The 144179-nt window shown below is 35.4% G+C and overlaps 2 pseudogenes; both read left to right on the top strand.

Moving 5' to 3' along the window:
• The first annotated feature begins 6589 nt into the window (after window positions 1-6589).
• Window positions 6590-6943, top strand: LOC133089671 (gamma-aminobutyric acid receptor-associated protein-like; annotated as a pseudogene).
• Window positions 6944-75059: 68116 nt separating this feature from the next.
• On the top strand, window positions 75060-129828 carry LOC133089670 (elongin-B-like; annotated as a pseudogene).
• The last annotated feature ends 14351 nt before the right edge of the window (window positions 129829-144179 follow it).

The following is a 144179-nucleotide window of genomic DNA, read 5'->3' as shown; positions in this document are numbered from 1 at the left end:
GAATGATTTCAAATCTTGTGTCTCCCACTTACTAGCTATGATACTCTGGGCATCTCACATATTTGGCTTGATATCTACTCCTGGTGTTAGTGTAAGGGTTAATTGAAATGAGGTATATAGGCTCTCAGCATAGCACCTGGTCCATAGGGCACACTCAGTGAAATATAGCTATTATGATTAATAACAAACAGTTCTCAAATAAGTGTGTACTTTCTGTGTACATAGAATTGACATATATTTAAAGAAACACGTTGATGGATTTACAGTGATACAAGAATACCTGGCCCCTTCTGTGATCCACAGTCAGTGCTTATGAAAAAGCTGTCAAGATTTAGAGATTGGTTTCATGTGATGGAACAGAACTATCCCACAGAGAATTGATTTCTAACAAAATCCTCATCAGCAATCTAACCAACTGATTTTCCTTGTGTCTTTAGTGTGGTCATAATAGAGTTCAGCTCTGGCTTGTTTGACCACCAAATTTTAGTCTGCATAGGATTATGAGGGAGCGGGGGGCTAAGTCACCTTTTGTTTCTACCCCTCACTATGTCTTGACGCTAAATTCTGGATTTTTTTTCTTAACTTAGGAATCTCGAAAACCTGACACTTGCTGCAGGAAAATAAAAACCTCCATATAACATACCACACCTATTCCCCCAGTATTTTAGAAATGGTTAGGTTGAAATCAGGGTCTCTGTATTTGTTTCTTTACGTGATGACAGTTTGGGGGATTTCAAAGGCTTTTACCATTACCTCATGCCATCCCATGGGTGCATTTAAGTAGCCAGTTCAGTTCGGCAAGAAGTCAGATGAGAAATTTCTTAATACTGTGTTATAAACTAAAGATATGCTCACTTTTCTCCCAAGTCCAATATCCATAGTTATCAGTCTTTCCACAAAACTCATCATCTGGGCTCAGGTCTTACAATATTTTGCCCAAACACGATTTGGCTATAGCACAGTGATGATTTTCTCTTCATTGGTAATTTAGTGATTTGTTCCCTCTGATCTTTGTCAAAATGATGATACTAAACTATGTCATCATTACTACATAGACATACTATTATGAATTGTGTATATTTTGAGTTATCAGGAAAGCAGACTGAGCCATATTCACTCAAAAGCTCTGTGACACTACCAAATTTAAACTAAGCAATTTTAGAAAATTTATGGATTCTTTCGGCAGCTTACTAAATAAGTTCTATATTCACAAGTATATTGACAGATTATTTATACAGACATCAGACTAGAGTCCTGCTCTAGACATCTACAATATCTACACTGTTTTCTCTGCTTTTCTTTTGATCTTACTCTTTGAAAAACAGTAAGAAAACTTCATTTTATCATATATAAAGCCAGAACATTTTTTGCATAGATAATATGCACTCAAAGATATGTTCTTAACTTAGGGAATCTCAAACTCAGATTTATAATCTTGTGTTCTGATCTATGAGAATAATTTTTCCCTTTTAATTTTTCCCTTTAATGGTGTGTGCATTAGCAGTAATATTTAGAGTGCATTTATAAGTAACCAGCACAGTCTTATTAAGTTTTCTGTAATTTAATTTCAATGATATTGATTTTATCTGAAGGACACATTATTCTTGATTTTTCTGATCCACAAGACTGAACACAAATTACCGTAAACCCCTACTCTCTGGCCTTTTCCCTAAGAGGATAGTTAAGGTCAGTGATGATGCATGTTCCAGGACATTGTCAGGAAGGGGAGTGAAAGGTCCTCTAAAACTGTCCCCTTTCACTTGTCTTTTCATATCTTGGAGATGTGGGGGGAACTATCAGCCAGCGAAATTGCTGGCTCCGACTCTATGTATCTTTCCCCTGGAGCTCAGCACAATCTGGGCCCTGGGACAGAATCTCTGTGGGGAGCTAGCGGAAGTTCACCGCTCAACGGTGCGCTCATAGATCATTCATGTTCCAGGAAACCATCACAGAGCACTGGACCCATCGACTAAATGGCCCCAGACTCTTATTTATCAGTCCTCCTTGACATAAATGAAATAATACAGTTCTAAAATACAATGCCTTTGCAACCCAATGAATCACTAAACAACTTATATTACGATGTTACTCAGTTTCTAAGCTTGGTCAGCAAATACGAGGAGTGATGTGCTGACTTAGAATTGAGAGACAGATCTAGCTTTACTTCATGTTTACGCTATGTATGAGAGCTAAACAAAAAAACCACACACTTGGATATATGGGTATGAATGGGTATTTATATCACAATTTAATTATAAATGAGACTAATTTTCTCACAGGCAAATGCTTCTATGTTACAAAAATGACATGATTTTCCAAAGAAAAGCATATTTTACCTCCTGCTAAGAAGATTCTCTCAAACTCTGCTCATTTATTCACTATGGACTTCAGTGGGGGAATCTGACTGAGGGAATCTATTCATGATTTTGGATCAGGATATTTCCTTGAAATTGATGTTGGAGCTGGGAAGGTAACCTCTAGCTAATGTCTTGGGTTTAGATGACCCACTGGATTTGGAATGGCTAAGAGTTTTAATTTGCAGTTCTAGATAATCTCCACGGATCATCATCAAGAACTGTGGATTAAAACTATGTAACCTAAAGCTACCTGTTACTGACATGGATGAGAAGACCCTTCAGTGAAGTAGAATGGATTGGCTATGAATCTGTTATTTCTATGTCAGAACTTAAGCAGTGAACTATGACAATGCCAGCAGCTGGTCACTGACCTTGCCTTTGTTAATGCCCCTCAGTGATCACACAGACAAATGTGGCTTTAGTCCCCTACCCATTCCAGTCTCTCTGCCATATACTCACCTTTCACCAGCACTTAATTCTCTATCAAAATATTTTTCCAGGATGTGAAAAGAACCAACTTCCAGGCAAGAGAATGAGTGATTCTAGTTAATGACTTCCAGATAAGAATTTGCTTATTTTCCTAATGGCCTACTGAGTCCTGCTAAGCTATCATGTCACAAACAGAATAGATAACTTTAATGGGAGAACTGTCTGAGGATCTGAGGACATAGCCACAGCACCTTTGTCTACATAAAATATTTTTTAAAATAAGTAAACGAAGGGAAGCTGCAAACAAGTAGAATCTAAGAATAATTAAGTATTCAGTGAAACTGTTTTCACAACATGCAAAATCAATAAAAGTAAAATCTATAAAGACTAAATGCATACATTTTTTGGTCTACTGTAAAAAGAAAAAGTTCTTTATTTAAGAGATACTGTGGAGAAAGAGGGGAGTCTAATGAAAACATATTTGTTCACTTGAAGGCAAGATTGAGAATTCCAGCCTAGGGTTGCTTCATTCAGCCTTTCCTTTGCTGCCTTTCTGCCATAATTATCTGAGAAACATCTCCCAGAGTAGCCACTAATATGAAACCCCTGCTAAACAAAATGTGAACACTAAACGAACAGTAATGATGGTCTTTAGTTCACCACAGAGGTCTGACCACATCAAACATGAATGAGTAGGTGGTTTTCAGAATACTGTCAAATAAGAGAAAACAATCTGTTGCTGAAAAAAACATTGAGTAGTGGAAAAAGAAATCCCCAAATTGTTTCATCCTCATAATAATAAATGAAATAAAGTAAAAATATTAATAAAAACATAATAGCAGACCAGAGCTATCATTCAAGAAAAACTTTTCAGTATGCTTTATTATAATTAACAGTTATAGAGAGGAAAAAGCAAAAAATTGGGAGGAATTGTGGTTACCATTTTCAGAACTGCTCTAGCATGGAAGGTACTTTTCCTGCCTAGAGGAAAACATTTACTTTTCACTTCATTTTTATCAGTCTATAAATGATACTCAGGGAGAAAAAAAGAAGTCTTACTTTAAAGAGATATTTGGCTTAATGTTTATAAACTGGTTTGGTTGCTTATAAATTAAAACAAAGTAAAAAGTATTATTATAGCATTTGTGGCATTTAAACCTATAATTAAGGTGACCAAATATTTTCCATAACTCCCCCCTTATATTCAGTCCTTTACAAACTTTTTGTAAGTTCATAATTTGAAGCTAAAACTTTCCATGTTCTATACATTAGTAAATATATATTGCCTGGAATCACTTAAAAATTATTCAAACAAGTTTGATTATTGGTAATTTGTCTTTTCTTGGATAATTTGATGTTTCTACATAAAGCAAAACGAATGCTACATTTCATTTTAGATTAGAGCTTAAAATCAACTGTAGCATTCAGGGAACCAAAGGGAGCTTATATAAAGTTGGAAAATAATAGTTTAATGATAATAATGATTGATAGATTAAAACCCTGATCTAAACATGTTCCGTTGCAAATTTTACCTTAGAAATGCATTTTTGATAGTCGGACCAGTTCCTCTTCTCTCATTTGACTTGTACCTCACCAACTGGTTGTTTGAATGCTGCACAGAAAGCTTAGAATGTAATAATTAATTTTATATTTAGAAAAGGCTGTATTTCTAGGACCAGTGTAGATTCCAAAATTTTCCATTATATTATACTTTTTAAAATTATTTAAGAGGAACAGTAATTATGTAGACTTTTGAGATGAATTACATTCTCATAAATATGTGCTGTAACAAAATTCAATCATAGGTGATAATATTTTAGTTTTTGCTCTTCAGCACTTAGCCAATGAATATTCTGAGGCAAGGGGTACAGGATGAGAGTGGAGAGGAGGAAGGTGAAATAGCAATAATCTTTTCAGTTTTGCATATTATGTATACGTTTCTTTTATATTGGTTTAAAATCCAGTAACCAGAAAGTGCAATTGGCTAGGTTGTTCCTCTACATTACAAATGAAAGGAAACAAGCTGATGTAGATTTTTTTTTTTACTTATAACACTCAGAAGTTTGGTAAAGATATTGGCATATTTTGCACACTTAAACTGAGAACACAGGTCATTCATCATACATTTCTTGAGAATATTCAGTGTCCCACTGGATCGGGCAAAAGCAGTGCCAAAAGAATTAGGCACAGAGAGTTGTTTCAGAGAGTTGAGGGGAACAGAAAATAATTTCAATACATGGTGATGAAGGTTACATCGAACTTAAATTTGCAGGGTTTTGGAATTGCTGGGGAAGAAAGTTATAACACTCTAAAGAGTTGGCAAGGCCAGTTTAAAGGATGGTAAGCTATATCAAAGTTTTTCCTTGACATTAACTCTGCCTTCCAATCAGTTTGCAAATGCTCTGGAATTTAATGTGATTCCATTTCTCACAGTGCAGTTCATGGGCTGGCAACACTGGCATTACCTGGAAGCTTGTTCATGTACAGATTTGGAGGGCTCCAATCCAGACCTACTATATAAGAATCTGCATTTTAAAGAGATTGCTAGGTGATTCATATCATATTGAAATTTGAGAAGCATTATCTTAGATTCTGCATTCTTAATAATTTTCAAACCTAGCTGAAAGCAGAAGTTTGTATTTCCTTTTATGTTTGAACTTTGGAAAGACACCACCTCAAAGAGCACCTCCAGCACGCAGTGTGTTTAATCAGAGAGAATGGACCCAAGATAACCTTTGACTCTAGTTCCCCATGGTGTGAATGTAAATGGAATAGGTTCACAAGCTCCTGTTTGCATTTTAAAGTGATAATAAGTGGTCTGGAGATCTGAAGACACATGTAATTCGTACTGGGAAAGTATTTAGTCCCCTTTTGACTGGAGACTGTGGGATGACCATGGGCCATAGTAGCCGATGCTACAGACAGAAGGGAATGGGTACATCAGTAAGGGAGACCAGAAGGAATCGAGAGGGCAGCTAATGGAACAGAGGCCCCTCTTATCCCACTCTTACAAGTTTTTTTTAAATGCTCAGATATACACCAAAGAGAGGTGAAAAAGAAGGGTGATGTGGGAATAGGAAAAATAGAGTAGGTGGAGAGCCTTTGATTTACCTAGCTAACCTGAAAGAGACAAAGTTCTAAAGTGGAAGAAACTAGGTTGCTTGGCAGGGCTGAGTTTGTAAGTTATTTTTATTTTTATTTTTATTTTTCTCTCTATTAGCAGATTTGGGGCTAAAATCAAAAATAATTATTTTATGGAAAATAAAATTGCACTTCAGTATATCTGATTGATAATATTAAAAATTTAAAGCACAATATAAACATGAGATACCTTTGCTTAGAATCCTTTAGTGTCTTCTTATGGTTACTAAGTTATACATTGGCACGTACCATTTCATTTGGTTCTTGCCTATGGCTCTAGCATCATTTTCTGAAACCAGCAATGGAGACTGGAAAAAAAATATTAAAGAAATAGAAGAAAATTTCCATGCAAGTTCTAAGCCAGTAGACCTGTATTGGGGTGTGTGTGTCTGTCTGTCTGACTGTCTGTCTATGTCTGACTGTGAAATACGTATGACATTACCCCTTTATAAGTTAATTCTGATCAAAATAACATTGTGTTAAAAACCATCCCAAAACTCAATGGGAGGAAAAATAGAGGACCCAATATATAACTTATATCAGAATCATATAAAAATTTGTTAAAAATTCAAATTATTGAGATCGCCACCACTGGCCCCCTCTTCCCGGCCCCCACCCCAGGTTCTCTCAGCCCAGCCCGGTCCAGCCCAGTTCCTGGGAGGATGAACTTCGTGTATAAAGAGGAGTATCCATTAGAGAAGCATGGCTCTGAGGGCAAGAAGATCTGAAAGAAATACCCGGACCGGGTCCTGGTGATAGTAGAAAAGGCTCCCAAAGTTCAGATAGGAGACCTGGACAAAAAGATATACCTGGTGCCTTCTGATCTTACAGTTGGTCAGTTCTACTTCTTGATCGGGAAGCAAATTCATCTCTGAGCTGAGGATGCCTTGTTTTTCTTTGTCAACAATGTCATTCCACCCACCAGTGCCACTATGGGTCAGCTATACCAGGAACACCATGAAGAAGACTTCTTTCTGTACATTGCCTACAGTGATGAAAGTGTCTACGGCCTGTGAAGTTGCTGCCCCTAAGGTGGGGTGGTTCCATTCTACAAAGAGAGAGGGGGGCCCCCTTCCTTGACCTACTCCTCCTTGAGGCTCAAACACCAACTCTCTTCCTCAGGACCTGCACTTCATAATGTTTGAGACTCTCCTCCAGCCCCTCTTTACATGAGGATTACTGGGGGAGATGTCCTCTCATACCCTTCCTTTCTCCTTTCTTCCCCTTTCTCTACCACCTTTCCCATTCTGCTTTAGACTTCTTGATTGTCAATCTCTGTCACATCCAGTGATTGTTTTGGTTTCTGTTCCCTTTCTAACTGCCCAAGGGGCTCAGAACCCCAACAATCCCTTCTTTTCACTACCTTCTTTTTGGGGGGTAAATGGAAGGGACTGAAATTGGGGGGGAAGGTAGAAGGCACATCAGTAAAGAGGAAAGCACCAAAAAAAATTCAAATTATTGAAATGAAACTGGCTTGAAACACTGAATCACTTATTCTCACTTAGCTGCATGTTGTTGAAGGTTGTCTAAGCTGGGCTTGTTTGGATGGTTCTACTGGTCATAACTGGACTCACTCATGCTTCTGAAGGCAGCTAGGTTCAGCTAGGGCGGTTCTGCCTCACATGTTTGATAGCCTCCTCATGGAACCAGAAGGCTAGCCTAAGTGTGTCCTCATTGTGTGTGTGTGTTCTAAAGTACAGGGCCAATTATGCTACAGCTTTACAAATTTCTCTTTATGTCACAGTTGCTAATACCCCACTGACCAAAAATTGACATAAAAAAAAACCCCTGAGTAAGTCTGCTCTACCAACTATAGGAAAGCAAAGAAAGTTACATGCCAAAGAGTATGGATTTATAATTTAATTATGTGGATAAAGTAAAGAATGGACAAATAATCCACTCTACTACAAATCTCCCCTTAAAGATAGGTGACACTCCATCATAAAGAAGGTCTTCCAATTAATAAAAATTAGAGATGCAAAATCTGGCCCAGTGGTGGTTAATTTCTACATAATGTGACCCCAGAATCAAGTCCTTTTTAAATTTTCTTTCTTTTAGGAAAACTTATTTACAATTGTAAAATTGATCACCAAATTATGGTTCATAATTTACACATTCACAAATTTTATTTTATCACTTTCATGTTCTATAGAGGGGACAATAAGCCACAACCCACATGACAAATCTGGCCGGCCTCTGATTTTGTCAATAAAGTTTCATTGGAACACAGCCCCTCTCATTTGCTCACTTCTTGTCTATGGCTGTTTTTATGCTACAGCAGCAGAGTTGAGTAGCTGTGACAGAGATCATATTGCCTGCTGAAATATCTACTGAAAAGCTAAAAACACTACCTCACCCTTTACAGAAAACTAGACATTCCTGCTTATCATATTTTATGGCACATGCACCAATTAATTTCTCTTAGATGTCACCAAAGATCTATTTCCTTTCAAAAAGAAGAAAGTTTTAATAACTAACAGAACCAGGATCTGAATGCACATCTGGCTGACTGCAAAGCCAATGCTTTTTCCAATATATTACACTGTTTCCACAGTATTTGCACTGTTTTGAAGAATGCTACTTATTCTGATAAGGGAGGGAAAACAGAGGGACCAATGTATCAAAATCATGATCAGAATCATGTGAAAAGCTTGTTAAACAGTCAAACTCTTGAAACAAGATCTCTATGCTTGGGAGCTGGAAATCTGAATTTTAACAAATGTCATAGGTGATCCTTTTTCACACTGAAAACAAAGAACAAAGGTATTAGTGAAGGAAACAACTTGATTGATGTTGAATTTGAGTTGATGGATTTGAGGAGAGTTGAAAAGCTTGATATCATTATGGTCTTCAAGGGGCCATGGTGAAATATGTCTGGGAAGAAGATGGGGCAACCTTACTCCTGACCCAGTTCTCTGCAGTTCTTTAAGGGTTCAGGAGAGGATAGCAAGTGTTCTTGATGCTACATGTAAAGGTGCATGAAGGTTAGTGGTGGGCATGAGCTGCATTGCTGCTCAAGAGGTCATAGACGTCAAGTGAATAGATGTTCATATCAGAGAAAGATTGGTGATTTTATACCTTTGACTTGTCAAAGGGAGTCAGGGCTATCCTTTGAAGAGGGAAAGGAGTCTGGAGCAAGCTGAGAAAAATATGCCCATATGTCTTCAAACATCATGTCAACAGAAAATACTAGGAGAAAATGAGACCAATCAATACCAGAGTGAAGCCAGAGGCATCTCTCTCTCACTGACACCTAAGTCCCCTATTTCTCCACCTTGCCCCCAAAAGTGGGGAGTGAGTGCATAGAAGGAAAAAAGATGAGCTTTCTTTGAGCCAGAACCTGCCCCCTTACTCCAAGAGTAGAGGAGGCCAGATTTGAGCCTGCAGTGCATCAGGGAAGGACACAGTCCTTGAACTGAATTGACATTAAATCTTTACAATGAAAAGGAATATATCCAGTACCGAAACAAACAGAAATCTCTACTAATAACTGGAAGTATTTTCTGAGAGACAATTCCCCATGGGTCTTTTGCATTTCTGCACTTCTTTTGAGCAGAGACACTAACTAACTGCCTTTGTATTGAACTACCTTTTCACAGACAGCTGTATAATGAATAGCCTTGGAAGACAGATATGTCTTCTTCTGAGCAAAAGGCCAGTATAATGGAATTACTGTCTTTCTCCAGAGCAACAGCAAGCAGGTTTACTGCCCATGATAAAAGATTTGGGTTCCATTAGCTTGGAGTCATTCTCTTGTAACACAATCTGCTGTATGTGCAAGTGTAATATGGATCTCTGTCATCTTGTGAGAATTCAGATGTGTGCAACTAGCACAAAAATGATAATCCTCTGGCCACAGACTATTGTTGAGAGTAATAACCTATCTTTTAGCTCTAATCCAGGACTCTTCTGCCTCTACCAGCATCAGTGATACTGTGGCAGGCTAATTTGTCTCATATTTTTCACAGTTCTTGATAAGGAACACTTAAGAATGTATACCAGGGAATGTGGAGAAAAGAAAACCCTTGTGCACTGTTGGTGGGAATGTAAACTGGTACAGACCTTATGGAAAACAGTATGGAGGTTTCTCAAAAAAATTTTAAAAACAACTACTATATGATCCAGCAACTCCACTTCTGGATATTAATTTGAAGGAAACAAAAACACCAACTAAAAAAAATATATGCACCCCCATGCTCACTGCAGCATTATTCACAATAGCCAAGACAGGAAAACAACTAAGTTCTACTGACAAATGAATGGGATAAAAGAAAATGTGATATATACAATATGTATATATATAGTGCAATATTATCCAGTCATAAAAAATAAGGAAATCCTGCCATTTGTGACAACATGGATGGATCTTGAAGGCATTATGCTAAGTTAAATAAGTCAGGCAGAGAACTACAAATAACATCTCACTTATATGTGAAATCTAAAACAAACCAATGAACAAAAAAACTGAACTAACTCATAGATACAGAGGACAGATCAGTGGTTGCCAAAGGCAGGAGTGAAGGGTGGGGGAAATGGGTAAAGATGGTCAAAAGGTACATACTTCCAGTTATAAAATAAATAAGTCCTGGGGGGTATAATGTACAGCATGGTGACTATAGTTAATAATACTGTATTGTATATTTGAAACTTGCTAAGAGAGTAAATCTTAACATTTTCATCACAAGAAAAAAATTATAACTATGTGTGGTGATGGATGTTAACCACACTTATTGTGGTGATCATTTCACAATATATACAAATATCAAATCATTATGTTATACACCTGAAACTAATATAATGTTATATGTCAGTTATGTCTCAATTAAAAAAAGGTTATAGTCTATCACAGTTCATCCTCTGGTTTCCAGTGATTTTCATGTCTTTCCCACACAATACAAGTGTATTGTAAAATATACTTAACTTCCCTCTCCTGTAAGACCTCTAAAGCCTCATTCCTTAATGGCATTATGTTCAGGCTTAGGGTCCAGAATCTCGTAACTGAAATCAGGTTCCAGTAATGTATGAGACTTTTCAGGTGCAGCTCTCCCTTAATGAAGACCTGTGAACTAAAGCTATCTATCACCCATATTCTATATTGAGGGTGAGACAGGGACAAATGAACCACAGTAGAATATCTTACTCAAAAATGAGGGCTGAGGTGATGAGAGGCACATAGCAGTCACTGATCCATAAAAATTCTGAAATCCAGCCCTTTTCATTGTTCTGGAAACAAAGGAATTATGTTCATTAGGACTAAGTTCTGCTCTCTGGGAGTGGTTTTCTGCAGCTATTTGTTTCACCCTCTGGGGTACTGGCTCTGCCTTCTGAGACATCCTTCATTTTCCATAAGAAAGGCCAGTGTTAGCACGTGAATAGCTTTCTCAGCCAATATTTCTGACCTATAGAAAAGAAAAAGAGCTCAGAGATTTTTTTTTTCTTTGAATGTCTCTGTCTCTTTCAGTCCAAGCTGATATAATTCCTTTAAAAGCTTCATGGGTTTCCAGTTTATCAAATTATAATCCAGTCCATTAGACAAAAGCCATGCTAATAAATCTCTTAGAAAAAGACCCTGTCTACCCTGAGTGCTACAGAATGATTCCCTTAAGTCTTTTTTTTTTTAATGTTTATTTTATTTTGGAGTATAGTTGATTAACAATGTTGGGTTAGTTTCAGATGTACAGCAAAGTGATTCAGTTATACATATTCATGTATCTATTCTTTTTTCTTTAAGTCTTAAGAGTGCTTTTGTTTGACATAGAGACTGTAAGAGGCATAACATTAAGATTCTTATATGTCTTTTGTATAGCTGAGAGGACTATGAAGCACCATCGTAAATATTCCTCAAGCCTCAAAAAAGGATCTTATAGCTTGACTTGACTTGATTATTACCCTGAAGTCACATTTTATTGTCAGTACTCTGTACTTGATATTTGCACTGAGGCCTTTCCTAACTTTGAAAACCTTTTGCCAACTGGAAATCCTGAGAGTGAAAAACAGTTTTATTTTCCAACCCAGTAAATCCTGTTGTGTAAATAATTCTTCTAAATTCTGCTCAAAAGTTGAACATTTCCTTCCTTACTTAGTACATCTCTCTTTTGAAATACTTTATCAAAGACAGCTTAAAAATGTACATTATACTTTTAACATTCTGCCTGAAAATCACCCTATCTAGACCACAGATTTATTAGGTCCTTTTCACATCTTCCAGCTTATAGCTAGTGATAGTCTCACCAATTGCTCCACCAAATATATAACACAAATCCCTCCAGCTTGCAATAGCACTCTTCTCCCTGCACTTCAAGCCCCCACCAACAGTGTCCTTACTGACCAGTCCCAAAGCCACTGCCCATGATTTAGGTTATTCTTATAGCAGTATCTACCTTTTTAGACATTAACTTCTATCTTGGTTATCCACTGCTGCGTAACAAACAGTCCTCAAACTCAAGATCCTTAACTTAATCACGTCTGCAAAATGCTTTTTCCGGTATAAGGTAACATTCATAGATTCTGGGGAACAGGATTGGGATACATTTGGGGACTATTATGTCATCCTACCACAGAGATACTAAATTATACATACTATATTAAAATTATACATACTATACTACATTATCATTTTCTCACTCTCCCTTCCTCAATTTAAGGAGATTGTCAAGTTTTGAACAACTTAAGGGATGGTAGCAGGAACAGAAAGCAGAAATAAACTGTGGATATTTCTGGCTTTTGTTTTCTGAAAATCTATGTCCTAAGCAAATTTAAAGCATATAAAAGAAGATCTGCAGATTAAGACAATGTGTTTTGGAGAAATATATGGATGAGAGTGTCAATATAGGATAGGAAAACGTCCCTCAAGAATAGAGATCCCCTGAACTTGTGGAGGAGGAAAGAAAGAAGGACGGTGTTTTCTGACCTCACCAGGGAAGCAACAAGATTTCAGATATGAAAGGAAAATGAGTGCATGGGCAAGTCAGAAAACATGCCCTCTCTTAAGCCTGGCATAGAAGTAACAGACCTGAAGTGGTTTTGCAGACAAGGGAATAGATGACAGAATGCCAATAAATGTCCCCCAAGGCCTTCACTCTGGAAAAAAACCTGTCGAAATAGGGGAGACACCCAAGAATGATGACAATTGAATTTTTTAGATAGATATAGGTAGATATAAAATGGAGCCTCAGGGTCAGAAATGAAGTTGTAGAAAATTTTTAAATAAAAATATTTCCTGCATGTCCAGGTTTGAGGACAAAAGTTTATCTCTGCTTTCTCTTTCTTCTTTCTTTTTCTCATGTGTATGTGTGTGTATGATAATTTTTTACATTGTTTAAACAATGTGCCAAATTATCATTACTTTCAAGGTATATATAAAAAGAAGGACTATAATTTTGGTGCATAAACTTTTCTTGGAACAAGAGCATAAACATACCTTTAGAAAACAATTTATCACCCACTCATTGAGTGTTACTCTTTAACATCATGTCAATTAGATTATTTTTGTTTTCATTCTTATAAATAGTGATGTATTTATTGAGTCCCAGAAACAAATGTAAAATTTTTCTCACTAGACTTTAAGTATCTTAATTCCATAATTTCCTGTTAATAATATCCATCAAAGGATTACATTGACATTTTCCAAGTTGTTACTCAGGGGAAAATATAGATATCTATAGGTTCTTAGTTTGACTTATTGCTTATCAAGACTTACAATCTTTATACAATTTCTTTTTCCTCTGAGAGTAACTGAATTATGAAAAAATAGCTATGAAATTGATTTCAAGAGGGGTAGCCAAGAGTCCTTTCCAGTGGGAATAATAACTTCAATTTTCAGATGGTTTCTATATAAATTTCTCCATTTGAGTTTTCACAAGAACATTAGATAGTGTGGTGGGAGTTTTCATGTACATTTCACTAAATTAATTCTTTCAGAAACTCGTGTGGGCTACTGTGGAAACTACAAATAGAAATGAGAAGGAGCTAACACATTCTAATTGTTCAGTAAATGGTAGCCATCACTGCTATTATTTGGTGCCTATGAGAAGTGAGGGTCAAAGTGATTACAGCTCGCCCAGGTCTTCTGACTCATAGTCCAAAGTTTCATCCTCAGGGCCTCACAGAGATTCTCAGCTAATTTTTCCCTTCAAAGAATGGGGATTGATTTAACAATAGAACAACAACAGGAGTAATCCCACAGATCGTATTCCACCTGCAGGACCTCGGGCTTTTAGGCTCACCAGTTAGTTCTGGACAAAAAGTGTCTGCCAAGTCCCTGATCCTCTCAACCTCCCACACTCCCAGTGTTTATCTTTAGAAGAGAAAAAAAGGAATCCCTTAGAAAAGGTCTTAGTCCTCTTCTCTCAAAGGTGGGGGAAAAACACCTTTTGAAACTACTCCTGCTGTCAAAGTTCATGCCTTGATTTGTGAAGCCTGGTCTTGCAAAAGTACTAAATCAAAGTAAAATGGATTTACATTTGTAAACTTTGTTTCCACTTAATGGGATTAGAAAGACCACTCACATTAAACAAACAAAAACATCAGTTCAGCAGCAAGACAGACAGAACAGTAAATTAACCGTACACAAGCTCTGAAACTCAGTGTGAACTTAGGCCTAGTAATTTTCTTTTAAGATAATTTGAAGAATCAAGAAACTTCCAGAGCCTACTTATATGTTTTCACATCTACTCTTTACCTGAGCCACGTACATTGTTGGGGAAAGAGAAAAGCCACAAACAGAGTGATAGACAATGTGCAATGAAGTTGGTTGGAAAGCAGTTAAAAGACAGGTTTTCTAAACCTAAACTTCTCCAGTTGTGAAGATTTAAAGTGTGAGAATTTAAACTCAGACGTAGGCAGCAACACGGCCGTTGAAAATCTTCTCAATATGCAGTGAAGAAATGCACAACATTTCCCAGAATATACAGCAGTAGAAAGTTTTCTTAAAACCATCTTAAGTACTCCCAAATAAATTAGCTTTGAATATTTCAGGCAATAGGAGAACCTGATAACAATTACTCTTATAACCCAGCGTCTGCTCACACATCTAACAGATTTTGCAATGTTTTAATACATCTGTTTACATTTTTTCTCTGTCCCAAAAGAAGGCTCAGTGCTGTCTTCACTTTCTGGCCTCGGTTCCCACTGACATCAGATTTCTCCCTGTGGAAATCAAGCAATGGACACAAAATTAAAACTGCAAAGGGCACGATTTTTATCAATTTGTTTTGTCTTTGTGGCTTTGCCTACATAACATCCCAACTAAATTTGTAAATTCAAGCAACATCCTCATTTGAATTGAGAGTGAAAAGGATGATGCCAGGGCTTGAGCAGCCACAGGGCAGGTGGGCGTAGGGGGGAGTACAGTTGATAAAATAGGAAACGAGGCTAATATATGGGTCCAAAGTCTCATCCAAAAAGTTCCACTAAGAGAAAAAGTGTGGCAGATACTGTAGCGCAAGGTCAACAAGGAGACTGGGCAACTGGATTTGAGCACCAAGGCTAGGTGCTCAGACCCAAATCAATAGAGCTGAGCAGCAAGAAGGTATCTGGGCATAAAGTCTTGAGGGACCAGAAAAAATGTGAACTGATGCAGAGCAGTGTCTGTGTTGCAAAAGCTTTTTTCAAGGAATGGCTATGAAATATTAAGAAGAATTTTAGGTGTGTCTGGCGTTTTAGCAAACATACTAAAGCATATACATTCAGATGTGTGTCGTCATGCATATGAATCACCGAAGTTAATCCTTAATTCGTTGAGGCTGCTGTTAACAGCTCAGTTTTGAAATTCCTATGTTAAAATTGCTTTCACAACCCGCTTAAAAACCACACAGTGAGATCAATGATATTATTCATGGATAAGGCAAGCAGACCTTATGCTTATGCTTATGCTTGGCCACTCTGCTTCCAAAATCTCTCCCTGACATTCGCCATTACTTCAAGTAAAGATGAAAAGAATGAATTAGCTATTACCTATTGTGGCAATCAGACATTTTAAAATAAAAGTGTGAAACTCCTGACTTATTTACATCCTCAGGTCACTCTCAGTAGCCTAGTGAGAGGGGTGCAGGATTCCAGGCATGGAATATTTCATTCTCAGTGTTAGGGAGTTAGAATGTTGCCAATAGTTACCAACATTTATATGGGACTGTGTCTCACTGATGAGACATAAGTAACCCCAGTGAATGCTATGCTGAAAAAAAATATACTTTTCTCCATCTTCTCTTGGATGTCCCAAATTCCACTGATTGGACTGCCATTGCTTCTCTATACACTTGCACACTGGCAGAATTCTTTCCCAGGGCTGCAAGCAGAAAGCAGGTTGATGCACATAATTCTTAGCGCAATATCTATTGACTAAGTGCCAGTGAGGTGTTGCTGACCTGAGATAGGATTGCCTGTACTTCAGTGCCGAATTTTGCAGCCCTCTGAATAAATGATGCTTTCAAAACTTAACAGTATTCACTGTTCTGAGTTCTTTCTCATTAATATTTTTCTATATAACACTTTGCAAAGATTATATCTTCTAGGATGTTGTACAACCTCACTAGACAACCTCTCCCCAACACAAACACATACACACACATACACACTCCTGACTAGTTGTTTTCCTTCTATTTTTTATAGTCTCCAAATAGACACACAAAGAGAGAGAGTCATGGTAGTAATAGTCATTGGGTTATGGAGAGGGTAGAGGAATCTCAAAATGTGGTACGCATATAATAGATAGTTCCCTAGTTTCCAGGTCGATGAAGATTTATTTCTGAATCAGGAAAAATAGCGAAGAGGGGATATTTTATCTACTTTTAATTGGGCAAATAAGGTTGGAATACCTATTACAATTTTTAATACAATTTTCTTAGCTCTGTAGTTTATGAACATTCTTTATAGATACTGGTAATGGGTTTATTGTCGATTCTGATTTACAGTGTTCTGACTTTTGTGATTTTCCTCTGCCTTCACGGATATTTTTGGGCACAGTTGAGACCAGCTGGATCATGGGCTGCAAACCATATGCCATCTTACACTAGAAACCTCTTTTCCCTCTGGACTTGCTTGCAATTACTCCCATCTTCTGATTTCCTGAATTTTTGGCGCCTCAGTTCAAGCTCTACATCTGCTGCTTACCCATTTGCTTTAGTGAACATCCCTTTCCAAGCTTCTTGGACTTAGGTTCTGCACACACTTCTGGGATCTGTTCATTCCTCTGGTTTTGGTGACCTCTATTCCATCTCTCAACTTGTTAAATTTCCAGCTTTTGTACTGAGACAATCACTAAATGTACTTGTCCCAGAATTACACGGAGTGGTAATGATTATTTTGTAATACCACAGTCCATGTATAGTCCTTGAATCAGGTGAGTTTGTCTTTCTGGGGTATGAGTGTTATTATTATTACGTATTTATTAATGTTTTTGTGTACAGTCTATGATCTTTTGCCATTAAAGATAATTTCCCCATGGTATGCACTAAATAGAGAATATATTTATTTAGACAAGATCCTTAGTGAGGTCTGGGTTGCCAAAAAATATGTTTAGAAAACAGATATAAGATTATACATGAGATAGTTATATGAAGAGCTGAAGCAAGGCTATTAACTGTGATGTAACTAAGAATTATTGTGTTAAGATATGAAACTCTTATGCTTACTGCATTATTGTAAATTTAATCTAATGAAGCTAAACAAATTCAGAGGATGAATATCCCTCTAGTCATGCTAAATTGTATTAATTCTTATCCTTCTTAATCTTTTTGGCATCAGAGATAGGAAGAAACAAGAGTTTTGACATGCCTGGTGTCCTTGGCGAGGAAAGGAAACCGTTTACAAGTAAGCAAGTGTTTGTGCTTTTGAAATGACTGGAAATGACTTCACAATGGGTCTTAAAACATAGCAGTTAAATATTATTCCAAAATGCAATTATCTCACCATTAAAGTGAAGCATAATAAGTTAGCTGTTATTGTTGGAAGCTAAAAGAATAACAGAAATGATTTGGAGAACTAAGAGAATTCTTCAGTCACCAAAAATCAGAAGATCAGCTCCATGAACAATGATGTCTTTGTCTTTAAGATGAATATTCTAGTAATATTATCTGTTCATGACCTGCCTAACCCTTTAAACTTTTGTTGTCATGTAGTTAAAACATCTACAATATATATATTTCCATGGAACAGTATAAATTTCTTTATTCATCTGATTTCAAAATCCCTTTTGGATTAAAAAAGGCATGAGGTAAACAAATAGCATATTTTTGAGTTTTCATTTAACTTGCTGTTTAGATACATATCATTTTTCCCTTTGTGAAGGGATTTGACATTTTTATTTCTTTTTTCTTTAAATGTCTCTTTCATGTTCTTTGGAATATGAGGTCAGCATGCTTTAAAATATTACGTCTTAGAATCTAAAGTCCTACTTTGATGTGACCTAGTTTCCCTTTATATTTCCAGATACCTGATTTTTAAAATAAGATAAATAAGTACTAGGGATGTAATGTACAACATGATGACTATAGTTAACAATGCTGTATGGTATATTTGAAAGTTTCTAAGAGAGTAGATCCTAAGAATTCTCATCACAAGGGAAAAAAATAATTTTGTATGCTGCTGTATAACACATTTAATTGTACTTATACTACCAATGAATGAAGATGGTGGGGTCTTTCTTTGTTTTTATGTTTTTTCTTTGTTTCTTTTTTTTTAATGGCAATTTTTTGCAGAAAAGACTGTATCCCAGAATATACAGCCTGTCACAGAATATACAGCCTGTCACCTTTGATCCATTTCATTGCTGCTTTGATACTTCATTGTGATGCTATATTTGGGCAGGAGGCGGTTCAGGTATGTTGAAGAGAGGCTGCCTAGAGCTTTCTTTGTTTTTATGTTTTTTCTTTGTTTCTTTTTTTTTAATGGCAATTTTTTGCAGAAAAGACTGTATTCCAGAATATACAGCCTGTCACAGAATATACAGCCTGTCACCTTTGATCCATTTCATTGCTGCTTTGATACTTCATTGTGATGCTATATTTGGGCAGGGGGCGGTTCAGGTATGTTGAAGAGAGGCTGCCTAGAGCATGCAACATGAGCAGACCACAACTGCAGACAACCTACAACGAATTAGAGAGAGGTGAGCAAAAGATGGAACTAGAATCCATGGAACTAGAAATAAGATTAAAATACAAAAGCATATGTGAGAAATTAGTTTTGGTTCAGCAGGACTATCATTTGATTTTCATAAAGTGGTTGCTGGGAAGTGATCAACTTTAAGTCCTTACTGATGACAAACTTTTCTGTAGGGGATAGTATTATACGCATTGGATAAAACATCTTCATTAGTCATAATAATTAGTTATCAACAAATCATAAGTTCCTTGATGGCAAGATCTAAGTCTATTTATCCTTTGAATAACCTAAAATATTAAATTATCTGCAAAAAATTTTTGATAAATTTCTCTTATGTTGCGGATATTGTTCACAGGCTGGGAAGTTCTTGGCATTAGAGAGCTCAAGGTCCCAGGAAGGAAAGTGAATAGTAAACCAGGAGTCACAGTTCATTATGACCTAGTTTCCAACTGTTTGCATTTATATAGCACATCAAAAAGATTTTAAGTCATGCATTCCCAATATATGTATTTCTATTCATAAAGGTTTTATATATACTTCTATTAATAGTTAACATCTCAAAGTACAATTTATACTTAAGGAAAAGTTCATTGTCAATGACTTTTGTTATAAATCCACATTCAAGTAGTTTTCTTAATTATTTCAATTTTTTGTCTGATTTCCTCAGATAATTTTAATATTCTTAGTTAAGCCTTTTTCAAAGTTGGATAAGGTCAGCTCTGCCATTTTTTGCTCGCATGTGCTTGCATTATTGGCATTATGTTTAATCCATGGATTTTTTGTAGAAACTTTTAAAAGCTACCCTCTAAAGGCTTACATTAGCATTTTGACTTGATATATAATATATAAATATAAATTTTTGAGCACATGCAAATTGCCAGTGGGTTCCGTGGCACAATCCCTGAGAGGTGAACTCTCACGGCAAGCTTTCCTAAGACACTACAGGCACAGATCCACACGGCAGAAACTTCTTAAATACACTCCCAAGCTTCACGCTCCCTCCTAAACTCCTGAGCCATGATAACCCATGTAACATCACTGTTCACTAATGAGCCAAATAAAAAGTCAGAACACAGAACTGTATTTTCAATCTGAAAAAGCCTGTGAGGAAAAATGCCAGTTAACAGTTTGATGAACATAAAATTTAAGGTAAAAACCATTAACACAGCATTTGAATATAAAAAAGAGCTAAAATTTGTCCATATAGGGGAAAATAACATCTACCAAATATATGTTACAAATAGATATAATTGTAGAAAGACATAAGAGAAAAACATTGAAAAATGACAATGAGGTCAATGGAAGGAAGGTTTGTGAATTTTTTAAAAAAATTTCTGAAGCTTTGTGAGTTTTTTTTTGTTTTGTCTTTTTTAACTTTTTAGTGTGAGAACAGTTAAGTTCTACTCTCTTAGCAAATTCCAATTACATAATACAGTGTTATCACCTATAGTCATGCTTTACATTAGATCCTCAGACCTTATTTGTCTTGTAACTGAAAGTTTGTACCATTTTAGCAAATTCTCCCTATTTCCCTACTCGCCCCAGCCTGGGAACCATTCTTCTATTATGTTTCTATATTTTGGCTATTAATCCCTTACCAGAAGATACATGATTTGCAAATATTTTCTCCCATTTGGTAGGTCCCCTTTTCGTTTTGTTCATAGTTTCTTTTGCTGTGCAGAAGCTTTTTAGTTTGATGTAGTGCCACTTTTTTATTTTTGCTTCAGTTGCGTTTGCTTTTGGTGTCAAATCTGAAAAATCACTGCCAGGACCTATGTCAAGGAGCTTTTTTACTGTACAGTTACTGTATAGTTTTGGCTTTATTTTGTTACCACAATGTGAATTATTAACCCTAAATAACACTTTTGCAAATGGGTTTGATTGTTGAGTCCAAATCTGTCAAAAATTTGAAGCAAGTAAATATATATGTATATTTATTTAAAATCTATTAATGACAATGGATTATTAAAATCAACTCTCTAAGGAAAAGTCAAACATATTAACAGTTCTGAAGATTGCTAACTAACTCTAAAAAAAGAGCAAACTGTAAGTAAAATAACATTTTTAAGGTAACTTCTCCACTGTTGATTAATATTTCAACCAATGAAAAGTTGCTTCTTGCCATCAAACTTTGAGATAATAATAATAACAATAATAACAGTAATAATGAAAATCAAGCAAAAAGAAAACAAAGCTAAGGATACTTCATTTGCTGAATATCAATTAAGTTATTACGCAGATCACTTTCTGAAACACATGTTTAGATGAGTTAAAGCACTGAAACATATAACAGGTACTAACTCTTAACATACAGATGTTAAAAAGTAGTTTATTAAAAGTCATCCAAGAAATGCAAATTCATACTGCTTCCTAGAAATTTCTTTTACATATAGTTGGCCAAATGAAGAAATTGAACGTCATCCTAGGTCTGTATGTGTGTCTTTTAGTGGTCCAAAGAATAAACAAACATTTAAAAACCCGGAGATAATATGGATCTAATTTATGGTTTATTGTCTTGCTACATTAAGTAGGTATAAATAACGTGCAGAATACACTTTTTTCAAAACTGAGAAAATGCCACTGATGCTATCTGTAATGGTTACTTTTATTTAGATTGAAAGACAAAAGCATTCACGTGATTCCTCAGGCCAGCACTGTTTTGATGTGACAAAAAGAAATGATCATCAAAATGCAGCTCCTTAAGCAAGTGCTTAGGGAGGGTGGGGGAGGGAGGGAGATGCAAGAGGGAAGAGATATGGGAACATATGTATATGTATAACTGATTCACTTGGTTATAAAGCAGAAGCTAACACACCATTGTAAAGCAATTATACTTCAATAAAGATGTTTAAAAAAAAAAAATAGTGCTATCTTTCTGGTCAGGCCAGGAAGAATTGAGAAAGATTAAGAAAGTGTTTAAAGATGTTTATTAAAAAGTAACTATAAAAATGTGAAGGAGACACAGCACTGAGCATGCCAAATAGAATAAAACCATCATCAAAAAGACTCAACAACTATGAAAAGAGTTCCTCAAAATATACCATGTTTTTTCTAGATAACAAAATCTATCAATTCCAAATGTCTACTTTAGTCATGTATAAAGGCCCCAGTGATTCACAGAAAACAAACAGAGAAAACTATCGCAAGGCATCCTTGCTTTTTATCACATCCGCCATGGAATCTAGAAAAAGTCTGCTTCTTGAGAGTTTAATTCTAAGTGAAATTTTAGTTCTCAGTGAATTTTTTGGTCATAAGATGTTTTGCCAGGACGTGAACATGGTAGCTGTTTTGTTCAGCTTAAATTTTTTAGTCATCTGAATTTTTATTATTCTATGTTTTAGTTTTATTTATCTTTTATTACATTGTTTTAAAAATACAGAAGTACTACGTACTCATATTAATTTGGGAAATAATACAAGGCATATAAAGAAAAGGTTAACTACTTCTTCCTTCTCTGAAATCTCTACATCTGTTGCCCTAGGAAACATGCTAACAGCCTGATGTGTTTTCATCCACATATTTTCCCCTGCTCATAAATACTTATGAATATTTATATGTATATGCATTTTGATTTTTTTGTTCTTGTTGCACTGGAATATTTTTTAAACCAAAACCATAACTCTGCAATTTTCTTTTTTAATTGGACTATGTGTCCCTAGCAACCGTTCAGATCAATATAGTTGATGTATTAACACATTTGTTTTCATAGCTACATAGTATCTATAGTATGGTTATTCCATCATGTGTGTGTGATAATATCCAAAATGATCTTATAATTTACACTTGGATCATTCAATTTGCATCTTCCAATCAGTAAAGTTGAGAAATATTTTATGCTTTTCTGACCTTTTGGAATATCTCTTTTACGAATTAGTATCATTATCTATGATAGCCAGTACTTGGTATTGTTTGTCTTTCAATTTTAGACATTCTGGAGGACATGTAGTAATATCTCATTTTGAATTTAATATGTATTTCTCGGATTCCTTAAGATTTCAAGCACTTTTTCATAAGTTAATCGGTTATTGGTTTTCTTCTTTATTTTGAAGCCAATTGTACATTGTTCTATTGGGTTGTCTTTTATTGAATTGTAAACATTCTTTAAATATTTACATATGAGGTCTTTTTTTTTTTAGTTTTATTTATTTTTTATACATCTTTATTGGAGTATATTTGCTTCACAATGTCGTGTTAGTTTCTGCCATATGGCAAAGTGAATCAGCTATATGCACACACATATCCCCATTCCCCTCCATCTTGAACCTCTCTCCCACCCTCCCTCTCCCACCCCTCTAGGTGGTCACAAAGCACGGAGCTGATCTCCCCGTGCTATCAGCAGCTTCCCACCAGCCATCCATTTTACATTTGGTAGTGTATGTATGTCAATGCTACTCTCTCACTACGTTCCAGCCTCCCCCTCCCCTGCTGTGTCCTCAAGTCCGTTCTCAACATCTGCATCTTTATTCCTGCCCTACCACTAGGTTCATCAGTACCATTTTTCTAGATTCCATATATATGCGTTAGCATACGGTATTTGTTTTTATCTTTCTGACTTACTTCACTCTGTATGACAGACTCTAGGTCCATCCACCTCACTACAAATAACTCAGTTTTGTTCCTTTTTATAGCTGAGTAATATTCCATTGTATATATGTGCCACATCTTCTTTATCCATTCGTATGTCGATGGACATTTAGGTTGTTTCCATGTCCTGGTTATTGTAAATAGTGCTGCAGTGAACATTGTGGTACATGTTAGATATGAGGTCTTGATTGGTTACATGTCAAAAATATCCTCTTTTTCCACTCTGTTGACTTTTTATTATTCTAAAAGTGCCATTTGATGCAAATTAAATAACTCAGTTTTAATATTGTCCAATATATCATGCTTTTCAGTTATGGTTAGTATTTTTGTGTGTCATATTTAAGAATTCTTCCTCTACTCCACTGATGGCTCTTATATTATTTCCCAGAAATGTTATTGTCTGGCATTTCACATTTAGATCTTCAAACTGTCTGGAGTTAATAGTACATATGGGGCTTCCCTGGTGGCGCAGTGGTTAAGAATCCGCCTGCCAATGCAGGGGACACGGGTTCGAGCCCTGATCCCGGAAGATCCCACATGCCGCGGAGCGGCTGGGCCCGTGAGCCACGGTTACTGAGCCTGCGCGTCTGGAGCCTGTGCTCCGCAACAAGAGAGGCCGCGATAGTGAGAGGCCCGCGCACTGCGATGAAGAGTGGCCCCCACTTGCCGCAGCTGGAGAAAGCCCTCGCACAGGAACTAAGACCCAACACAGCCATAAATAAATAAATAAATAAAAATTAAAAAAAAAAAAAATTCAACTGTCATCCTAAGAGTCTCATTTGTGAAACAAGAAATCTTAAAAAAAAAAAAAAAAAAAAAAGTACATATGGTAAGAGATGAGAGTAAAGCTTTGTTTTTTTCCCCCATGTGGTTGCCCAAATTGCCTATTTACTGAAAGACCATCTTGTTCTCCCTACATGGTGGGGCAGCTCCTTGGGGTGGGTCTATTTTGAATCTCTTTGCATGGTCTATCTGTCAATCCTGTGCTAATACCTCACTTTTAATAACTGTAGCCTTTTACCTATTAGTCTACATAACTGGTAGAATTAATATTCCTTCTTTTGCTCCTTAATATTGTCTTTGCTATTACGAGTACTTTTCATGACCGTATACATTTTGAATAAAATTAGTTTCTCAGTTTCCACACAATGCCAAAAAATTCTCAAACTTTAGTGAAATTGCATTAAAAAAAATCAATTTGGAAATATGACACTATCCAGAAGGACAGTACAATGATTTATTTCTTTTAATTCTCTCAATTTCTATGTAATTGATTTTTTATTTTTTTTGCTACAGTAAAATATAGCTTTAGAATTTTTATTGTTATTTGTTTCTGGCATATAGAAATATAATTGATATTTTAATACTGACACTGTTCCAGCAATGCAACTGAACTCACGTTTTAATCCTTCTAATTCATCTCTGGACTTCACAGGGATTTTTATAACTAATAATAACAGTTTTATTTCTTCCTTTCCAAGCCATGCATCTTATTTTTTTCCTGCTTTTTTGAACTATCTAAGCCCATTCTACATATAAAAGGGAAACTTTTCAATATTCCATCATGTATAATTTTTTTTTGGATTTTATTTTATTTATTTTTTATACAGCAGGTTCTTATTAGTTATCTATTTTATACATATTAGTATATATATGTCAATCCCAATCTCCCAATTCATCCCACCACCACCCCACCCCCCTGCTTTCCCCCTTAGTGTCCATACGTTTGTTCTCTACATCTGTGTCTCTATTTCTGCCTTGCAAACCAGTTCATCTGTACCATTTTTCTAGATTCCACATATATGTGTTAATATATGATATTTGTTTTTCTTTCTGACTTACTTCACTCTGTATGACAGTCTCTAGGTCCACTCACATCTCTACAAATGACCCAATTTCATTCCTTTTTATGGCTGAGTAATATTCCATTGTATATATGTACCACATCTTCTTAATCCATTCATCTGTCCATGGGCATTTAGGTTGCTTCCATGACCTGGCTATTGTAAATAGTACTGCTATGAACATTGGGGTGCATGTGTCTTTTTGAATTGTGGCTCTCTCTGAGTATATGCGCAGTAGTGGGATTGCTGGGTCATATGGTAATTCTATTTTTAGTTTTTTAAGGAACCTCCATACTGTTCTCCATAGTGGCTGTATGAATTTACATTCCCACCAACAGTGCAAGAGGGTTCCCTTTTCTCCACACCCTCTCCAGCATTTGTTGTTTGTAGATTTTCTGATGATGCCCATTCTAACTGGTGTGAGGTGATACCTCATTGTAGTTTTGATTTGCATTTCTCTAATAATTAGTGATGTTGAGCAGCTTTTCACGTGCTTCTTCGCCATCTGTATGTCTTCTTTGGAGAAATGTCTATTTAGGTCTTCTGCCCATTTTTGGATTGGGTTGTTTGTTTATTTAGTATTGAGCTGCATGAGCTGGTTATATTTTGGAGATTAATCCTTTGTCCATTGATTCGTTTGCAAATATTTTCTCCTATTTGGAGGGTTGTCTTTTCATCTTGTTTATAGTTTCCTTTGCTGTGCAAAAGTTTTTAAGTTTCATTAGGTCCCATTTGTTCATTTTTGTTTTTATTTCCATTACTCTAGGAGGTGGGTCAAAAAAGATCCTGCTGTGATTTATGTCAAAGAGTGTTTTTCCTGTGTTTTCCTCTAAGAGTTTTATAGTGTCTGGTCTTACATTTAGGTATTTAATCCATTTTGAGTTTATTTTTGTGTATGGTGTTAGGGAGTGTTCTAATTTCATTCTTTTGCATGTAGCTGTACAGTTTTCCCAGCACCACTTATTGAAGTGACTGTCTTTTCTCCATTGTATATCCTTGCTTCCTTTGTCATAGATTAGTTGACCATGGGTGCCTGAGTTTATCTCTGGGCTTTCTATCCTGTTCCATTGATCTATATTTCTGTTTTTGTGCCTGTACCATATTGTCTTGATTGCTGTAGCTTTGTAGTATAGTCTGAAGTCAGGGAGTCTGATTCCTCCTGTTCCACCATCATGTATGATTTTTGCTGTAGACTTTATCAATACCTTTTAATAGTTTAAAAGTTATACCTTTTATTACTTTATTAAGTAAGTGCCTTTCTATTTCTAGTTTACAAAGTGGTTTTGTTTTTAATCGTACATGAAATGTCAAATCATGTCAAATGCATTTTCTAAATTGGTAGAGAGGATCATATGTTATATTTACTTTAGTCTATTAATGTAATGAATAGTACTTAGTAATTTTCAAGTGTTAACTTAGTCCTTTATTCCTGGGATACTTTCAACTGTGTTGAGATAAATTATCATTTTTATGTAATACTAGATTTAATTTGCTAATGTTTTTGTGAAGATTTTTTGCCTTTCTCTTCATGAAAGAGAAAATATATATATTTTCTTTTTGGTAATAGCTTTAGTGTTCTTAATAAGTTTTAACAATACCTAATGCCTTAAGTGTTATCTGTTACTTTCATCTCTAAAAAGTTTGTGTGAAACTGGCTTTCTTCTTCCTTAAACACTTGTTAGAATACCCCATTGAATCCATCAGAACCTGTAGTTTTCTACAGATGAGGTTTTATTTACAGATTCAATTTCTGTATTGGATAAAAGAATATTAACATTTTCTATTCTTATTTTAGTTTTGATATGTTGTATCTTTCTAGATCAACTACATTTGCAAATTTATTGGCAAAAAGTTTTTATAAGATTCTCTTATGAACTATTAAATGTCTGTAGCATAATATGTATACTATGAATAATATGTACATATAATAATTGTTTTTTCAATCTTGGTATTGTTATTTGTGCCTTCTCTCTTTTTTCTAGATTAATTCTGCAAGAAATTTACAAGTTTTTCCGAAGAAAAATAACTGGTTTTCTTGACTCTCTTTAGTTTAAAATAGCTTTTGCTATTTTATGAATTTCTCCTATTAATTTTTATTATTTTTCTTTTATTTTTTCTGGGGTTTATTTATGGTTCCTTTTAAAAACGTCCTTTCTACAATATGCATTTTACACCTGTCAACTTCTCTCAGAGCACAAGAGAACTATTAATGTACATGCAGGTCTTTCTCCTTAAGTAAGAAGCAGGAATGAGAAGTATTGAGGGGACAGAGGGAAAATATTGAGTACCTTCAATTGCTTTTTTGTTTTTTTCTTGGAATGGTGCATTCTCCAGTTTTCTTCTTTGGTATTTTTTTTAATGTTTTTAAACAGATTATAATTATTATTTGTCTAGCTATTCTCGTTTCTTTTTTTCAGTGGAAGGCTTGGTATAAATGACAGTTCACCATTACTAAAAACCTGGAATTTATTTTTATATATGATGTAATCTAGTTTTTCCCCCAAATAGTTAATGAATTATGTTAATGCCATTTTTTACATAAACCATCATTTTTCTTAGAATTTCTGTTTGACTACTGTTTTTCTTAGAATTTCTGTTTGACTACTTACTTGTCCCTTCCTGTAATAGTATTTTTTTATTACATTAGTTTTATAATCAATTTGATTGTACTAATTTTGCTATTTTAAAAATAGTTTTCTATATGATTTCCTGGAGTTCTATGGATATTATAGCTACCAATAACTTGTAAGTTTACAAGATTGTGAATCGATAGTGTTAAGTCAGTCCATCAGTGAAAGGGGTATATTTATTTATTTTAACTCTTTATGATGTTCTTCAAGACAGTTTTTAAACTTTTTATCTATATAGACTTATGCATTTTAAGATTTCTTAATAGATAATACAGTTCTGTTGTTTTGTAAAAATGTTATATTATTAGTTGAGTAAGTTTTGAGTATCTGTTGATTTTGTGAAGTTTTCTATGTGGATGTTTAATCTACAAATGATAATAGTTTTATTTTTTACCTTTTAATTCTTACATCTCTCTTTTTAAATTTTCTTATGGATAGTGGTAAATAATAGTAATGATACTGAACATCCTTGACTGAATACTGCTTTTGATTTTATTAAGTTTATTCATTATGTATTATAGAGATTTGTGTATATGGCTTTTACTAAGTTAAGTTTTTATTTCTAGTTTTATAAGTGTTTCAAATAATAAATAAATGGTAAAACATTTCTATTGCTTTCTCTAAATCAGTTGAAAGAACATTACTTTCCTTTTGACCCATGAAAATAATGAATAACATTAAAAATTACCCAATATTGAACCATCCTTTAATTTCTCAGATATCCTTACTTAAGAAATTCTTGGTGATTATATTTAAATAATCTATATTCTCTATTTATACTTATTTTTCAGAAATTCTATTATAAAGTTATTGACACTTTAATTTTTTAGCACTTACCATTTTCAATTCTTTATTAATTTTGGTGTTTTCTGGCAAAGTTATTCAATCTGAAATTCTAACCCACTAATTCATTATTTGGCTATTCATCTTCTCTGATGAGCTCTTCATTTAAACAATTTTATTTTTCATTCTCAGTATTTCCACTTGGATATTTTATATAACTGCTTGCTCCTACTTGGTGTTATCAGTGTCCTATACGTATGAAAATTTATATTTAATTCCTTGATTTATTTTTCATCAAATAATCTTAATCCTGTTACAGCAGTTCAGTGATTATCAATCATCAGTTCAGGTTCCCTGCCCCAGCCCTGGTACCCGTGGGGGTTACTGCTGTGATTCTCTGTGCTTACCTGTCTGCCTCTGCAATTTGGGGCACCACGGTTTACCTTGTGAGCTCACTTCCCTTACAGATCTAAGTAAGTTGTTGATTTTCCAGTTTGTTCAGCTTTTTACTTGTTATTAGGATGGAGTAGCAATTTCCAAGCTTCTTACATGTGGTGTGGGAAACACTTCTCTCACATTTTTGAAACAATTTTATTCAAACTTGTTAAATGCATCTTCGAAATTATTGTAATTTTTGCCACTGGTTCCGCTTTGTGAATCACTGAGTACTTGTTTCTAATGCACATAACCTTCACATTGTCTAAGTTGTTTAAGATGTAGCATTTTTTGAAATCACAGCTGAATTTCCTAGCACACTTCAATCTTATTTGCATGACATAAGACAGTTTTTCTCATTGGTTCCAATCTATTCCAAAATGAATTTGCATAATCTCTAAACTGTGACCACTATATTTTTATTCCAAATAATTTTTAAGATCCATGTTTCTCATAAAATCCCAAACATATAACTATAAAATCATACTCAGGGATAATCACTAAATCCACCTTCAATGTCCTTACTACCTTCTTTAACAAATTCTGTCACGTAAACTTTATTATAATCATTCCAAACTAGCACTGAGGGCTGTTATTTAAGGCTAATATGTCTTCCTCAAATAGATCATTGATTTTCAAAACTACTGAGAGCCTGATAGATTATTTGAGAGGTTTTATAAGAACTCAAATATACAATGATTCACTTGTGAGGGAAAACCTCATAGAACAATAAAAAAACCACACCTGCCTTTTATGCAGGCATTTATGTATTTACTGTTCAAATTTACTTCCCACAATTCTGCAATAATTTAGGCATTTAGGGTATAATTTCTCTCATAACTGCAGCCTTTGTATGTCTCATAGGTAAGTTCTATTTTCAGTTTCTCTTTGATTCAGCGGTTACTCCTGAGTGTATCTTAATTTCTAATACTTTACCTTTTATTGGTGATTTCTAGTTTTATTAGATTATCATTAGAAAATACGCAAGTGTTTTTGCCCCAAAATGAAGCAGCCAAACAAAAAGAATTGGCAAACCCTTACCCTTCTAGCAACTATGTGGAACACATTTCCATCCTCCAAGTTCTCCCTGCATGCCAATTGCATTTCTCTCCCAAATGCTGGAGCAGGAACAACCCAGGCCAGTAATACGGTGACCCTCCAGTTCTAATAGCACTGGCATAAGCAAACAATGCCACCAAGAACAAGTCCAGGGGTAGCCCCTCTGCAAAGGAATCAACAGGATTCTGCCACTTGAAGTGTTCAAATATGAATTTTGCCCAGTTTCTGAGAAAAAGGTCTTCTCTGCCAAGAGTTTCTTGGCTTTGGCTTGGTACCAAAGAAAATAAAGTTCTGGAGCTGCTCTCTTTCTTTCTCATGGATCTCAGACAAATCCCAGCCGTGTGCGTGCCCTCTAAATGAGGGCAGCATGCCTCTCAGTATTATGTAACTTCCCAGAGACAGAGGGAAGGACCATGACACCCAGGAGTGTGGCCAAGATGCCAGCCTCCTGGAGTTTCTCCAGCTGGCAGCCAAGCGAGTCTGGATCAACTGTTTCAGTCCCATTCTCAAACAGCTAAAATGATCACATTGTTTCTGGTGCAGTTCTAAAAGGATGCTACAAGTAAGTTTTGTGAGATATTAATAGGTGATAAGTCAAACACAAAAAAATTACCTGAATAAATGTGTTTGGAAAATGCTTGGTTAAAACGGTTTGCAGGGCAGAAATTGAGACACAGATGTAGAGAACAAACGTATGGACACCAAGGGGGGAAAGTCGTGGGGGGGGGGGGTGGTGGGATGAATTTGGAGATTGGGATTGACATGTATACACTAATATATATAAAATGGATAACTAATAAGAACCTGCTGTATAAAAATATAAATAAAATAAAATTCAAAAATTCAAAAAATATATATTTATATTTAGACTGGCAAAAAATTTAAAAAATAAAAAAATAAAGCAAACAGTCACACAGTTTTTTGAGTTTATTCTGTCCACATTCATTTTTTCCCTTAGTACCATATATTAAAACATTGCATTTTATTTCAAAATATGATTATATCTGAGGAGGCTGGTAATACAAAAAGAAAAAAAAAAAAGGAAACGCTTGGTTAAAACCAGTAAAATTTCTTGTTTGCAAGATTTTTAAGAGGCTTGCATATGTGAATACTCGTTATTGCTGTCTGAGGTAGAGTTCAAGGTGGTTCTGATTATTTTGACTAAAGAACACTTTTCTGTTGTAGTTTTCGTTATGGCTGTTTTTGTCATTGTTTTAACAGCATCTCCAAGACTGTTTCTATAAAACATATTTTGAAAAAAATTGCCTTTACTTTTGTTCCCCAAATTATGAAATATATCAGTATTTTCTTAATTTCAAAGATAATTATTATACAATTTTAATTGTAATACAATTATACAATTTTAATTATTAAAAAATAATTTATGTATTTGATAAAAATCATCAAACTATCAAAATTATTTTACAATTTTAGTAGTCAAACCATTAAATATGGATAGAATATAAAGTTAGCCTCCCTCCCATCCTAATATTCAGTTATATCCCTCAGAAGTGCACACACACACACATACACACACACATGCACACACGCAATTAAATTTCCTAATTAAATCTTTAAAAATTTATATAATTAGGCACATATTCTAACCAATGTTTTGGACCTTTTAAAAATAATTTTACTCTTACTTTTAGATAGCTTTGCGTTAGCTGTACACATATACCTGCCTCACTTTTTAAGAACTGAGTAATGTTTCATTGTATGTATATATATCATTTACTTAGCTCTTCCTCTATTGAAAGATTTTAGATTGCTTCAGCAATCTAAACCTGGGGGAAAGCAACCTAGAGAACCACCCAGACTTTTTCCCCACGGCTCCATAACAAAATTCATTCAAGCTTACTACCATTAATTCTAAGTCTTATTCCTTTCTCCCAGAGTCAGAATAGAATTAGGCATCGTAAGGTGACAGTTAATGATGAAAAAAAGTTCTTTGTAGGAATATTATTTCCAAATTCAGTGACCTGGAAAACTAGTTCACAAATTGTGTTGTTCATCATTTTGTGATCATTGTAATTGTTAAATAACAAATATTTTTATATTGGTGTAAAATATATATTATGCTTTAAAAAAGAACAATTGATGAAGAACACTATGGCTGTTATAATTTTAATTTGCCCTTCTTAATTAACTTATAGAACATCTGCCTTTGCCTGCACCTATCACCTAAGTATCATCAAAAAGAACACAAATAACAAATGTTGGTGAGAATGTGGAGAAAAGGGAATCCTCGTACACTGTTGGTGAGAATGTAAATTGGTGCAGCCACTGTGGAAAACTGTATGGAGGTTTCTTGAAAAACTAAATATAGAACTACCCTGTGATGCAGCAATTCCACTCCTGGGTATATGCCCCAAAAAAAGCAAAAACACTAATTTGAAATGATACATGCACTCCAATGTTCATAGCAGCATTATTTACAATTGCCAAGATATAGAAGCAACCTACGTGTCCATCAACAGATGAATGGATAAAGGAGATGTTGTATATATACAATGGAATACTACTCAGCAATAAAAAAGAATGGAATTTTGCCATTTGCAGCAACATGGATAGACTTGGAGGGTATTATGTTAAGTGAAATAAATCAGACAGAGAAAGACAAATACTATATGACATCACTTATATGTAGAATCTAAAAAACACAACTAGTGAATATAAAAAAGAGAACCAGACTCACAGATATAAAGAACAAACTAGTGGTTACCAACTAGTGGGAAGAGGGAAGTGGGGAGGGGAAACATAGGGGTAGGGGAGCAAGAGGTACAAACTATTATGTACAAAATAAGCTACAAGGATATATTGTACAACACAGGGAATATAGCCAATATTTTATAATAACTATAAATGGAGTATAACCTTTAAAAATTGTGACTCACTATGTTGTACACCTGTAACTTATGTAATATTGTACATCAATAACTATACTTCAATAAAACTATACTTCAACAAAAGATTAAAAAATTGCCTAAATTAATGAAAGCCTGCTGAAAAAAATTTAAAGAAGCTTGGTAACTACATTCTATTTCATGATTTTAACTAAATTGTGTTCTGTTACAAAAATCAAATATAATGTTTAATGTATTTTTTCCTTTTTCCTTTAGGTAATGTTCTAAGAAAAATAAGTTTCTAGAGAAAAACTTTAAATGTGATGGCAAATATAAACAGCTACTTTCTAAGGTCAGAGATTTGTTTGTTACTGTACAAAATGGTGACATAAGCAAACTTTGTCAGGAACACGCACATACCTTTTACTTATTTTGAAGGTGGGAAGGAGGGGATCCTGTCTGTTGTCTCAGAACCTTGGACACAGTACCAACCCCAGCCTCAACCTGGGCAGGGAAGATGCCCTAAACAAATTAGGATTGGGGATGCCAACTGCACATTTCACATATGAGGCAACTAAGACACAAAAAGGACAAGGTATTTGCTCAATTTCCAGAGACAACAAGTGAGAAAATGGTACAAGTCTGCTGATTAATATTCAGTTCATGGGGCATGTTGCAATTCTAATACTAAAACTACTGTTACAGCCAAGAAGTCACAAAAATTATTCTTGACTGACTATGAGTCAAGGAAGGTAATTGCCCTGTTTTTTCATTAATAGAATATGAAAACATAGTTAACTCTGTAAGGCCCTATTGAAGGGTGACACCTTTAGAGTTTAGCTTATATATGATCTCCTCAAGCAAGCTTCCACACTGTCTCCTCTCAACCCAGCCCAGTTTAGGTTCCCCTCCCACGTGCTTCCATAGTTCCCTTTTTCTATCATGGTACTTTCCCTACTTTGATTGCCTTATGTCTTGACTGTCTCCTCCAGTGAACTCTAAGCTCTTTGAATACAGACATCATACACATGCATCTCTGTGCCCTAAATTATATTATTTCTTAGAATAAAATAGGTGCCCAGTCAATGCTTATTTTCTAAGTGAAGGAGTGAATGACCATTCATGGTTCCAAGACCCTATTACTATTGTCTAACCAGAAGACCTGCTCACACCTTGCTCTCAAGGTAATCAAGATTTTAGCTAACATAGGTTACCGTGCTTTTCCTTTTAAGGATATTTGAGTTTTCATTGGGGACACATCAGAGTCTATAACAAAATTCTGGTAATGGACTTTTGGTAATTGTAATAGACAATCAGGGATATATTTTTTTAAACAGAGAGACTCTCCATATCACATCATGTAGGCAGCCCACATGATAAAGCTAGCCCAGCCTTGGTGTTATGTAGAGATGTACAGATACGTGTGTTTGCAGAGAGATCCAATGGGTCTGATGAATGCTAAGGTACATGGAACCATACTGCTGCAATTGAACTTGACCAGATTAAACTTACTTTTGGCTTGCTTTGTAATGCCTCTGGCACGAGATGAAGTGAAAGAGAGAAGTGGTACAGTGGCTAGTTGTAACCTTAGTAAGCATGTGTCTCATGGTTTCCGAGACATCCACTTTTTGCTATTTTGATTCTCACCTGGTAATGATTCCAAACGTATGACATTTGAAAAAGACATAAATCATTAGTTCCCAGTTAGAACAGCAATTGTAAACCAGGCAATGTGTTTGGCATTTTCCAAAATGCTTTATTGGAATGATCAAGGGGTTGAAAGGCTGGAGTTAGGTATAATGATCATTTTCTTTAAATGGGAGACGGTCATGATGAAAGTTCCTTTTTATCAGTAATTAGAGTTCTATAGCAGCAACATGTCCTAATTATGATATTTAGACCATTAGCAAATGAACAATGTTATTTAGATTCTGCTACGGAAAATTACCCCAGGCCATGTGGCATCTTATGAAGTGACTGTGTATAAAGCTATTTATGGTCTACATCTCACGCACTTACCTAACCTGTCTCACATACACACTCCGTCTGGACTCATTTATTACGGGCACTTTAGTGTTCAACACAGAACTTGAAAAGTGGCATCTCAATGGGCTTGGAGATGAAAACGAACATCTCTGTATCTTATTAAATTTTGCACGACATGGAAAAAATTATGGATGGTGAGATACAGTGAAACTCTGGTGTCTAATGAGCAATAAACATTTATGAATGATCATAGTCGCCTCTGAATCATTCTTTCAGAAACATGGGCAATGAAATCAGAAGGACCTAGAATCAGAAATTAGAAAATATCTAGTGATTACTTCAGAATAATTTGACTTAACATAATTTTTAGGCTAACTTACCAGACATATTCATGCATCATTCACATTCACAGTGTCAGACACCATAACAGGCATTAAGGACAGGAAGACTCCTGCCCTATAGATGCTTTGATCTAGATGAGTCTGAAATGTATAACACAAATTTCTACCCAGCGGACTATGAAGATTGATTGTTGGTACAGTTACCCAGAGTATTTTGCACTTTTTGAGAGTGAAAAAGAAATAATACTGATTTCATGTTCCCACAAACACAGCTAGGTGTTAAACATTAAAGGAATTTCCTTGGTCTGACTTGGATTGTTAGTCCAGCAAGGCTTGCCGCAGGCTGCCAATCTAGTGTTGCCCGACCCAAGGGCAGCTCAGTCACTCTGGTCACAGAACAACAGTACTTCAGAGTTAAGAGCTCTTTTGTTCCAGGAAATTTTGCCAATTATTCAATCTAAGGTTTCATTTGCTTAATGACTTCCTCATTTTACCATCTAATGTGCTTCCTCATTCCTTTATCTTTTTGCTTTTTATTTCTTTTAGTTATTCTTTGGTCTAGCTATGGTTAATTTAATCTTTCCTCTTAAATAAATGCCTCTAACCCCTGAAGGCACAAGGCCAAAGGCCAAATGACTTTAACTGCCAATGTATGAAAACTCTCAAAGCTTGGTGAGGTGGGTGTCATTACTGGGGGCACAGAAATGGAGGGGGGATGTCTATACTGTCAGTCATAGTAAAGTGTCAACTCTAAGCTGCAAACATTCAAAATGAAGTCCTTTTATTAGGGGTAGTAGAACTTTTAAAGGTCTTCCCTTTCTTGTTTATTTAGGCATTTCGTCCCATTAATTGGGTTGGAGGGATTGAAGAGTTTATAGGAACAAGTTCAATAAGCACAAAGGGGAGTTAACCAACCCTGGGTAATGTGCGGCCATTTGGAGCTGTCAGAGAGAATGTGTTTTCTGGAAACTACTTGAACTCTTTTCTATAAAATGTTTAAGAGAATTTGTGCGTAATACAATAATACTTTAAAAGTTTTCCTAAGCAGATTATTTCCTAATTTGCAGTAAGACAAACATATAAAGCAATGGAAGAAATCTTAAGAGACTTTACACATATCAATATGTGCCCATTGCTCCTTTGTCAAATCTGTGATTTTCTTTTTGTCAAAATCAACACCAGATACATAAGAGTAATAATGTTATAAATGTTAGTTAAAGGGGATAATTTTTACTTATATTCATCACAATTTTCTTCTTTTAATTATTTGTGGGTTTTGTATCCCATGAATTGTAACCTTATTTTGCCAGCCTTCTTTCTTTTAAGTTTTAATTTTAAGCCTCTTTTTCATTTCTTTCCAATATCTTCAGGTTTTGTTATTGGAATTTATACTTTATACTCTTTTTGTCACTTATTCAATTTTGTCTTTGTTTTGTTTTGGACATTTTTCTTTACTATTTTTTGCAAGTATTTGTTGCCTTTGCAAGTGAGCTTATAGTAATTTTCATTTTAAACAGCTTAAAATTTTCTGCAAAATTATTTCAGTTCTGTTTGAAAATTTATGCCTCATAAAATGATTTTTACAGAAATCAAAGATTGAAAAATGTGTGGCATTAGGATATTGTATTACTTTCCATACAATGAATGCACAATAATTTTGAAAATCCTACTTCTTATCTCTAAGACAATTTTTAAAGTCAATATTTCACTAGTTGAGAAGTAATTTTCGTTACTTTATGCCAGTAATTCTCATACTTTATATTACATCTGGTACATAACACACATTCAATAAATAAAAATTACATTCTGTTATCTGATATGCTTTGGGTCCTAGGAAATCATTTTACATAACAAGGGAGAACATTACATTTGGATAAAATTGTCAGGGAAATAAGGTGGCTCTTCTCCCCCTTCTTGAGGGTCAATTATCTATCTTTTAGGCTAATAATGTCTCAGAGTATTTGGAGGAATCTATTGGTCCCTTCAATACAGCCAAATAAACATCTACCAGCAAGTGCAAGAAAGTCCTTTCAATCATTCTATTAGGTTAAACCACCTTAGATATTTAAGGATTAGTATTCATGGAAAATACCATGTATAATGTTTCTAAATACAGACTCAAAGAAATGTTATTAATGAATATTTCTAAGCATCACAGATTGGACCAGGTTATCATTCATCTAATGCTTTCAGATGTCTTAACAATTGATCTGAAACAGCATATACTCCATTTGGTGGTAGCAGCCATCAGAATAGCCAAAATTACTACACAGGCATGCCAGGTCCAGTCTGTAGGTAACATATAAACATGATCATCATCAGCAAATATGGGCCAGATGTTCATCCCCTAGGAATCTATGGAAATGATTACTTATGTTATGGTATATAGTCAGTCCTGACATGAAAAAAACAAACTCAATTTAGCATAGAAGAAAGTACAAAATTTCAAATGATCCTACTGTACCTCTGGAAAAAAGAAACTATGAGATTTTCTTAAGTAGAGTTGATATTTTTGGATATTGATGCCTATTAAGTTGCTCAACAAGAGTAATCTTTCCATCTATTCCTAGCTTTGGTTCCCTTACTATAACGTCTGGTCTACTTCATTAGAATGGCTTAATTTAAAAGAGTGAGAACATTTTTTTAAACTTGGATATACTGTTTTTCTTAGTTACGCTAACTCATCTACAACTGTACTAAGAGAGACAAGACTAGTTATTTCTTAACTAGTTTTCCTTGTTTAAAAAAATTACTACTTTTTTGTCCACATGACTATACCTTATCACCTCAATTGGCTTCCAGACAAAACTTCATTAATAACCCTGTAGGACACGTTGTCATATTTTGGGCTATTTTTGTTTTCTTCTTGAGATGAAGGCTGGAGAATTGTCACTTTTAAAAATCCTGTTTCTGGACACAGCTGACTCTTTTATCTTATATTGAAGTAGAAATAAAAACTCAGTACTGTAGATTAGAATATGGCTGCCTAAGTAAACGAATACGGAAACTTCTGCGGAGAGAAAGATTTTTAAACACGGTGCTTGAGTATCAGACTATAGTGAATAATATGTGTTATAGTGAGGTATTTCATTGAGTCATGACTGTACTACTATAGTGTATTACTCTGGGGAATTATATTAGTTAAAAATTTATTGTAAGGGCATGCATTAGATAATTTCTCATACATCCCAATTCCATGTGTTAATCTTTCATTAGCATATTTGAAGCAAAGTTTTTCAATGATGTGGATGTGGATTGTTTATGCAAACCACAATAAAAAGAACTTTGAGACTCAGTTCCAGAGTTTATACTTTCAGAGTCATGCCACGACATGTTCGGCACAACCCAGCTGTGCTGTCAGTCACAGTCTTAAAACGTATTTCTCCTTTAGAGTCCATGTATGTAAAGGCATATCTGAAGATTGCTAAGCAGGATTGGCTAGGCATTGTAATTCCTTCTCTTCCTTTGAAGGCATTTTGAAATGAGTTGACAAGTATCTATGAAGTGTGTAAGTCATGATAATGGGGGATATCAAAATTGGTATGAACACACCCCCTCATATAATATCAAACTCTAGATCCTGTAGCTAATGAATCAAATGTTTTATTTTTCTTAAGCATTTTTAGTTTAAAATTAAATAAAAAGTTCTCCAGTGACAGGATAGTAATTGTCTTTCATACTCTAATGATACAATGTTTAAAAGAATTTTCAAACTAAACATTTTCTACTTAAAATTTGCTTTATAAATATTTGTCAATTTTAGCCTAATCCATCAACTCTTTATCGATGCAAAGAGCATGTTGCCAAATTCTCCCTGGGCTTGTTCTATTTATGTATATCAGAGACTCAGTTTCTATTCAACTGTAGCTAAAAATTAGCCACAAGTCTTAAGACCACTTAAGTTAGTCATAATTAGGTATTTTGGAGAAGATTAATTGAAAGACTCAACATTAGCACTGACATAAACTTGAATTTTTTCTTGTAATCCTTATTAGGATAATGGTATTAGATATACTTGTATTTCTCTTATGAGTTTATTTTGTGAATTTAATGTTCTCAATAAAAGAATAAAGTTCTACCACTCCTTCCTTTAACTCTCATCTCAACTCTTGATGTCCCTAAGAAGTGTCATTTAACTTTTTGGGCTTACATTTATTTTTCTGAGCACCCTGTATTAGATATTTCTTTTACAATCTCCCTTACTTTTTTTTTGTAGCATGTAGTAAACTAGAGGGCATGTAATATTGTACAAAACTACTATTTCAATTGAGATAGAGTTTTGACGTCTTAATGGGTTCTCATAAACCAGCGAATTTTCATATACATATATATGTATACACACTCATATATAAGATTTTCTGAGTGAGATAATTAACTGACCATAAGAGTGTGAAAAACATATATGTATATATATATGCATTTATGCACCTATTACAATGGCCAAAATTCAGAACACTGGCAAAACCAAATGCTGGCAAAAATTTGGAGCAACACAAACTCTCGTTCATTGCTGGTAGGAATGCAAAATAACACAGCCACTTTGGAACACAGTTTGGAGGTTTCTTACAAGGCTAAACCTACTCTTACCATATGATCCAGCAATCACACTCTTTGGTATTTACCCAAAGGAGCTGAAAACATGTCTACACAAAAAACCTGCACACAGATATTTACAGCAACTTTATTCATAATTGCCCAAACATGGAAGCAACCAAGAGGGCTTTCAGTGGGTGGTACATCCAGACAATGGAATGTTATTTAGTGCAAAAAAGAAATGAGCTATCAAGCCATGAAAAGATATGGACGAAATTTAGATGCATATTACTAAGTAAAAGATGCCAATCTGAAAAGGCTACATACTGTGTGATTTCAACTATATTACATTCTGGAAAAGGCAAAACTATGGAGACAATAAAAAGATCAGTGGTTGGCAAGGGTGAGGAAAAAGAGAGAGATGAATAGGCAGAGCACGAAGGATTTTTAGGGCAGTGAAAATACTCCCTATGATATTAAATTAATGGGTATATGTTATTATACATTTGTCAAAATGCATAGAATATACATCACCAAGAAATGAACCTTAAGGTAAACTATGGACTTTGGATGATTATGATGTGTCAATGTACATTCATCCTTGGTAAAAAATGGGGTTTTAAACTGTTTCAGGCTGCTTGGAATAAAAGCCTAAGTCTCCCGCCCTGCTGAAAATCCTCTGAGTTCTGCAGTGAACAGTAGAAATGTTCACAAACATTTTTGCTCTTTTCTTCTGAGCACACAGTAGAATTGCTCTGTCCCACTTGCTTTGAAGTATGTGCAGCCACAATATGTGTTTTGGCCAAAATAGTTTGACCAGATGTGATGTGACAGGAGTTTTCAAGCCAATGTGCAATTTGCCATATTTTCCTCCCACTGTTTCAGTGATTTTGAAAGCACATGTCAAAAATGACTCCATTGGTCCAATTCTTTGAGTAGATGTGGTGAACGAAGAAAGTCCTTGACCAACCCGCATTAGACATGTAGCATGAGAAAGTAACACATATTTTTCTCTATATAAGCAACTAAGCTTCTGGAGGTTATATATTTTTTGACAACGATATAACCTGCCATGACACATCCTAATACAATTATTGAATATATTTTTATTAACTTGCATCTTGCTTAATTATATAGAGTTTGTATGTTTCTTACAACCTGACTTCTAAGGAGTGACCTCAGACTAGGTGAAACTTTGGGGGACAAAGTGGATGCTGACATAAGAGAGTATGATGGCCCTGAAGAGTGCAAGGCCTATCGGGGGTGGGGAAGGGGGAGAGTTGCTTCTAATCACATGCATGGCTTAAAGAAAAGAAAATGATGGACAAAAGTCTCAAAATCTTGATTTCAGTCCAAATATCAGGGTTTTTATACAAGCATACTAAAATATTATCTTTTGTCTAGAGTCCTCAGGGCTGCAACTGCCAAAAGCAAACTTAGAATTTGATTGTTCAGGTTGCCAGATTATCATACTAATTGAATTCACTAGGTCTTTGACCTGGGGGAAAACTGGGATTCTGATAACTGGAATGGGAATTTATAGGAGGAAAACACTGGAATTGGGTCCTCCTCCTTGTAGTTAGGTCTTATTGGAGGGCACTGAGTTCCCTGATGGAAGGATCATACCAGGTACTCGTGACTCCTCACATAGTCCCCAGACCTATAACCAGAATCAGAGTCAAGAATATTTGGGTAGGGAAATCACACACACACACACACACACACACACATCCTTGGCATAGAAAGCTTATAAGATTTTGATAATTTGTATGATTTATATGGATATAGATGTGGAGAAAATGTGCAAGAATGGAAAATTCTAGATCTAAGAGGGAGAGGAATAATTTTAGAATGGGTTAAATCAATCAGTATACACTCAGTAACCAAGCTGATTCTTGGTTCACTGTGCCAGTTTGAGCAGTTGAGTGTGGGTTTTTTTTTTTCAGTTTGGTTAACTTTACACTGAACTCAAATTTTTTGGCATAATGTAGACGAAAGAATCTAAAGGCTCACAGATTAGCAAATGTTAAAGAACGTTGAACACATGGAACGGCTCAACTGCTGCCTGACTATGCTCTCTGAAGGGCCCAGTAAACATGCACTACTCCAAGTTTTTGAGAAATATTCTAGGGAATGGAGTCCCCACATCTCTAAAAGGTACTGCAGGGGGTTGCACTCTGGAGAAAAGTAATGTTTGTGCAAGATACTGCAGTCAAGGGCTCCCTGACTTCAGTGTGATACTGGATCCCAGGATGTCAGAAGGTAAGAAATGGTGCATCACTGTTAGACTAATCAGGTCATAGTGACTATAAACAGCAGCAATATGAGCAAAGGGAACAGAATGGTGTGTTCCATAAGGCATTTTGTGGTGGCATATTGATCATAGGGTCCTTGATATGAACACAGAACTGCATAAACCCTAGACCTCATGAGTAGAGGCCTTACTTAAGCCACCACAATTTATAACATTTCCTCACCCGATTTTTAGAGCTGGGTCAGTACAGATATCTCATGATCCTTCAACCAAGGGATGGATAGATAGTTTTGTTTGGAATCTGTTATATCAGAAGTACATACTCTGACTCTACCTCTTAATGTTTTCCCAAGGGGAATTGTGTCTATTTATTAGAATAACTGCATCTTTGGAAAAGATAATTATCCATAACTTTCAGGAGTTCTTGGACACTTGGTTCAAGGTAGATCCTGGAATAAAGCCAGAATATCACTGTACCTGTCATAAAGGGGTTTATGGGAGTCAAGACCCAAGTCCATCTTATGTTAGGCTCAGTGAAGCCCCAAACCTAATCTACATTTTATTCCCTAGTTTCCAAATGGAATTAATATTCTAAACAACTGACAGAATTCCCACCTTTACTCATAGAGTAAGGATTATCGTGATAGAAAATGCTAAAGGGAAACCCCAGAACCTCCCCATCCCATACCAAAATAGTAAAACAAAAACAATACTGCAGCTCAGAGAGAACAGTAGAGATCGATCCTGCTATCAAAGACTTAAAAGATTAAGAGGTGATGATTTTTACTGTGTCCACATTGAACTTTCCTCTTTGATACTAAAAATAGCAGTTGAATTATCTTTAGTTTAAGCAGTAATTCTGATTGCAACTGCAGTTCCAGATGTGGTTCCTTTCTTGGGTCCTATCAATACAAACCTAGCAACTAGTATAATCTGGAAGTTTTATACATATATATGTAATTTTTACCTGTCATGGACAGAAGTGCATCTTCAATGTCTTGCAAAAGACATGTACTATCTCCAGTTATAGACCACAATTTAATTTGCAGGGAATTTAATCTTCTGACTATCCCTCCGAATATCATCTTGGCCCACTACTTTGACAAAATCACACTGTTAGTACCAGGGGAGTAGAAGTTTGTTGGTGCTTTACCAGAAGATAGTAGATAAATTCATGAAAATATGTTATCCTGACACCTTGGTGAAGTTTCCAGACACCCATGGATTATAACATGTGGAGGTATGTACTCCCTACAAAATGGCAGAGCAATGGCTGAACTCTGCGTTCCCTCCCACTAAGTAGGGATATAGTATTTGGTGAGTTTTCCTGGATTTAGAGGCAACAAACAAATCTGTTTATTGTAAGACCCAAAAGTTTTACAGCTTTAAGTGGGGGCCAAAGAGGACCCTTGCCATGTGGCTCTTAAGACCCAGTGAAACCAGTGATTCATGAGATGTTTGTGGGATGCTATATGGAGCCATCAGCAAACCCTGATAAGGGGTCTTCAGTGGAGACCCCCTAATGGAGATATGCTCCAGCCTCTGCCAAAGATGCCGTAGATTGGAGTATAAAGTTAATTACACCCCCAAAGAAGAATATAACAAAATTCATTCTGAAGATGAGGGTAGATATGATGATAGAAATTCTGCCCCATCTCCATAGGCAAAGTAATCAAGCATCATTCTTCAGGGGCAAGCGTGTATGTCCCTTTTTGGGGTAGGGCTGACTTCTATCTATGCTGGGAACAACAGCAGACGAGATCCGCGGCCAACCGCCGCCCGGGCCAGTATGTTCTGCAACATTATCTTGGAGTTTTTCCTGGCTGTGTGGCCTCTCTTTGGTCATCTTGGAAACTGTGAACTATCCAATTCTTTTATCATAAATCATTTTCTGTCAAATATGTCCAGAGTTGGTTTCTTTTGCTTATGACTTAGACTGACTGATCACTTAATATGTTATTAAAATACCTACTGAGAATACGCTGGAAAAAAAGTTGGCTTATAATACCTACTAGTATGCACATTAGGTGGAAAAAGAACTCTGGAAAAACTGGGACTGTTGAAAACATTAATGGGCCAATAGATTTCAAACTATAAAGTTTAAGCCACTCTAAACTAAGGATTTCTCATAAAATTATGAACCATTAGTCTTATAAGGTGAAATCAATAATGGTAAATTGCTAATCCCCCTGAATAAAATCTGACCCCTTCTCAAGACATGTAAAGCAGAGATTTAGCTTTTATTTATTTATTTAATAAATTTATTTTATATTTATTTATTTTTGGCTGCGTTGGGTCTTTGTTGCTGCGCGCGGGCTCTCTCTAGTTGCGGAGAGTGGGTCTACTCTTCATTGTACTGCACGGGCTTCTCATTGCGGTGGCTTCTCTTGTGGCGGAGCACAGGCTCTAGGAGTGCCGGCTTCAGTAGTTGTGCTGCACGGGCTTAGTTGCTCCGCGGCATATGGGATCTTCCCAGACCAGGCTTGAACCTGTGTCCCATGCATTAGCAGGAGGATTCTTAACCACTGTGCCACCAGGGAAGCCCTGGCTTTTATTTTTTATGTTTTTAAATCATGTGCCTTCCCTGCTTAGAAAGGTACAATGACTCCTTAATAAAAGATTTGCAGTTTATTACAAGTTTTAACACCTCATTGTTTTTTGTTTGGCTTCATAACATTTTCTGCACACATTTTCTAGAAGCACTCAATAAAAGTAATATTGTTTTCAAATTTTCCCAACACTTGCTAAAGCTTAAAAACAGAACTAGAAAAAAAAGCTGTGCTTCTATCAACTGGTCCTTCATCACTTAAGCAGTTAATTCTTAGTAAGTTAACTCAGATTAGACTTTAGCCAATCAAACATGTTTAACATCACCTACGTACAGGTACATGTGTTTCTCTAATACCCCATCACATACCATTGCACCCATATAAAATTCCTTTCTTTTTCACTCTTTAAACTATGATCTTTGATTTTAAAACACTAATCATGCACTTTCTGGATAAATAGTACTTACCAGGAATGCATCTTTCCTTCAGGACTACTGTCATCATGGGACACCTGTGGTATAAAGAAAAAAAGGATTGAATTAATAATCAAGTTTTCTTGATTTTATTCATTATTCACTCATTCATTCATTCATCCAGCCAACATTTGTTGAAGGCATTCTGCATACTAAGCACTTTCCCAGGTGCTAGAGGTGTATAGGTGAGTACCTGACTTCAAGGTGCTGATCCAATAGAATTATGAGTCCTACCTCTACCAGGTATTAATTGTGAAATCTTACAAAAGTCATTTTGTTTTTCTGAATCTCATTTTATTTTCCTATAAAAAAGGCAAGAGTAGGGTTTATGGGGTTATCACTGATCAGAGATGTGAATATAATTGGACATAGCAACATACTGAGGTGGGATTCAGAGTTGACCACATCTCCTCTGTTTGCATCTATTAACTTACATCAGGAATTCATATAGTCTATCAGTTAAAGAATGAGGATTTGACTACCTAGGCTTGAGTTTCAGCTTCTCCACTTATTAGTTGAATGAACATGGGCAAGTGTCTTAATCTCCCTGTGCATTCATTATCCCCTAAAGATAATGAAGATAGTAATATTTGTGACATTTAGTGAAATAGTCCCTGTAAATCACTGCACTCTGTGCCTAGTACTTTGTGTACACTCAATAATAAAGATGATGGTGATGATGATGATACTAGATTTTTTTTTTTTAGAGAAGAGGGATGAGTATTTTTGCTGGGTCAGTGGTTTAGGGAAAGATGGGGGGCAAGGGTATAGGATGGAGCATCGTAGATAAGTATAATCCTCCTGTGTGGCCCTATTAAAAGGAGCAACAGATGTTGAGGAATAGGAGCCAGATCAGAAGTAGAAGGACATAGAGACACATGTCACACAGTGACCTTGGCTGACAGTCTGGATTGAGGGTGAGACATTTTTGGGGCAACTCCTCAAAATAGTTGGAGTATATATTTTCAATGGAATTAAAGCATTACATGAGCAGATGGGCACAAGATGAGAAACTTGTCGTTTGGGGAATTAACATGATTTAATATTAGTATGATTTAATTTGAACCACAGGTAAGGCCTGATATTATTTGGTTTACATAAAAAGGAACATTTATACAATAAAGTGTTACATTTTTGTATGTTATAATGACTATATATGCTCATTTCTATATTTCGTTTAACACATGTTTAACCCTTTTTTATGTGCATTCTTAATTATTTTGTGAACCCATTAGCTAGTCTCCTTTTTGAGAGGAAGGAAAAATAAAAGAGTGTGTTTTAGGTTCCTGCTAGAGTACTTAAAACTGCTCCCCTGACAATGATCAATATATATTAACTGATTTATTTCAGAAAAGATTTAAGGCAATTTATAAATATACTTGTGGAACCACAAGATTAAAAAAATTAAGTGAAGAAGTTTAACGTGAAAAAGAAAACACAGGCAAGAAAATTAAATTAAAATTAGGATAAAGATTGTACCCAAAATTTCTTGTATATTTCCTAGGGTTATGTTATACATTTGATTGTATGCTTTATAGTAGCCAAGATAAAACTGCAATCTTGATCAGTTATATGCATCAACATCCACAAAATCAAAACTAATTTTCCTGAAGACATATAATTAATCCTTCTATTAAAACCTGAGGGAAACTTCTTCCATAAAAATGAGGCCATGCTGTACAGTGAGCATCTACCATATTGTAAATATGATGATGAGATTCTTAGAGATAATAATAGAGATAAACTTATTCTAAGTTTAAGTGTAGGCTGAGAGATAATAGGAAAGCCAAGATTAGTAAATTCTAGTCTTTGAGGGACCAAAAAATGTTGCATGCGTCTCAACTCCCTGCAAGTCTGGCTTCATCCCAGGATAACATTTAGAATGTTTAGAGCAATCAGGCAATCTTTAGGAATGTCTTAGTTTACAATCAGGACTATTAAATTTTGTCAGAAAAAGTTTCAGGTTATAGTTCTCTACAATGCCCTAGAAAGTTGAGGTAATTGTCAAGTATACTCCAATAAAAGAACAACAGTAACATCAACAAAAATGTCATTGTTGTCTTAATTAAGATCTTTTTGATTAGGGTTGTATCAGGCAGAATGCTGCCAAGGCCCTACAATTACAGCCTACAGTCACTTTCAGTGTAATCTCTTCCACTTAAATGTGGGCAGGGTATGTGAATATGATGGATATCACCCCTGTGATTAGGTTATGTAACTTGGCAGGCAAAGGTGAAAAGATTTGCAGATGTAATTAAGTCTGTAAACAGGTGATGTGAATATGATCAAAAGGAAAATAATTTTGGGTGAGTCTCAAGCAAGCTCTTTTTAAAGGACTCAGAGTACTATTTGGTAATGTATATATGTCCATGCCACTCTCTCACTTTGTCCCAACTTACCCTTCCCCCTCCCCATGTCCTCAAGTCCATTCTCTAGCCGTTCTGTGTCTTTATTCCCAAACTGCCCCTAGGTTCTTCATGACCACTTTTTTTTTTTTTTAGATTCCATATATATGTGTTAGCATACGGTATTTGTTTTTCTCTTTCTGACTTACTTCATTCTGTATGACAGACTCTAGGTCCATCCACCTCACTACAAATAACTCAATTTCGTTTCTTTTTATGGCTGATCAGCTCGGTGCTTTGTGACCACTTAGAGGGGTGGGATAGGGAGGGTGGGAGGGAGGGAGACGCAAGAGGGAAGAGATATGGGGATATATGTATATGTATAGCTGATTCACTTTGTTATAAAGCAGAAACTAACACACCATTGTAAAGCAATTATACTCCAATAAAGATGTTTAAAAAAAAAAGACTCAGTAACAGCTGCAGACCAAGAAACTGCTTTCCTTGGCCATGAAGAAGCAATTTTCCCTTTTGTGCATCTTGTACATGAAGGTGGCCTGTAGGAGATGAGAGCAATCCCTGGCTAACAGCCAGAAAGAAAACAGGAACCTCAGTCCTACAACCACAAGAAGCTGAATTTTGTCAACAACTTGAATGAGCTTGGAAAGGCACTTCTTCCCTAGTCAAGACTCCTAGTGAGAACATAGCCCACCCATTGATTTCAGTTTTCTAAGACCTCTCAAGCAGAGAACACAGTTGGACTATGGTCATACTTTCATCTTACAGACCTCTGAGATGATAAACAGGTACAGTTTTGTGGTAATTTGTTACACAATAAACACAAATACAAGGGTATTTAAACCAAAATAATAACTAAACAGAAACTCCCCACCCTGTCCTATATGAGAAAAAAAAAGCTTATCTCCAAATTTATTTATATATATTACTAATCAAAATCTGATATAAATTATAAACAATAGGCTAACAGAAGATTAAATGATTGTTAAGCAATTATGTTTTAAAATTTTTAAATAATATTTCCTTGAAATAAATTGATAGAAGGTTCAGAGATGTGGCAATGATAAAATACTTTAGATGCTTCCAAGCTTTGAAAATTAAAACAACACAGCAGAGGGACCATCTGAGGTTTCTGTTTAGATACTGTGGATTTCAGCAATTGCTATCTCTAATAACTTCTTGGAAAGAGTGAAACATAGATTAAAAAAAAGAATGAGGAGTTATTAGATGTCAAACATTTTAAGAAATCTGTTGACCTGATTTAAGGTGTAAGCAAAGCATCATATGATGTATAAAAATACATTTAGATGCATGCAATGAACGTATTTAGTGATAACAGTTTGAATATTTTGACGGATTTCTATGGGGAGAATAGCCAGGAAGAATGAGGATAATTAGGAAGTAGTTCTCTGAAATATCCCAGGGTTATTTTTTTAAAGGCAGGGTTAGGGGGAGAATAATCTGGTGTCAAGAAAAATAGCAGTAGTGGCTTGATGCAAAAGCCAGACTGACCCAGCCAAATTGTTGAGTAAATGTTGATCAGAATGAGACTTTTATTCATAATGGTTAATAAGTACCTAATTAAATCAGTTAGGAGGATCTATTGACCCTAGAACTCCCTCCGGCTTTGTATAACCTCTTGACTGGTCCTTGGGAGGATGCAGCTTTGCCCTATGGACAGCGGTCAAATGTTAATGGGCCATATGCACTGATGAGTAATGCTTCCTATAATAAGGAGGCTGCCCGGAATACATACAAACACAAACAAACCCTTTGGTTGCAGGGAATCTGAAAATGTGATTGCGAGCAGTTGCTCCCTCCAACAATAAAAACCTTGTAATGGGGCCCTGCCATGGTCCCCTTGAGCTGGCCAGGCTGCTTGTGGCTTTGGGCCTTACTCTACTCTGACAGCTAATATAAACATGCTAATACAGTTACGGAAAGAAAGGGAATTCAGAGGAGAGACATGATACAAGGTGATCAAGCCCAAAACAAGGGAATAAAGAAGTAAAGACAGGGTTTAAGGCACATTTTCTTTCAGACTTCTAGTTGCAACAATCCTCTTGACAAGAGGGTATTAGAATGTTATGACCATGTATTTTCTGCTAAAAAAAATCAAACCTATATTATACTTTTAATAATCAGTCTAAGTCTTCCACTGCGTGAAAATTGGCAGCAGAACTGTTTTCACAAAGCTACATATGAATCACATGTTAATATTTTTAAGCAATAATTATTTTTATCGTGGAAAGGGTTGATTGAATCTCTAAGGGCTAATTCCTTTTGATGTGTTAAAGATTTTTACAGTAATTTCTCATTTTTTCTCATAGAAACTTTATCATTAAACTAGAATCATTATTTTTATTTGAAAGACAGGAAAATTAGACTCAAGCAATTAAGAAACAGCTGAGGTGGTATGGAGAAGCTAGTGAGAGAAGCTAGATTTGCTCCCAAGACAATACTTTTTTGTCACAGGATGACATTTTCTTGCTTAAAAAAATGTAAAACATTATTATTATGGTCAAGAGAAAGCCACTTCTCAGGAATATTATTAATTTCATTTCTAACTATAATGATATTACTGTGATATTGGTGATAAAGCAATTTAGCTTTGTTAGGAACAGTAGAAAAAAAATTACAGGCAGTGAAAGCCATTCTGTAATTAACAGTCATAGATTTCTGACTTATTCTCCACCTCTTTCCAAGCACAATTAACTCTTCAGCGTACTGAGTTTTGGTGAAACAAATAGCCTCTTTAATGTAGAGTGCTTATTTGACAAACTGAATAACAACACAGTGAAATACACTGAAACTGAAACAGTATAGTTGATTTTGATATTTGCAGATTTTTGATACTTACTTTTGACTATGAGTGAGCTTGAAGATACATGATGTGGAATTTCTAATTTCATCAGGTACGCTTTTGTATCATCTGCATGGATAACCCGGTAAAGGGGTAATTGTGTCTAGTGCTATATTCCATTGACCTTTTGGGATGATATAAAATCACCTTTAAGTATCTTAGGACTATTATTATAAATGCAGTTTTACAGTACTGCAGATGTGTCAAGGCATGGAATAATAATGCAAATGTTGGATAAACAAGCTTTTTCTGTATTAGGGAGAAACAATTTTAAATGTTAGTGTAAATTAAGTTTTGGGTTTTTTAATATGTAGTTTTAAAAACTTCACCCTGTGTATTCTTTCTAGGTCACCAATAATATGTGTGTGTATGTGCGTGTGTGTGTGTGTGTGTGTGTGTGTGTGTGCGCGCGCGCAAATCCCAGAGGCCTTTTTTTTTTGTTCTCAGTCTCTTTGATGATTCTATATCCTCTGGAATTGGTGACTCCACCCTTCTTGAACTGCCTTACTTCACTTGCTTCTGTGAAATCGTGTCCTACTTTGTTTCCTGCTTCCTTGATTAATCCTTCTTTGTTTCCTTTTCTGGCTTCTCTTTAACCACTGAGACATCCAAGTTTCAGTTTTGGGAACTTGGTCCTCTTATATGTATTTGTTTCTCAGCTATGTTGCTGACTTTCAAATCTGCATTTCCAGAATTTTCTCATCTAGTCTTTGGCTCTCTCTATATACCTTCTGATATTTTAAGATGGGTTCTCTGCAAACTCAACATGTTCAAAGGTGAACCTATGATCTTCTTCACTTCATGTCCCTCAATCGGTTCTTACCTGGGACTGAAGATAAGTTGTCTAATTCATACCTTTCTCTGACATATGTAAATAGTAAGTAATCAAAGCGCATCCACATTTTATTGGAATTTTTAATCCAATTTTACTTCCATCTAGATACATTTCTGCACTAGAATTATTTAGAGGAATTCCCTCTTGAAAAATCAGTGCCAGCCTGATTTTTGATCTACCACTCTGATAAGGTTTCTCTTCTACTCAGAAACGTGCAATAGCTCCCTATTTCTTATCAAAGTAGGTTTGACCTGGGTTTAAGGCTTTCTTACCTGATCCTACCCTACCTGTCCTACCTTCTTCTCTTTATTGTCTTGTATACACATTTCTCTTCTATCAGAAAAGACTCCTTTGTTTCCTCCAGTGAGCAGACCACTCTCATTCTTAACTCTATGTCATTGCTTTGATGGTTGACTTGCCTGGCATCCTCCTTCATCTTCTTCACCTCTGCATCTGCCATCTATCTTCCAAGTTCCAGCTCAAGTCCAACTTCCTAATTACGGTAGTACTCTGTAAATATGATCTTCTCTGATGTCGCTCAACATTTAGTATGATGTAAAGGGTATATCCTACAAGATATCACTGAATCATGTTGTTTCATATAGTTTAGTTTAGATTGGGAATCCCTGGAAGCAGGAGATATGGTTAATAAGTGATGTGTCAGACCCTGGCTCCTAGATTAACATATACAAAACAGATGGTCAATCATTAATTGTTGATTGAAAACTGTTTTCCCAGATTTCCCAGTCATTCATGTTATTTCAATATCACACCTGGTCCTTTGGAAAAATAAAATGGTACCTCAAATCTTTAAGTATAAATATAATTATGTTCTCTTGTTTAGTTAAGAACATAGCTTTCAAGTTCACCTTTGGGAAAAGAGAATAAACATTAGACCCTTGATTTTTTAATTAATGGAAATTATTTCACAAGTCTGGCCCTTAGTTTAGTCTAATTTATTAACAGGAAACACCTGAGACTAATTGCTTTCTGGTCTGCAGAATCCTGCTTTATTATTTTTTTAGACTTTTCCATTTAAATACACATATAGCTTTGATGAATACGTAATCACTTATGGTTAGAAAATATAGCACTCTTTTTTTCTATGGCTGATTGAAATTCTTTAATTAAAGGTGATTTTAATTTGGAAATTCAAGATGTTATGAATTAAATTCTACTGTACTTAAAGGAGAAGGAAAATATTTGAAGTACTGCTCTGGGTGTTCTACAAACTATGGAAAAAAATGCTCAGTATAATCTTAATTTATTCATCAAACTGAAACTTCTTTTGTGGCTTTATAGAAGTAAATTTTTACTTTGTACCTGTAGTTAAGTAGTTTATGCTCTTACAGATTTCTCACAAAGTTCTTTTATTTAATGCTTCAGATTTTTTAGGCATACCTCAAAAAATCTTGAGTAGCATATCTTTTATACATCAACATGAGTTCAAATAGATGTTTTTGTTTAATTCTTGCAAATTCAACATAAGAATAGAGATTCCATCGCCAAATGTCATAGGGTTTTGGTGGGGATGCTGTGGAAGCGACTCTTAGCTCTCTCATAAAGTAGAAGAGCACTCCTAATAGAATCCCCCAGCTGAGTAAGAGTGAGTGTGACACATTATCTGTGGGCTGTGACCTTACATTATTTGAAGATCAAGTTGCTGCTCAGTGGAAGGGTGACATATTTGGCGGCACTTTAGTGCACTTCCTAGGACTTCCACTGTACGTTTGGCAAGGATACACTCTAGACATACCCAGTTTGTCTTTTTTTTTTTCAAGATTTGGTGGTGAGACATTGAGTGAGAAGAGGGGTGGTGAAACCTGAACCTCCCTTTATAGAAGTCTTTGATAAGTCTGATGTAGAGGAACCCTCTATTAGGAAAACAAATTTTGAGAATTAATTATCGTTTACACTAGTAGCACACAAATACATGCTACCTGAAAAAAAATTGAAAACATTAAAGATAAAGCTAAAATCCATTTTGAGAATATAATTTTCAGTTGTAGTCCCCTGTGTTCTTCCTCAGATATATAGTTATCAACTTGGTGTGAGCTTTTTCAATTAATTTAGGTGCATATATACGCCCTTACAGAAAATATGTAACTTTGTTTTATAATTATACTTCTAACAATTTTATTGAGATATAATTCACATGTCATACAATTCACTCATTTAAAGTGCACAATTCAATCATTTTTAGTATGTTCACTGAGTTTTGTGTATATCACCATAACCAACACTAGAACATTGCTCCAAAAAGAAACGCTGCTCCCACTAGCTGTTACTTTCCCAACCCCCAAGCCACAAACATCCCCCTCAGCACTAGGCAACCACTAATCTATCTTTATAGATTTGCCTATTCTGAATATCTCATATAAATGAAACCATATGTGATCCTCTGTGATTGGCTTCTTTCATTTAGCATAATTTTCAAGGTTAATCCATGTTGTAGCACACATCAGCACTTTATTTCATTTTATAACTGAATAGTATTCCATTGGACGAATATACATTTTATTTATTCATTCATCAGTTGATGGACATTTAATTGTTTCTACTTTTTGGCTATTACTAATAATGCTGCTGTAAGCATTTTTGTACAAGTTTTTCTGTGGACATATGTTTCCTTTTCTCTGGCCTAAATACTTAGGAGTAGAATCGCTGGGTCATAATGGTAACTCTATGTTTAATCTTTTGAGGAAATGCCAGACTGTTTTCAAAAGTAGATGTTCCATTTTACATTCCCACCAGCAGTGAATGAGGGTTCCAATTTCTCTGCATCTTCACCAATACTTGTTATCATAATTGTATCTTTAAAACATAACATTACAGTTTTGGTTGTTTTACAATTTTCCTTTTTTACTCAAGAATATCTGTAAGATCTAAATGTATACCTCATTTGTTTAATAACTGCAATTTCCTCCATACTATGGATATGCAATAATTTCTTTAGTCTTTCCTTTTTCCACAGACTTTCAATTTGCTTCAAATCTTTCACTGTTAAAAATGATAATACCTATACAATGAAGATCCTTGTAAAAGAATTTTTCTTGTATATGTGAGAGTATTTCTCTAGAATGGAAAACTAGAAGTTGAATTGCTGGTACATAGAATATGCAAAATATTTTCTTTATATTATATGCCAAAATGGTCAAAATACACTGTCAAATATGGCTGTTCAAAATACATTCCTGCTGGCATCTGTTAACCATGCTTTCACCAATCTGTAACCTTATTAAACTATTTATGTTTTTGTAAATCTAATAGATTAAGATGTATGTTATCTTAATGCATTTCCCAGATTACCAGCTCTCAAACATCACTCATGTTTATTGGGCATTTCTTTTATGATCACTGTCAGTTTTCTCTATTTCTTAGTGATATGTAGGTATTCAAATACATTTGCATATTAATCCTTCATCTGTAATATATTAGTTTGTTGCCTATCTTTTAATTTAGAAAGAAACATTAGAAAGAAACTTTAAATTTATGCATAACCAAATGTATCAAGTTTCTTTTTTTTTGCTTTTTTGTCTAATTAAAATTATTCCTACCCTAAATTTATAAATACATTTTCTTACACTTTTTCCAATACTTTTATAACTATCATGATCAAATATTTGAATATCTGAGATTAATTTTACTAAAAGGTATGAAGTAGGGATCTTTTTTTAAAAAGATAGACTATTCAATATAACTAAGAAAACTGTTTTGAGCAACTATGAAATGCTAGGCATAGTTCCAGGTAATGGGAATCCATTCAAAAGTATGACAAGTTGCTCCTATCAGGAAGCGTACATGCTGGCCAACATTTTTCAGTGCCATATACTGACTAGGTCATTCTTTCTCCATGAATTTGAAAAGTAGCATTTATCACATTTTAAAGACACACACAGATATATATATATATATATGGCAGCCATGGGAACACACCACTTGGATCTGCTACAGAGACCATAGTTGATTGACAGTCCCAGTTGCCAACCCTTGGGATCTACCACATTCCTCTGGCCAACTCCCAATCAATCCCTATCAGTGACTAAGCACAACAGTGATGCTAACACAAGCTTGTTTCTGTGAGTCATGGGAATCCTCAAATGGGCAACTTTGGCTCAAAGACTCCGCATTGCCCTGTTTGATAATTCACTAGAAAATGTATTACAAAGGTGCTGGAGTCTGGACTCTACCTACCAAAACTTCCTTCGTCCTTTCCTTTCACAGGCCTGCACTGCTGTACAAAGTCTTTCCCTGCCTACTCTAGCTTCTTCCACTATCCTTCCTATGTGTTCCCTTCCAGTAATTCTCTTGTATGTCTACTCCTTTCTTGGTGTCTGCTTCTCAGGGGATCTTGACTTACACAAATTGAATGGCTAACAGCTCTGTCCTTGTCAGTACTGGCCAGAATCATGACAGATTAGCTGAGGAAGCCACTGCTTGAGGGAGATGTACAAAAGAATTCAGAGCAGTGGGGGATAAGTTCAAGACAATAAATATGTACCTATCCCTGTCTCTGATGATTTTAAATGTCCCCTTTCTATTAAATGAGGGGTTTCTCATTGTTTTGGAATTATAATTATATAATAATAATATGTAATAAAATATATTATATAATTAATACTGTCTAACCCATATACAGAGCTATTACCTGGAAGGACCCCTTCATCTCATGATGGTTGAGTGAACTTCTCTCCACCTGTATCAGGACGAGGACAGCCAGCACAAGGTCTTAAAACACAGTATGTGAACTTGGAAGTGCAATATTTTTTTCAAAGTGCAGAGAAGGGGTCCAGCTCCAGTGAGGTGGCCGCCAACAATGAATGAGGAGGCAGCAGTGATTTATGTGTCCCTCATCCCTAGGCTCAGGGTGAGATCCAGACTTCCCAGCCCCCTGAGAGTCATAGTACAGGTGAAAAATAGATGTGGTAAGATATATCTAGACTCAGGGTCCTGACCGCCATTGTGTGGTCCAGGCCTCTCCCTCCTTCCTTACAATGAGCTCCTAGATTCTCATCAGACTGCTGAGAGCACATGGAATCTGTGAGGAACAGTTTTATTCAGAGCATGCTTAGCATAATTAGCTACAGGCAAACATCCAGCCAGCCTGTCATGGGGGCAAAACACTGGCCTGGTGAAATATGCCTTTGTTAAACTATTCCAGGGATCTATAGGTCAGCTGCTCCAAGGATCATAGAATAGCTACCTTATTCCTTGCTAGGGGACCAACTTCTGTGTTGCCTGGGCAATGAAAAGAGGTCCATTTTCTAATTAAATATTGTTTGCAGGCCACCATTATAAATGGAGACTACCCTTCAGTACTTGAACTGTGTTCAGGGGCATTTGTATTCGAACAACCAATGCTTCTACCTCAGCGGCGGAGTCATCACATGACTAGGTTTTAATAAAAGAACTGGGGGTTGCCCCATTGGATTGGCCTCTTTACTATCCTAATACATTGTGAGGGAGTACAGTTATGGCATATCCTTTTTCGTCTTTTCCATGTCCTGCACCCTCTTCAAATATCTTTTAATAAGTCATTTTGATCATTGGTATCATTCAGTGATCTGAAACAGGGATCCATCCTTTGGTAACTTTTTTCCCTGGTTAATATTTTCTCTTTACAGGCCATTTCTGTCTGAATGACTCATTTCAAAAACTATATAATAACAAAAAACAAGGAATTCCATGGGTAATCTTATGTCATTTTCTCCCCAGTCCTTCCTTTAGCTTTCCATTCCTTAGTATTTTGAGAGTTCATTCCCCCAATTAATCTGTGATCAGCTATTCCAGTGACTGGCTATGCTATCCCAGACATACTTTCCTGCTCACCAAGTAGGTCTTTCATATCCAGTCCTTTGATTCTCTTCCATAATGATAAATTATATTGATTGTTCTTTCATATGCTATTTGTTGGATCCAATTTATTAACATTTTGCTGAAGATTTTTGCAATATTTTTATCTGGTTTTTGTATTAGGGTAATGCTGGTCTCATGGAATAAGTTAGAAAGCGTTTGCTGTACTTCTATTTTCTAGAAGAGATTATGGAGAATTGGTATCATTTCTTCAATTCACCAGTGAACCCCCCAGTGAAACCATCTGAACTAGTACTTTTAAACTTGAAACTTAAACTTGTGGTCTAAGAACATACTTCATATGATTCCTAGTCCTTTATATTTGGTAGTATGTTTTATAGCTCAGAATTTGGTATCTTGGTGAATGTGACTTTTTTCAATATGTTGCACTTGTTCTTTATTTCTATATTTCCTCTCTTTTTCTACCTTTTGTGGTTTTAATTGACATTTTATATGCTTTCATTTTTTTCATCTTTCTTAGCCAATCAATTATACCTCTTAAAAAAATTGAGTGGTTGTACTACATTTTGAAATTTATATATTTATCTAATCTAAATCCACCTTCAAAAAAGACTATTCCATTTCACATGTAATGCTGGTATTTATAACAGAATATTCCTAATTCCTTCCTCCCATTTCTTAGAATATTGCTGTCATTTATTTCATTTATCCATATGCTATAATCATCCAAAACATTGTTAATATTTCTATTTTAAACAATCAGTGTTGTCTTTTAGATTAAGAATAAGAAAAATAAAATATTTTATTTTACTTTTATTCATTCATTTTCTGATGTTCTTCTTTTCTTTACATAGATCTGAGTTTCTGACCTATATCATTTTCATTATGTCTGAAGAACTTCCTTTAAGATTTCTTGCAGGTTATTTCTGCTAGTGGTGATGAATTCCTTTGGTTTTTGTTTGAGAAAGTATTTCTTCTTCACTTTTGATGGATAACTTCACTGAATACAGAATTTTAAATGAATGTTTGTTTGTTTTGTTTTTTCTTTCCAACAATTGAAATATTTCACTCCATTCTCTTCTTGCTTGCAATAATTTCTGATGAGAAGCCCATTGTAATTCTTATCTTTGTTCTTCTATAGGTAAGGTTCTCTCTGGTTTCTTTCCATATTTTCACTTTGTCTTTGGTTTTCTGCAGTTGAAAGGTGTAGATTTCTTGGTATTTACCTTGTTTCCTACTCTCTGAACTTCCTGGATCTGTAGTTTGGTGTCTGTCACTAAGCTTGGAAAAGTTTTTAGCCATTATTACTACAAATGTTTCTTTTGCTTTAGTCCCTCATACTTTCCCTTCTTACCTCTCTTTTAATTATTAATGACCTTGTTATATTCACTTGGGTGCACATAGATAGTTATATGCAAATGATGCAGTTTAAAAATATTTATAATTAATTTCTGTTTTTTATCTTGTTGAATTTGTTAAGTATTCCAATAAAATACTAAATAGAAGCAATCATGGGATACTTATATCATGAACTTAGAAAGCATAAAAAATTTCTGCTTATCACTGTCTACAAAAACATATAGGTGTTAAATTTCATCCTTTAAATGTACAAACATACAAATATAACTAACTGAAGAACCAAAAATAGCTATGTAGCTTTATTGGGAGGAAAAGAAAAGAGAGGTATTTTAGTTTAATCAAGCTAAATCTTAATCATTTGTAGCAAAGAATAAATTGATAATATCTAAAATTATAGATAGTAATAGAAACAATTTATTTAGAGGAAGAAAGATACCTATTGAAATAAAAAATAGCAATGGTCCTTAGAAGAAGTATGGGCAAAGACTTTTTAAAGAAATATTCTAAGAGCCAATTGGTTAAAAATTCATATGCATGCATGTATTACTTCAATCAAAAGTTTTAAAAATTAAGCTTTCCTACAGTAAATTCAGTGTAGCTGAATTTGCATACTATGTCTATCACTATTTCCCAGTTACAATTCTAAGAATTGAATTTTTATGTAAAGGGTATATGTAATATTTTCACATTATTACTAAAGTGTCTTCAAAGGAATTTATTTTTTCCATGATTTTTCTTTACATCTTTCCCTTTCAACTATTGTTCATAAAGTTTTTGTAGTTGTGAGAAAATGGCTAGACTAAACTACAAATAAATATTTTTATAGTATATTTCAAAAATCTAATAAAAACTACATTACAGAGAAATAATCATTACATATCTAAGATTAGTTCACACAAAAAAGAAACGTTCCTGACAATTATATAAATATAGCTTATTTTTCTGTTCTGACACCTAGGAAAGATTTCTCCTTTACTTCTTTTATTTGGTTCTTTTTTTATCTATTTGAGTTGAGGATTTTGCATTTACTTCAGTCTTGACTCTACCTGAATATCTTATATTTTATTCTCTGGAAGGTTAAAAATAATCCAATAGGTAACCAAAACAGCTACAGGAATCTATTTTCTGATGAACTTAGATGTAGCAGCATGACGGCACAGCACTTTGAGCATCTGTCAGTGCATTGAAATTGGCCCTCAAGGTAAACCTTTGCCTTTCCTATGCTATGTTGTATCTGTAGGCAATAGAAAAAGACCTGTATATTTTACTGGCATTTTGATGTCAACATGTCCAAAAAAATACTTTAAAAGAATACTTCAATTCTGGTAACGGAACTAATTTTTAAACAATTTTTCAAATTATAATCTAAGTCAATTCTATCACTTCTCTCAACCCATTTGTTCACAACATTCTAATAATAATATCACCTCTTAAATATTTCTTAAATCATTCCCTCTATGGGAACCACCTTAAAACTAAGCCTTTTCTCTTGCCTTGACTATGAAAAAATTCCCAAACTGGTATGGTTGCCTAGTGTCTCTTCCCCTTTCAATCCTTCCTCCTCTTTTCCAATAGACTCCTCTTTTAAAAATAACAGATTTGCATCTGATTTCTCCTTCAGTGACATTCTACCTGTGTCATAAAGCCACATGATCATGAATGATCATTCGTGATCTGGCCCATGTCCTGCTCTCTGGCCTCTTTCCAGATGCTGTTTCCTCAGACTGAATGTTCCAGCAACCCAAACTATATTTTCCCAACTACAACATGCTGTTACAGTCCCACTGTTTTGCACATGAAATCATCTTTACCTGAAATACTATCTCCTTATGCCATCTGCAAATATCCAATAATGACATAATCTTTAAAATAGATATATGCATTATACTAAATCAAGAAGGCATGAACAATGCGTATGACAAATTAAACCCTATAAAATGGTCATTTCTACTTTAATGAACTCTGTGAATTACTTGGCTTTCTTGCATTTGGATGACCCAAAATTACATCAATATAAATTCTAAGTATATTCTCACTCTGCCTTCTCCATCATATCTCTAGGTTTCTATATGAAATAATACCATTAAATAAGTACACAAGTATGGCTTAGAATTGGAAAAAAACTGTATTTGAATACCAGTTTTTATACTAATTCTACAGCTCTAAAGCATGGTTTTCTAATAAAAAAGTAATGTTAATACTAGCTCCTCATCCATAGGGTGTGGGAATATTAAATGAGATAATACATATAGAGAGTTTATGTACAGTACCATGTTCAAAGTAGGGACCCTATAATGTTACTCGACATCAAAACATGCCAATTTAAAGGCTTATCATTTTTTATTTTACTTTATCCCCAGTCGTCAAATATGGTAATTTTGTGCTGCATCAGGCACAAGAAATGTCAACTCTTGCTACTCCCGGTTTGGTCTTCAAACCAGAAACATAAAGAATCTCCTGGAAGTTTGTGGAGAGGCAGATTCTTAGGCACCCCCAGTATTCCTGCATCAAAGTTTATGTTTTAATAAGATCTCCAGATGATTTGTATGCACATTCAAATTTAAGAAACACTAAATTTTAGAGCATGTTTCTTATAAAACTTCTACTGTGTTTGTATGTGTTACACCTGGTAAGATTTACTCCCCTGAACTGTTCACATGCTTTCCTGACAAGCTCTATAGTACAGTTGTAGTAATAGGTATTATCATCATATATATCAAATACTGTATGTAAACTGCAGAAATCCTGGGAATATCAGTGGTTAACTGTCCATTTGCCACATTCATCATCATGTAGGAGGTTAGGAATCACTCTCTGATGTTGCTCTGGTTGCACAACCTTTGTTCTGGTTTCAGAGGATCCCAGATTTCTGAGATATATATTAATTTAACCCATTTCAGATTCCGCCTTGATCAATATTGTATATGTCTTTTCAACACATGTTACTTTCACACATCTTAGGACTTGTTCTTAAAAATCATGCCTTTAGTTACTTTGTTTGAGATAAAATTTTCATACAGTCAAATGCATCTTAGAGGTAAAATTCCATGATGTGCAGGACAAAACTTAAAACACTCTTAACTAGAGAAGCCCACGTGCTGCAACAAAGACCCAGCACAGCCAAAAATTAAACAAACGAACAAACAACCAAACACAAAACACTCTTAAGAAGACATTAAAGTATTTTCAAAATACATGTAAACATAATAGTCATTAAAGTTTGCAATAATGTTGATACGATTCACCACTTTATAAGTTGTAAGTTGTACCTACAATTTTGAAGACATTTATGCACTTTAAAAATACCCATTTATCTGTCATGCTTTGAAAAATTAATCACCCAATCAAGAACCTTAAAGATCTTAACTACATAATAAAATTTATTTTAAAAGGAACATCCTTGAAACTACTATAGCAATACAGCTTTTTCTAAATATCCTGTAATAATTTAAATTCTAATCATTTAGTTTTCTTCAGATTATGATGATTCATTAAGGTTTTTGTATATATGGATTTTAATATTCCACTCATAAGTTAGCCCTTATAAAATGTATTTTCTGTTGTTCTTTATCTTTTGTGATACAGATTTTTACAGGGAAAGAGACAGAAAATATGTTAGGGATTAAGTTGTGCTCATGTATGGTATGTATTTCTTCGGATTTTTGTGATTAAAATTGTGTTTTGAGGTGATTGTGAGGGATGAGAGACTGGGGAACAATCCTTGAAAGGTGGTCCATATCACTTTTTAAAAATTATTTCAAATACCAGAATGGCCCCTTCCAGTGGATCCATGGTTTTCTGCAGCACCTGCAGCCTGGAGACAAACTGTTCTGGGTCAGCCACGTGGGGTGACCATTCTTTGAAAGACTCAGGGAGGATGTGCCCAAGGCTGTCACTGAGCATTCCACCAGCTTGCTTCTTTCTCTTTGGCTCTCCATCTGTGTTATTTTGGTTTGAGCTCAAGCAGTTCTCAATAACAAGGTAACATTTTCTGATTTCTTTGTAACTACTTGTCATCTATGTTTCTGAGACTGAATGAAACATGGAAAAAGTGAGAGGCCTGTTTGTTTTGGGAGGGCAGGAGATACCGGAGGCAAGTAGCAGTGACCAATGCACTCAAAACAAGGCCAAAAGACCTTGAGTCCTGAGACTTTACTTGGGATGATGCAGGGAGATAATTCAGATGTGATCTTGGTCTAACATCCTAAGAAGAGGGTGTTTGTTATAGACAGTAAGCTTTGCCATTCAGAAATTCCTCTTTAGCAACTCTTTCATAAACCAGAGGCATCCGCTTTCCATCTGCAATCACTCCTCTATGACCACCTGGAAATAGGCAAGCAAACTTCTTTTTTAAAGAAACATAAGAATATATTTTCAAAGAAAGCAATCAATATGAATAGAAAGTAAAGGATACAAATAATTTTAAGTTGTATAAAACATTTTGAAAAGAGTGCTTAGTTCCCTAGAAATTGATATTCTTAAATTAGTGGAATGTTTTTTATCCTCAAATTTAAATGGTATACTTTCCTTTTTTCTCTATTATAATACCTCCAAGGACAGACATATTTTTAAGTAACACACGACAATTGAGATATTTAACCTTAAATGTGTGAATGCTTCTTTGACTATCAGAGCCTGGATTATGATTCTAAAAGCAGAGAAAGCATGTATAAGAAAAAGAAGAAATCAAAAACAATTATTTATAGAAAACATTTATGTCCCCCCACAAAAGATAACTATTCACTATATGAAAATGTTCAGGATTTCCCCCAGGGAAGTAAGTCTATGAATTGCTACTTTCACAATGTGCAGACCTACTACGGAGTTTGGAGACTGCAATCCCAAGTGTTCTGCACCTGAGATGTGAAGCAATGACATGAAGTATGGCTAACATATGTCCCATATTAGTTTCTTATTCCCAGTCAAATGAAATCATCCCCTCTAAATCCAATACCTGTTCATTATAGAATAGTTTTGCCAATCTCAGGAGCCTTATGGCCTACATTTATCCAGATGTTTTGATTTTTCCAACAGATGGCCCTCACAATTTTATTCCTATTTCAGTTGCTGCTGCCACTTTAAGTGTTTCCTGAAGATCTTTGGCAATTCCTTCTAAGGGCTTCATGGCACAACAGTTAGGTATCCAGGCCTTTTAGGTTGTGCTAGTCACATCCTCACACAAAACGTAATGAAATACAGACTGATACAAAGCACCAGAGATGTAAACTATTTTATTTATAAAAAATGTACTGATATTCATGAAAGGTTTATGTGCTCATGTTAGATCACGTCTACAATGAAGAATTATAGCAAATGCACGTTGCAAAAGTGTCAATTATACATTTATGAACAGTATTCCAAACAAGTAGCTTGATTAATGATTTCACTGTCCATTCCACTGGACTTTTAATCATTTTCAGACAGTTTATACTATCTATTGGTGGTTAAAGTCCATCAATATAATGTTCAATTTAGATTTATTTGATGCAGAGAGGTTGCCAGTAGTTCACTTTAAAACGTAACATTAGCACTTTTAGCATTTCCCCCAAGTGATACCTCAGGCCTATTAAAGACAGAGCGTAATCAAACAATCTGTTCTTCGCAGATTAGGTTTAAGTTTGTTAAGGTTTTGCTAATGTAGGCTATATATAATTATGCACATGTTTCTCACAAGTTCTTCTCCACACCTACAATTTACTCATAATTACAATCACAATGTGGGTATATTTTTACTCTGCTTTTTCTTATTTATGCTCTAGCACAAGATACTCTCCAGGCTACTGCTATTATATTTATATGCACTATTATGGTTCTATAAGAGGACTTAAACTGCAGCCTTTAGGCCAATCAGCCATTTTTGTAAATAAAGTTTTATTGGAACACAGCCATATCCATTTGTTTCTATATTGTCTATAGCTGCTTTTGTGACACAACAGAACAATTGAATATTTGCTACACAGACCATATAGCCTGCAACCCAAATGATTTAGCAACTTGCTCTGTAAGGAAAAGTTAGCTAATGTATCATAGTATCCTTTTTCTGCCATTGGACATTAAAGCTCTTTCCAAGTCTTTTCCATGTTATAATAAAATCCGTATGACCACTTCCTTTTGAAAATGTTATTCCTAAAGAAACATACTGAGGGTTACTGAATTAAAACATATATGCATAATTTTTAATTATAAAATTAATTTTAGAAAGCTTTGTACATGTGGCTACAAGTACAAATTGCCAAAAGTATTGTCTCAGAGTATGAGGTTTAATAGAATTTTGCCAGTATTAAACATTATTATATATTTTATTTTTTAATAGTTTTGTCATCATTGTACTTTTGATTATTAAAGAAATACAATGCTGACAATTTTTTTTTAAATAAAACTTGATAAACTGATTCTAAAATTCATCTAGAATAGAAAAAATAGAAAAAATATTACTGAGAGTTGGGTGAGAGGAAAATTTTACCAAATGTCAAAACCTACTGTAAAACTATATTAACAAAATGGTATGGAATTGGAACAGAATTAATAAGATCAATTAAACACAAGACTTCTGAAAGATATAGACAAACATAATTTTGATAATTTTGTATATATTAAATATGTGATTTAATACCATCCTATGAATGATATTTTAATAACTGACTATCTGTTTGGAAAAAAAAGTTAAATCCTTACTTCACACCATATACAAGAAACAAATTCTAGAGGATTAACTAGTTACACATTTTAAAAAAACTATAGAAACAATAATTATAAGGAAAAATTAACTTGGATTAGTGAAGGCCTACTTAATTAATTAGCAAAACATAAAACACAAATATCTCAAAGAAAAAGACTAAGATGTTTGCATATATTTTAAAAGAAAATAAAACTTCTCTATAGGAAGATAATCATACTCAGAGTCTTAAAAAATAATAACGGGGAGAATGTATTTGGAACCCGTTTATAATATATACAGATTAATAGGTAATATTAATATACACACACAGCCATTAAATCAGTACAGATATAAATTCATCAACTTTTTAGAAGAGTGTTTGGAATTACATTAAAATGTAAATGCCTACCCTTCAATTTAATAATTCTACTTCCAGATATACTTACACAAGGAAAGTTATAGGCTTGTCATAATGAAAACTGTAAATAAACTAAATAAATACACAATAATTAAACATAGTTAACGTATTCATAATATGAATTTCTATTAAATACTTTGAAAGAGCAATGTAGATTTATATAAACTAATATGGAAAGAAACTCTCCAACATATATTGGGATTCAACAAAAGCAAATTATAGACAATGTTTAGAATAAGATCCTACTTATATAAAGTACATACATAACAAAATTATGTTTATATTATTTAGCTATGTTTCAGGAATTATTCCAATCATTTCCATTTTTAGATGCACATATGTACAGACATATATATATACAAGCATAGATAAAGCTATTCCTAATGAATTAGGAAAGGCAAATCCAATTCTTCTTTTGGATTAATTATGGAAAGTGTTGGGAAAAAAATCTCAGTCTTGGAAGACTGGGATTCAGAAGTAATATACAATTAAGGACTAAAGAGAGGATGTACAATCCTCCCACATGATGCTTGCAACAAATCTACTTTACCAATAATATTCTTTGTGTCCCTCCACTCTGCAACCTTAAAATACCTGTCAAATGACTTCAGAATTAATGTAAGTCTCTTCTGTCCTGTTGACCATTGCATTGCCAAGCAACCAGGATAATGTCTGGTGCATAGGAAGCACTCAATTAATATTTGTTAAATTAGTGTAATATAAGATCTAATCTTTAAATTACTAACATAAAATCATGTTTAGAGTCAGGGTTTATAAAACTAAACTGCAGTTTGGACACTGCACACATTCTTCATCTATCCATTTATTAAACTAACATGTACGTATTTATGTACGTACGTATTCATCACATCTTTATTATACATAAGCCAGTCATAGCTTCTGCTCTCAAGGCACTTATACTGTATTGGTGGCCGGGGGTGGGGGGAATAGACAATAATCAAATAAATCATTTAGCAAGAAAAGATTAAGTGATTAATATGCTTTATGATAGATAAAGATAGATATCTATCTATCTATCTTTATCTGTAGATAAAGATAAAGGGGGATAGATAGTGACTCAGGGGCTACCTTTGGTTGAGGAATGAGGAAAGGCTTCTCTGAGAAAGTGACCTGAAGCCAGTGATTTCAGTGGTGTTTTTGGGGTGGGTGGTGTGTGATTTTGCCCACCAGGGGAGATCTGGTCATGTCTGGAAACACTTTTCTCTTTACAACTAGGGGAGTGGAGAGGTGTTCTACTGGCATCTAATAGACAGAGTCCAGGGATACTCCTGAATATCCTGTAAATCACAGGATTCCTGTCCCCACCACAAAAAATTAGCCAGACCAAATGCTAACAATGCAGAGACTGAGAAGTCCTGCACGGACGTAAAATCGATAGGGCAAAATTTAATCAATCTTAAGTTGCTTGCTGGAAAAGCATCCCAGCAGAGGAAATGGCTATAGCAAATACCCTAAAATAAGAACATTCTTAATGTGCTTGAGGAATGAATGGGAAGAAACCTATCTTGAGAAAGTAGAAGGAAAGACAGAAAGGAAACAGGTAGAAAGGGTTTGCAGGAAGGGGTTTGAATATATTACAAATGCAATGGGGAGATAAGGGAGAGGCTTATTCTGGAGAACAGCATGCTGTGTATTGCATTTTTATAAGATCACTTTGGATGCTTCTTGCAGGAAAGAAAACAGGCAGGAAGAGAGCCACAGCATTATGTGAAGAGAAGAAATAATTTCAAAGGGAAAAGAACACATTGGTCACTTGTGTGAAATGCTGCTAAAAGTCCAGTCATTTTGTGACATTAACATTTTTGCTTTTTCATTTGCATTATCTGGTTCCACCATACCCTGAGTTCAGTCTAGTACTGAACACTGTGCTAACAGGTATACCTACATTATGTAACAGAACCTGTGTAACAACTCTGTGAGGAACATACATATTACTATCTCAATTAACAAATGAGAAATCTGAGATCAAATGAATTTAAATAATTTACCTATTATCCCTGAAATATTAAGTGGCAGAGCTCAGATCCACAGCTCAGCTCATACCTACATTTCTTCAATCCATGTTCTTAAACACTCTGTATGAACTTCTAAGTGAGTTAAGCATAGGTAAGAGTTACGTATTGCTTTAGCAAGGAATCCTAGATTTTTTTATATGACATTTTGGTCTCAACCAAATGACATATAACAACAATTTTTGCATTTATTTCTTCAATCAATAATACAGACATTGAGCAAGACTGTATTTTATGATAATCATTGGGTCTTCAAGCTTCCCAGAAGTTTCTTTTTTTCTAGGTCTTGAGTAGTACAGGTGTTGCTTTCAAGGAGCTGTTACTTTTAATAACACATCTTTGATCACTTTTTCTCCCCCAATATCCCATTTTACACCTTCTGTTGTTCTCTGAGTTCTCCTGCTACCCGTGGTATAATCCTTATCTTTTTTCCTCCCCACTCCCAACTCCATGATGTTACCTCTCAGTTGGTCATGCATTTAAGTAGCTATAGCTCTTTGGAATGTTCTACCCTTCGTGAGTACAAAATAGAGCTGGATCCTGACAATGCCTCATTCCCAGTTTTTTTTTTTTTTTAATTAACTTTTATTGGAGTATAGTTGATTTACAATGTTGTGTTAGTTTCTGCTGTACAGCAAAGTGAATCAGTTATACATATACATATATCCATTCTTTTTTAGATTCTAGTCCCATATAGGTCATTACAGAGTATTAAGTAGAGTTCCCTGTGCTATACAGTAGGTTCATATTAGTTATCTATTTTATATATAGTAGTGTGCATATGTCAGTCCCAACCTCCCAATTTATCGCTCTCCCTCCAACCTTCCCCCCTTGGTAACCATAAGTTTGTTTTCTATATCTGTGACTCTATTTCTGTTTTGTAAATAAGTTCATTTGTACCATTTTTTTAGATTCCACATATAAATATCATATGATACTTGTCTTTCTCTGTCTGACTTACTTCACTCAGCATGACAATCTCTAGGTAAAAAAACTGAAAAGAGAGCTACCATATGATCAGGCAATCCCACTCCTGGGCATGTATATGGAGGAAACCATAATTCAAAAAGATACATGCACCTCAATGTTCACTGCAGCACTATTTACAATAGCCAGGACATGGAAGCAACCTAAATGTCCATCGATGGAGGAATGGATAAAGAAGATGTGGTACATATATACAATGGAATACTACTCAGCCATCAAAAAGAATGAAATAATGCCATTTGCAGTGACATGGATGGACCTCATTCCCAGCTTTGAGTAACTATGAGAAGTCCCTCCAGGAACAGGGAAGGGAGAATTTGATGGAAACCACCCATCGACATACATGAAACAAAATTTTTTTTCTTGTTAAATAAGAAGGAGTCAGTATCTCTGATCATCTTTTACCTCCTGTTAATTTCCTTGCTATCCTTGGACATCATTTTGCTCTCCCCACCCCAATTGTACCTACCCTTTTTTTTAAGAATAGCTTTCATGGCTCTCATTTTATTTATGTTCATGAGACTTATTCCGTGTCTCTGGGACCCAACTAGCATTTATGCATTTGTTAAGATTCTATTTCATTATGTCTGCATGAAGTCTAAGAAATAAACAGGAATCCTAGTGGCCTCCTGATATTAAAAATTGCTAGAAAGATATATGAAAATTAGATCCTCTCTGTGATCTATATCTCCATAGTGATAACCACTAAAAAATAAACATGTACGTTGAAATGGCCACTAAAAGGATATACATAATCAATAAAACTAAGCCACATTCCAATCCTTTCCATTTCTATAGCTGTTGATCCTTATAATAAATATTTTCATTGTTATTCAAGAAAGTGGTAGACTACAGGTGACTCTAAATATTCTAAACAAATTTCCAGACATTATCTTATGTTACCACATATACTGCACATAAGATTTACGGAAAGTCTCTAAAACTTGCAAATCTGTTTCTTCTTTTTGTTTTTGTTTTGTTTTGAGACATATACCTAACTACACCATAGAACTGTTGTGATAATTGAAAGAGATAAAACAGTTGACAGTGCTTTGAAAACTACAAAAAATAAAAACCAGGTTATTCTTATATAGAAGTGGAAATTATCTGCATATTTGCAGTTAAGTCAAAATAAAGTGTGTATTTGTAGATGCTATATATTTAACAGCTGTAAGATAATCACCATCCAGTCTGAAAAGACAAAAGACACAACCTTCTACAATAAGCGTCCTCACCTAGCAGAGATCAAGTTCTATTCCAACCAGTTTGGCACCTGGATTTGGAAATCTTTGTGTTTGATGATGACATTCTATTGTAAGCATCAAAGTTTTACAGGAATGAAAGAGAAAAAAAATTAGACATTGGTTTACCTGACACTGAGGCATGTATAAATAAGCTGAACTCCCAGTCTCTAATAAAAAGCTAATGCTTTGTTCTCAAAAGGGTTTGTGACAAGGTTCCTCCTTTCTCCAATACTGAAATAAATGGAGGATTGTAGAGGAAAATACAAGAGATTAAAGGCCTTTATTTCTATATTGTTAAATTACAGCAGCTTGAACATATCGTTTGGTTGTCATCTAATTGAGAAGTTCATTCAATGGAAGTGGTACCCAAACTCACCTTGACACCTGATTTGTCATGGAAGATAAAAATCGAACATTGTTTGGATCAGTTTTAAGAATGTGGCTAAAGAGGATTTCTGTCATATCCTTTTTGATCCTTCCTTGTTTGCAAAATTATACTTCACTATAGTTCGGTAAGTAATGGTGATGACATATGAAAGTTCTTCTCTAACAAACCTGATTATCTCCTTTTTCCCAAAGGAATTCCTTTGATGTTGCATCATGTAGAGGGTGGCTAGCAAAGGTTAAACACATGAAGAAAATTCTTAACATTTTTACAACTGTAATTGCAATTTGATGCAAAGTTTTGTGTAAGATCACTAAACCTAGAAAAGCAATGGAATAATTTTGTAACTCTGGTTGGTATTTTTAAAATGAAATTTCCTATTTCTTTATCTAACACTGACAGAGCAATATATAGCTTACCTCTTCTGTCCTCATTTATTAAACAGTTGAATTCAAGAGGTACCAATCCACTGCTTATGGAATAGTAGAGGTTTTTGGACCTAGGCTTATGATACAACATAGGAATATGCAACTATATCTCTTTACCAGCTGCATCACATAATATGAACCAATGGATTTAGCAAAGGCCATTTCCATGCTGTAATTGATGAACTAACATTTCTTAGTGTCATATCCATAACGACATCATAAAATAATCGTGGCTGATCCTAATTTAGAGCTATCTGGGTTAGCGAATTTAGGTATGGCTAACAAAATATGTTCAATAAAAGCACTTGCCGATTTATTTGACATTCAATTTACTGTGCCAGTTTTAAAACATTTTAGCATAGAATATATAATATGAACTTTTTAATCATCTATGAGGTAGTCTAACCAGTGGATGAAGAAACAGATTCAGAGAGATGGAAGGTTATGAGCCTAGAGGAAGATATGGTAGCATTTACTCTTCCCATGCAATTACATTTCTATACAGTTTTAGTTGCTTCTTTTCCCTTATAATGTTGTGGTTGAGGATTTCTCTTTCTTAGTATTTAGCTCCATATAAAAACTATACCTGGGGCTTCCCTGGTGGCGCAGTGGTTGAGAATCTGCCTGCCAATGCAGGGGACACGGGTTCGAGCCCCGGTCTGGGAAGATCCCACATGCTGCGGAGCAACTGGACCCGTGAGCCACAACTACTGAGCCTGCGCGTCTGGAGCCTGTGCTCCGCAACAAGAGAGGCCGCGACAGTGAGAGGCCCGCGCACCGCGATGAAGAGTGGCCCCCGCTTGCCGCAACTAGAGAAAGCCCTCGCACAGAAACGAAGACCCAACACAGCCAAAAATAATAAATAAATAAATAATTAATTAAAAATTAAAAAAAAAAAAACTATACCTTCCCCTCCACCCCAACTGAGGCAAGTTCTTTTTACGTTTCCGTCCATGTCTCCTTTCTTCCTCTCCCTACTTTTGTTTCCTGGAGGCCAGATCTGGAATGCCTTACTGAAACCCTGGAATCCTGGGCTGTAATCGTAGCCTGTCAGCTCTTCAATGAGCATCAGGTTTTGCACTTGGGGGATGTGGCTGATAACTCTAATTCAGAGGGTTGTTGTGAGGATGAAAGGAGCTGGCGTAAGTAGATAGCTCACAGGTAGCATGTAGAAGATTTGACAAAAAAAAAAAGATACTCCTCACACTGATACGCAGAATTTACAAGTCATTTGAACTTCCCATACCAAAAGGTTTAGTTGCTTCTTATATAAATACCCTATATTACCAGGTAGATTGTATGCTCAGAGATAGTCTGTGTTGTACACACAATCAGTATCCTTCATCTAACAGTATTTTCTGTACAGAAGGTAAATAAACAAATGGATAGACGAATGGATGAATGAATGAAGGTTCTTGGTTTGATCCCCATTTTGACAGTGATTTCAGTGTGAAAGACACTCAGTGTACATTTGTTGGTGCTTCCATTTTAGGAAGAGTCATATAGAGATGAACTATGTTTAGGATCCACATGACCAAGATAAAGATGATTCCTGTGAAGGCTGACAGGGTGCAACGAATATCTGGGAAGCTTTGGGATATTTTTAACCAAACACCAAGTATATATTTTAACTCTCTCACTTCATGCTCTATTCCCAACTAATTAGCTTCTGATTCCACTTAAAAACATCAGCAAAAACAATTCCCTGAATGATAAAGCTCAATCAGGTTTTTCCTGGCCAAAAAATGTCTAATTCTATATACCTTATCATTAGAGGAGATTTTTTAAAATTCAGCATTTCAAATTTGCAATGCAAGTTCATATTCATTTCAACTCTATTTCTTTTTCATTTTACCAAAGATAAATTAATAACCGGGTTATTACTCTAGTAAAGAAGCCATGGGAAGAATTGTTTTTCTCTATGACAACACAAACTTGAGGTTTATATGTATCTGTTTTCCTTCAATCTACTGCATGCCTTACATCAGGGCCCCCTTCTGTTGCCATTCAGGATGTTCACGAGCCACCTTCTCGACTGGCATTTGGTCAGTTTGGCGTTGAGGTCCTTTCTGTTAGTGTGCTACTCGGTGTCTTCTGGCAAAAAAAAAACCCGAAAAACAACCAACAGGAAGCAAACAAACAAACAAAAACCCCAGCAGCAGCAGCAGCAAAAACGACAACAAATAATGCCATACCTTCCAAAGGTCAACAGAGAGGGTTTTTGGATTATCCACTATTTGGGATAATCTTCACTCCTGATCTCTTCCAGTATTAGCGTGCCTAATCGAGAATTCCTTGCATGTGACCTGACTTCTCTGCAAAAGAGCCATAAAAATCTCTGGCCCTTAGAGCAGTTTCTATGAATGAAATTAATTAAGAAAAAGAATTTGAGGTCCTGGGATGGGAATCATTGCAAAGCATTTTTAAATTATAGTGTCATGACTGGATATTGGAGAAAATTCTTTGATCTCTTTTCTCGTTAACGAGATGATATGATATTTTAAAGGCAATCATTCCATTTTGAAGGTTTGCTGACATCACAAACCATCAGAGCACGGAGGGTATGGAAATAAGATACCCACTTCTCTCTGCTTCCTCTTACTGATTTCATGCAATGACCTTGCAGTTATTAAATATAGGCCAACTTGCACTCTCAGACCTCAGGCAACCTCTTTTTTAAGTGATCGCTTACTCCCCAACATTTCTACTAAAATTTGATGCTTAAAGATCACTTAATGGAGGCAACCAATTTATCCCTGTCCCTTGGGTGGTCCCCCAGGGCAGTTTTTGCTGTTTCAATACGATTACAAAATGCTTCCAGGCTCTGTGAACTTGGTTATACAAGAAGGTTATGGCAACAAAGACTGTTTTCTTTGGAAAATTGTTACAAAGTGCTGACCTTCCTAAAGTATACAGCATTCTGAAAAGCCTAAAAGCCCAGATGCTTAACACTGTGAGAGGCAGTGCCAAATTCTGGAACCAGAGACAGGAGTTAAAGTGCAGGATGAATTGAACCAAGACAAGAAGGAAGAGAACGTTCCTTCAGGAACACTTATTTCATGTCCTGTAGCCTGGATTCAAACAAAATTCCCTTGTTGACTCGAAAGTGTGTTTAGGAGAATCTGACCTAGGAATGGGTTTAAGTCTCATACATGGTGCAGAGAGTTGAAGAAAAGCCAGGATGATTTTGGAGACTATAGAGAGAAGCAGGAGCTCATTTGATGCCCAGCTGCTTTCATGTTAAACATCAAGGGCTTGATTCAAACAACTAAGTATACAATCCAGGCAAGACAATGGATAAGTAAGACAAAAAACATTGGTTACAGCCTCAGGTTTTCTCCGTATTCATTACAGGGTGTCCACATGGAAGCCACATATTACTTACTGAAAAAGGCATGTTTCCTAACCTTGCAGACAGCTGTGAGGGAGGATGTTCTCTGGGGGAAGGGAGGGGCTGGAAGGGGTGGGGAGGTCAGTGAGAGTCCCCCCTCCAACCACAAAAGCAATTACTGTGACAGCAGCAGTCCTCCCTCCCCGCTTCCCCAAGGACAAAACACTATGGGATACACTGGACACTCTTCTCCAAATCCACAGGGATCTCCCATTTCCTTCCATTCAGTTTATTTAGTTCTGTTCTGCCATGCAATGAGGACACATAACTGAATAAGACAATGGCCCTCTCCTTGACACCTGGGGGTTTCATCAAGCACCTTTGCAGAAACAAGTGGCCTAGGTAACACTGCAAGCAAGAGCCTTAAGGCTAGAAAGTCAATATTTGTAGTGTAGTGATTTCATGATACATGGACTTTACTGGAATTTTAAAATGCATTCATAGTAGTTTAAGTGGTTATGGTGTAACCAGGACTAGAAAGGCATCCAGTTAATGTTCAACAATTTACTTAAACATTTCCTTATTAACAGGCAATTTCATTAATTTCTGTCTTGTATTTTTTATTTTCTTACATTTTATTATGTATAATATGAACTGCATTGTCCTCTGTCAAGCATTTTTGTTGTGTGGACTGTTTGTAGGGCAAATCCCTAGGACAGGAATTATGGAGGCAAAGCACATAACTACTCCCAGGGTTCTTGGATATATTTAGATAGCCTAGGGTTAAAGAATAATAGAAAGAAGGTATATTGGTTCTCTTTTTGATTGCTTCAATTTCCTCTTGAGTACAATTTTCTACATGCTGAGAAACATAAAACAAACATTGGTAAGAGAGCATTACAGTTTTAGTTCTGTTGATAATCATCTACCCTTTAAGTGAGGTCAAGCTCTCAAGGTACTTAGAGAATTGCAAAATAGATTGCTAAATAACTGTCTGTTAACCGGAAGACTTGTGGGAAGATCATGGAAAACTGGAAGTGTCAAAAGGTAAGAGATTGTAACTTCTTTTAATTGGAAATAGAATATTTTTATAGTTTGATGTTTTCAATGATGTCCACTGAACTTGCCAAATAAGACTCTTCAGAACTTTTTTTCTCATGATGAGTGAGGACCCTGAGAATTTAATGGATCCTAATTTCCTGGAGTAAATAAACATGTCCACACTTGAACATTTATTTGAGTGTGTAACATAGGAGTCAAACTCCATGTGATTCTATTGTGCAGAAGCTGCTAAATGTGTCAAATGATGTGGCCATTTTGTGATACAAGGTAACTTCTACCACTGATAACCTGAGACCTATAATGCTTATTTAATTTGTGATCTACTGATTTTGCTTAAAAAAGATCATCCAAGACACTTTTCTTTGTCTTTCTGACTTACTTCACTTACTATGATAATCTCTAGTTGCATCCATGTTGCTGCAAATGGCATCATTTCCTTCTTTTTTATGGCTGAGTAGTATTCCATAGTATATATGTACCACATCTTCTTTATCCATTCATCTGTCGATGGATATTTAGGTTGTTTCCATGACTTGGCTATTGTGAATAGTGCTGCTATGAACATAAGGGTGTGTGTATCTTTTTTTTTTTAATAGATCTTTATTGGAGTATAATTGCTTCACAATACTGTTAGTTTCTGTTGCACAACAAAGAGAATACATGGAATCTAAAATATGGCACAAGTGAACCTATATGCAAAACAGAAACCGACTCACAGACATAGAGAACAGACTTGTGGTTACCAAGGGGGAGGTAGGTGGGGGAGGGAAGGACTGGGAGTGTGGGATTAGCAGATATAAACTATTATATACAGAATGGATAAACAACAAGGTCCTACAGTATAGCACAGGGAACTCTATTCAGTATCCTGTGATAAACCATAATGGAAAAGAATCTTAAAAGAAGAATGTCTATCTGTGTATAACTGAGTCACTTTGCTGTACAGCAGAGGTTGGCACAGCATTGCAAATCACCTCTACTTCAATAAAATAATTAACCAAAAAAAAAGAAAAGATCATCCAAGACAGAACAGAATAAGAACTCAGACATCCTCAGATTTTTGCCTAGTTTATCTACAAGTGATTTGTTTGTGGGATGTAATTATACCTACTATTACATCCCATTGCAAAAGTGTATATAATTTAAGAGTGGAGTATCCCAGTAACCTCATTGAACTATGAAATCACCAATGACAGACCTATATTGACAGTTTGTGGCCAAATTTGAAAGACCTAAATATTTGAAGATACCATACAAGTTCATAGAATATATGATCTACAGATTCAGCTGGTTCTAATCATGGTACAGTATTTGCATTCTGTGAAGCGCAGAAATCACTGGAGACATATGATGCAATAATGGAACAAACATTGACTGCACGCTCATCTACTGACCAGTCAGGAACTGTTCTAAGCATTAACGTGTTTTAATCCCTTTTGATTCTCATAACAGTCCTATGCAGAAAGTGCTATTAAATTCCCCATTTTTACAGATGTGATTACTAAGGCATAGAGAATTTCAATAGCTAGCTGAAGTTTACCCTGTTACAAAATGGCAGAGTCTAGATATAATACAGTAAAAAGAATATGGAATTCCAGATGAGAAAACCAGGTTTCAACTCCTTGCTCCTTTACCTGCTGCTTGTGACATAACAGGCAAGTCCTTGAAACTCTGATATGGAGGGTCTGGATTCGAGGGAGACTTCCACCTGCTTGCCCTTTAAAATTTTTGAATTTTCAAACACCTCTTAAAATTTCTAAGTGAAATTTCAAAAGTAGTACTTCGTAAGGTAAATATTATAAAATGAAAAATGACACAATTGAGTTTCAAGTGTCTTTTCTTATGTTTTTGTGCTTTTTAAAAAAGTACTCAGTGAATTACAAAAGTACCTGTGCAAAAGCACTCTGTAAATTGGAAATAACCTTGCAAATGTTAGCTATTATTGCTACTGCTATGCTTTCTGTTTAGGTGTTTATGCTAACGAGGCATGGTCAAATATTTTAATCTCTTGCTATTTGAGTAAACATTTACTGGTATAACCTCAATTTCAGATTTTGATGAATTATACAGGAACTAAAATACAGAAAGCATTGTCAAGCATTATTTATTAACTAAACATTTTTATTCCTTCCCAGCAATCAAATTCATCTTCCCCATTAAAGAGAAAACAAGGAAATTGGACCAAAGCCTCCTTACAATTTATATTCTGAATAATCTACTCTGTCACTAGAACACAAGTCACTATCCTACACTAATCACTATCTTAGTAATTTGATTTCAGGATTTAGTTTTGGAGTCAGGCAGACATGGAATTTAAACCTATCTTGGTTATAAATTGCTGCATAATCCACCCAAATTATTTAATCTTTCCAACTCCCAATTTATTAATCTAAAAGATAAGAACAAGAACACTGAATTCTCATGCATTCTGAGACATTATCATTACTCAATGACATCATCATTACTCAAGAATGCCATCCTTAAGGTATCAACATAACATTTTAATGACTCCTATTCTTTTTTCTATAAAAATTAGCAGATCTCTTAAAAGTGTTGTATAAACCTTCCTACCTTCCTGAAACAGAAAAAGAGAAGCCATAACTACCAACCTGCCTAGTGGATAATGCTGACAATTGAGGATCAAGTTTTACCTGGAAAATTCAGTTCACTTACTCCCTTTAAAAAACAAGTAGCAGGAAGCCATTGATAATCTATTATTCTAAATACAGCATCTAGAATCATGTTTATAATATTTGGATCTCAATTGAGTCATAGGCCTAAAATGATGGCCTAACAAACTTCATAGGAGTTTGCATTTATTTAGTGAACACTGGGCTTTTTCTCCAAGGAAAAAAAACAAATGTTTAGAGAAATCCAGGATAGATTCTATGATGGATACAATTTCATGTGGAATATACATATGGAAAAGATGTTAATTAGTTAAACTCATGGGAATTCAGAAAACGCTCTGCCAAATGCAAAAGACTGTGTAATAGTGCAGCTCATTCCTCTTGCCCCTAAATTTTAAAGCAGCAGTCTACAACAGGACTGAACTTTAGAGTCATCTGGGGAGTTTTTGGACTCCCCAGACGCAGACCGAAAACCACTTGGAGCAGGCATCAATGATTATTGAAGTGCCCGGAAGATTCCAATGTGTACCCAAGGCTGAGAATCTCTGTTTTAAGGCAGTTTAGTCCGTGTTTTCACCTTCAACCTGTTTTATGAGAAGCACATGAGGATAAAATTTTTGAGAAACCAAGGTAGAGCACTTTATAAGAGGAACGGTCCCCAACTGAATATTTTAGAATCAGCCCTTTAGAAAAGCTTATGTAAAACTCTAAAGGCATTAATTTTTTTTAAAGAAATAGTCAGCGGGTAGTAGAGTGGTTGCAACACAGATTTCACATGATGTCAGCATCACCCCATGTCACTACTTTAAAAGATGATGGAATCATCTGCTTCCATTTTTCCACTGATAAAAACCTCATGTCAGAGTGAGGCCTGATGACTTGAGCCTCATTTAGCCATAAACATGGGAAATGACAGACACTTCTGCTGAATGTTTAAGAAAAGCCAAACCACTATGTGCAGCTTTCTTTGGCCTCAATGTAAGTAAACAAGAATTCGTCTGTGCCCAGTTGGTATCTGATGGGCCACTATGGAATGCTCTCAAAATGTGTGCAACACAGAGTAGTTCAGCTGCTGCTAGTTAGGTCGGTTGGTTGGAGCACAGTACTATGAAGCCAATGTTATGGGTCTGGGCAATTTGAATTCCTCTGTTCCATGGCCACAGACTTTACCACTAGCCTCAGCCAGCTGCCCCCAAAATATGCTCCCTTGGTCACAAAGCAGACTGGGTGAGAAAATGCAGATGAATCAGTTCAAATCTTTCACCACAACTAGAAAAACAATTCGAAGCACATGCTCAGCTGACTATAGATGGATTGCATTATCTTCACACACAACCCACAGCCATCATGCTCTATCCAGTTGTGATTTTGTTTGCTGCCATTTCAGTACATTGAGAGAATGTGATACCACTTTCTACTCTAGTAGTCTATAGGCAGTTTATATTCTGTATGTACTGTGTGTCTGCTTTTAGAATATGATTACGAGTAGTAGTTATAATCATGTAGTAAATCTCACTGAAAACTCATCTTACAAGAACAGAGGAGTGCCAGACATTTCACCTTACTTGCTCTTTTCCCTTCTCCCTTTGTTTAGATATAGAGGCGAAATGGTTCCAAGACCACATTCTACAAATGAGTCTTGAACTATCTACCACCGGTAAGCTCAGAAATTTCATCTCCTTTAACCATGATTAAGGTGTGTGCTTTCTTCCTTCATCTTTGTTATAAGAGTTTTTTCACCTTAGCACCTTAGTATTGTACTAAGTTTAATCATCTTCTGGAGCAACTCAACTCATATAATAGGAGGAAATCTCACAAAGCAAATGACATACTGGTAAAGAATTTGCTAGTTCTCAGGGTACTTACTTATATAGGTTTCCTGGTATTATTGTAAAGGCCACTTACATTAACATTTTCATATCATACAAATTATAAGATCAGTGCCCAGAGAAGGAAAGAATAGCAGGCTATTTTTAAGACATTATTCCCAGCTGTAATCCATATTGAACTTCAATAAACACACAAGCAGATGCACACACACACATATCTATTTCTAACATAATTTAAGAAATAAGATCTATAGTGATTTGGATAATACTCCTAAAATGAGTGAAAAGTCTACGCTTTTATGTTTTTTGTTATGTGAGCATATTGGCCTACCTTTTCAAATTTTCACAATAAAATACATACCACCAACAAACAGTAGATTGAATTACTATTACACATAATTCTAAATTAAAAGACAATGACCTTGTTATGGACGTTTACTGTAAAAGGAATTGGATGTTATTTCCTTTGCCATCTTTTAGAATTTCATTTGTAAAAGATGAGGAAATCCAATTAGGCAACCTATTTGCTATTATGCCTGTTTTTCAAAGCTGTCTCTCTACTGAACTTTGTAGTTTTGTTCTAATGGGAGAAGTGCTAGCAACATTAAACTGAAAGATGAGAATATGGGGTGAACGGTAAGTTGGTGGCTTGGTATATAACTTTAAAATAGCATGAGTATAAAATATTTTAAGACTAGTAAAAATTTTAAGTCATGGCAAACAGAATGAGCTTATTAAAAATGTATTCCACTTGGTTCAACACATAATCTGATGTAGACCCACTTTCATTGTTTACATTTCTTTCAGCAAAATGTTATTGAGCACCTAGAATATGCATCATTCTGTCGTGTGCAGGAAATACAAGCTGATTATGATAAGGTCTCTTCCCTCCATACGTAGCAATATCCAGGGTAAAACAAAATGCAATTCACCATGTTGAGTTCTATGATAAAGGTATATACAGGCGACAGTGGTGCCCTGAGGACTATTATTAGTGGAATGGAGGAAAGGCCCCACAAGCATGATGCTTGAGCTGTAAATTTCTAAGAATGAGTGTTGAGAGTGTTGAGAGTGTTAAGATAGGTGTTGAGAGTTAGAGTCGGCCAACTGTACTGTGGTTCAGACCCCAGACTAGGATCCACAAACCTTGATTCAATTCTTGGCTCTGTTATACTTCCTAGTTGGATGATGTCCTTCTATCTTTGCTCTGTTGGCACTCATTTTTCCAAGGTAATATTCTTTATAACCCTGGTTTCAATGATCATTTATTTCCAAACGATTTACAAATCTCCAGCCAAGATCCCTTTGCTGAATTCCCCAACCATGTATCCTACCACTCATTACACATTTCCACTTAAATATCCCTTAGGCAATTTAAGCTTAGTATATCCGGTACTGAATTTATCATCGTTTCCAATACACGTGGTTGTATTTCTTTTCTTTTCTTCCTTTTCTCTCACTTGATAAATGAGTCCACCACACAACTAATCACTTAAGCAGGAGACCTACGATCATTCCAGGAGTTTTTCTCCTTCATTCCTTATCACAGCTCTTTTCTCTGTATTCTGCGTATGCTCAGCTATCTAATACATACACCCCTCTTCTTTCTTGTCACTCAAACCTTGGTTGAGATTTGGGAGGGTGGGGAAATTGTTGCAATATCCTCCACTGCTCCTTTACTTTTTTTCCCACTTTTTAAATTCTCTTTGTTACCTGTGTGGAAAGCTACAACAGCCTTCAAGTTTTCTACCTCTGGCCTATCCTCAACTCCAATATCTTCTCTTCACTACTTCTAGAATTACCTTTCTAAAACATCACCCTTCAGCTCACAATCCTTCCTATGTCCTTGCAGATAAAACCTAAACTATAATATTTTTTTCCAAGGTCCATCATAATTTTTCCCTTGACCTCTTCTCCAGCTTTGTCTCTTTATTACTCTCCTATTAAACATCTTTGCTCTAGCAAGGTAGAATTACTTACATTTTTCTAAATGTACCAATGTCACATTTTTGCCCTTTCTATCTGTCTTTATCTGTCAGTCTCTTGCTTTCTCCCTCATGTGTGCCCGTGCCCATGCACACATACACACACACACTCAGAAACACGAAACACCCACTACACATTTCTGCACTTGCTGTTTCCGATAAGTACACTGCACCTGTTGTCCTATAAGAACGATAACCTTCCCACATCCTTCCAAATGTGATTAACTCTTCTTTGACCTTCAACACAGAGGTCAATCTTCTGGAAAGCCTTTCTTGTTGGCTTCTCTCTCTTCCTCTTTGAATCAACTGGGTTAAGTTCCCTTACTGCAGTTCATATGTGACTGTAATTGTTTCCTTTTCTTAATTCCTCTACCAGACTGCAAGCAATTTAAATGCATCACTGGTCTAAATATCTACAGCAATAAACACTGTGCTTAGCACATAACACCAACTTAATAAACATTTCCTGAAATAAAATCAAAGACAACTCACAATTTCCCAAGTGGTAACTGTGTCTCTCTATAATATGACCTCTTCTCTTTCCAAGTCTCTTCCTTGGTTCATATTCCCTCCCCCTCCAGTGCCACCAGATATTCCTCCTAAACAGCACTTCTCTTCTGCAAAGCCCCTTTCATTTACCCTTTGCTTACAGCAGTGCTTCTAAGATGGGGATGGTTTTACCCCCAGGAGACACTTAGAAATATCTGGAAACGTTTCTGATTGTCACAACTGAGATGGGGGGTAAGGGATGCTACTGGCATCTAGTAGATTGAGATCAGGGGTGCTGGTGAACATTCTACAATGCAGAGGATACCTCCCCACAACAAAGAATTACTGAGTCCAAAATGTCAATAGCGTCAAGGCCGGGAAATGCTGGTCTATAGTATATGAACAAACATGCTAACTATCAATCTGCATGTCTATGAAACATTCCCTCAAGTAATGTAGAAAATATGGTGACTAAAACTCACAACAGCTGGCTAGCTGCCCATCTGCTAGGCTGTAAAAAACAGAGCTGCTGCATTGGCCTCAGACTTCAGGATAATCTCCTGTGGTCCAGGAGGCGGTGCCACAAATAGGCACTGGCAGAGCACAGGACAGATTTCACATAGGCAAATACTGAGAAAACTGCTTGTCTTGACCTTGCAGCCATACACCAGTGAGGCTTCCTATAGGAAAGTCTTTGAACACTAACATTAAGGGTTTTAAAATGTTTTGTTATATGTGAAATAGTATCTCTGCAACAGGATGGAATTGACAGGGCTCTATGACTGTATCACCAGGGAGCAACTCAGGCATTGTAGAAAATGAAGCTCAATAGTCTCAAGAAAGCATTAGAATTGCTTAGTTATCATCTCTATCATTCAAAATTTACTATAGAATTTGAAATCCAAGGAATTTATTGACCAACTCTGTTTTCCATCCTTTTTGCTGAAATAATTTTAAAGTAAAGGGAAATAACTAGGGGCAAAAATATTAGATTTTATTTTTCAATTTACCTTAGCCAATGCGAATCTAGTAGTAAATTGGGCTACAGGTTTACATGTTAAGTTGCCAGCTATTAGATTTGTCAGAATTCTTTTTTGTGGAAGAAAGAACAGTTTACTACTTTGACTTGGCAGTGAGGCAGTGGTGGGTAATTTGTTCAACACTGTGAGAGTAATAACCAAGTAATAACCAAGGCATTAGGACATTGTAATAATATCTATGTTTGCTCTGGGAACAGTGTAGTTGTCAAAATTCACACTGCAAAAAAATTGGCAAATGAAGTTTTGGGGGTAAGCAACATTACCCAGCACAGGATTAAGCCTTGTGGTGCTTTTCCAAAGCATCAATTTAAGAACATCTGCTTTTAATTTCTATATGTTCTGTTTCCCTGGAAACTTGAAATACTCTAAATTTAACATAAACTGACCCTTTTTGTAGCTTATTTTATTTTTAACAACTCTCCGATAGTCTTTCATTTCAAACAGACATTTTAAAGGTTTTATTTTTTCTTTTTTCTGAATGACAGTGAATTGCAATGTAACTTTCTAAAAGCAGTTTCAAAAGTTAAACTTCATTAACTCAACTTACTTCATTTACCAACCTGGGCTAATTTGGAAATCATTCATACATCTAGGTAAACCTTATCTAGGAGAGGAACTCCTGAAATGGAAGGATTTAGGCATTTGAGCTCCATTTAAAAAGCTAAAAAAAGAAGAAAAAAAAAATCTATCAACCAATAGTCTGTTGCTTCTCTGTTTACAAGAATCCAAGGGACAAGATGTCAAAAGGGAAACGGTAAGAATAATGAACAAACAGGGCTATCTAATGTCAAAAAGGGAACAGACCTATGACTTAACTTTAAGGTTCCCAAGTTTTTGTGAATATCAGTCAAAAATCTGTTGCTAACTATACTGCCCTCCTCCTGTTAGCAATTTCTCTGGCAAATGTTGATTTCTCATAATGATGGTACTGTCACTCTCCCCCTTTTCTTCCCCCACAAGCTCACATGACATTGATGGGCTATCTGTCCAGGTTGCATATGATTTTCAGACACTGATAATGCCTACTGAAGGGGCCATGTATTTTCCACCAATGGCCCTTCTCTGTACCTAACAGAGAACTTCCCAGATTTCCTTGGTGCTACCAAAAAGGAAGCTTAGGAGTTCTTGTTGGATTAGCCAACTCTAGCTTTTTCAACAGACTCTACTGTTTTCCATGGAATAGTGAAATATCTTCCAAAGATTATTACTTTATTGTCTCAGTAGAAGAAATGCCAGACTTACCGTATCTCATAGAGTTGGATGTATGATTTTCCTTAAATAGTCACATTCTCTTACTCTCTAGAGCTCTCTACATAAGAACCTGCTTAGATTATATGGTGTCTCGCAAAGGAAAAAAGCCAAACTCAGCTTTTGCAGGTGATCCCAGGCTTTAGATTATCCCCCAAAGCACTTGGATATATTACACAAGTTGAGTTTTCTATATATAAAACTAGCAAGGGTTAAATGTACATGAAAATTATCAATAGTGAATTTCTAAACATTTTTTTCTAGTATATATTCAAGGTCTTACAAGTCTTGAGACTAAAATCAATAGAGTATTCAAAATTAGGATAAAACAAAATTTTCACCTTTCCCCAAAGCTTCAGTTTCAGGCATCCTGCAAAAGATTATTGACTAGGGTTTGTAGATTTGTTATACAGTACCTTATTTGTAACAAAGACTAACTCTAAATTAAAAGTCTGTCATGTACCTTTACCTAAACAAATCATTTAAGTTTAACGTATACCCACCTTTATTGTTAATTAATGAGATTTCACTCTTGTCTGTGATGATTAAATCCAATTCCCAGCAAAAGCAGGCCAGAGAGAGAGGCCCAGCCAGGCAGTTCACAGATCACTATAGATTACATGAGTCTGATATCTATGTTTAAGAGACATCAAAATGATAGCCAGCCCATAATTAGGCAGTAGAAGTGAACTTATATGGCAAATCATGCCCATGTAGATTATGTCCTACAGGAATACTTAGGCCAAATCCAAATATAAAATAGGAACCTCATTCAGGAAACTGAAAGCAGAGGTTAAATTATGCTATGTCTACACTACAATGCTATGTCTACACAACTAAGGATATTAAGAAAAGGAGTGTGGCAGCAGCAGAGTGAGTGAAATCTATGAAATAACACACACAGATGGCAGACAGAAGCCAAATGATCACAACAGGAAATTTTATTCCAACTAAGTGAAAGTCATAATTCTTTTAAACAATAGATTAATATGGTCTGGCTTTCAATTTTGATAGAACTTTCTGTCTCCTGTGTAGAAAACAAATTGGGAGGGAAAAAGTCATGTATATAAGCATGAAGATATGCATACCAGTTGTCCAGGTCAGAGATAATAGTGGCTTGAACTAGAATGGTGGCTGTAGGAATAAGTGGAGAAAAATTCAGGTATTTGAGATACATTTTGGATGTAGTTACAAAAGAACTTGATGAAAACCTAATGGGTTTGATGAAGGATGGTGAGAGAAAAGGAGGACTCAACTCTCTGGCTTGCTTGCTTGAATAGATGGTGATGGCTTTAACTGAGATGAGGGCGACTGGATGAGAAACAGATTTTGTAGGTTAGTACATTTTTGGACATGATAACTTTTGAGTCATCCATCAAACAGACAGATGTATATACAAATACGGAGTTCAGTGAATGATCTGGCCTAGCAATATCAACATAAAACAGGAAAATCATCAGTATTTGATTATGTTTAAAGTGAAGAGGCTGGATGATATCACCTAGGGAGAAAGTATAGATGAAAAAGGAACAGAACTCAGGAAAGAAAGTTGAGGAACTCCAACATGGAAAGTTAAAGTTGAAGTAAATATAGGCAGAGTAAGAAAAATTGCACAGGAGATGTAAAGGCGAAGCCTGGGATATAAAAGCAAAAAAAAAACCCCAGGAGTCCATGGTGTTAAGGATGACAAGAAAGGAGAGTATTCTAAAGAACTGACTTTAAGTACTTAACTGTATAACAATACTGAGGAATCAAAGGAGTTGAAGATTGAGATATATCTATAGGAATTAGTAATGGGATGATTTTGGTAAACCCAAGAAGGGAACTTTCAGTGATGCTGGAGATGAAAGTGAAATTAAAATGGGTCAGAATCTGAATGGGAGGTGAGAATGTGCTATTACAAGTGTATGTTATTTATTTAAGAGACTTTGCTCTGAAGCTAAGCAGAGTAATGGGCATTAGCTAGAGGGGAAAATGGCATTACAGGGAGGCTTATTTTTTTTAGGATAGAGCATACTAAAAGTTTTAAATACTGACAGGAATAATCCAATAGAAAGAAAAGCAATATTGATGATGCAGAAAATATAAGAGATGATTACAGAGGCAAAATCCTTGAGAGGGCAAGAGGGGATGAGATCTTTAGCACCAGTGGAGGGGATTTTATTTGACAGGAGCAAGGATATTTCCTCTGCTGACTAGGAACAGGAGAATTTACCTTCAAGCAGGTAAATTTGGTGTTGTGAAAATAAGTCAGTTTTCCTCTGATAAAATTTGTTGAACTAATTTAAAATACATGATAAGTTCTGGCTTTTCAATGCAGTGTAGGAGTATGGAGATTGTTAGTTGAGTATGTATATATGTTTGTGTAGTGGGGAGAGCTGGAAGGGGTTTGAAAAAGAAAGGAGAAGGTATAAAGTTGTTTCTTTGGAAAGGAAGAGGAGATTTATAGTAAGTCCCCTACATATGAACCTTCAAGTTGCGAACTTTCAAAGATGTGAATGTGCATCTGGTTCCAGCAAGGAACCAGAACCTGTACCATCAACATCAGGTGTGAGTGAAATTGCAGCTTGCCCTCCATCTCCTATTGCTGATGATCTTTCAGCTCTACCATCTCCCACTTCCTCTCCCTCCTCCAGTCAGTAACTCTTCTTGCCTGTTCACTCGATGCCAGCCCCTGTATGCCAGCTGTTGTACTGTACTACTGTACTTTTCAAGGTAATGTACTGTAAGACTAAACATGTTTTATCTTTTGTGTTTGTGTTTGTTTGTTTTTTATGTATTATTTGTGTGAAAAGTATTATAAACCTATTACAGTACAGTACTATATAGCCGAGTGTGTTAGTTGGGTACCTAGGCTAACTTTGTTGGACTTACAAACAAATTGGACTTTCGAACGTACTCTCAGAACGGAACTCGTTCATATGCAGGGGATTTACTGTACTAAGGAAAGTAGTATTTTAAGGTACCCTTTTAAATTTGCAAGTGGTAATTTAAAATAAAATGAGTCAACCCACTTACATCATTTTATTCCATAATATTCACAAGCAAAAAGAAGGCAGAATATTGGATCAGATTGGGAAATATTTGAAATCAGGATTTCAAATGTGGTACAGTTACTGCTGATAACGCTGATCCAGAGCATGGCTTTAAGAGTGAGTAGCTTTGACTACTAGGATTAAAGATTGTAGCATTCAAGGCAGGTAAGGAAATGATTGACTAGTGTTGCAGGTATCACTTCCTTGGATACTAAAGTCATCAGGAAAATGGCAGGGCTGGAGGTAGAGAGGAGTACTCTACTCGAGCCTTCAGTGAATGACGGAGAGTGACCAGGAGGTCTAGAGAACCGTAATAGAGAGAGAGAGTTGGATGAACTGAAGGTTGAAAGAACTGGGGTTTGGAAGGAAGAGCAAAGGAAATGGAATGGTTTCAAGCAGCAATGGGTAGCAAGTGGTCACCTAACACAATACCCAGTCCTGGGGTAGATGAGAAGGAAACAGAATAAATAATCTCCACTTGAGAGGTCCTCAGGGGAAGTAGCTTAATCTGGGTTTAGTCAAGGCAAAAAAGAAGAAATAACAGTTTGGAAGAGAACGAGGCTATAAGAGGCTATGTTAATCACAGATGGGGTATTTCAGGGAGCACAGGAAAAGGGTCTGGGAGTGAGAGGAGCGTTGGAGGGTGTGTCAAATCAGAGGATGACGATGGCGGCATTAGACTAATGCACACTCTGCAGAGCTTGGGTTTCTTGTGCTGCCACAGGGAAAACCAAGAGGTGAGATATGATGCTGTTAGTTCTGAAAGACTCTTAGAAGATGGAGAGAAATCTACCAAAGGGAGTCCATGATGCCATAAAGACTGCTTATTTTTACCTCCTGCAGTTCTGGATAGCCTAAGCTCTTAGGCTTCATCCATTTTATATTACGTATTGCAGAATTATACAAGGGTGAGTCAAGCATTTCAGGTGGAAGCAAATTAGTGTTAAAAAAATATTTTCTTCTACATGTCACCTTTTATGAAAAATATTAAATTCTTCCCCTTCTTTTGTAGGATGGAGGAGATTTTTTAATTTAGTCAGGGTTTAGACTCTGGTTTATATTTTTATCTTTATTTGTTTTCATTTTCCAAATGAAACCACCTATAATACACTCTTCTCCTCAAAAATGTTAGTTGAGAAATGATATTCTCATCACTACCCTTTTATTAAGTCACCCCAAGAGGTGATTAAATACACTGATACCATGTTAGTTATGTAGACTTGGAATTGGGTATCTCTACAATTTCATCATTGATGCCCTCCCAAGACTATTGATTCCTCTCAGGAAATTTAAAGCTGTGAACAGCAACTGATGGTACTGGAAGAATTGCACAGTCAGTAATCCATGATTTCATCAAATGTTCTACTCAGAGCATAGCCTCATTTTTCACTTTAATGCAGTTATCTTTTTACTCATCTGATATTAAGTCAGACATTCTATCTCAATGAACAGTACATCTTCCCATTTGTGGCTAGGGACATAGGTAGAAACCAATTTCATTGAGGCTGTAGCTTGAAGGCAGCAAAGGATTTTATGACAAATGGTTGATTCAAATGAAGTCTCAAGAAAATAACATTTCTCTGGTCAGAAATCTCTCTTTTGTCTATTTCAATATAGAGTGAGAATGTCTCTTCGTTTGAATCAGCAGCAAACAGAAACCATCATCAAACCATGTAGGTGGTGGCATTGGAACTGGGTCTTAAAACATGAAAAGGAGCTCTGGAAATACAAGGAAAGGCTGACTCAGTGTTTGCAAACTTATGGATGCCTGAAGAAAAGATGACATATTTTAAAATGTACTGAAGAGTTCAGTGTGGCCATAGCAAAGGGTGTGTGTGTACATTTATGTGTGTTGGGAAAGAGGAAAGATATCTGGAGACAGGAGATACCACACCATAAAGTAAATTCTCATATGTCAATTCTATCAAGTCAACTGGTTTGACTTTTGCCTAGTTCATCATTTGATTATATTGACAAGTTGAGTGAATTGAATTATAAAACTAGTTGAGAATGAAGACTTATACATAGTTGCACTAACTCATGTCTTCTCTTAGTATTAACCTCTTTATAAGAGGTTTCTTTCTTATATATAAAAAAAAGAAAACAGCACATTCTGCCTCTTTTATCTTTTTGCAATTTGTACTGAATTGAGTAGTTAGTACACACACACACTCATACATTATTAATTACATATACAGTATTAATGAAGTCAGTTATTTAACCTCTTATTTTAGTCAAATTCCTCTAATTGACTATACATATATAATTATTTGAGATAATGGGTAATGAAATTAGATCATATTTTACAAAATAGATCTCAAATACTTTGCACTTTTGATTTTCACAAGTTTGGATAATTTCTGTATTGATTCTTTACCCTAGAGGTGAAAATCCCCACTCTTTAGTGGCACTTTAGGGTGCCACTAAAGAGCCACCAAACATCTTCATATTTGTTTTCTTCTTAACAAGATGTTTTTAGTAGTATATGAAAAATTAATGATTCTAACATTTTTAAAATACTTAAGCCCCAAATTTAATTACAAGATAGTAAAGATTTCTTTAGAATTGGGTAGATATTTTTAAATGGTAGTTTTTTTCTCTCAAAATGTAAATAAAATATTTATCTAAAATATTACATCAGGAATTTTAGACTTTATCTTTTTTCTGTGAATAAGTGGCACACTAACGTGGTCTAAAAAATAATTTTGGAAATTTTTGGTTTTCTAAACAACTTGGGCGTAGCTGGGAAAGCAGAAGCATGAGACCCGAGAAGTGATAGGTAAATGAGATACAAGAGCAGGATGCACCTGAAGGCTGTGGTTGTTAATAGGTTTGCAACAGGTGAAGGTAAAAAGCTGGGGCTTCGTGCCAGCAAAACCAGCCCAATAGGCCCAAGCTTAGGATGTGAGGCAAGGATGGAATATAGTGTAGTCCTGTGCTCGTTTCCTCCCAGCAACCTGATCACCAACAGGCCACAAGAGAGCAGAGCTCTGTACCAGCTGCCCGGTTTGCAATCCTCACGCTACTATCGGCTGGCTTTGCGGGGGGAAGGTTACTTACCCAACAAGCCCCCCTGTTCTTATGGGCATAAGTGAGAAAAGAGCAAAACCTAACATTTTAGTAAAATGTGAAGAGTAAATAATATAATGCAGTAAAGGGGACTCATGATAAATGTCACATAAATTCTCAATACATATGACAGCTATATTATATTATTGTTGTTATTTTTATCACATAATCTAGGAGGGCAACCTCAAAGTGAGAATAGGGGACAGTATGTCTATTCCTATGCAAATGAGAAAAAATAACCCCTCCAGTGTTCATTAGAGCTGTCTTAACAAAGTTCTTCAAACTGGGTGGCTTAAACAATAGAAACTTATTTTCTTGTAATTCTGAAGACTAGAAGAACGAGGTCAAGGTGTCAGCATAGTCATTTCCTTCTGAGGACTGTGAGGAAGAATCTGCTTCATGCTCCTCCCAAGCTTCTGGTGGTTTGCTGGCAATATCTGTGGTTCCTTGTCTTGTCTTGTGTATCACCCTGATCTCTGCTTTCATCTTCACATGCGTTCTCCTCGTGTGTGTGTCTCAGTTCAAATTTCTCCTTTTTGTAAAGACATCTGTGATATTAGATAGAGGTCCACCCTGCTCCACTATGATCTCAGCTTAACTAATTACATCTACAAAGACTCTACTTCCAAAGAAGATCACATTCTGAGGGACTGCTGTTAAAACTTCAACACATGAATTTTGGGGAGATGCAATTCAACCTATAACACCTACCTTTAAAACACTCCTTCTTGATGGTTCCATCAGCTCATATAGTCCTTATTATAGTCTATTCTTTGTACAGCTTCTTTCCTTTTTCTAGTGGCCAAGACTCCATCCTCCTGGGATCACAGGTTATACCAATAAGTTTAAAATTGTGTGTGTATGTGTGTGTGTACACACACTGTTTTCTCAAACAAGTAAATGGAAAACTGCTAACTTTCATCAAAAGGTATTGAGGCTCCATGCAAAGGCTAGGAGATAGAGAGTGTCAACATTATCCATATCATTGGTTCTTAACCTCTTTTAGAGTTTACGGAAAGCTAAGAAACTTCTTTCCCTAGAATACAAGTGAACATGAAAACACACACCATTTTGTGTACAATCTCTGAAAATTACTAGACTACTTCTTATAGTCCTTTTTCTTAGCCCCCCTAGGGGTCCACTAACCCTGGAGTAAGGATCTTTGGTCTATTCTAGGGTTTCTCAATCTCAATACAATTAAAATTTTGTACAGATAATTCTTTGTTGTGAGAGGCTGTCCTGTGCATTTTAGGGTCTTAAAAACATCCCTAGGCTCTACCCACCAGATGCCAGTAGCATCCCCTGAATTGTGACAATCAAAACTATCTCCAGACACTTCCAAATATCTCCTTGGGGCAAACTCACTCCATTTGAGAACAATTCGTCTACATAGAAGGTTGACCCTTGCCCTCAAGTCAATTTACATAAACATTTGGTAAAAGCTGTCAAGAACAGTGGTACATAAATAGGTAAATAAGAAAATCAGTCATTGCTAGATTGAGGGTATCCAGAAAATATGCACTTGTATGTTTGTTTGTTTGTTTTATCTTCAAAGAAGAAGGAGTATATGGCGCTCTGTGAGTGTCCAGAAAATATTTGCTTCTGTGTTTGTTTGTAGTTCTTTGTCCTCAAGCCATTCACATTTAGTGGGTGAGACAAAAATACGCATCTAACCAAAATAAACGTTACCCAAAGATTCTTCCTTTAGTGGGAGTGGTGGGTGCAGCTGGCAGGAATCTGAATATTTATGTCTGTGATAATACTGTAATACTTGGATAAAAAGGTGATATAACAGCAAAGAGACAACTGTACAGTCTGTGCAAGGCTGGGAAGTGGTTTATGGAACTACTGTGGATTGGGGCTGGGTGTGAAGGGGTGTATATGTGCCCAATGTTCCTATTTATTTATTTGAAGTATTGCTGACTTACAATATTAAATTAGTTTCAGGTGTAAAACATAGTGATTTGATAGTTTTATACATTACAAAATGATCACCACTATGAGTCTACTTACCATCTGTCATCATATAAAGTTATTACAATATTATTGACTATATTCCCTATGCTGTACATTGCATCCCTGTGACATTTCTTTCATAACTGTAAGTTTGTATCTCTCTTTTTTTTTTTTTAATTTTTATTTATTTATTTATTTATTTTTGGCTGTGTTGGGTCTTCGTTTCTGTGCGAGGGCTTTCTCTAGTTGTGGCAAGCAGGGGCCACTCTTCATCGCAGTGCGCGGGCCTCTCACTATCGCGGCTTCTCTTGTTGCGGAGCACAGGCTCCAGTCGCACAGGCTCAGTAGTTGTGGCTCACGGGCCCAGCTGCTCCGCGGCATGTGGGATCCTCCCAGACCAGGGCTCGAACCCGTGCCCCCTGCATTAGCAGGCAGATTCTCAACCACTGTGCCACCAGGGAAACCCGTAAGTTTGTATCTCTTAATCCCCATTCACCTATTTCTCCCATCCCCCACTCCTCTCCCCTCTGGCAACCCACTCTTTATTCTCTATGACTCTATGACTGTTTCTGTTTTGTCATGTTTGCTCATTTGTTTTGTTTTAGATTCCACATATAAGTGAAATCACATGTAATTTTTCTTTCTCTGTCTGACTTATTTCACTAAGCAGTATATCCTCTAGGTCCATTCATGTTGCCAAAATTGTCTACATTTCACTCTTTTAATGGCTGAGTAATATTCCATTGTATATATAAACACCACATCTTCTTTACTCATTCATCTGTTGATGGACACTTAGATTGTTTTTAATTCTTGGCTACTGTAAATAATGCTACAATGAGCGATTGGTTCAAGATGGTGGAGTAGAAAGACGTGCACTCACTCCCTCTTGCGAGAGCACCAGAATCACAACTAACTGCTGAACAATCATCAACAGGAAGACACTGGAACTCACAAAAAAAGATAACCCACATCCAAAGACGAAGGAGAAACCGCAGTGAGATGGTAGGAGGGACGCAATCACAGTAATATCAAATTCCATAACTGCTGGGTGGGTGCCTCACAAACTGGAGAACACTTATACCACAGAAGTCCACCCACTGGAGTGAAGGTTCTGAGCCCCACGTCAGGCTTACCAACCTGGGGGTCCGGCAATGGGAGAAGGAATTCCCAGAGAATCAGACTTTGAAGGCTAGCGGGATTTGATTGCAGGATTTTGACAGGACTGGGGGAAACAGAGACTCCACTCTTGGAGGGCACACACAAAGTAGTGTGCACATCAGGACAAGGGGGGAAGAAGCAGTGACCCCATAGGAGACTAACCCAGACCTACCTGCTAGTGTTGGAGGGTCTCCTGCAGAGGCAGCGGGTGGTTGTGGCTCACCACAGGGACAAGGACACTGGCAGCAGAAGTTCTGGGAAGTACTCTTTGGCGTGAGCCCTCCCAGAGTCCACCATTAACCCCACCAAAGAGCCCGGGTAGGCTTCAGTGTTGGGTCGCCTAAGGCAAAACAACCAACAGGGAGGGAACTCAGCCCCACCCATCAGAGACAAGCAGATTAAAGTTTTACTGAGCTCTGCCCACCAGAGTAACACCCAGCTATACCCACCACCAGTCCCTCCCATTAGGAGGCTTGCACAAGCCTCTTAGATAGCCTCATCCACCAAAGGACAGACAGCAGAAGCAAAGAGAACTACAATCCTGCAGCCTGTGGAACTAAACCACATTCACAGAAAGATAGACAAAATGAAAAGGCAGAGGACTATGTACCACATGAAGGAACAAGATAAAATCCCATAAAAACAATTAAATGAAGTGAAGATAGGCAACCTTCCAGAAAAAGAATTCAGAATTATGATAGTGAAGATGATCCAGGACCTTGGAAAAAGAATGGAGGCAAATATCGAGAAGATACAAGAAATGTTTAACAAAGACCTAGAAGAATTAAAGAACAAACAAACAGAGATGAACAATACAATAACTGAAATGAAAAATACACTAGAAGGAATCAATAGCAGAATAACTGAGGCAGAAGAATGGATAAGTGACCTGGAATACAGAATGGTGGAATTCACTGCCATGGAACAGAATAAAGAAAAAAGAATGAAAAGAAATAAAGACAACCTAAGAGACCTCTGGGACAACATTAAACACACCAACATTTGCATTATAGGGGTCCCAGAAGGAGAAGAGAGAGAGAAAGGACCCGAGAAAACACTTGAAAACATTATAGTCGAAAACTTCCCTAACATGTGAAAGGAAATAGCCATCCAAGTCCAGAAAGTGCAGAGAGCCCCAGGCAGGATAAACCCAAGGAGAAACACACCAAGACACATAGTAATCAAATTGACAAAAATTAGAGACAAAGAAAAATTATTAAAGAAACAAGGGAAAAATCGACAAATAAAACACAAGAGAACTCCCATAAGGTTAACAGCTGATTTCTCAGCAGAAACTCTACAATCCAGAAGGGGGTGGCACAATATATTTAAAGTGATGAAAGGGAAGGACCTACAACCAAGATTATTCTACCTGCCAAGGATCTCATTCAGATTCAATGGACAAATCAAAAGCTCTACAGACAAGCAAAAGCTAAGAGAATTCAGCACCACCAAACCAGCTCTACAACAAATGTTAAAGGAACTTCTCTAAGTGCGAAACACAAGAGAAGAAAAGGACCTACAAAAACAAACCTATAACAATTAAGAAAATGGTAATAGGAACATACATATTGATAATTACCTTAAATGTTAATGGATTAAATGCTCTAACCAAAAGACACAGGCTCGCTGAATGGACACAAAAACAAGACGCATCTATATGCTGTCTACAAAAGACCACTTCAGACCTCGGGACACATATAGACTGAAAGTGAGGGGATGGAAAAAGATATTCCATGCAAATGGAAATCAAAAGAAAGCTGAAGTGGCAATACTCATATCAGATAAAATAGACTTTAAAATAAAGAACGTTACAAGAGACAAGGAAAGACACTACATAATGATCAAGGGATCAATCAAAGAAGAAGATATAATAATTATATATGCACCCAATATAGGAGTACCTCGATACATAAGGCAAATGCTAACAGCTATAAAAAGGAAATCAACAGTAACACAATGATTGTGGGGGATTTTAACACCTCACTTACACCAATGGACAGATCATCCAGACAGAAAATTAATAAGTAAACACAAGCTTTAAATGACACAATAGACCAGATAGATTTAATCGATACTTATAGGACATTCCATCTGAAAACAGCAGATTACACTATCTTCTCAAGTGCACACAGAACATTCTCCAGGATACATCACATCTTGGTTCACAAATCAAGCCTCAGTAAATTTAAGAAAATTGAAATCATATCAAGCATCTTTTCTGACCACAATGCTATGAGATTAGAAATCAATCACAGGGAAAAATACGTAAAAACACAACCACATGGAAGCTAAACAATACGTTACTAAATAACCAAGAGATCACTGAAGAAATCAAAAAATACCTAGAGACAAATGACAATGAAAACACGACGACCCAAAACCTATGGGATGCAACAAAAGCAGTTCTAAGAGGGAAGCTTATAGCAATAAAATCCTACCTCAAAAAACAAGAAAAATCTCAAATAAACAATGTAACCTTACACCTAAAGGAACTAAAGAAAGAAGAAAAAACAAAACCCAAAGTTAGTAGAAGGAAAGAAATCATAAAGATCTGAGCAGAAATAAATGAAATAGAAACAAAGAAAACAATAGCAAAGATCAATAAAACTAAAAGCTGGTTCTTTGAGAAGATAAACAAAATTGATGAACCTTTAGCCAGACTCATCAAGAAAAAGACGGAGAGGACTCAAATCAATAAAATTAGAAATGAAAAAGGAGAAGTAACAATGGACACAGCAGAAATACAAAGCATCCTAAGAGACTACTACAAGAAACTCTATGCCAATAAAATGGACAAACTGGAAGAAATGGACAAATTCTTACAGAGGTATAACCTTCCAAGACTGAACCAGGAAGAAATAGAAAATATGAAGAGACAAATCAGAAGTAATGAAATTGAAACTGGGATGAAAAATCTTCCAACAAGCTAAAGTCCAGGACCAGATGTCTTCACAGGTGAATTCTATCAAACATTTAGAGAAGAGCTAACACCCATCCTTCTCAAACTCTTCCAAAAACTTGCAGAGGAAGGAACACTCCCAAACTCATTCTATGAGGCCACCATCACCCTGATACCAAAACCAGACAAAGATACTATAAAAAAAGAAAATTACAGACCAATAACACTGATGACTATAGATGTAAAAATCCTCAACAAAATACTAGCAACAGAATCCAGCAACACATTAAAAGGATCATACACCACGAGCAAGTGGGATTTACCCCAGGGATGCAAGGATTCTTCAAGATATTCAAATCAATCAGTGTGATACACCATATTAACAAATTGAAAGATAAAATCCATATGATCATCTCAATAGATGCAGGAAAAGCTTTTGACAAAATTCGACACCCATTTATGGTAAAAACTCTCCAGAAAGTGGGCATAGAGGGAACCTACTTCAACATAATAAAGGCCATATACAACAAACCCACAGCAAACATCATTCTCAATGGTGAGAAACTGAAAGCATTTCCTCTAAGATAGGAACAAGACAAGGTTGCCCACTCTCACCACTATTATTCAACATAGTGTTGGAAGTCCTAGCCATGGCAATCAGAGAAGAAAAAGAAATAAAGGGAATACAAATTGGAAAAGAAGAAGTAAAACTGTCACTGTTTGCAGATGACATGATACTATACATAGAGAATCCTAAAGATGCCACCAGAAAACTACTAGAACTAATCAATGAATTTGGTAAAGTTGCAGGATACAAAATTAATGCACAGGAATCTCTTGCATTCCTATACATTAACAATGAAAGATCAGAAAGAGAAATTAAGGAAACAATTCCATTCACCATTGCAACAAAAAGAATAGAATACCTAGGAATAAGCCTACCTAAGGAGGTAAAAGACCTGTACTCAGAAAATTATAGGACACTGATGAAAGAAATCAAAGATGACACAAACAGATGGAGAGATATACCATGTTCTTGGATTGGAAGACTCAATATTGTGAAAATGATTCTACTACCCAAAGCTATCTACACATTCAATGCAATCCTTATCAAATTACCAATGGCATTTTTCACAGAACTAGAACAAAAATTCTTAAAATTTGTATGGAGACACAAAAGACCCCGAATAGCCAAAGCAATCTTGAGGGAAAAAACAGAGCTGGAGGAATCAGACTCCCTGACTTCAGTCTATACTGTAAAGCTACAGTAATCAAGACAATATGGTACTGGAACAAAAACAGAAATATAGATCAATGGAACAGGATAGAAAGCCCAGAGATAAACCCACACACCTATGGTCAACTAATCTATGACAAAGGAGGCAAGGATATACAATGGAGAAAAGACAGTCTCTTCAATAAGTGGTGCTGGGAAAACTGGACAGCTACATGTAAAAGGATGAAATTAGAACACTCCCTAACACCATACACAAAAATAAACTCAAAATGGATTAAACACCTAAATGTAAGACCAGACACTATAAAACACTTAGAGGAAAACAGGAAAAACACTCTTTGAAATAAATCACAGCAAGATCTTTTTTGACCCACCTCCTAGAGTAATGGAAATAAAAACAAAAATAAACAAATGGGACCCAATGAAATTTAAAAGCTTTTGCACAGCAAAGGAAACTATGAATAAGACGAAAAGACAACCCTCCGAATGGGAGAAAATATTTGCAAACGAATCAATGGACAAAGGATTAATCTCCAAAATATATTAACAGCTCATGCAGCTCAATATTAAAATAACAAACAACCCAATCAAAAAATGGGCAGAAGACCTAGGACTTCCCTGGTGGTGCAGTGGTTGAGAGTCTGCCTGCCGATGCAGGGAACGCGGGTTCAAGCCCTGGTCCGGGAAGATCCCACATGCCGCGGAGCAATTGGGCCCATGAGCCACAACTACTGAGATTGCGCGTCTGGAGCCTATGCTCCGCAACAAGAGAGGCCACGACAGTGAGAGGCCCACGCACAGTGATGAAGAGTGGCCCCCGCTCGCCGCAACTGGAGAAAGCCCTCGCACAGAAACTAAGACCCAACACAGCCAAAAATAAATAAATTAATTTAAAAAAAAAAAAAAGGGCAGAAGACCTAAATAGACATTTCTCCAAAGAAGACATACAGATGGCGAAGAAGCACATGAAAAGCTGCTCAACATCACTAATTATTAGAGAAATGCAAATCAAAACTACAATGAGGTATCACCTCACACCAGTTAGAATGGGCATCATCAGAAAATCTACAAACAACAAATGCTGGAGAGGGTGTGGAGAAAAGGGAACCCTCTTACTCTGTTGGTGGGAATGTAAATTGATACAGCCACTATGGAGAACAGTATGGAGGTTCCCTAAAAAACTAAAAATAGAATTACCATATGACCCAGCAATTCCACTACTGGGCTTATACCCAGAGAAAACCATAATCCAAAAAGACACATGCACCCCAATGTTCATTGCAGCACTATTTATAATAGGTAGGTCATGGAAGCAACCTAAATGCCCATGGATAGATGAATGGATAAAGAAGATGTGGTACATATATACAATGGAATATTACTCCGCCATAAAAAGGAACGAAATTGGGTCATTTGTAGAGATGTGGATGGACCTAGAGACTGTCATACAGAGTGAAGTGAGTCAGAAAGAGAAAAACAAATATGGTATACTAAGGCATATATGTGGAATCTAGAAAAATGGTACAGATGAACTGGTTTGCAAGGCAGAAATAAAGACACAGATGTAGAGAACAAATGTATGGACACCAAGGGGGGAAAGTGGGGGGGTGGATGGTGGTGGTGGGAAGAATTGGGAGTTTGGGATTGACATACATACACTAATGTGTATAAAATAGATAACTAATAAGAACCTGCTCTATATAAAATAATTAAAATAAAATTCAAGAAAAAATGGGCAGATATAAATAGACATTTCTGCAAAGAAGACATACAGATGGACAAAAAGCACATGAAAAGATGCTCAACATCACCAATTATTAGGGAAATGCAAATCACAGCTTCAATGAGGTATCACCACACACCCATCAGAATGGCCATTATCACAAAACCTACAAACAATAAATGCTGGAGAGGGTGTGGAGAAAAGGGAACCCTCTTGTACTGTTGGTGGGAATGTAAATTGGTACAACCACTATGGAGAACACAATGAAGGTCCCTTAAAAAACTAAAAATAAAACTACCATGTGATCCAGCAATCCCATTCCTGGGCATATATCCAGAGAAAATGATAAAATACATGCACCCCAATGTTCATTGCAGCACTACTTACAATAGCCAAGACATGGAAGCAACCTAAATGTCCATTGACAGATGAATGGATAAACAAGATGTAGTACATATATACAATGGAATATTATTCAGCCATAAAAAAGAATGAAATAATGCCATTTGCAGCAACATGGATGGACCTAGAGATTATCACACTAAGTGAAGTCAGACAGAGAAAGACAAATATCATATGATATCACTCATATGTAGAATCTAATTTTAAAAATGATACAAATGAACTTATTCACAAAACAGAAACAGAGTTACAGATATTGAACACAAACTTATGGCTACCAAAAGGGAAATGTCGGGAGGGAGGGAGGGATAAATCAGGAGCTTGGGATGAGCGTACATACACTACTATATATAAGATAGATAACCAACAAGGACCTACTGTATAGCACAGGGAACTCTACTCAATATTCTGTGATAGGGACTTCCCTAGTGGTGCAGTGGTTAGGAATCTGCTTGCCAATGCAGGGGATACGGGTTCCATCCCTGGTCCAGGAGGATCCCACGTGCTGTGGAGCAGCTAAGCCTGTGTGCCACAGCTACTGAACCTGCGCTCTGGAGCCCGCGAGTCACAACTACTGAGCCCGTGTGCCATAACTACTGAAGCCTGCAGGCCTAGAGCCCATGCTCTCCAACAAGAGAAGCTACCACAATGAGAAGCCCGTCCACCACAGTGAAGAGTAGCCACCGCTCACCGCAACTAGAGAAAGCCCGCATGCAGCAACAAAGACCCAATGCAGCCAAAAATAAATAATTAATTTTAAAAATTAATATTCTGTGATAACCTATATGAGAAAAGAATATAAAAAAGAATGAATATCTGTATATGTATAACTGAATCACTTTGCTGCACACCTGAAACTAACACATTGTAAATCAACTATACTCCAATAAAATAAAATAAAATAAGGTTTCTTTATATCAAAAAATAAATAAATAAATATTGTCCAAAGGAAAAAATAAATAATGCTACAATGAACATAGAGGTGTATATATATTTTTGAATTGGTCTTTTCATTTTCTTCAGATAACCACCCAGGAGTGAAATTGCGGAATTGTATGGTAGTTCTATTTTTAATTTTTGAGGAATTTCCATGCTATATTCCATAGTGGCTGCACAAATTTATGTTCCCACCAATGGTGCATGAGGTTTCCCTTTTTCCACAACCTCGCCAATACTTATTTGTTGTCTTTTTGATAATAGCCATTCTGACAGGTATGAGATGATATCTCATTGTGGTTTTTGACAAAATTCAACATCTATTTATGATTTAAAATATCCACAAAGTGGGTATAGAGGAAACATACCTCAACATGATAAAGGCCATATATGACAAGCCCATAGCTAACATTGTGCTCAATGGTGAAAAGCTGGAAGCATTTGCTCTAAGATCAGGAACAAAACAAGGATACCCAATCTCACCACTTTTATTCAACATGGTTTGGAAGTCCTAGCTACAGCAATCGGACAAGAAAAATAAATAAAACAATCCAAATTGGAAAAGAAGAAGTAAAATATCACTGTTTGTAGATGATAGAGTACTATATATAGAAAATCCTAAAGATACAACCAAAAACTTATGAAAACTCACCAACGAATTCAGTAAAGTTGCAGGATACAAAACTACTTTACAGAAATCTGTTGTGATTTTTGTCTTTTTTTTTTTTTAATTTTTAAAGTTATGTTTATTGAAGTTGAATTTACATTCAATAAAACTCACTTCGAAATTTGACAAATGCAATCACCACCAAAATCAAAGTGTAGAACAGTTCCTCAAACCACCCCACCCCTAAACGCCTATGCAATAAACTCCTCTCGATCCTTAGGAATCCACTGATCTGTTTTCTGTCAAAGGGGTCAAATTTAATCATCAAAATGATCTATTATAGAAAAAATTGTAAACACAAAAATCCAAGTTTTTAAAAGGATACTTTGAAACATACAATGTTTAGAATAGTCAAAAGAATGGGATTTAAAAATAATCTTTGTACATTAAAGCAGCTGACAAAGTTGTCTTAAGATAGCTGTAGAATAGCTAGTCTAGTTACTGTGTCAAGCTTCAGGCTGGGGCTGGTTGGAAGAAAAACTATTTTAAATAAGGGAATTCAATTCTGTAGAAATTCTCTATGGGGCAGATATATGTTCTTAGAGATATGTGGCACCTTTTTGAAAGTTCACCCCTGCTACCACCATGAAAGGGACAAAGAAAGCAAAAACCTCTCAATCATTACATGTTCAAATACACCTTATCTCCTTGAAAAGCTTCTTTCAAGCACCAGCCCTAAAGTTTGTCAGCATCTTGAACTGGACTGAGCCGAGTCATGCACTATGGCTGAAAGGCTCTGTTGAGTTTTTACACACTTACAATGAACTATCAGAAAGAGAAATTTAGAAAACAATCCCATTTACAATTGCATCAAAAAGAATAAAATACTTAGGAATAAATTTAGCTAAGGAGGTAAAAGGGCCTGTCCTTGGAAAACTATAAGACACTGATGGAAGAGATTGAAGGTGACACTAACAAATGGAAAGATATACTGTGCTCATGGATTGGTAGAATTAATATTGTTGAAATGATCATATTACCCAAGGCAATCTACAGATTCAATGCAATCCTTATCAAAATACCAATGGCATTTTTCACAGAACCAGAATAAATAACTCTAAAATTTGTATGGAAACACAAAAGACCCCAAATAACCAAAACAACCTTAAGAAATAAGAACAAAGCTGGAGGTAGCATGCTCCCTGATTTTAAACTGTACTATAAAGCTATAATCAAAACAGTATGTTACTGTCACAAAACCAGTCACATAGATCAATGGAATAGAATAGAGAGCCAAGAAATGAACCCAGAATTTTATGGTCAACTAATCTATGACAAAGGAGGCAAAAATATACAATGGGGAAAAGACAGCCTCTTCAACAAATGCTGTTGGGAAACTGGTCAGCTACATGCAAAAGAATCAAACTGGAATAGTTGCTCACACCATATACAAAAATAAGCTCAAAATCAATTAAAGACTTAAATGTAAGACCAGAATCCATTAAACTTCTAGAGGAAAACATAAGCAATATACTCTCTGGCATGGGTTTTAGCAATATTGTTTTGGAACTGTCTCATCAGGCAAGGGAAACAAAAGCCAAAATAAACAAATGGGACTGCGTCAAACTAAGTAGCTTTTGCACAGCAAAAGAAACTATCAACAAAATGAAAAGGCCACCTACTGAATGGGAGAAGATATTTGCAAATGATAAGGGGTTAATTTCCAAAGTATACATAGAATTCATACAACTCAACATCAAACAAACAAACAACCCAATTAAAAACTGGGCAGAAGATCTGAATAGACATTTTTTCCAAAAAAAAGACATGCATATGGCCAACAGGCACATGAAAAGGTGCTCAGCATCACTAACCATCAGGGAAATGCGAATCAAAACCACAATGAAGAAGTCATTTCAATACTCAGTAACAGGTGATAACTGTCAATGGTTGGAAGTAAGGAAGGTACAACAAATACCTTGACAATCAGCCCATTGTTGAGTAACTTTTACAATACAAGGTGCACAACTGTCAGATCACTAATGGTTCAGAAAGTTGAAAACATGACATAGATGAGTTTCAAGGGCCACAGTGTTGCTGCCAGTGTTTGCTGATCGAACTGGAAAAGTAACACCATAACCTGAAAAAATGTCAGTGTTAAGGCACCTTAGAGAGTCCAGAAGCTCAAAATTCAGCCTGAAATGGAAGGCCCATGCTATGTGGCCTCTCTAACCACAAGACAAACGGCTAAACTTTGAACAGGAATTGATGGGTGGCATGCAGTGGTAGCCTCTGAATCAGAAACAGACTCTCTACTGTTTCTCTTCCAACTGTCATGGTGGTTTTAGTTTGTGCTTTGGGGTGGGGGGGCGGTTGCGGGGGGTGATCCTTAATGGCATGCTTCCTTGGGTACAGGGATACTCCCGTCACAAGTGCAGACCATCTCAGGTGCCTGAGGACGCTGCTCTGAGAGTAGGGCATGCATGTGGCTGCTGTGTTTCCCTCCCTCCAACTGCCAGACAAAAGTGCTATGCCCTGGCTGGGGGCAGGGAAGTGAAGCCAGATATTTCCTCTTCCCATGGCTGGCAGTCCCAACCCACAGTGGTAGTATGACCCCCAATGCAGGATTGCAATCCCAAAGCAGGATTTGATAAATGCCTAAATAGGGGCTGGGTGAGAGGCCTGTTCTCACTGATCTCTACCCAGTGCAATATGGCACTGGTAGCCTGGAGCATAGATCCCTGCCAGTTGTGAAGGAGGACAGCAATCACTTGGGCTGGGTCGGGTGCAGGGGATGGGGAAGTTGGTGGCCAAAAAACAGTCCAGGGGAATCAGAGACACAGTGGGAGGTGGGATCACTGTGGGCCACGGCTCTGGGTCATTGGCACATATTCTACTGTCCTATCAGAATTCAATTATAAGACACAAACTCAGAGACAAAATTATGAAGCATTTTAAGATGGTGACCACAGAGCATGAGGCCAGAGAGCACTGGCCTTCAATAACTGTTACCACTCCTCCATTCACACTCTATGTTCTAGCAACACAACTCCCTCCTGTTGGCTTTTGTAATGACTACCCTTGATCGGGATTACTTTGGTTCACTTACTCCTCCATAAACTTGAAGTTTAAGCTTGGATGTTATTTCTTTTGTGATGCCTTCTACCTCTGGAGGTAGTTAGGAGGTACCTCACTGTGTTTTCGTAACACTCACTTGTTTCCTCTATCATAACACCAGTCACTGGAATGTAATTGTCTGTTTACTGGTTTGCTTCTCCTCCTTCACTGTAAACCTCTGTAATGAGAGGTGGATAAATATTTGTTGAATTAATAGCTCTGTTGAAGGGTCATTTTTCAGACAGTTAAAATTGTAGCTAAGAGTTTATAGAACAATATTTAACATTTAATCAAGCGCTTATTTTGTTCGATGCAGCAAACATTATATTCTACACAGATAAAGCACTGGTAAATTTTAATAGCTTTGTCAGTTTTGGTCTATTGAGTTTTAAAATCAAGTAGTATTACCCTAAGTAAAAATAACTTTCTATTGAACATACCCATACTCTGGATAGTGTATTTTTGGAATCTTTACACAATCAAGAAAATTTTTCATCACAAATGATAATTCGCTGAAGGGTAAAACTCTTGGGTTACAAATTTTGTTTCAAAACTTCATAGATTTTTGTTTCATTAGCTTCTGGCTTTTAATATCACAAAGTAGTCTGAATCTTAACCTGAATTTTGCTTGTTTGTATACAACCATTTTTTCCGGGTACTTATAGAATGTTTACCTGTTCTTGAAATGAAGAAAGTCTCAAATATCTGTTTACATGGGTTTTATATTCACCATCTGTTTTCTGAAAGAAGCAACTCCTTTCAGTCTTCATACTTAAAGTATTTTTTAAAGTTAGGATGGTGTTAATACTAATGAGCACTTTGATCACTAATGCTCTTCCAATTTTTGTAGTTCTTCTTTAGAATCATTTATAATTCTGTTTGCCACACCTATTATCTTCATTTTCATGGGTTTTATCCTATTCTTCTTTTCCTCTGCATTCAGACCCATATGATTCAAATTTTCATAGTGCCTCTTATAGTTCTTATATTTTCTAATGTGAATCTTATTTCTAGTATTTTGTTTTCAGTCTAGATATAACCTTTCTTTATCTTAGGCATTTACTTTTTGTACCTTTTGGTTATAGTTTAACCTCAATCATTTTCCTTTGGATAGTATTCAACTTCACAGAGTTGCACACTGTTTAGCACAGTTCTTAAACATAAGCATGACTTAATCCCTCAACAAATGACAGTTATTATTAAAAGCAGTTCTCAGTAATTGATATCACAAAAGATCCTAGAGTTGCCTCCAGGCAAATACTATTCACTTTCGTAAAATTCAGGCCCCAAAGAGCTAGAAAAATGAAACTGCTCAAAATCACAAAGATAGTTAATACTAAATGAATATATTCAGCCCCAGGCTTCTTAAAGTCAGAGTTAAATATATTTCAACTGTTACATAACAAGTGTAGGATCCATGTTAAGAATGGAGATGAAGTATGTGATTTGACTCCTTGAACTTATTAATGGGATTTCATTCAGAGATGTCTAAAACAAAGCCGTACAACTTCACACTGAGCAATTTCACAAGAAATATGTCAGGGTTTCGGTGTTCAAGCACTCATCTGAAATATCTAGACCTCCTACGTTTGTTGATTATTTTCTTAATAAAAATTTGGACAATCCAATAACTCAGTAGTATCCTTAAGCAGTAATAAGCATTGCGCAATGGGGACAAGACACGCCATTCTCACATTAGAAGGGGCTGTATTCTTTCCTTTCCATTATTATGAGACACAAGATGGGTGGAGAATCAATGAGGCAAAGATCATGGGTTAATTGCAGCATTTTCCCTTATATTCCTCTCCCTTGACTATGAACTTAATGCTGGAGAGGCCACGTTATATTGGGTTGATTCATGTAAAACTTCAAAACAAATAAATCCAAAACAATCTTTCATGCCTAGTGCTTCTCTCTAATTAACGTGTTGGAACGCATGTTGTTGTTCTGCAGCTACTCTATGGGTCAGTTAAAGCATCTGGCCTCAGCATATCCAGAGCCCAAAACTGAGCAGTTGTTCCATTGAGCATTTGGGACTGCATATTGGCACGAAAAACTTCAAAAACTCTACATCACCATTATCGGAGTAAAAAACAGAATATTATCTTTTTTCATGGTTGAGAATCAGAATTCTTTACCTGATAACTGAAATGGACTAAATATTCTGGGGAAAATAAACACCATATAAACATTTCCCAGAAAGCCAAAAGGGTCTTTTTATACATGGATGTTAATTAACCATGAAAGCTGTGAATACTAAATAAAGGACATTTTCTACATTATAAGAGGCTCTTTCTTAGGTAATTAGGATATTTCACATTTTTTTTAATCCGGTGCAATTGACAGTGACTTGGGCTCTCAAGCAACCCCTCTTTGGGCTCTCAGGTTTGCCTCATGACAGGAGAGGTTGGATACCAAACAAGACAAAATGATACGTATAAGACAAAATGATATCCATTAGTGAGTACAGACACAAAAGCTGTAGGCTCCTCAGGGCCAAGAGAAGACACATGGTCTGATATTCTGCTGGGAAATTATGAAATGCTGAAAATTAAGGGTGTCACAATGTTTACCCAAACTTTTCTATTACTTCCCTTACAGAGCATGTCTTTTTTCCAAGGGAGACCATTTCATGGATAATACTGATTGCAATACTGGGGGAAAAAAGCAAATGCCTCTGAACTCCAGAGATTTTATTAAGTTCTGTGTTACCTCTGCATCAAAATTGGCATCACATGATTCTTCAGGGACAGTAAAGACCAGCTATTCCCTTCCTGATGTCACCACTCAAACACAGGAAACAAAGTCAAAGACAGGATCCTCTTCTAGTGGTTTCAACATCATACACATATATGTATATGCACATAAAATATTTTTAAATTGTGAGATATGCCATACATATAGAGTGCTGCATAAAGCCTGTATGTACAGTTCAAAGAATACATATAAAGTGAACACTCATGTAATCTCCACCCACATTAAGATACAGAACATTTCTAGCCCCCAGCTCCACTGTGTGCCCTTTTCTGACCACAATTCCATTCTTTCCCTTCAAGTAATCATTATTTTCATCTTACTGATTTCTTTAAATTTTACCACCTACACATGGATCTTTTAATAATATAATTTAGTTTTGACTTAGGTTTTGAACTTTTAACAAATAAAATCACAGTATATATTTTTCCATTCTTCTTTGAAACTTACTGCTAAATGTTTACCTGTAGATTTCTATTTTGGGAGATAATGGAGTAACTGGTATTGGACTTGCTCTCCAATAGCAAACAACTAGAAAACTACATAAAATATATGAAACAACTGCTTTCAGGCATTCTACAACAGGCCATACAGGGCTGTAATCCTTGAGAGAAGGGGTACAAACCCAGTGAGCCCAGTAACTGGCTCAGATTTCTGCCCATGGAGGCTTTATGGACTGTGAAAAGTAGGGAGTCCCCAAGCAAGCTAGTCTCCCTGATTAAAGAGACAGAAATCAGAGTTAAGCAAGACTAAGGCAGTAAAGGTTTGTAGTGCAGAAGACCAGATAGGAAAGTGCTCTGCAGAGAAAGAGTTCTAGAAATCTGCATAGCTCCTTTGAGTTTTTGGCTGAGTATTAAGCTGTGTTTGTGTAGTGTGAAACTCCATAAGGCCAGGCAAAATATAACTGCTAGACAGAGAATAACTACCTGCAAGCTGTAGGCTAAACAATTTCAGTAACTAACACTGGGTTAGGAGACAGGTTGAGTTCTGACTAGCCAAAATGAAACAAACTTGTTAAACATGTAGGGTACATAATAGTAATACTGGAAGGGTCTTGCTTTAGTGGTAGAGCTAAACTAGCTTTAGAATAAAGGCTATCTAGATGCCCCTGCCACTAACAAAGTTTAAAAGCAAGCTTCAAAAAGTTTAAGCTGATCTATAATTAACTTAATTGCCCATCAAAACAAACTTCAACACTCTTTAAAGGAAAACAATTAAATCCAGAGACTCAACAATATAGCAGTCATAATGTTAGGATCTCATAAAATATGACTACACATGTGTAAAAATAGGAAAATGTTTCCTATAGGCAGTAGAAATCTCAGTCAATAGAAACTGATTCAGAAATATTAGAGATAATGAAATTAACAGACAAGAACTTTCAAAAACCTATTTTACATGTGTCTAAGCATTTGAAGGAAAACTTGAACATAATGAAGAGATAAATGGAAGATGTTTCTTAAAAACACAATGGAATTTCTAAAGATAAAAAAATTGAAAGGAGAAATAGACATATCCACAATTATGGTTGACTATTTCAACAGTCCTCTCTCAGGAAGTAAGAAAATAAGGAAACACGAAAATTAGTAAGAAAATTGAACAACACTACTAATAAATTGGCCAAACTGAGATTTACACACCGATGTTAAAAAATACACTCTTTTCAAGAGCACGTGGAATATTCACCAATATAGACTAAACAGTAAAATATAAAACAAGTAGCAATAAATTTAATAATTGAAATAATATAGAATATGTTTTCTGACTATATGAATCTGTTCAGAAATCAATTAAAAATCAGGAAACCCTATAATATCTTGAAATTAAGCAATGCACTTCAGAATAATCTATAGATCAAAAAAATCACAAAAGAATTAGAAAATATTTTTAATTAAATTGTAATGGAGAGGACTTCCCTAGTGGTGCAGTGGTTAAGAATCTGCCTGCCAGTGCAGGGGACATGGGTTCGAGCCCTGGTCTGGGAAGATCCCACATGCGGCAGAGTAACTAAGCCCCCGTGCTGCAACTACTGAGCCTGTGCTCTAGAGCCTGCGAGCCACAACTACTGAGCCCACATGCCACAACTACTGAAGCCTGTGTGCCTAGAGCCCATGCTCCACTACAAGAGAAGCCACCTCAATGAGAAGCCTACGCACTGCAAGGAAGAGTAGCCCCTGCTCACCACAACTAGAGGAAGCCCGCGCGCAGCAACAAAGACCCAACACAGCCCTAAATAAATAAATAAATAAAACCCCCCCCCAAAAAAATTAAAAAATTGTAATGGGGAAAAGATAGTTATCCAAATTCAGGGGGTGTGGCTAAAGTGGTATTTACAGTAAATTTTATAGATTTAAATACATATATTAAAAAAGAAAAATAAGTAAAATCAGTTATCTGAGCTTTAAACTTAAAAAGCTGAAGAAAAAAATTAAATCCAAAGTGAGTAAAAAAAAAGAAAATATCAAAGAGTGGAAATTAAGGAAATTTTAAAATGAACAAATAAAAAAGAAAATCAATAAAACCAGAAGCTGAGTCTTTGAAAAATCAATAAGAGTTTTAAATCTTTGGCTAGAATGATAAAGAAAATAAGAAATAAACTCAAATTACCAATATTAGGTATAAGAGAAGATTTTCACCACAGATCCTAGATATATTTAAAAGATAATAAGGGAATATAATAAACAACTTGGTGCCAATAAATTCAAGTTGACATGAACAAATTCCCTAAGACACTAATTTATAAACTGACAAAAGAATATAACATATAAAAAAATAGACTTAGATCTATTAAAAGAATAAAATTTGTAGGTAAAAATCTCCCCTCACAGAAAATTCCAGACTCTGATGGCTTTATAGACGATTCTACCAAAAATTTAATATAAAAAATACCAATTTTATACAAAGCCTTTGAGAATGTAAAGGAAGCTGAAATGTTTCCATATTCATTTTATGAAGCCAGCATTGTACTAAAATCAAATCCAGCAGAGACATAACAAAGAAAGAAAATTACAAAGACCCCTTATGAACATAATCATGAAAGTTCCTAACAAAATATTAGCAAACTGACTGCAACATTATATAAAAAGAGCAAAATGTAGTTTATCCCAGAAATGCAAGGATGGTTTGTTATCAAAAATCAATCAAAATAATGTACTATATTAGCAAAATAACCCAAGAGAATGTGGTCATTTTAATATATGCATTTTAATATAATCATTTTGTCAAATGATTTAATATAAAATCATTTGACAAAATTCAACATCCATTCATAATAAAAACTCTCAGCAAACTAGGAATAACAGCAAATTTTCTCAACATGCATCTAATATGCAACTGATGAAAAAATTAACAATTGTCTCAAGATTAGGAACAAGGCAAGGCTTGTCTATCTTCACCATCACTATTCAACACTATAGTAGAGGTCCTGACCAGCGCAATAAGGTGAGAAAAAAGATATTAAAATATAGATGGAAGGATAGATAATATATAGATCAATAGATAGATGGAAATAAATAGAAAATAGAGAAATAGATTGGAATTAAAGAAATAAAATGGCCTTTATTCATAGACATTATAATTATATATGTAGAACATCCTACGTATAAATATCCTATTGCATTTGATATCTTAAATTAAGAAATAAATGGAATACCATAGTCATGTATTGGATGACTCAAAATTTTTAAACCTTCAGTTCTCCCTAAATTCAATACATAACCATCAAAACAGCATCAGGTTGTTTTGTAGAAACTGAAAGACAATTTTAAGATTTATATGGAAATGCAAAAGGCCCAGAATAGCCAAAACAATTTTTTTTAAATGGACAAATTTAGAGACATTTTACTATTTTATTTAAAGATATACCATAATGTTATAATAATCAAGACAGTGTAGAAGCAGCATAAGCATACATGTACATATTCAATAGATTTTTGACAATGGTTCTATAGTAATTCTAAGTTTAAAATGTAGTCTTTTCAACAAATGATACTAAAGCAATTGGATATCCATAGCCCAAAAATAATGAAACTCAACCCTACATCACAGCACATACTAAAGTTAACTTGATATCTAGCATATATTTAAATGTAGGAGCTAAAACTGTAGAACTTCTAAAAGCAAAAATAGCAGAAAAATCTTTGTGACTTTGGAGTAGGCAAGTATTTTTTAATAGGACACTAAATGCACTAATTAGTAAAAAATGGATAAATTAAACTTTACTACAATTTAAAAATCTGCTCATTGAAAACACCATTACAAAATGGAAAGATAAGCCATGGGTTGAAATAAATTCTTCACAATACATGTATTTTACAATGTGTAAAGAATTTCCAACTACATAATAGTACAAATAACCCAGTAAAAAGGGCAAAATATTTGAATAGACACTGCACCAAAGAAGACACACAAATAAAGAAAATGAAAAGAATACCCAATATTATTATTCACAAGGGATATGTGAATTAAACCACAACGAGTTACCTTTGTACAGCTACTGGAATGACTAAAATTATAAAGACTAGAAATACCAAAGTGTTAGTGAGGATGTGGAGAAATTTAAACTTCTAAGCATGACTGTTGGGAATGTAAAGTGGTGTAACCACTCTGGAAAACAACTTAGTAGTTTCTGTGCAGTCAAAAATTTATTTATCATGTGATCCAGCAATTCTTCTCCTAGGCATTTACCCTAACAAATGAAAACATATGTTCATAAAAAGATGTGTATACCCCTAGCAGCTTTATTCATAATAGTGTGTAACTGGAAGAAACACAAATGTATGTCAACAAGTAAATCTGTAAGCAAGTTGTGCAACTGCCATACAATGAAATTAATACTTTAATTGATAGTTAACTCATATTAATTTTTAACTGATACAAGTGGAACACAACGTGTACAAAGCTCAAAAACATTATACTGAGTAAAAGAAGCCAGACACAAAAGAGAACATACTGGATGATTTCATTTATATGAAATCTAGAAGAGGCAAATTTAATCTATGGCATAATAAAGCAGATCAGTGTTTACCTGGGGTCAGGGATAAGGGAGTAGGATTGAGGGCAAAGAGGAATAAGGGAACTTTTGGGGATGATGGACATGTGTATATATGGGGTGGTGTTTATATAGGCATTTAATTTTCAAAACTCATGGAGCTGTACACTTAATATAGATGTATTTTGTTTTATGAACTTTATACTTTAATAAAGTTAAGGTAAAAACAAGTTTTTAAAATGTTCTAATCAATACATTTAAAAAATAAAAATCCAGAAGCATTTTTTAAGTTTTACTTAATCCGAGATGAATCTGCCCTAATACGCCCCTTCTTAAAAACAAGACAAAATTCCAAATTAACTCACATTTACCCAGTAAATATGCTCTTGGCCAGATGTCTCAGTTTTCGGCGTTTAGACTTTCCAGTCCCTATGTTGTTATTTTCTAACTTGCTTCTTTGTGTTAATGAAGCTATTTTAAGATAAGCCACTGGCCAACAGCTGTCTATTTCTTTCAGTATAGTGACAGGGGAAATAAACATTTCCAGTTCTTCCCCTACTAATGCCAGGCCACATTCAGTAAGCTCTTTGGTTACTGTCATAGGTAGCAGCCTGTCTTTTCCAATGGTAAGACTGCATTAATCCATCTGATAAAGGGCAATTTGAGGAAGGTGAGCACAGCTCAGGACTCTTTAATCTGTCAAGTCCTATTTTCTTTTACCCTTGAAATGTTCCAGAATCCTCCCTCCAATCTGTCATAGGCAAGTCTAACATCCCATCCTAGAGTTTACATTAACTTTTAATAGTATTATTGGCAGACATAAAGTCAATTTACAAAGAAGGTGGTCTTCTGTGAATTTTTGTATTGCTAGTACCTGAATTGTATTATAAATTTGCCTTTTCTGTCTTTGTTAATGGAAACTATTTTCGCATATACACTATATTTCTAGGCTGTGGAGAGAAGAAAATAAAAATTTTTAGTAAGTAAATGAAATGATGTTTAAATGATTTCCTATTTGAAAATAACTTATAGGCTATTTAAAATAGGCCTTTCAGTTATTAGGCGGAAAGCTTGCCAAGAATGTGGTAAATACTACTATGAAATGGATGATTCCTCCTAATGCAATTGGAAATCATAATTTTCCACTCATGTACAATCTTCAAGCTATAAACTGCATGCTTTAGTATATGGATTAGAAGTATCATTCTTTGAAGCCCTGTACTGTAAAACCAAGAGAAATTTTGTACAACTAATGTAATTGTTTCAGTGAATTATAAAAATTTAAATCTTCTCTAGATATTTCCTGTTAGATAACTCTCTAGTGAGAATTTCATTCCACCATCCCTGGCAGCTTCTCAAACTCTGTATAATAGATTTAGCTACTCAGATGAGGACATGTTTCTGGAAATGGCAGTATTTTTAACTTGTGCTTAGAAGATATTTACTAGTACAGCTAAGCATATGTTTCATTTTAGCAAATAATAATTTCTTTCTTCCTTTCTACCCACAACTTTCATCCTCTATACCATAAATAGTTATTAGAGATATGATTCTCATGGGTAACTCTTAATTACCCATGGAAATGAGAATACATCTAAGAACATTTATATGTCAAAAGTACTAATTTTGAATAAGTCTTGGCCTATGTCAACAAATTGGAAAGCAGGTATGTTCAACATTTACCATGTATCCAACCGTCTGTTACTACTACATGGTAGAACACAAGGAAATATAGCCTCTGCCTTCAAATTTTGCTTCTCAGAAATAAAGAAAATATATACACATAAAGCAGAGAATAGTAAACTATAGCATAATATCAAGCACAAAAAGTAATAGTAGCTGTAAAGGTCATGTATCTGTCTGGCTGTGGAAGGAGGAAGACAGAAAGTATAAATATAATCAGGAGAGAAAATCTGACTATTTCTACTCACCAGATCTTATTGTTAGGGATTTTTATCTTATTTAATACTACCAGCAATATATGAAGTCAGTATTATGCCCACTAGCAAGATGGGGAAACTGAAGCTTAGAAAGATTAAGATGCTTACCCAAGGCATGTCTAGAATTTACAATGGTAGATTCAATCCCGTTCTAGATTTCAATGGATATTTATCGGTGCTGATGCTGCTAATACATTTAGCCAAATAAAAGGCTGCTTCTGCTTTCTTGTGGGTTTTCTCACCATTTTAGGAAAGAAATGCTAAATGACAGATATAATAAGCCAGAGAGACTTACAGAGTTGTATATTAATGGGGTCCTTCTTATGCCCCCAAATTTAAGAAAAGATGCAAGATACCATTAAGATGTAAAAGTCATAGGAAGAATAATAAGATCTCATTCTCATCATAAGATGTTTAACAGTCAACAAGTAGACTATGAAACAGATCCAGTGCCATAAAGACCATGAATTTATCCCATGAGTATAAACTGCTCAGGTTGGAGAATGCTCAGAAGTTGTAATCAAAAGTAGAATCCTTTAACTCTAAGGACAGGCATTGGGTTTCTGACCAGAATGTACTCTTTTTTTTTTTCTATTACCATAATCATAATTTTTCACATGGCATTCCTCTAAGAATGATAATCTATCTATAAAGTTGATGCCTACTTGTCAATGTAATTTATATAAGTGACTTTGGGCTACAAATAATTTTGCCTTTTGAAATTGCAGAGTATGTTTAATTCCTTTTTTAAAATATATTTCCATAAATATCAGTAAGTATATAAAATTTCAATCAACATTGATACTAATATTTATTTCATTAAAAACTATGTTTCAGTGAGATATTAATGTTTCATATTTCATAAACAAAGAGATTTGACTATTATTACTATAACTTAAGATTTTAGATCAGAAAGATTATTTGCATTTGAAGATATAAATTACTTTTTAAAAGATATACATGTGTCATTTGAAATACATATTTTATGCACTGTGTCACCCTCCTCACTCTCCTTCCTAAAAAATATAAAATATTTTATTTACTTAAAATAAAGGTCATAAAGAGAAGTCATTAAAAGTACAGACAATTGCTATCATCAGAAATAAAGTTTGTCTTCATTTCAGTCAGCTGGTTGGGAAAAAGGTGGTGGAAGTTAAATGAAATTTCTGAAATTAAGAATAATCAAAAGTATTTCCAATATTCTTTTCCAAAATTTACTCTTTGATAAAATTGTTCTTGGAGGGTAAACTCCAAAAGCAAGATTCTACATACAAACATATGTTACTCTTACTCAGCAAAAGACAGGGCTGAGGATAGAAGTCTACATGCAAAGCAAGATATTTCATGAGACCACAAACATTTGTAGATCAAGAATTCTCTCCCAGACTCTAAATGGACCATGTATAAGTTCTGACCTAAAATCAAAGCATTTGTAAAATGCTTATGAAAAATAAGAGAGGAAATAAATGTAACCAAGATTTTGATATTTAGTGAATTTCTTAAAATATTTCCAGATTCTTTTTTGTTCCACACAGTAATGATCTGAATGTCTACCATGAATAGCCAAGAATGTTGTTAGGATTTTTTCCAATGGTCATTTTTACCATAGCATAATAATTTTACTGAGTAGTTATGCTTTTGTTTTAATATGTAGCTTATTATGTATAATTTTCTAATCCCACATATTTGTGTACCAGAATAAAATTCTGGAATTACTTCTATTAGCTGTAATCACTGTATAATAGCAACACATTTTTAAATGACAGATTTATTTGGTTTCTTTACTTGCTAATGGTCAGAAAATTTAGGATTGGCACATGAGAATAAAATATCAATAGAGTTAAATAGTTAGCAATTAAATTCATATGTGATGCTCACGTTTCATTGCCTGGGTTCCAGGCACAGAATTCCCCTTCAAGTGGGACTTGCTATAATTTGGAAGGCGTTCTAGTGCTCAATCAGTAGGTCTTTGCCATCTCCGATAGCTTTACCCTCTCAACCCAAAACATGTTGTGACCAAGTCTCACTTAGTGTAGGTCTTTGGGTGAATCGTTGTGTCCAATGAAAGTTGAAGACATGGGTCATGGAGTCGAAAGATCTTTTCCTAATCTGGAATTTACAGTATTCCAGCATCAGGGCATTACTGAGAATTAAAGAGAAGTCTTGATTTGACAGGACACATGACCTAAGCTGAGAAAAATACTTAAGTTAATGAACTGAGATGGCTGGTTAATTATGCTATAAATAAATCAAGAAGTCCAGATGACATTACAACCACAGACATAATGCTCTTTTGGAGGAGTAATGCTCTTGTGGTTTGCAAAAAACATTCTGAGCCTCTGAGAGATTTCAAGGATAGAAATCCATCCCTAGTCATCCAGTGTTATTTATAAAGGGGGTAGAGAGGATTGTTTTTGTTGTTCTTATGGTTAAAATGTTCAACATAAGACCGCAGTTTTAAAAAGCCACTTAAGGAATTAAAAAAAAAAAAAAAACTCTTATGAATAGCTGTGTTCCCCATGTCTGGAGGCTTTTTGAATATTATGGCATTGGGCTTACAAATTGTCAGGTTAGTTTTACTGTAATTTCATTCAGTGACTCCAAAATTTCATCTCCTGTCACAAAAGGAGCATCTGCCCACTGAAAATGATATGGAAGTTCACACTGGATAGCTACACTAAACTATATATTGAGAGCAAAGCAAATTGGGAAGAAAATTGTCTACTACCAACAGTGACCCTCCTTGTTTTTTTAACACATATTTCCCCCCCTCAAACTCTTGTGTTTTAATGCTAACTTTCTATATTTTGCTTTGTCCTGGAATGAGGTTATTCCTTAATGTCTTCATATTTTTGTGCAGCTCAATTAACAGGATAAAGAAAAAATGTGTACTTATTTATTTGTATATACCCTACCCTTTTCCAGAAAGAATATCAAGCAACATCCATGAATTCATAAAATTATACAAGATCGCATAAACTAAATGGGAGTTAAGAAATGCGCTAGAAGAGACAAAAGGACAAGGCTAAAAATGTTTCCTTCCTTGTTATGATCAGGTTACAAACTTGGCTTTAAATCTACATTCAGTCAATATGAAGAAGAAAAGTGATGAACAGATTCTCAGAATTCATAATATAAAAACAAACCACTTATGGCAAATAATAATAATAGCAAATATCTAATATAGTAATTTTAAATGCCAGGTGTTATTCTAAGCATTATGCGTATATCAACTCATTTAATCCTCATAATAACCTTATTAGGTAGGCATTACACTTATCCTCAATTTACAGATGAAGAAACTGAGGCAAAAGAGATTAAGCAACTTGCCCCAGGTCACATGGCGTGTAAGTAATTATGTTGGGATATTAATATATGCAGTCTGGTTTCAAAATCCCTGATCCTAGTTGTTCTGTCACACTGCCTGCAGAAAAATACAAGTATTCTTATGGGAAAAAAATGTGTTCTGATCCTCATTATGACACTATGCGGTAATGTCTTTAATAAAATTCTTATTGTAGAGTCCACAATAATTTGAAAGACATGTTCCCCAAATAGGCACACATACCACACCAAAAAGCTTATTAGAGAAATCACTTCTGTTGAAGACCAATTCTTGTCAGTGTAGGAAAGTGTTACTTTCAGCTATGATGATCGTGGAAGGCCACCTGGAGGTGGCGACATTTGCATCGACTCAAAAGGATAAAAATGTTTCTAGAGGTAGAAAGTATAGGGAAGATGGGAATTATTTTTAGACAGTATTTTTTAAACAGACACTAACACTTGAATGCAATGGAGTCAAAACCATTAGGAAACTGGGACTGTACAATAAATCAATCATGTTTCAGTTCACAAACTAGTCACAAATCACATATACATCCTGGCAAAGGTTTGATTGGCAGGATTTCCAGACATGTCTGTGGCACTTATAAAAATACAGATTCCCAGCCTCTGCCACACCAACTGAGTCCAAATTCCTAGGTAAAATCTGTAGATTCAAAAAACTCAAATAATATTCCCAAGGAATTGGAGTCAGGTGTTTCAAATTGCAGTAAAATTCATCAGGTCCATGTCACTTGCCACAAAAACCTTAAGAATCAGTCTATGACTGTTAAGATGTTTTAAAACAGTGAATTATTTAATAAAAGAGTAACTCTTGCTTAGGTCACCTTTCATATGTCATATTCAGATTGGTGTGGCATTCCTGCTTGACTCTTCTTTCAATAAGGAAGCATTTCATCACTTTTTCAAAGCGCTAACTTGGAAAGAATATGTACAATTACACCAAAATGTGCCTACCTGTGTTCATTCTGGTTTGAAAAAAAATGTGTTGATGTGTTGGGTTTTTAAAGAGGCATATTTTACAAGTTAATTAAAGTGAATGCTTATCTTCAAATAAATGTAATTGACATATATTTTGTATTAAATCTCAGATAAAGTAGTATTATGAGTCTTTAGACTCATGAAATTGTCCAAACTGAGGACAGACTGTTTTATTGCTGGGAACTTGAATAGCTAATGGTCTGTAAAACAGCAAACATAAGTTGGGTTTTATTCAATTTCTCCACCAAATGTGTCTACCTGTTGGATTTTCTGAAATAAATACTCTTAGCTGATTCTGGGTTAGGTGCAGCAAGACATTCCCGGACACTTGCATCTAGAGAACAAGTCTGCAAACCTGCTCTCACTTTTTCTTCCTGCCTTGAGCTATGGTGCATGTCTGAAACCAGGTAATGTTTTCCAGTTTATGTCTCCCAAAGTGCTTAAGAAGAAAAAAAAATGACACACACACACAAAAGTCAGCAAGCTTTTTAACAGAGGAAGGACTTTGTGGGCTCATAAAAGCTCAGAATAAGATCTTCCTTTGGATTTTCAGATATTTTTGCCAGCCTCCCTTTGAGGAAGTACTGCCCACTAGCTGGCTTTCTTAGAATGGAAATCCTAAACAATACACTTGATTCAAAGTTGTTTTCCTCAGTCACAGGTTTAGATGAAAAAAAATAATTATGGATAATATGATAAATGGTTCAGAAACTCAGTTTTCATCAAAGAAAACTCTGCATACAAAATAAGGAACCAGATGGATGGATGAATACCGGATGGATAGAGAAAGAGGTAGACAGATACAAGCTCAGAACTAAATAAGAGACCCCCATCTGTAATTCTACATCTAAAACCAAAAAGTAAATAATAATATACATTAATTTCAATATGTATACTCAAAATTTTTAAGACTTTAAAATTTATTACTCCCTTTCCCCAAATAGCTATTTATGTTTATCCTGTTTCTTTCTCTTTCCAAGTGTTCTGCTCACTAATTACCCCTAAAACAGTTTGTTAATCTACAGGAAAATTGAGAACCAAGTGATCTGGATTTATTTCAATGACATTTCTTCCTAAATTTATATTTATTACTCCCTTTAAAAATGAAACACACCAAGCTAATATGTTGTGTCCATGTCTTTTTTAACCTTTGGAAAGTAAGCAGCACACTGCCAGGCATGTAGTCAATGTTTAAAATAAACTTGCTAAATTAAACTAACTATTGCCCACACTACACATAAATTTCAGCCATAAGAGGAACAATGCGTGAAAGCACACTTTGCAATGACCCAGTTCAGCTGGACAGATGAAAGTCTGGGGCGTAGTGTTTCACTGGCTTGATCCATCTGCCATCAGTCACTTGTGGGAAGAGGCTTCTGTTTCTTGTCAGCCAGCAATAGGAAGCACAGCAGGATTTAGTAGCTGCTGAGGTACCAAAGGAAAGGGCACAGCGCACACCATTCATGTCAAGTCAGGGATGGAATCCCAGCTGCCTTATTCTCCCCATCTGGTAAGTAAACACTCTCCATGCTGCTTTGCCTCAGATAATACCTCGCTTACTAAGTCAGGAAAAATACACTCATTTAGGAAGGAACTTAATAATCCCATTGATAAGAATAAAAATATATATGATCTATATTTTAACTCATAGAGGCTATCTAAAAATTGAGAAAATCAATTATTTGGCTTGCTCAACTTTCTCTTTAGCCACCTCTGGTTAATTATCTGATACAGTCCGACAAAGTGGGTTTTAAAGTCATATTATCAAGACACTATTTCAATTGTCAACTTCACATCCTGTACATAGACATAGCCAAAGTGCAAGATAAAAGGCAGTCCCCTCAGTTAAACTACAAATGGTTTTACTTCTTATCAAAGAGAAGGTGGAATACTCAGGATTTGCCATTTGATTCAGCACTAGGGCCTGCCAAAATGGGAAATATTTGTACATCCTCCATGGCCATCTAATTGGGAGGCGTGAGGCCATAGTAACAATGTTTCTTTCTTTTTTAAAAAACTTCAGAGCAGTCCCTTTGTTCAATAGGTCACAAACTCTTTTCTGATTTAAAGGGAAAAGAGAAAAACATAATTTGATGTGCAAACACTGAATGCTATGTACACTACTCTAAAAGTTTTTTAAAAACCGGTAATGTTCCAATAAATAGAATTCTGGCAGTAATATTTCATTAGTGAACAAAGCCAGTAGCCATACTAAGGTGGGGAGGAGGGCTCACCCCTCATTCAGCGCATCTGGAGGGAGGAGAGAGCTACTACTTAATGACTTTGGTGTGCACCAGAGATCTTCCAGCAGACAGCAAGTTTGATTTTCTTCCATGCCCCAGTTTTTGTTTTTGTTTTTTTTTAACACAGTAAAGCATGTTTAATTCAATTAAGGTGTAACAGAACAAAATTTAAGTACTATAAATTAATTAAGGTATAACATAGTAAAGTATGTCAAGTATACCAATCATAGCATACAGCTTGATAATTTTAACATAAGTAATCACGTGTCTAACTACTGCCCAGGAGGAGATATGGGACATCCCAGAATTCCAGAAGTTTTCCTTATGCCCCCTCCCAATCTATACTCCCGGCACCCACTAGTGTGACTTCCATTTACAGATGGTATGAAATATTTAGACTTGAATATATTTTTCTCCAGAAAGTGTCTTGTCTTCTGCAGTTGTCTTGTTTTATAGCTAAAATCACACCTTGTGGGTTTTATGCAGGCTCCAGTTTTTGAATATCAAGACCTTGCTTTTGAGGAAACAAGTGAGAAAAATAGGGAAATAGATACAAAATTATTTAATTATTGTTGTTGTTTATGTGGGTTTTTTTTTTTTTTTTTTGCTTATTACATTCATTTGTAAAGTTTGGAATTGATGTTTGTTATTAGTCAGTGGAGTGAGGCACTGAAAAGTTCCCTTTACATGGGGTGTTACAGGCTATTAGCTTTCTGAGACACTTGCTAACAAGACAATGTGTGTTTAGTTAAGAATAAAGGGAAAAGAAGGTATGATAGTGCTACCATAATCAGGTGATTCTCTTTAGTGATTGTCCAGTCTTCTCTGGGTAAATCATGACAAATTAGCAGGTAGCTGCTGGCAGAGAGTTACATGGGGCATATTTCCTAGACAGAAAGAATTATGGGAGGGACCTCATTAGGCTTCTATGCTTCAGCTTCCTTTCCTTTCCATCTCCGCCCCACAACTCTGCTTCCATGAGGATCTTACCTGGATCCATCCTTCCTGAAGTAGTTCTATACTGCTGGTATGTACATCCCTAGGACTGAGGGGTGGCCCAGGGGTCACTATTGGGTGTCTGTGGAGCTTTGGCATGTAGCCAAGGTGACCACACACATCCATGAAAAGCCCCCCAGGGTGTGGAATGAGGCAGTGATGGGAGGAGAAGGAGGCAGACTGCAGACTGGGGGCCAGTTGTTCTCATGCTACCTGGGAGTGTGCTTGAGGGCAGGGAATTCTGGGAAGCAGGATACCTAAAGGACAGTCTGAAAGAGAGTTGTGGGCTTCAGTTGGACTTATCTCTTTGATTCCATGGACTCATTTGCTCCATGGAGAGGGATGCAGCCATAGGAGGAAAAAAATAGGACCCTCTAAAGCATGGGACCCACAGCAGAGGTCCCTGTTGCCCAGATCTAAAGTAGTGTGAAGTGTGATTCGCGTCACACCTAGGGCATTAAAAAAAAAAAAGGACCTCTCACCATTTTGTGCTATTCTGTTTTCAAGGTATTTACCACTAGTCGTGAAATTAGTTTATGCTATACTTTATCATATTTTATTCAGCCTAATCATTCTCATCACAGCCATCATCCAATGCTATTTTAAATTTTCTATTTATAACCTAAAGTCTACTTCTGGTTTCAAAGGTAATTATTTTACCTCTCCTATAAAAGAACTGTTGACAAAAGTTAGACCAAAAAAAGAAACCACTGAAACTGTCCAGTAACATTGTCAAATATAAAATAGTCAAATGTAAAAAAAAGTCTAAACTTAACCTAAATGCAAAAGGAACTACAATATTATATTATCTCCACTTTAGGCATTATGTATTCACTTGTTACAGTGCAACTGTGATTAAAGATGCTGAGGGCCTACACCCAGCTGCTGTGCCTGCACCCTGTCAGGTGTGTTATTGCAAAGCTTGGGTCTAGAAATAATAGTCTGACTCGAATATTCTCACAGGGCTGTATGGGTCAAACACATGAATAAACATCCACAACAAAAACAGAGTTCAAAATCAGTATAGAGCAAGAAATCCCTGATCAAGTATATTTTTATAAGTACTTTAAATAAATGCTCAAAAGCAGTCAGAGGAGCTTTGTTCTCAGCTCAACACACAACAAATGAGTTAACCCAAAAGCACCTCTTAATACCCTGAAGTCTCCAATATTCAAAATTTCTTATTACACGCATTTTTTGGTAAGAAAAACATTTCCCATTTTACTATCAGAGTGGTAGCAGATAGGTCCAGGAGCACTGGGTGTGCTCCGTGAAGCATATATGTGCTCATGTCTTTCCCTGGGACCCATCAAGGTGCTTAGTGACTGTCACTGTCACAGGAAGGCAGTGGCTTAGTGTGACCAACACAGGCCTCCCCAGAAGCCGGGCAAGACTCTAACAGGTCCAGTAGTCTTGGAGATAAGACAGTTTGGTGATTCCCCACTCAATGATGGCTCATTTCAGGTAACCTACAGTCAACCCCATGTGCTGAAAATTCATAACAGAGGTATGAATAAAACCAACCTGGTTTTATTACAGCAAGATGCTTTTAACCTTTCTGCTCTTAACCTTGTTTCTAGCTTGGAGTGGTGAAGGTAACTATTTATAGCACTGGTTGGCATATTAATTACAGTTTTTAAATGTTAAATTATTTTTTTTTAATTGCATGTGGATTAAATGCTTGAAGATTGTGATTAGCACCTCCAATGAACTCTTTGGTTCCACTGAACAGTTGTAAAAACCTAGGCTCTGGCCCATCTTCCACACTGTTACCAGGGTGACCATATACCAGACACCCCTGCTTAAAAACTTAGCTTGAAAATACAGTCCAAACTACTTAAAGGAAATTGGTTTTTAATACAGGCCTACTGTATCTAATTCTATATTTCTACTATTCTCTGCAATAAACTCTCTTCTCCCCTTAGCAGACCTCTCATAATGGACTCACCTTCCCCATTCTTTGCTTAGTACATTCTATCTTGATTATTCTCAGCAATGGTTGGATGAGAATAGGGTGGAACTCACATTTAAGAGAATAGTATTGGTTTCTAACATGACTGAGGCAAAAGACATTCATGCTCTAAGAAAGAAGTTCTAGGTCAATACAAATAGAGACACCAATGCCTGGGATGATCTAATTTGGTCAGGTTAGAGAATACAGAAGGCTAAGACTCTGCATGATGGTAGAAGGCCTTGGAGGCTTGTATTTCTGGGGGTAACTGAGGGAGAAAAGGGATGAAAGACATAATGCAGTTTATTCTGAGGGCAAGGTGGCTATTTGATTCTAATTATGCATTATTTATTGAATTTTGTTCCTCGCTGCAGTTAAAGTGGTGAGACTAGCAGTGTCGTTGGCTGGGGAAAGACGGAGAGGCTGGTAGTCTTACCTGGAGCATTCAGCTCCATAAGTGTTCCTTAAAAATGTTTTCTCCATCTGTTCCATGGCTATAAACTATTCTCAAACACTGGTAATCACCATTAACAGGATTTCAACACATTGAAATTGGTTTATTTTGATAATTCTATGAAACGTATATAGATGTGTTGAGAAAAACAAAACCATTACCGCAGAGTATGCATCTATAATTCAATTGACCACATCTTACTATTCTGCTCAAAAATTTAGTAGATCTTGTCATTTTCTTTCCTGCAATGGGAAAAATTCACAAAACATGCCCTGTTCAATCAAGGAAATCTGTAGTGATTTGTGAGAATATGAGTCCTCTGAGAATCTGAAATCAGCTATAATATGATAAATATCGTAATAGGGGCCATCTCATCTGATTATTGGGAGGATTACCTAAAATAATGCATATGTAGAGCACCTAGTGATGGTTCAATTTTTTAGAATTATGCTTATTTTTATTCTAGCAAGTTTATCAAAACTCGCTCCAATTCTTGAATCCTGTTAAATTACATGGTATAAATTGATAAATACTCAAAACAAAATAAGTGTAATATTTAAGAGCTGACACATGAGTCCCTCTTAGGAAAGAAACTATTCTTGATAAACTCCTGGATTATAGAAGATAAGACCCAGGGGGCACATGTGGACCCCTTAACTTATTCATTCCTTCATTCATTCACTCATGCATTCATTGAGTGCTTACTATCAGGCATTGAAGTTATAGCAACAAACAAAACAGATAAAGCCATTGATCTCATAAAGTTAATGTTCTAGTGGGGGAGACACACACAGAGACACACACATATGCTTAATTTCAGGAAGTGATAAGTGCCATGAAGCAAATAGGACAACAAGACAGAGAATAACTAGGTAGGTTAGGGGACTTAGGATGGATAGGATGGTCACAGAAGGCATCTTTGAAGAGGTGACATTTGAATCAAGACCCAAATGAGGTGATGCAGCAGATAAAGAGAATTGGAAGCAGAGGGAAGAACAAGTGCAAGGGATCTGGTTTGGGAACAGATGCGGCAAGTTGGCGAGGCACCAGGAAGGCCAGGGTGTCCAGAACTTAGGGCGTAAAGAACTTTAGATTTTATTCTAATAGCAGCTCTTTTTCTCATAACCATATAGGAGTGGCTCAGCTGTTCTAAATGAGATAATAAAAGGATTTATTTAAATCAATCTATGTACTATTAATTAATTTAACATACCTTCTTTAAATTAAATTTAAACAGTACTGAAGTATAAAAATGAAAGGAATAGTCATTCCCACTAACCCAGTACCTCTCCCTAAAAGGAAATGCTATTATAATTTTGGTGTATTCTTCCAGTTCAAAATATATTTATTTACTGCCAAAAATAGAAACATGCCACAGACATCATTTTGCACCCTGATTTTTTTGCTTCATAATATCACTTGGAAACTCTTCCATTCAAGGATGTACATATTTTCATTATTTTTAAATGACTGCTCAGTGTCACACTGTATGGATTATCCTAATTGATTTAATTAGGCTCTTATATAAGAAACTTTGTTTCCAATTTTTGCTATTATAAACAATACTATTACTTAAATCTTGGGATGTATAGATAAATTCACAAATTTATTCCACAGCACACTTCCAGAGGGGCTGAAGGACTGATGGAAATTTCCATCAAGAAAGATAACTGAAGGGATCAGGGTAGCCTTATACTAAATGTAGAGTCATTCTTCTTACAGCAGTGTAAATGCTTTGCCCTCTTAATCCCCTTTTCCCAATCTTCCAAAAAGTTCTCTACACTCAACGAATGTTTCATTTGCATGGGCTACATTTTTGTTTTTTGGGGAAAAAAAATAGTTCAGAGTGTAAATCTGGAATGATATGGTGGATAAAAGAGACAGGAAAGATAGAAACCTAGACACAGGCTGGAGGAAGAGTAACCATTAAGAACTCAAGCTACCTGGATTTCACTGACATTTGAAAAGTGTTTCCTCCGTCCACAAGGTGGGTATCAAGATTCAAGGCAATCTTATCTAGATCTCAAGGAAGACAAGGTGGCCCCAGCTGACATCTGGGTTACATATTTAATGCCCAAACATCCAAGGAGGGGGGAATCAGTCAAGCTAACTCTTTTGATTTCATGTAAACAAAATAACCAATTGATGGACTGATTGCTTCACTTGTTTTGGATTTCTATATACACAACCACATGCCAGTGATCAAAAATAAATCATCTTCAAATTCAGAACAATACACAGGACTGTGTTATATTGTTCATAGCAATCTATGTTATAAAGAAAAATGTATCTACTACAGTCATTCTTACTTCACAATTTTGTAAGGTACCAAAAAGAACATTAATTATAGGCAAATAATTGTCACTTACCCAGAATACAAATAGCCTCCTTCATAATTATGGCTTCTTTGCTTTTCTTCCTTCTCTCAGTAGTGTGGTACTTTATTATTCATTCTTATCTCCACAATAGGGTAAGCTGATAAAGAGGAATAGAAACCCACATCAATATTTTCAGCTGTCCAACTAAGTGTTTAAGAGGCATACCAATATTTTTATTAAATAAATTAAGGATTTCCATATTTTTACTCATGTTTTCATTTAATTTCTTAAAAACAAATAGTGTTTCAGCTATCAAAAATTAGCCAATTATTATCTATTCCCCTAAATAATTTAGAAAGACATTCAATAGCATCTATTTGTCTCTGCTTATAAAAATAATTACATATCCATTGCAGAAACTATAAATATATCAACAAAAACTGGCTGGTTTCCTCTGCTTATTTGTAGTGTCTGTATTTCTATACTATTTTGGAAAATTGAGTCAATAAATCGCATGGATGTTAAGCTAAAATGTGGATTATCAAAGTAAATTATAAAATCTACTCCTGTAAATATCCTTCAATAATTATTATAAATCTAGAATTATATAGCTATAATCCTATCCAAAATCAGAAAAGAGACTAATCTTCCTCTCAATTTTTTCTAATTCCTATGGTTTCAATTATCATCTATTCAAAACATGTATCTAATCTAGATTCCTCTTCTGAATTGCAAATCTGCATATCCAACTGCCTGCAAGAAATACCCATTTAGAGTTCCCAGGCATACCTCAAAGTCAACAAGTTCAAACCACCTTAAGAAAGCTTTTTTACCTGAAATCGATTTTTCCTTCAATGTTTCTCATCTTAGTTAAAGGCAGTACCATCTACACCTCAACTGATAAAGCAAAATATCTTATCTCCTTTTCTTTTGTTCTCCGTATCCAATCATTAAGTCTTGTTTAATTTGCCTCCTAAATATTTCTTGGCTCATTTTACTTCTTGCCATCCTCACTGTTTCTAGCCTAACTAAAATCACTACTTCTTTCACCTGGGTGACGCAGTCCACATGAATGGGGCCCCTGGAGTTGTAAAGCAGGCAACATTTGGAGTCCTTCTAGCTTCATCTTTTATCATTTTCCTCTCAAACTCTACTCTGTAGCATATTAAACATCTTTTGTCTACTTAAACATTTCATACTCTCTTACCTTGGAGCCTCCAGACAAGCTGTACTCTTTGCCTAGTGTATATAGCATAGTTATATAATATATGTAGCATATACGTGTATTATGTATATGTTTATATATGCTATATATATATATATATATACACACACACACACATACACACATATATATTATTTGCTCTGAGATACTTTTTATCATCACCCCTGCGATCAACATGATGGCTGAGCTGGGTGTCCCACCAATATAGTCCCAAAACATCTGTTACTTTCTAATCAGAGCACTTACTACTTTTATTATAATTACTCATTTGCCTGATTATGCCCTCTGGTGGCATCAAGGATGTGTATTTTTTTATTACTGTGTTTTCAATATCCAGCACAACTACCAGAGCAGACACTGGAAATATTTCCTAAATGGAAGAATTAATGAATCAATAAATATATGCTAATGTTTCAAGCAAAAATATGATAACACAAAGGTCATGACCTTATTCAAACCAAGAATTAAGATGAAGTAGGAGATATTTGTAGATAGAGTTAATGTCATTATTATTATTCCATCTGCAAGGTAAAATGTAGTGCTTATTCTTCATTTCCAAAAGCTGAGAATTATTAACACTGCCTCTGTAAGCAGAAATGCTCAAGGAAAGGCTGGGATCCATGGTGTGCCTTTTCCTAACTTCGCCATTTTAGACATGACAGCTCAACTCTAGCTGAACACAGCCAGACAACTCCCAAGGATATAACTAAAACCTTAAGTTGCCAGCAAATTGTTTTCCAAAAGAATAATTATTAGGACAACAAAATCATGTAAATACGAAATGGAAAGCCATGACAGGTCATCTAATCTCTCCTGTGAGAATTCTCTTAAATGTTGGCCTCAGTGCTCTTCAGGGTGAATTTTAAGTACAACCAGTGATGTAAATCCCACCTTTACCCTTGGGAGGCTGTTGTGCAAACCAAAAGTTTCCATTGCTTCTACTTGGGTAAAATATTTTAAAATTTGCCTTTTCCTCAATGTGTGTATTTTACTCTAGCTCTCTTGTGCCTCTATCTTTTTAGGTTTTATAAATAAAAATAAGTGGTGATATAATCTTAGAGCAGTAGTTTTCATTCAACTAAGAGTTCAGTTACAAGCAGCAAAAGTACCCTTTTCATTTAAAGTAAACTTAATGGTGACAATAATTTTTTTCTATTCTAGGTTTAATACGCTTTTATTTCATTCTATTGATGTTTAAAAATTGGAAGGGGTAAAAATGTCAGAATTTATCACTTCAGTAGGTTAAATCTTAGTAAAATCTTCAGGTTCATTTGCTGTGATGCTAAAAATTTAATGGAATATTGTTTAATTAAATGAGCTGTCTGCTGGAGCTGGGAAATTTGGGGATTATATAGAATGTTATGAAACTTATTTTTGTTTATTTGTTTAACATTTTGATCTTATTTTTCCTTCAGAATCTTGCCATTATCGGTCTCAATACATTACCCTTTCATGTAATTAAACCTATCTTTGGTTCAATGGATAAGACAATATTGGCTTTTTAAATGCAACGTTTCCCAAACATTGGTCTTCTGTGTACCAATTACCTGAATTTTGGCATATTTTATACTACTGTACCATCTTTCACTGAATATTTTTCTTGAGATAACATACTTGTTTGAATTCAAATATATTTTAAGTAATATTTATGTCATTTAATCCCTTTTTCCCCTAATATAGGTAAATGCATACAATTTAAAACGTTATTGCATAACTTCTAAAATTATCTCGTAGCCCACAATTCGGAAAAGCTGTTCTGTCGTATTTCATTATAAATCTCGGGGAGAGGCCTCCGCTGCCATGGAGGTGTTTCTCATGATCCGTTGCCATGAGACCACCATCTTCACGGATGTCAAGGAGCAGAGCAACGTGATCGAGCTCAAGCGGCCGCTGGAAGAGTAGCAGCTGTACAAGGACGACGGGAAGACATTCGGTGAGTGTAGCTTCACCAGCCAGAGAGCAAGGCCTCAGGCCGCAGCCCCTGTGGAGCTAGCCTTCCGGGCAGATGAAGCATTTGAAGCCCTGTGCATTGAGCCCTTCTCCAGCCCACCTGAGCTGCCTGCTCTGTGTGATGAAGCCACAGGACTCAGGAAGCAACGCCAATGAACAAGCTGTGTAGTTGGAGAACCTTCCCCCACTCCTGTTCCCCCCATCTCCCTCTAATAAAAGCGATTTGGGTGTTTAAAAAAAAAATCTATATATAATTTCCTTCTTCTTTCATAAAAGAATCTAACTTTCAGTGTTAGCTTCTGATAGTCTCCTAGCAGTTTTAAAAATTTGTATTGTGAATTTTAAAAAAAGCTAAAAAAAATCTGTATGGTGTATATTATGTTTTAAATTTGTTATGCTGTTCTCCTATTACTATAAAAATCCATTTAATTTAAACAAATATAGAGAAATCACAGGCATTATTTATAAAAATTAAAAGATTAGTTTTTTTCTTTGATACATTTCTAATAGAGGTGCTACTGAACTTACTTTACTAAGGGGGTAAGATATATAGTTAATAACACCTAAAATATTTAAAATATTCTGTTCTATTGACACTAGTTATTGCCTGAATATTATGCACTCCTACTTTTTTACATAACATTTTCAAAAGTCAACCTAAGTCAAACATAAATTCTAAATTAGATATTGATTCACATGAACTCATATTTTGATCTGATTGTTTTCTTTGGGTACTATATTGGGTACCTCTGAAAACACTTCTACTTCAAAATTATTGAGGAAAAATAGTCTTTAGCAACAAATAAATAGAGATTTACAAAACTTTGACCATTATGAAAACCTGCTGCAGTTATCCTCAGCTGGATTCATTGCCATTTATTATTTTTGTTTATGATCTTTTAGCCAGCTCCCAATCCATGTGACTCTGTTCTCATCCAAAACAATTATAATTAATCTGCAACTAAAAGTTCATGATCCACTGTTTCAAATGCTTCACTGAAGCCCAAATACATGACGTCAATTCCATCCTCTTCATCCAATTAGTTTTGCAACTCTATCAAACAGGCCTATCATCATGGTCTGGCATGATTTGTTCATTATGGACCATGGTGCTTAAGGTTCAAAATTCCATGTCTTCTAACTGCTTACAGATTTTCCTTCAATATTTTCTTCCTTACTTCACTCCATATTGATCTATTGCTTGGTTGTGTGTAAACATTTGTTTTATTCGGACATGTTTACAAAGAAGAAAAACTGAAGGAAAGTAACGTGTAGAATCACTTTAATTGCTCTTTGCAAACTACACAGCATTTAAATGAGGTGCTTTGGGAGCTTTGGTCTTTTTTATATTTCCTTAATTTTACATAAAATCCTTTTCATGAGAATTACTAAGGAGTTCTGCATTATTAATTTGTGGGTACTTGCATTTTCAAAAGACTATGAGGGGCTTCCCTGGTGGCGCAGTGGTTGAGAATCTGCCTGCCAATGCAGGGGACATGGGTTCGAGCCCTGGTCTGTGAAGATCCCACATGCCGCGGAGCAACTAGGCCCGTGAGCCACAACTACTGAGCCTGCGCGTCTGGAGCCTGTGCTCCGCAACAAGAGAGGCCGCGATAGTGAGAGGCCCGCGCACGGCGATGAAGAGTGGCCCCCACTCGCCACAACTAGAGAAAGCCCTCGCACAGAAACGAAGACCCAACACAGCCAAAAATAAATTAAATAAATAAATTAAATTAAAAAAAAAAAAAAAAAAAAAAGACTGAAACTAGGCTAATTAGGGAAGAGTGTTTTGGCTCAGAGGGTTCATACAATAAAGCAATAGGTTCCATCATGACTCAAATAGAAAATGAGCTAATTGTAGGGTAGAGTAGAGTAAAGAGGAGCTAAGAATGTCTATATGAAGGATAAAATTAATTCATAATTTATAATATATAATTACAAATATTTGAATTTTTATAAATATTTGAATGGCTGTAATATAAAACTAGTTGTAAAAGTAAAAACAACTTTAAGATTTCTTGGTGCACCAACAGCCCATTCATGACAATTATTGGTAAAATCTGCAATAAGCATTAGTTTTAATGACATCAATTACCAATTGTATTGGCTCCAATTTCTATGATAGTTAAATTGTTTCATTATACATGAATAATCCTAGAAAAGATTTGTTCCTTTAATGTAGAAAAGTTTGTTCCTTTAATGTTCTTCCTAGAAAGCTGTTGACATTTGCTGATTGTATAGCAAATGTCTTTTTCTTTAAAAAAAAAAAAATTCACAATATAGCAACTGTTTCAACCTTCGAAATTACTAAAGTCTGAGAAATTGGAGATTTCCATATTACATTTCCTTTCTGTTCAGGGTAATTAAAAAACATGTTTGTGAAAAGTTATAATTTTTTAAAAAGCATTTGCAAATTGAATATCCATGTTTAAAATGCGAACACCTTGCTTTCCCAGTTACCAAAACGATTATTTTAAAAATGAAAATATCATATTTTGTCTTATACTGATCCAATTCAGTAAGAAAGTATTTACATTTATAATTGAAGAAAGCTCTTATTTTTTAAGTCTGATTAATATCTGATCAAATTCTAGGCTAGGGCTCGGCCACTAAAGGGCTTGGCGATTTGAAATTTAAGCAGGCATGTAAAATGGTCCTCTTGATTGCTCACGGGGGCAGGAGGTGTGTGTTCACAGACAATCAAAGAAAAGGGAAAACATTTCATTTTTTTCCAATCAAATTGCTAATTTCTGGAAAATTTTGTGAAATTATAAACGAGAAACTGTAATAAACTTTTGTGAATTTAAGCACACATGATTTAAAGGCTAACTTGCCTGTGATATTGGAATAGCATAGAAGAAATTGAAAATAATGTTTTTAATAGAAAAATTATCTGTAACACTTTCCATTTGAAGGGTTGGATCCCCTTCAAATTTGCTTACTGATGATGTGTTTGTTTATTCCTTCAAGATTTAAATAAGAAACACATACCAAATCACAAAATTTTAATCCTTATTTTCAACGTTTAATGATGAAAATTCTTTTTACTTTTTAAAGGATCTTCTAATTATTCTGATAAAGACATTTAATGATTAAGTATTTCCCACTGAAAGTATGAGTTTTTTATGTTGTAGTCACATGAATGAGCACATCATATTAGCTACACGACAATACAATAAAAAAAATGACAATGACGATCACTTGGGTAACACATTAGATCCTGATGCAGGTAAAATGGCCCTTCCCTGCCTTGTTCACCTCAATTTCATGTACCTAGAAGCACTCAATCAATGTATCAATGTTTGTTCACTGAATACATTAAACTCAGAAAGTTTAAATTTTTACATTTTTTCCACTTAGAAGAAAATCTACATTTGCCTTTAAATAATAGAAACTTTAGATTCACAGAAACAAAAAACTCGCTAAATTAAGATAAAAGTATGATTTAAATTCACTAGAAAAAATTTTAAATGGTTCCATATGGAAACTAAAAAGGCTAATATTAAAATAATGTGCTATCTCTTCTACTTCAAAGCACTTTTTATTATTTTAATTTAAATATTTATTTATATTATAATTTATCTCAGGAAATATCCTCTGTTGGTTCAGTGATGACAGCGGAAATATCTAATTTGTTCTGTATAGAGTCCTTGGTTTCTAGAATAATACTTGATTTGAGACACAGAAAACACTTAGTATTTGCTGAATAAATTCATGCAACAGCCAGGTTTCAAGCAGAGAAGCAGAAACAGGAGATCTGTTTTAAGAGATTTGTTGCAAGGAATTGGCTTATGCAGTTGTGGGGACTGGCTGGGCACATCCAAAATCCATGGGGCAGGCTATCGGGAAAGGCAGGCTGGAACTCTTGGTCAGGGTCAAATACTACTGTCCATAGGCAGAATTTCTTTTTCATCAGGGAAGCCTCAGCTCTGCTCTTCAGGCATTTCAACTGATTGAATCAGACCCACTCAGGTTATCTAGGATAATTTCTCTTACCTAAATGAAACTAACTGATTATGGATCTTAATCACATCAAGAAAATACCTTCATAGAAACATCTAGGTTAGTTTTTGGTTGAATAACGGGGGACTGTCACCTAGCCAAACTGACACAGCAAGAAGTCTTGCATAATTGGAATAGGCATTACCTTTTTTGGTAGTAGATAATCCATCCCTGAGAGTTAAAAAAAAAAAAAAAAAGTAGATTGTCCATCTTACAGGTACTATTTATTTGGCACTTATCACATGGTCTTAAGTTCATTTGATATTAAGCTTTTCATGTATATTGTCATTTGCAATAATTTTAAGAATCCTGCTTTTTGTCCTCATTCTACAGAGGAGAAAATTGAGATTAAAAATGATTTAAAAATTTTCAAAGTTAACCAGCTGGTGAGGGTTGAACACTAAAATATACTACTGCCAAAGCCCTAACTCTTAAAAACTATTATCTGAGTATGGCATTATTAAACAAAAATATGGCATATAGAGAAAGGGAAAAAAATGTTCAAGTGTGTCATTTTAGTAACGAATTTCAATCTCACTGCAATATACTTGTTCCTACCTCCTGCTCTCCATTGATGTGTTCATTTATGTCACTCCTCAACATTTCTGAGAAAGTGTTGAAAGAGAATATAGGATGCTTGAGATACTGATTATAAAGATATTTATTATCATTTGTGTCTTATTACAACAGATATTTGGAAAGCCACTAAAATGCTTTTTGAGATGACAACAACAGTAGGAAAAACAAACTTTTCTTATGTGCAAAGCTTATGCTAAAATTATTATTGATTTTTATTTAACTTTATTCAATGTCTGGGTCTAATTTTTAGAAATGTTCATAACTGAAAAGTAGGAACAAGATTTTAGCTTTTTAGCATGTAATAAATTATTTCTTCATGCCAATTTTTTATTCTACTTTCTCTTATTCTACTTTACTACTTAGTTTTCTTATTTACATAGCTAAGCCCCTAACTACCATTATGTACAAACCTTAAATATAGTCTGGTCTTCCAAATCACATAGAAAGAATCAAAAGAGATCAAAATGAATTTACCTATATATAATCAAATGGGATTCTTATTTATTACAAATTTTAGTAAGTATTATCCAGCCTAAATTTACAAGAGTTGGGGTTTTGATAGTGAATTTGATTTGTGAAATTCATAATGAATCTCAACCTGTTCGTTATTTTGCAAACCTAAAATTTATAATGATATCTTAAGAAATAAAGTTAGTAATCCATTTTAGCTTTTTCATGACAAAAATGAGCCCTTGTATATGATATTAAACATAATTAAACATAATTTTCTTTTATTCAATGTTAGTGCTACAATGCTAGCTGTAAGTTCTGTGACTGTCCGAAAGATAGAAATGGAAGAGAACTGTAGAAGAGTCCAAATACAGTCCAAAAAGAAGAAAGTCTTCCCAAAAGAAAGAAAAATGAAAACAGATGCAGTGTCATCCTCTATTATGTTAGCTCGTGCATGGTTCTTGCTAAAGAACAGACATTCAGTCTGCTTTGAATTATTTGTCACTTGGCTTCTTTATATTTCCATGCCTTATTTTGCATTTTATTCACTACTCATTGTGTTACACAGTCTACATTGTGCAAAAATAATGTTAATATATATTCTTACCAAGGATTGAGCTATGCACAGCCAAGTTTAGAACCGTCACAAACCTTGATGTTTTAGACTTTGCAACCAAACTTGATTGTTTTGGGGTCTGAGTTCACTTGCTCTTGGTCCATCTGAATGTAAAAGTCCAATGAATTTGACTTTAAAAGGCTTATAAAATATTCAAAAAGCTTCTTGCACATTAGATAGCTCTTAAGATAGAACATTTTGATGAGTTTAGTGTAAATGAATCAGAAGCATATGGATTAAATTTACCTTAAAATACTCCTGGGTTTAAGAATTAAGAGAAAATGTGCTTGGCAAAACACATTTTGGGTTTTGCCTAACCCAGAACATTGGAAAAGTAGTTCAAGATGTTTGATGAACCCAAAACACGGCTGGGTTCACCCATCCCTAATCCCCTGTGGTAATAGCAAAGGACAGGCAGAGGCAGATTTTAGGTGCATAAATCTAGTTCAGGTTTTTATCATGGTCGTCCCAAACTATTGGATAACTCGAGAATGCCTTACCTTGTCTAAATCAAATTTGTGCTATGTGCTTTAAACAACCTCTGTTTAAGGACTGTAGAATGTGTGTTTTATATGAAGGGTGTGGTTCTACATAATTATAGCAGCTTCTGTGTACCCACTCAACAAAAAAAGAGAAATCATAAGGTTTATGCTTACCTAAAGCATATCAAGAGATGCAGAGACTTCAGTATTAATCTCAATGACTATTCATTTGAATTGAATAAGAAATTTATCAATTATTTCTACCTCTAAAATTAATAAAAATGTGCTAAAGAAGACTATGGGCTTCAAAAAGAAGCAACATGTACTATAATCAATACTGTGAAATTTTATTTCCTTTTTCCAACTTAATTTTATTCCTATACAAGAAATGAGCAGCATATATGAGCAAGTCATTAAATTATCTGAGTATAACTTTATACCAAAAGCAACCATTCATTTCTGATTTAGGGAACTGACTGAATTGCGTTAGTTGAATTTATGACTAAATCTTTGTGAGGAAACAAATGTGGAAAAAAAAATGTTATTTATCTGCCATCGTCCTTCTTCTCTTCCAATAAACAAATAGCCAGGGAGAGACACAGATCATTGACCCACATTAATGCAAATAAACAAATTCCTATGAATTGATGGCTCAGAGAATTTCAAATTACAGCATAAAATATTCATACTGTAATATCAAGCTCATCATGTAGGAATGCTGATGACCTCAATTAAGGTAGCGTGTTAAAGATAACATCTAAAGTGTAATCTAAATGTGAGTTTTTGTAACAAGTAATATATAAATGTAAGATATATTCTAGAACCCTAAATTAGTAAATATAAGTGATATTTTATCATACAAGTTGCAGGATTAAAAAGTGCTTTTCACAAAAAGAAAAATTATTATATTATGGAGTAATGATAGGCTATTTTCCACAACATGATAAGAAATTACTAAGAAGATATAAAGGTCTGTTTTTACATGTCTTTATACAAAAAGGCTATATTTTTAAAATATGCTCTGTTTATTTGTTTACCTACTCAAATAATAGATTACAAATAAGTAATTTTTATTTTTAAACAAAGAACTGAAAGGTAATTGATTCATAAAGTATTTATATAAAAATGTGTGAACATGGAGAATTTATCTATTTTTAATAACAAAAAATAGAACTACAACACTTTAAATAATTAGTTTTCCATCAGCCTTAACTTTCTGAAACTGGGACACTAAATCATAGTTTTATCATGCTAAAGGAATGTCATCAATCTGCACTGAAGACCTATACTTTAATTCTAGGCCCTAATTCATAGCCTTTGGATTCTTATTTACTGTACAATTAACTTGATTATTCCACAAATATTTACTGAGCACCTACTATGGGCAAGACACCCATAGGGAATGGCACAGAAAAATGTAAAAGAAGACAAAAATTGTATTGCCTAACAGTGTAACAATGGGTGCTATTAGGAATCATTTAATTTATGGTGAGTTTATTTTGTTTAAAAAGATAAGGATGTGTAGAACATAGTTTTAATCAACTTGAATTTAATGTGAATTTTGTATCATATAGAGACGATTGCACAAATGCTATGCATAAGATATTATAGTGTGTGTATGAATAAATAAGTATAGAATGCTTAATGTTGTATAACAGAACAGCCCTGGGGCAGGGACTAGGTCTTAACAGAAGGTAATTTCAAAGTTGTCTGTGAGGAAGACTATCAATTATCTTAAAAAAATCTTTGGCTACTGATGAAAATTACAAGGAATATAGCCTGCTTCCAGCTAAGTTGATAGAGATAAATAGAAAATATTAGCCATCTAGATGTGTGTTCCAAGGACTACATGTAGCCAAATTACCAGGAGAATTTGCTAACAAGAGCAGTTTTCTGATAGTGAAACTTCTGGAGCAAGACCCCTCCATCCTAATTGTTAACAAGATTTTCAAATGATTCTGAAGCACATTAACTTTTAAAAACCACTCTTCTAAGTTCTGTCAGGAATCTTTTTGGAAAGATGACAGGGAGAGTTTTGGCAGGTAGCCAGTGAGCAGATATCTAAGAGCGCTACTCTCTTACGCTATATAAAGATACTCTAATGCAAATAACAGTGATTTGTAAGGTTTGGGGAACATACATTTTGCCATATGTATATTTCATACTAGAGCCATTTACTAGCTATATATTGACATTTACTATAAATAGATGGTTTAATTGTATTTATAAACCAGATATGGTGTTTCTATCTTGTTACTTTCATATGTCAGCTTCGTACAAGTCCTAACATGGCTACACACCTGGCACTTGACAGCACCTTTTATTGGGAAACTAGGGAAAAAGTGAAAGAACTCAGATAGGAAAGTATATTCCCCAAATTACTGACACGAGGCCAATGTTATCAAACACTTTAAAAAGTTTCCCATCAAAAATGATTATTTTCTATTTTTCTAGTTCTAATTTTCTAGTTTGGGTTATGTTTCAGTTATATGGAAAATATATTCATAGGGAAAGGTATTCTTTAACTATCTCAGATAAACTAGATATAACTGAGATTATGTTTTCATTTTACTTCTTTTTTATTTCTTTATAGATCCAGTAATAAAATTAAAAATAAAAAATTAATAAAACCATTTGGGGAAAGTGAAACAGAACAAAGTACACCACACCAACAGCTATCACATATGTAAATGCAGGTACAACAAATAAGTAGAAATACTAAGAGATATATAGAGTCGATAGATGAGGGAATTGAAGGGGCAGAAACGCAGCGCCTCCCCTAAGCACATGTCCCACTCAGATCACCTTCACTTTTAGCATTTTCTGCTTAGAAAAAGAGCGGTCTTCAGGCATTAATGCACTCAATTTTCCCTCCTCATAGTTTCACCACAACATACACATTTAACCTTACAATTTTTACCTTTTTTCCTCTGATCTGAGAGAGAGGTGACCCTGTTGTCTAAGGCTATCATTATACTTCTCTTCCTCCTCTCCTGAGTTTGTCTCACTTCATACAGCCTCCCTCCCTCTTAAGGCACCTCCTTAAATCATTCTTCTATTCACAGTCAAGGTTGTAGCAAAAGTCTTGACATTCACCTTCATTTAGTTATTGCCCATTCTTTCTTCTTCAATTCACTTGTAATTGAATTCCACCTGTACTGTGTCACTAAAATTACTCTTATTAATGTCACCAATGGTTATCCCCAATGGAAGTTTTTTTTTTAATCTATGTGAATCTTTAATTCTAATTCATTAATTTTACTTTTGAAAAATGTCAAATTATAAAATTTTATGATTATAATTTAGCTGATCACTATTAGTTTGGGGAAAATGCAGCTCTCCATTTCTTTCTAACATGAAGACTTCCCCAGTTATTTTAAACTAAAGTTTTAAGGGGCACTATTACCTATACAGTGTAAAACCACAGCATGCATATATACCAGGGACAAAAATGCTTCTAGAGACAGACAACAGTCCCACTCATTGAAGTGTCATCAATACAACAACAAAGTAACAGCAGTAGAGTCTGTCCATATACCATATCTTAGCACATTGGTCCCACTGACATGTTAGACACTAGCTTGCATAGCAACAGACTATCCAAGACCTGTAAATTGCCACTTGCTTTTATAGCTTACTAATTTTGAAAAACTTTCACAAAACTGAGCAGTTTCTTGGTGTTTTGTCAGTTTGGCAGTAAACTATGTTTTTTGACTTTATATGAGTTTTAACAAAATTTACATAGGTACTTTAGCAATCAGAGCAGATGAGATAAAAATGTATTTTTAAATGATTACAAGAGTTAACTGTTTTACAGAGTTGCAATCTCCCTGTTGTATCAAAATGAAGAAGAAAATGGCCAGCACTCTGAGTATGAGTCACCATTCTTGGTCAGTCATGAGCCATAAGAAAATGATTGCTTCAAACTGTTCTCTGGAAACAGAGAAAATCATTTTAAAATGACTATACATACATTATAACACATGTTCTGGCTTTCCAGTGATAGACATTGAGGAGATAGCAGTCCATTGAAAAAAGTAATAATACTCTCAATTATCCAAGAGTTATTTTTACCATCTTTGACCTGTTTAGACTCTTTAAGTCTCTCATTCTTCCTCCTGCTGTTTATATATAGGTGAATAGCTGTATCTTGATATGTGGAGTGAGAATACATGTAAGTTTAATATGAATATGACAATTAGTGCTATGTGATAATGAATGAAAAATATTTAACTTTATGATCTATGGTTTATTATATTATTATACAGTATATTAATCTTATATAATATTAATGCTAATTATTATTATTTATTAATTATTTATTATTCATAAATGTCTTTTTCAGATTTTCATGTACCGTGAAGGGTCCCTTTAGCCTACTTCTCTTTCAGATTCTGGCAGAATATATAATAGTGCTAGCAACAATAATCATAGTATTTATTGTTATTATTATTAATATCTCTGGCCAGTTATTAAAATGAAAATTATTTATTTTCACATTTTAAAATGAAAATTATAACAATAATAAAGTAGCTAATAAGTAATAAATTACTGAGCACTCAGTAAGTGCCAAGTGCTGTTTTATGCTCTTTATATGCATTATCTCATTTAATAATCTGGAGCCTGAAGTATAATACATTATTATTAATATCCCCATTTTTAGGTCAGGAAATGGAGGTATGGAGACATAAAGCACGTCGTCTAGGATCAAAGGGGTAGTAAATGGCAGAGCAGGATTTGAGCTGACACAGTCTCTTTCTGGAGCATGCACTCTTAAAGAACATCCAATGAAAATGAGAATTTCATGCCATGTCATGTCAAGTACCGTACACAGAAAAAGATCTTTATGACACCATTTAAATACCATGTTATGCGTTCAATATTTGCAAACAAAGAAAAGGGAGAGAATAACTGTCTCCAAGGGGAACAAAAATGAGATGGCTTGGCTTTATGGATGTAGAGAGACCTCTGAGCCTCTGAAGAAGGAAGAGGAATTTTTTAGGACAAAGTGAGGAAGCACATTCCAAGCAAAGGGAAGAACAATGGAAAAGGCATTGAAGTGAGAGAGGGCACTGCACTTTCAAGAACCTCAAAATTCCCCAGAACATAAACTTCTCAGAGAGGAGAAGAGAGATGGTAGGCAGAGGCCAGATCATCGGGGATCTTCCATGCAATGCGGAGGAGGCTGTGCTTTCCTAAAGGCAATTGTCATTGCCGGGTTTTGAAAAAGGAAGTGATACGAAATAATTTGCCCTTTAGGAAAATCATTCTGACAGGAAGTTTGAGGGTTGATTTGAGGGATGTAAGAGGAGACAGGAAAATGAATTAGGAAACACTTCCAATAATTCAGGCAAAAAAAAAAAAAAATGATGAAATTATATAATGATGACAGGGATGAAAAAGAAAGGATCAGTTCAAAAAATATGAGAGGTAGAATAAAATGTGGTCTGAGGGTGGGGTAAGAGAGAATAGAGTCAAAATAACCCGAAATGTTCTGCTTGACTAAGTAACACAAGGAAAGACTTAGGGGTGAGAACTAGGAAGGTTGCCATCATGGAGAAGAAAGAGAAGGCATTCTCTGAAGTTCTGAAAAGGAGCTGTGGAGCCAGGGAGGCTGACTTGGATCAATATAAAAAGTGACATCATAAATCCCAACCGTGTGATGTGTTTGTGATGTGTTTGTGCCTTACTTCTGAAGACTTTTGAAGACTGACTGCTATTCATTATGAAAATTTATTTTAATAACCTATACATTCTGTTCTTCATATTAGAGGTGAACATAAGTCAAATTTCCCAAGGAACAAAATTTTACTCAACCAAGGAAATCGTAGTTGTAGGTGATTAATAATTTTGCTGCCTTCAACTTTAAATCAATTTATCTTTGAAACTAAAGGGCTTCCACACTAAAATTCTAACTCTCATTGGAAGGTATTAGAGATTGAGCATAATTTAATTGTTTGGGAGAACATATTACAGACTAGCTGCAGGTTAACAAGCATTATCCTTTATCTTAGTCCTGCTGTATGGAGTACCAGGCTCCCTTGACCAAAGTGTTCTTTTCATCACTACCCGACAACCTCTGGCACAAGTCACCCTGTATCCCTTCTGCCTCCCTCCAAGTTCACAACACAAAACAGTGTATTTATCATGCTCAGGGCCACTCATGTGTGTATCATGGCTGTAGGAAGCTATAGCTGCCAATAAAAAGTCCATGGATCTAAACGGACAGCATTTGGCATTAACAGGATTACAAATTAGAGATGTGATGTGGAAACCCCAAGTGTCTTTAGAAACAGGAAAAATCAACACGTATCATATAGTGGTTAAGCAAGCTAAGAGCATGGCTTTAGAGTCAGAATGCCTGGTTTCGATGACCAGCTCTGCTACCGCAGTGGTGTGACCCAAGCATGTGACCCAAGCCTCAGTTCCTCACTAAAGAAATTGAGTTGTTGCAAAGATGAAAAATAATGATATATGCAAAGCATGTAGCATGGTACATGGCATATAGTAAGAGCTTAACAAATAAGACACACTAAAATTATTATTATCACTATTATTGTGATTGGCCAGAGAGCCCTGACTGTACCATTTTGAATCTAATGACATCTTCCACTTCTGCACACCTGGAAGTCAAATGACTGTCCTTCCTTTTCAGAAATCTGCTTTTATCTCTAATTGCAGTCAGGACTAATAGGTCTGGTGGGCACGTAGTCCAAGCGGGTCCTTCTGGGCTGAGCTCCCTGAGATGTGAACCTCCACACTCCTGTAGGTCCTAGTTTCATTTTACGTCCTTTACATGCTTTCACCATGTCACCTCTTATAGTCAGCCCTGATTTTTAAGGTTTTAGGTTTAGATTTTAAGTTTAAGGATTGAAGATTTTAAGATTTAGATTTTTAGGTTTAGATTTTAGGTTTTAGGATTTAAGATTTTTAAAGTTTAAGAATACCCTTACATTTGGAACCGGATGTGCTATCTTCCAGACAGACTGAAGAAATCCTAAGAAAAACTGATTCAGTACTATCTGGACTGTGGCTAAAGCCTATCAAATAGTAGCTACTGTTAACAAGCCTAAAGAAAAAAGATAATTTGGTCTTAGTGCTCTGTTACACATATTTGGGGCAAAGGAAAGCACATTTCTATGGAAGTTTTCAAGATATTAAAAATGAGATAAAAACAAATGAGAGGAAAACAGAAATTCAGTTCATGGACCTGAAATCGCTATAAGTGAAATATAGAATAAATAGCTACTCTAATCTCAAATGATGAAAAAACAATCCTGACCTCTTAATATTACTCTTTAAAACTCTCCTTCCTTGATCCTCTTACAGCAGTTTTAACCTCTTTGATCATTAAATATATTATATTATATTATATTATATATATTGTATTATATCACACTATATTATTATTTTCAGTTTATTTATTTATTCAACAAATATTGATTAAACACTATAATCCAGGTGCTGCATGACATGCTGGATATAAAACAATGACAATAGGAGAAGATGTGTCCTTGCACATTTCAAAGTATAGTCGAGGAACTAGATATTAAACAAATAAACATGCAGTTGCTGTGAAACAATAGAGACAGGCACACTGAGACTGTCTGACTGGGAGGATGTAGCTTTTACTGTAGAGTTAGGGAAAGCTTACCTGAAGACATGGCATTCAAACTGAAACCTGAACTTCTTATTATGTTGACTACTTAGCAAAGTGAAAAGTGTGGGCACAGGGTTATTGCAAAAGACCAATGAGGGGGTACAAAGGCCCTGCAGCAAGGAGAGCACCTCTTCCACAATCTGAAAAGCAGACATGGTGCCAGCTGTACCCCTTTCCCTTTTCTCTCCATATGTAGGGTGACAGAATAGCTTCAGTAAAAACTGTGTGTGCTTAAATAGCCTACCACAAGTCGTTAAAAAAAAATGTCTAAGCAAGAGAAGAGCATAACATATAACAAAAAGACCACAGTGGCCACTTCTTTATGATTCATCTTTTGCTCCCCTCCAACTTGGTTGTCACTGAGAATTCCTACAATCAGGTTTACTTATGAGCATTACCTGTGGCATCTCAACTAGGTTTTCCTGGACTTTTTGCTGGGTCTGCTTAATGCAAAGAAGTAGTTCCAAAATTGTTCCAGAACAGCCCACTCTGTTTCTCAAGTTAATCATTTTGATGACTGAACAAAAGTGAAGAGTAAACTATTTGGAATTTGCCCAGGTAATAAAAGAAACCTGAGTTTAATTTGTAATAAATTATGTGAACTAAGACTTGTTGCCAAACATATTTTTGTTTCTCCACCGTAAAGGTAGAAACAGCACAAATCCATATGACTTTTAATAATTCTATGGAGATTACATTTTATTTAGGAATGGAAATCCAGTATAAGACAAAATTATAGTATTCATAAATTCTAACTA

Source organism: Eubalaena glacialis, chromosome 4 (assembly GCF_028564815.1).
Source record: "Eubalaena glacialis isolate mEubGla1 chromosome 4, mEubGla1.1.hap2.+ XY, whole genome shotgun sequence".
NCBI lineage: Eukaryota > Metazoa > Chordata > Mammalia > Artiodactyla > Balaenidae > Eubalaena > Eubalaena glacialis.
This window is presented reverse-complemented; position numbering and strand designations above follow the sequence as displayed.